This window comes from Myotis nattereri, assembly GCF_964212035.1.
Source record: "Myotis nattereri genome assembly, chromosome: 1".
Taxonomy (NCBI): Eukaryota; Metazoa; Chordata; class Mammalia; order Chiroptera; family Vespertilionidae; genus Myotis; species Myotis nattereri.
Window position 1 is genome coordinate 93,581,540 of NC_138075.1, and position 144,179 is coordinate 93,725,718.

Consider the following 144,179-nt stretch of genomic DNA (forward strand, 5'->3'; position numbering starts at 1 on the left):
GCCAGGTCCCTTGAAACAGCAAGGATGGACCGGATCCCGGCAAGATTACACATTCTTCTCAAGTGCACATGGGACATTTTCAAAGATAGACCACATATTGGGATATAGGCAAAGTCTCTTCAAATTCAAGAAGATAGAAATCATACTAAGCATTTTCTCAGATCACAATGGCATAAAAGTAGAAATAAAATTTTCAGCTACAATGAAAAAAAAATCAAGCACTTGGAGGCGAAATAGCATGCTATTAAACAATGATTGGGTTACCAAAGAGATCAAAGAAGAAATAAAAAGCATCCTGGAACTTCCCCTGAGAGGGAAGTTCATAGCTCTACCAACCTATCTCAAAAAAAAAAACAAAACAATAAAACAAAAAAAAAAAACAATAAAAAAATGGTAATAAATTATATAACCCTGCAACTTAAAGAATTAGAAAGAGAGCAACAAAAAAAGCCCAGAGTAAGTAGAAGGAAGAAAATAATAAAGATTAGAGCAGAAATAAATGTCATAGAGACCAAAAGAACAAAAATACAAAAGATCAATAAAATCAAGAGCTGGTTTTTTGAAAGGATAAACATGATTCATGAACCTCTAGTCAGGCTCACCAAGAAACAAAAAGAAAGGACCTAAATTAACAATATAAGATGAAAGAGCTGAAGTAACAACTGACCCCACAGACACACAAAGGATTGTAAAAAAAAAAAAAATGCTACAAACAACTCTACTCCAACAAACTGGACTACCTACATGAAATGGACATATTCCTAGAAAAATACAATCTTCCAAAACTCAAACAGAAAGAATAAAAAAAACCTGAATAGGTCTATAGCTATTGATGAATTTGAAAAAACTTCCAACAAACAAAAGCCTGGTCCAGATGGCTTCAAAGGGTAGTTTTACCAAATATTAAAAGAAGAACTAAGCCGAAACCGGTTTGGCTCAATGGATAGAGCATTGGCCTGCAGACTGAAAGGTCCCAGGTTCGATTCTGGTCAAGGGCGTGTACCTTGGTTGCGGGCACATCTCCGGTGGGAGATGTGCAGGAGGCAGCCGATCAATGTTTCTTTCTTAACGATGTTTCTGACTCTCTATCCCTCTCCCTTCCTCTCTGTGAAAAATCAATAAAATATATTTAAAAAAAAAAAGAAGAACTAAAACCTTTCCTCCTCAGACTATTCAAAAAAATTCAAGAGGAAGGAACACTTCCAAGCTCTTACTATGATGCCGGCATTACCCTAACCTCAAACCCAGATAAAGGGAATTACAGGCCAATATCCCTGATGAACATAGATGCTAAAATCCTCAACAAAATTCTAGCAAATCGGATCCAGCAGTACATTAGAAAGATCATACATCATGACCAATTGGTATTTAATCCAGGGATGCAAGGCTGGTACAATATCCGCAAGTCAATAAAAATGATACATCACATAAACAAATTGCGAGATAAAAATCACATAGTCATATCAGTTGATGCAGAAAAAGCATTTGACAAAATCCAACACCCTTTGTTGATTAAAAAACAAACAAACAACTCTTAGCAAAGTGGGAATAGAGGGATCATACCTCAACATAATAAAAGCCTCATATGACAAACCTACAACCAACATCATACTGAATGGGTAAAAACTAAAATCATTTCCCTTAAGAACAGGAACAAAACCGGGATGCCCACTTTCACCATTCCTGTGTGACATAGTACTGGAAGTGCTAGCCATAGTGATCAGATAAGAAGAAGAAATAAAAGGCATCCAAATTGGAAAAGAAGTAAAACTGTCCTTATTTGCAGATTACATGATATTATACATAGAAAACCCTAGAGACTCCACCAAAAAACTATTAGACTTAATAAATGAATTTGGCAATATAGCAGGATATAAAATTAACACCCAGAAATCAGTGGCTTTTTTTGTACAACAACAATGAACTCACAGAAAGAGAAACTAAAAACACAATCCCATTTACAATTGCAACAAAAAAATTAAGATACCTAGGAATAAACTTAACTAAGGAGGTAAAAGACCTGTATTTGGGAAATTACAGGACATTGAAAACAGTGATAGAGAAAGACATAAACAAATGGAAGAATATACCATGCTCATGGATTGGTAGAATCAACATCATTAAAATATCTATATTACCCAAAGCAATCTATAGATTCAATTCAATCCCCATTAAGATACCAACAGCATATTCCACAGATCTAGAACAAACTCTCCAATAATTCATATCGAATAAAAAAAGACCCTGAATAGCCGCAGTAATCCTGAAAAGAAGAACAAAGTTGGAAGGCTCACAATACCAGATATCAAGCTAGATTACAAAGCCACTGTTCTCAAAACTGCCTGGTACTGGCACAGGAACAGACGTATAAACCAATGGAACAGAACAAAGAACCCAGAAATTGACCCAAGCCATTATGCTCAATTAATATTTGACAAAGGAGGCAAAAGCATGCAATGGAGTCAAGATAGTCTCTTCAATAAATGGTGTTGGGGAAATTGAATAGATACATGCAAAAAAAAAAATGAAACTAGACCACCAACTTACACCATTCACAAAAATAAACTCAAAATGGATAAAGGATTTAAAAAAAACATAAGACAGAAAACATAAAAATCTTAGAAGAAGCCATAGGCGGCAAAATATCAGACATAAGTCGTAGCAATATTTTTACTGATACAGCTCCTAGGACAATGGAAACTAAGAAGAAAATAAACAAATGGGATTACATCAAAATAAAAAGCTTCTGCACAGCAAAAGAAATCATCAGCAAAACAACAAGAAAGCCCACTGCATGGGAGAACATATTTGCAAATGTTATCTCCAATAAGGGTTTAATCTCCACAATTTACAGGGAACTCATACTACTTAACAAAAAAAGATAAACAATTTAATCAAAAACGGGCAAAGGACCTTAATAGACCCTTTACAAAAGAAGACATACAGAAGGCTAAGAGACATGAAAAAGTGCTCAAAGTCACTAATCATCCGAGAGATGCAAATCAAAACGACAATGAGGAACCATCTCACACCTGTCAGAATGGCTATCATCAACAAATCAACAAATAACAAGTGCTGATGAGGATGCAGAGAAAAAGGAACACTCCTGCACTGCTAGTGAGAATGCAGACTGGTGCAGCCACTGTGGAGAAGAGTATGGCATTTCCTCAAAAAATTAAAAATGGAACTTCCTTTTGACCTAGTGATCCCACTTCTAGGAATATATCCCAAGAAACCAGAAACAGCAATCTGAAAGGATATATGCACCCCTATATTCATTGCAGCACAATATACAATAGCTAAGACTGAAAGCAGGCTAAGTGCCCATTAACAGACAAATGGATTAAAAAGCCGTGGTACATCTACACAATGGAATACTATGCTGCTGCTGCAAAAAAGGAACTCTTACTATTTGCAACAGCATGGATGGAACTGTAGAGCATTATTCTAAGCAAAATACACCAGTCGGAGAAAGATAAATATCACATGATCTCACTCGTATCTATAATAATAAAAGAGTAATATGTTAATTAGATCAGACAGCTGAACAGCCTTCCGGATGAAGCTGGGGCTGTGAGGGCTGAGCCCCTTGCATGAATTTCATGCATTGAGCCTCTAGTGTGGAATATAATGAACAACATAAAGTGATGAACTAAAATAGATCCAGAGACATAGAAGCATGGAACAGACCATCCAACCTCAGAGGAAAGGGGAAGGGACGGGGGGTGGGAGGGGGTGTTGAGAGATCAACCAAAGGTCTTGTTTGCATGCTTATAAGCATAACCCATGGACACAGTCAGTAGTGGGGGGGGGGGAGGCGAGGGGGGTAAGGGCATGTGTTGGGGGAGGAGGAACAAGCGGGGAGAGGTCAATGGGGAAAAAAAGATTCATATGTAATACTTTAAACAATAAAGAATTTTTTAAAAAGTTTAACATTGAGTTACCATATGACCCAGAAATTCCATTCCAAAAAAAAAAAACAAACACAAAAAGCTGTAAAGGAATGTTCACAACAGCATTATTCATAATAGCTAACAGGTGGAAATAATACAAATGTTCATCAACTGATGTATGAATGAACAAAATGAGGTACATACAGACAATGCAGTATTAGCCATAAAAAGGACTGTGTATTGATTCATGCTACAATAAGGATGAACCTTAAAAACTGTATTCTAAAGTAAAAAAAAAAAAAAAAAAAAAAAAAAAAAGCCAGACACGCGGATCACATATTGCCTTATTCCTTTTATAGAACATGTCCAGAACAGGTGAAGCTCTACAGACAGGAAGTAGAGAGTGCTGAGGGAGAAGCAAATGGGGAGTAACTACTAGCAGACATGAAGTTTATTTTGGGGTGATGAAAATGTTCTGGAATTAGATAGTGGTAATGGTTGCACAATTTTGGAATATACTAAAAAAGCACTTTAAAGGGGTGAATTTTATGATGTATGTATTTTATCTTTAAAAAAATCTTAAGGTATAAAGGACCTTTATCAGCTTCTGAGAGCAAATATTAACTGAGAGGAGAGTTGAAAGAGCAAGAAGTCACAGGAGCCCCAAGCTGGCAGTGCACACAGGCCCAGACAGGAGCGTTAGGGCACCTTGCCCCAACTCCTCTCCCTCTCTGTTTATAGGCTATTCAACCTGCCCACCTTTCTTCTCCCACTGTAGAAGGAAAGTAACCACAGCCACAGGAGGGAAAGGCACCAAAGTCAACATTGTTTGCCTTAAAAGTTGTTTCATCACCAAAAAAGGTTCAAGTAACTTTCAAAAAGTGCAATTAACAAAATATGTATATATATTTTTCACTGCTAAGTCAGGGAAAGGATAATGAGGAATCCTGGCTTAACAAAGTGCTTACTTTCCAAAAAATTTATCAAAAGCATGTGGTCCCAACTCAAAGCCGGGATCTATACACAAGTCTCAAGATGATGGAGTGAGCTGTGCAAGTTTACGTAAAACAGGTTCCTCCGAGCCCGGCAGATGTCTGTTGCCTTCCAAGAGGGGCAATCGGATAGTGGCTTAGTGACATGGCACTGCCCATTGAAAAGGTAACTTGGGAAGTTAGTGCTTCAGGAACATCCTCAGAATCCACCGTGGATCAGGTGTCTGAACCTGGTCCAACTAATTACACACCTTCTTTCACAACAAAAGGAGATACCCATTAGGTAACCCTAGAGGAGGATCTGCCTTTTAAATTGTTAACAGACTTTAGACCAAGGGAAATCCTTGGGAGGGAAAAGCAAGCATCCTTTGGGAGACTTTTGAGGTAGGCTGGATATTCTCCTGAAAGAGTCCTGGTCTGATTAAACTTCTGCCAACTTCCTTCCTACACAACCATCTGGAGCAACCACTAGAGAAAGGCTGAGTGAAGGTCTTTGACCTATGATCTAGGTTCATGGTACATTTATGCAGCACTGATAAAGAACCACATGGATTAACATGTGGATCATAAAACGATTTTAGAGGCATGTGAGAGGAAGTATTTCTGAGCAGGTCAGGAGGAACTAAATATTTCAAGTGTGTTGCTTTTTCTGGCTGGGGGAAGAAAGCTGTCCCAAGGAGGAGACAGATGGGGGAGTTGGGACAGGGAGTGAAGAGAATGTCAGCACGCAGCCGCCCTGATCACCCCTCAGGAGCAGGGGGAGGTGGAGAAGCCCTGAGGGGCGATCAGGGCTGGCAGCCACCGCTGGCACCCACTGATGGCACTGAGCGATCAGGGCCAGTGCCAGGCACCAACAGCGGGTGCAAGTGCCGGGGCTGGACCACGGCATGCGGGAGCAAAGAATTTTCAGTAACCACCAGAGGCTTGCCCTGATGACAGCAACCAGTGCCCCGCCTTGGTCTGCCCCCTCCTCACCTCCTCCACCATCTTGCCGTGACCTATGCCTGCCATGTTCTGCGCTCTGCCGCCTGCTGCTGATGCCCGCCATGTTCTGGGTGTGCCCCCTGGTGGTCAGCACGTGTCATAGTGATTGGTTGTTCGGTTGTTCCACTGTTTGGTCTATTTGCATATTAAGATTTTATATATATAGATATGTTTCTTGAATTTTCTAAATATCAGTTACAGTAGCTCCTCGGGTTACATAGGAAATCCATTCCTACAGAACGACGTAAGTCGGAACCCACCTACATAAGCACCTACGTCACTCTCATGGAGCACACACACAGCAGTAATGAAGTGAAACAATAAAAAAAAATTTAAAAGAAAGATAACAATTCCTGACCTTGTGGTAAATAAATAATAAAAAACATAAAGCACATATGTACATACATCAAAATGACAGAACTTTTTTTTTTTTTTACATAAATACTGTAAATGGAAGATGGCGACGTAACCATGAAATGACGTTCATAGAGTCCGACGTAAGCCGAGGACTGCCTGTATATGTTTAAATGATACCATTCAGGGTATACTGGGCTCAATAAATTATTAAAATTAATTTCATCTGTTCCCTTTTTTGCTTTAACGTGGCTGCTAGACAATTTAAAATTGCATCTGTAGCTTGCATTCTATTTCTATGGGCTAGAGCTACACTGAGCTTTTAATACACAAAAACACCTTATGGCTAAGAAGAGACTATCGTAGGCCTGCTTTCCAAACACATACAACCACACAACCATTTTACACATAACATCTTGTTCTAGTTATATACTCTGTCTCCTTTATGGGGTCCAAACACAGAACCAAGTCCATTAACTCCTTCAAGCTGCCTGGAGTCTGTTTAGTGCCTGGCAGCCATGTCAGTGCTCTGTGGAGGAGCACACCGCCCAAAGAAACTAATTTATGGGAACAAAGCAGCTGAGGCCCTTCGAGGATGTGCCTCATTATTCCGGCAGCTCTCACATGGTCAAGATCAGCAGGAGCAATGTCCATGTAGGTGTTCAACGTGTGAGTAGTTTTAGCAAAAAACAAAATGAAAGTACATTTTATCATTTCACCAAATCTCACAGAATCACAGACTTGACATTTGGAAGGTATCTAATTCAATACCCTAGTCCAGTGATGGCGAACCTTTTGAGCTCGGCGTGTCAGCATTTTGAAAAACCCTAACTTAACTGGTGCCATGTCACATATAGAAATTTTTTTATATTTGCAACCATAGTAAAACAAAGACTTATATTTTTAATATTCATTTTATATATTTAAATGCCATTTAAAAAATAAAAATCAACCAAAAAAAATGAGTTCGTGTGTCACCTCTGACACGCCTGTCATAGGTTCGCCATCACTGCCCTGGTCCATGGTTGGCAAACTGCGGCTTGTGAGCCACATGCGGCTCTTTGGCTCCTTGAGTGTGGCTCTTCCACAAAATACCACGTGCAGGCACACGTGCAGTGCGATTGAAACTTTGTGGCTCATGCGCAGAAGTTGGTTTTCGGCCTGGGCAAGTCTATTTTGAAGAAGTACTGTTGATATTTGGCTCTGTTGACTAATGAGTTTGCCGACCACTGCCCTAGATCATAATCCAGATTAGAGGCCAAACATCCAGCTGCTGATAATACACCAAATATTTATTCAGGGTCCACTGGGCGCTAGGCACTCACTTCATCCTCACCAACAAGCTTACCAAGTACTATTATGACCAGTCCAATTTCATAGGTGCTGGGAAGATCAGAGAGGTTGCACCACTTCTCTGAAGTCACACACCAGGTAGTCACACACACCAGGTAGGAGCTGGTATACTTCACTTGCTCTGCTGCCTCTGGCAAGTGGAGAGATGAAGTATTCTTGCTACAGCCTATAGTAATAGACAGTGTTTGCATTAGACACATGACTGTAATAATGTATTCAGAACACTTATTAGTTATTTTAAACAATTTTAGAGCATTAGGGTGATAGTATGGAAATGGAAACTGCCAGGAAAACCCTTGATTTTCCTCTTTTTCATACCTACAAGTGAGAGTTTGCTGCGAAATTTATTAGTTACACACACTGACATACTGGAGATCTATCAGGCATCTTTCCCTAACTTACATTTTATGTCTCTTTTGAATTTACATAGTAGAGTTGGCATTTGCAGAAATGGGAGGGAACAAGACTCACCTGGAGAAAGCTTTGAGCTTTTCAGATTTCAGGGCTCAGTCAGAGCACAGCCCAGTCAGAGAGAACGGTGTTCCGTTCAGCCGTGCTTTCTGCAGCGGTGCCTGGCACCCCCACAGAAGTTAATGTTTGAAGAAGTTTGGCTATTAGTTAATTCTTACCTTTTTCAGGATAAAGAGAAGGAAACAGGCACAGAACTGATGAGCCTCCTTCCCTGACCCAGAGCTGACTCTAGCGGGGATCCTGACTCACTCAGAGCATTAGGTTCTGCTGCCTCCTACTGGCCAGAGTGAGACTGCACAAAACCCACAGGCAGGAAAATTAATTCAGTGCTTCTCAACTTAATGAATACATGGACTCTTTTTAAAGGGAGGAAAAAAACCTCCTAAATAGATGTGCAATCCCCATATTGAAAAACACCATTCTAAATCATTCAAATAGCAACCAAGCCTTACATTCTAAGAGATGCTTTATATGCCTGTGGGAGATCCTGCAGGGCCCAGAGGTAACCTTTGTTCTCAGAATTAGGTAGTTCCCACAACAAATCTTGCAGTAATGACGACTTTGTCAGGACACCTCTACACTTAATTTTGGTGTTTCTAACTCCATTTTTACAGAAACATACTTTTCTCTTCGTTTCTGTGAAACTATACTCATTTTTCTTCCTTGCCTTATATGCATTTGTCTCCCCCCCACCACCACCACCCCCTTTCCCTGAAGATAGGGATGTTTTGGCCTGCCATCTCAGCATTCTGTCCTTTGATGCTCCTTGTTATGAGATATCCTTACTCCACAGCTTCCAGTATCACCTTCTTTGAAAACTCCTCCACCTCCACCTTTCCACCTCCTCACAAGCAAAATCCGCCCCTCTCTCCTCCAGGTGACCGTCACCCTGTCCTTAGCTTGATAGCTGCTGTCACCTTTATACCGTAGATGTCTGTCTCAACCACTAGACTTCCAGACATTTCAGAAGAGGTCAGGTCTTAGACATTTTTAAGTAATACACTTGTTTATATCAGTTGAATTTGAAAATATACTCAGCATTATTAAAGGAACCATCTTGATTAAGATGTTTGAATCAGAGGTTTATGAGTTAATAAAACATAGACATACACAACTAGAACACAAGACGCAATGCGAGAGATAAATGGCAGGTTACGGAGCTGATAAAGCCACAAAACACAAGGAAACAGAAAGAAGCAGTTGCCTCTACCAAGAAGAGAAAATAGAGTTTGAGACTGATCTGAAATGATAAGTTATATACGTGGGACTGGGGGCGAGGAGGCTGCCATATATGGAAACTATTCCAGAGAGAAGAAATCCAAATAAGATAATATACATGCCTGTGAGACAGGAAGAGTGTGAGTATTTTCTCTGAGCTAAGAGAAGTGTTATTTTCCAAGAGTCCAAGGTGCTTTTAGGGGAGAGAGAAAGACAGATCAGGTCACTGAGGGCCTTAAAGGCCAAATAAGAAGGGTTGTCTGATGTCTTGATGAGGCAGAGACTGGGTGGAACATCTGTGGGCCAATGGAGCACAGGCACCCTGGTATCCAGCTGAATCCCACTCTTCCAAGAGAACTGTAGTACTTCTGGGGGAAAGACGTTCTGTCCCTCTCTTACCCTTTGAGACAGCGTGGAGGGACCTGGAGAGTATTATGCTAAGCAAAATAAGCCAGACAGAGAAACACAAGAATCACATGACCTCACTCACATGTGGAATCTTATGAACAAAATAAATCCAGAGGCATGGATACATGGAACAGACTGACAGAAGTCAGAGGGGAGGGAGAATGGGGGACTGGATGCAAGAAGGTGAAGAGATTGGCCAAAGAACATATATACACAGCTCATGGACACAGACAACAGAGTAGTGAAGGCCAGGGGAGGTGTAGAAGGGGCTGGGTGGGGGTGGGCAAAGAGGGTGGAAATGAGGGACATCTGTAACAGTGTCGACAATACAAATAGAAAGAAAAGAAGACTGTTCCTGAGTTGGGGACATACACAGACATGGTCTGGGTGGGCATCTTTGAGGGAGTGTCCATGGGGCTGAGTCTACTTGGTAAACCGGGCAGAGCCCCAAGACTGTGCATAAGGGAGAGGGGCTCCAAGCGCCCCAGGGCAACATGCACCACAGTGGGACATGTTGAGGTGGCATGTGCAGCCGTGATGAAAGGGCTGCGCACAGGATTCTAAAGAGCATTCTCTTCCCTCTGGACACTTCAAGATAGAGAAAACTTTTGGGGGGGCACCCCTCCCCACCCCACCTCGGATTGGGTGTAGGGAGGAACAGCATTCTCTTTTGTACAAGAGCGGTGGTTCCCAAATGTGAGTGTGTACCCGAATCACCTGGAGGGCTTGTCACAACAGATTGTCCCAACCCAATAGTGTTTAAGTTAACAGGCCTGGGGTGGGGCCCCAGCTTTTGCATTTCCACTAAGTTACTGGGTGAGGCTGATATCTGATGCTGCTGGTTCAGGGACCACCTTTGAAAACCATTATACAAGAACAACCCTGGAAAGAAAATGCTAAGAGTAGAATCCATGCCTGTTCTGTTCCTCACAGAGTCCCAGCACCTCGCAAAGTACCTGAGACTAAGAGAGCCTCCAGAAACTATGAATATTTATAAACAACTGCACACCAGCAAGCATATGACAGATAAAGTCTCATATTACATGCATTCACAGGAGATTGTTCCAGACTTGTGTAACAAACACCCATTTTGTTTTAACATTTTATTATTTTTAATATTTTTTATTGATTTCAGAGGAAGGGAGGCAATAGAAACATCAAGGAGAGAGAATCATTGATTGGCTGCCTCCTGCATGCCCCACACTGGGGATCTAGCCTGCAAGCTAGGCATGTGCCCTGATCGGGAACCAAACTATGACCTCCTGGTTCATAGGTTAGATGTTCAACCACTGAGCAACACTGGCTGGGCTGGTTTAACATTTTAATGAATTTTCTTAGATTTATTTTTTAAACAAGAAACTGTCACAGAGTTAAACCAGAGCTCTACCTCAGACAGTCCTCCTCTCCCTCCCAGAAGTCAGCATGTCTTGCATTTGGTGTGATTCCTTCTCATTCTTCCTTCTCATTCTTGTCTTTTTACATTAACATATATATGTGTACTACAGGCCCAGTGCACAAAAAATCCATGCACTGGGGGGGGGGGGGGGGGGGCGGTCCCTCAGCCCAGCCTGCCCCCTCTCACAGACTGGGAGCCCTCAGGTGGGGAGCGGGCCTAAGCCACAGTCTGGCCTCCCTCTGCTGGAGGCAACCGGGCTGATGAGGGGAAGGCACTGCCCCCATCACCCCACTGCTGCTGCCACTGCCGGCTGCCACACCACCAAGGTGTTTTCATCAACACGGAGACCAGTCCCTTCACCATGAAAAAATGACAACTTTCTTTAGGCATTTTCAAGATGTCTCTTTCATAGGATATGACCTTTCTTTCTTTCTTCCTTCCTTTCTTTCTTTCTTTCTTTCTTTCTTTCTTTCTTTCTTTCTTTCTTTCTTTTATCCTCACCTTAGAATATTTTTCCATTGATTTTTAGAGAGTGTAGAAGAGAGAGGGAAAGACAGAGAGAAACATCAATATGAGAGGGACACTTCGATTGGTTGCCTCCTGCATAAGCCCTGACCTGGGCCCTGGCTAGGGAGGAGCCTGCAACCTAGTTACATGCCTTTGACCAGAATCAAACCTGGACTCTGCGTTCTGCAGGCCGAGGCTCTATCCACTGAGCCAAACTGGCTAGGGCAGGATATGACATTTCTTAGCCCTCCAGCAGTGGACCTTCATTTTTTCCTCCAGGAGTGAAGTGGAAAAACCCTACATCACCTTCCCAGATTCTTATTACCCAAGTTACCAAGAACACTGCGAGTGGCGTACAGGGAGCTTAGCCAATGAGCGGTCTGAAAAGGTGTTTCCTCTGCAGATCACGCACCGCAGCTGGCAGGCCCTGTTCCCTCCGGACCTCCCCACAGCTTCAGCGGCTGGCAGGCCCTCTTCTCCCCAGGCCCTCCCCGGGCCTGTACCATCCGTGGCTTGCCTCACTGCGCACGTAATCCCCTCCCGCCCACCTGCACACGCAGCCTCCTCCTGAGCAGTTGTGACATTATGGCATCCCAGACAATTTGCATATTACCTCTTTATTTATACACACACACACACACACACACACACACACGCACACATACATATATATACTAGTAGCCTGGTGCACGAGATTTGTGCACATTGAAAGGGAATTAATTAGAGAAACGTAATTTGGACTCACTATCTAATATCAATAATATGTGAGTGTGAGGCAGTCCGTGTTTCTGAAATTCAATGACATGAATTTTAGCTATTACTTTGCCAAATAAATGGACTTTACAGATATCATATCATTTAAAAGAGCATTCAGCTTAATATTAAAAGCTCTGGCTACCAAGTCAGGTCTGTTTTCAACTTTTTGCCAGCATTGTAAATTGTTTGCAATATCTGCCCATTTGGGGTTGCATGTCATGGTTACGAATAAATCGGGCTTGCCATACTTCGTTACAATTACCATAGCATCCTGATATTGCTGCTGCATATTTCTGGGACTACCCTCAGAAGATGACAGAAGTATTATCATTTTACCAATTGGCACATTGTCATTTTCAGATCTAGATTTGAGATAATCCTTCAAACCACTATATTTTTCAACTCGCAACTTAGATTGGTTTGCTTTGATGAAATTTATCCGATTGGCCTCCATTTTTTAATACGAATCCATGATAAACTGTTGAGTTAATTTTCTTGCATTTAAAATAGGTTTAAATGTGTCCCACACAGAGAGATGAAATCCACAATACTGCAGTTGTGTGACTCATGTCCTTACATTTTGTCTAGTGTTATTGTCAATTACACTGTTGTCTCTGAGTCTTAATGTAATATCTGTTCCCCAGCCTTGTTCACCATGTGGAAAAGAATAGGATGTCATTGCATCTAATGTAGGAGACAGGATATTGATTTGTTTCATTTTAGTGGCACTTGGATTATTGGGATCTGGTTTACAATGAATGAGCAAGTCCCTTTCCAAAGGAGGTTCTCCATCTTCGTTTCTGAATATGACAGCAACCTCGGTTACACGGGGAGAATTATATCTACCCGGGTCACTGTTATGCTCATATTTAATAGCCATTGTTACCTCTGAGGGAGCAATACCTTTTGCTGCTGCTTCAGATTGGGCTTCCTTTTCTACCTCATGTAGCATCTTGTACGATTTTGTTAATTCATTTATGTCATGCATGAGGTTGTTGATGTTGATTATGAGTCTTTCTGAGCAGCCCTGGTTTTCTGGCATTGCTCATCTTTTACTTGGAGCTTCAGCTGTATCCAAAATATAGAGTTGAGCAAACTTCCGAGAAACACCATCTGAAGGGTGTAAAGTTCCAGTACGGTGATAAACTTGTCCATGTATTCTAAAACAGTATGGCCCATATTCTAATGGTGAAGCAATATTTGCACCCATGGAAGCAAAAGCAAAATAACTATTTATGGAATGAATATTTTCCATGAAATGTTTACTGTCAGAATCTTTGTCTGTCATTCATCTTTTTAAATATGCCGGGTAATCTGGAAAATGTATATCATTTGAACAGACTTTCCCTTTGCTACAACATCGAGTAAATTTCCCATTGGATGGTTTTTCATCCGAGAAATTTAGTGATAGGCAAAATTCACATCGAACAGTCATTCCACCACAACTTTGTTCGAGGATTGTATCCTCATGTACTCCATTTTCACTGAGAAGGCAGTTCCTACCAGTATTGGTAGTACTTGCTGATGATTGTTCTCTAGACATATTCTGTCGTCGCCACCACCTTCTTTCAACTTCAAAGGCACGTTGGTCTGTAGACATTTTCTGTCGATAATGCTGGTGTTTTTCGGCATCAGAGCGACGTTTTTCCAGTAGCTGGTGGTCAGATACATTCTGTCGCAGGCGCCGCCTTCTTTCAAGATCAGACACAAGCTGCTCTGCAGACATTTTCTATTGATAACACTGGCATCTTTCAACTGCAGAGCTACGTTGTATCAACAGTTGTTCTTCAGACATAGTCCCACCTCTCTACTGTCACGGCCTGAGATACAGGTGAATGAGAGTCCTGGCTGTCAGGCCACTGAGAGCTGTCTGACCAAAGGCTGATTCTGGCTGATTCTGTGGGGGTGGGACTTCCTCCTCCCTGCTGTCATTTTCCACAGCTGTGATGAGGAAGCTGGGGTGACAGAGGGAGCCGCGCCCTCCAAGCCGCCTCTCTCTCTCTCTCTCTCTCTCTCTCGCTCTGCTCTGTGTCCAGCGGTATCCTGCCCTGCCAAGTCCTCCAAACCTCCCGCTCCTCTCCGGCTCTGCTCTGCTCTGCAAGGTCCCAGGAGCCCGTGGGCATGGCTTGGCAGGCCTCCCTTCCTGGGGCGGGAGAAAGTCCTGGGAGCTGTGGCCGCAGCCCAGCAGCTGTCACCTCCTGGGGCACTTGACAGCTGCATATGCAAATTAACCGCCATCTTTGTCGAGTTAATTTGCATAGTCACTCTGCCTGGTGGGCATGGCTTGTGGGCGTGGTTTGAGCATAGCAGAGGATGGTAATTTGCATGTTTCTCTTTTATTATAAAGGATATAGATATTATATACATATATATGTATACATATATTCAATAATAAGTATTGTGTGTGGGAATATTATTTAATGTTTGTAACTGCTATGTGCACTTATTCTGTTCAGTATGGGTTTATTGTGGTAAAATATACATAAAATTTAACATTTTAACCATATATATATATATATATATATATACACACACATATATGTATATATATTCAATAAGTATTGTATGAGGAATATTATTTAATGTTTGTAACTGTTATGTGCACTTATTCTGTTCAGTATGCATTTATTGTGGTAAAATATACATAAAATTTAACATTTTAACCATTTTTAAGTGTATGGTTTCATGGCATTAAGTACATTCCTGGTTGTACAACCACCACCACCATCCATTTCCAGAATTTTTTCATCATCCTGAATTAAAACTCCATAACCCTTAAACAATAATCCTTTAACATAATGTTTTAGGATTTCTTCACATTGATACATTCAGTTATCATTTCAACTGCTAGATAGTATTCCATGATCTAAATAAGCAACATTTATTTTTCCACTCCCTTCTGATGGACATCTAAATTATTTCCAATTTTTATCTATTACAAACATTTCTGTATATGTCTCAGTGTGCACACATTCATCTAGAAGAGAAATAAGTGAGAGGACAAATGCATCTTCAACTTTACTAAAGAGCATCCAAAATACTTTCTGCCTCTGGCCAAGCATCAACCCCATATGCCAAGGTTGCAGGTTCAGTCCCAGGTCAGGACACATACAGGTATCAACCAGTGAATGCATGGATGGGTGGAGCAACAAGTCAATGTTTCTCTTTCTAAAAATCATCAACAAATAGAAAATTTATACAAAATACTTTCTATTCCTGAAACACAAAAGCCTCCATTTCCCCATATTCCTGACATTTGGTCTCACTGGACTTTTATTTTGGCCAATCTGGTGGATAGGTTGAGTGTCAACATATGAACCAGGAGGTCATGGTTCAATTCTCAGTCAGGGTACAAGCCTGGGTTGCAGGCTCGATCCCTGATGGGGAGTGTGCAGGAGGCAGCCATTCTGTTTCTATCTTGCCCTTGAGCTCTCCCTTCCTCTCTGAAATCAATAATTTTTTTTAAATGACCTCGTTTTAATTTGCATTCTCCTGATTACTGGTACGTTGCATATCCTTTCCTTTATTTATAAGAAACTCAAGTATCTTCTTTCGTGAATTCCCTGTTCAGTTCTTTCCCATATTTTCTATTGGAATGGTTTTATTGTAGTTTTTTACATATTCTAGAGAACTTTCCTTTGTTGATTATGAGTTACAAATATCTACTCCCAGTCTGTGGTTTGTCTTTTTTTTATTTTTGTGGTGTTGTTAATCCTCACCCGAGGATATTTTTTCCATTGATTAGAGAGAGTGCAATGGAAGGTGGGAGGAGGTGAGAGAGAAACATCAATTGGTTGCCTATCACATGTGCCCCAACTGGGGCTGGGGATTGAACCTGCAAGCTAGGTATGTGCCCTTGACTGAAATCAAACCTGCCACCCTTTGGTACTTGGCTGATGCTCTAAACACTGAGCCACCAGCCAGGGCTGTGGCTTGTCTTTTAACTTGGTTTACATGGCTTTTTATTACACAGTTTTAATTGAGCACAATTGATTGATAATTTCCTTTCTGATTAGTGCTTTTTGCATCATTTTAAGAAATCCTTGTTCTGAGGATATAAACAAACTCTTATAGTTTCTTTTATGAATATAAAGATTTACTTTTCCTCTATAAAACCTGTAGTTATCTCATAACTAGCACAATTATATCACGTTGATATTTAAATGTGAAAATTAATTTACTAATATATACACTTTAATGATCCCATTTCTATTTATAATTTTTGGCATTTCTAATTTTTTAACTTAATGCTCAAAGAATGGAAGATGCACTGGCCGACCTTGACCTCAATGGGTTGTTGACACTCACTTTTCACACCCAAGAGTGAGGACAAGTATCTGGCACTGGCTGTGTAATGGGCACAGTGTGATAACTAGGCTTGATTTGGGAGACATGTAAGACCTTGGACATATGCGGGAGCTTCAGAGAGAGAGACACTGCAAAGGGCAGGATTTTCTTTTATCAGCCAGGTGGAGTCTTGGAATCTCGATACTGGCTATTCATAATAATGGGCTAATGAGTGCTTTACCACTGGTCAAGCATGGCCACTTGGGTTAAAAGATGTACACCTTGACTCCATAGACAGTGGGGGCCCCTCTAGGTTTGCAGGCAGGCTGGGGTGGGTTCGGGATGGAAGTTGGGGGATATGTGTAGATGTGTGAGAGGGTTGGGACAAAACTGGAAGTAGAGAAATTAGAGACTGTCTTAGTCAGCTCAGGCTGCTATAACAAAATACCATAGAGCCCTAGCTGATTTGGTTCAGTGGATAGACAGCATCAAACTGCGGACCAAAGGGTCCCAGGTTCGATTCTGGTCAAGGGCACATACCTTGGTTGCAGGCTCCTCTCTGGCCTGGGCCCTGGTGCGTGCAGGAGGCAACTAGTCAGTGTGTTTCTCTCACAGCAATATCTGTCTTTCCCTCTCTCTTCCACTCTCTAAAAATCAATGGAAAAATATCCTTGGGTGAGGATTAAAAATAATAATAATAAAACACCATAGACCGGTGGCTTAAACAAATATTTACTTCTCTAGGTTCTGGAGGCTAGAGGTCCAAGATCAAGGTGTTGGCAGATTTAGTGTCCAGTAAAAGCCTTCTTCTTACTTACAGATGGCCACCTCTTGCTGCATCCTCACATGGCAGAGAAGGCATGAGCTCTGGTCTCTTCCTTTTTCATAGGGGCACTCATCCTATCATGGGGCTCCACCTTCAAGACCTCAGCTAAACCTAATCACCTCCCTAAAGTTCCATCTCCTAATACTTTCATTGGAAACTTATGTTTCCACATATGAATTTCAGGGAGTCACAAACATTTAGTCCAGAGCAGAGATCATTGCGAGCAAAGATCACTGCAAGCCATTCAGGCGAATGAAATGTGAACCTAGGAAGAACCAGTGGAGGACCGAAGTGGATGAATGTGAGCAATATTCAGAAAAGTAAAATCAACTGGAAGACCAGACTGAGCAGAGGAAATCGTCACCAACAAATTGTCATGGTGCCCCTCCCCCTCAAATGAATTCCAGAATTTCCAGGCGGAAAAGGATCCAGTCCAAGCACCCATGTGTTGCTTGCAGCCGCCTGCCAAGCATGGAAGTGGAAATAGTCCTGCTCACTCTCTTAGAAGAAAACAGAGTCCCAAGAAGGACAGAGGATTGGCTGTAGGCAGAGAAATTCGAGCCAAGGAGCACCTAACCTGAACAAGACCAGAGATGTCCTGTGTTCCAGATGTGTGTGCTCTGAGTTAAAACAAACCCCATTTTTCGCCTCTGCATTTTTTCTTATTCCTCATCGTGTATCCTGTCTCTGGTTTTGAGTCTGGATGCGGAGGCCGGCCATTCCTAAACTATTCTCAGCATATGCCAAGCACAAAATCAGTGCCAGACGAGGACAGCACCGTTGGGTAGGATGAACTCAATTTATCATCCTTCTCTAAGTGGCCTCTGACCAGAGGAGATAATTAAGAAATATGGTGTATTTTGAGGGTAAAGGGATTGAGAATTGAGAACAAAGACTGAATAAATAGCTGCTACTTTACTTGGAGAACAGTAAACTCTACTTAACTAGGGCTTAGCTCTGGAACCACTTTTATTTAACAAACTAGAGGCCCAGTACATGAAATTTGTGCACAGGAGTGTGGGGGGGGTCCCCTCGGCCCGGCCTGCACCCTCTCACAATCCGAGACCCCTCAGGGAATGTTCAACTGCTAGTTTAGGCCAGATCCCACATCCCTCTCACAATCCAGGACTGCTGGCTCCTAACCGCTCACCTGCCTGCCTGATTACCCCTAGCAACTCTGCCTGCCTGCCTGATTGTCCCTAACTGCTCCCCTGCTTGTCTGATCACTCCTAACCACCTCTGCCTGCCTGCCTGATCACCCCTAACTGCTCGTCTGCCTGCCTGATTGCCCCTAACTGCTTGCCTGCCTGACCACCCCAACCACTTGCCTGCCTGCTCACCCCTAACTGCTCACCTGCCTGTCTGATTGCCCCTAACCACACCTGCCTCAGCCTTCACACCCAAGACCCAGGCTTCCCTCCTCTGGCTGGCCACAGGCAACTGGGACCCAGGCTTCCCTTCCTCTGGCCAGCCGCAGGCACCCAGCACCTCAGCTTCCCTTCCTCTGGCTGGTCGCAGGCACCCAGGACCCCAGGTGGCTTTGCCTGGGCCCCAGCTTTGTCAGAAAGGACGTCCAGAATGACATCCAGAAGAGGTCCGGTCTATCCAGTCTAATTAGCATATTACCCTTTTATTAGTATAGATTCTTTTCTGGAACCACTTTTATTTAACAAATTCTTAGAGCTAGAAATAGTCACTAAGCCTGAAACATACAGCCACACATACATGTCTCCTCACCTTATCTTTTCTGTATCTCTCCCTTCCTCGCTTCTGCCTCTTTTCTCCTCCCCTCACCAAACACTAGGGAGAATTTGGCTTCTAACAATCAAGATTCATCATTACAATGTGACCGTGTGCAGAGGGTCTTAAAAACTGGGGGACAGAGAGCCAATTATATGTAATTCAGAAAAAAGGTGAAGAATGTACCAGAACCTAGGTACTCAAGGCTCTTCATTTATTATATTGCAGAATCCCTGAAGGACAGGAAGCTGGAAACAGTTGGGATAGGATCTCCTGCTACAAGGCAAGAACAGTTTTCCTTAAGAGGGGAGGACATGGAATGTAATTGTGAAGAACTGCATAAATAATCAGGAGTGGATGGATATCAAGGTCTCAGAATTTGGGAGGGGGTAGTGTTCATTTTTTTAAAATTATGTGTAAAACTTCACTCATTTTAATCAGTAGAGATAAGAACAGCAAGAGATGTGAAAATGCAGTAAGAAAATAAATCGGGTTTTCCCCCCTAGTACTACCTTTCATGTATTAAAAAGGTAAAGGGAGCCCTGGCCAGTGTGGCTCAGTTGGTTGGAGCATCATCCCTTGCATTGAAAGGTCGCCGGTTCAATTCCCTGTCAGGGCACATATCCAGGTTGCAGATTCAATCCCTGGTCAGGGTGCATGCAGGAGGCAACCAATCATGTTTCTCTTTCTCTCTCTCTCTCTCTCTCTCTCTCTCTCTCTCTCTTTCTCTCTCTCTCTCCTTCCCTCCCTCCCTCCTCCCTCCCTTTCTCTCACTCTCCTTCTCCCTTCCTCTCTCTCTCAAAAAATCAATAAAAAACATAAAAGACAAAGGGAAATGCTAATTTTGTAGCCTTTGATACTCTCTGGCTATAAACAATGAAATCTTCATTTTACAGCACCAAATTAATAACTTTGTGGCAAAAGGCAGGGGATTTACTGGGGAAAGCACTACAGTATGGTGGGATCTTGTGGAATGTAGCTACATTTTGAGAGGTGCAGAGCCAGAACTGTGGTCAGCGGCTCATTGTTAATTGTATTTCAATGAAGAATACCCCCTCAACTGACCACAAGGGAGAGCTTCTGTCCATCTTCATCAGCACAGATGAGCCCTAGTGTTAGTGCTTTGACTGAGTTAGAACCCTTCATCCTGCCACCAACCTCAGAGCCACACTTGGGGGATGCTGCAAGAAGCAGGTCTCAGAGGGAGCCTAGGTTTGGTGGGGAGGAAGGGCACCCTTGGAGAGACCTGCCTGGGACTTCTTAACTATTGTCGAATCCAGTAAGTGTCCTTCATTCAGAAAAATCAATTTGATACCATTGTAATTAGGAGATGAGCAAAAGGGAGGCCAGATATTACAGGTATGTCATTTGGGCAGCTTCACCAGGAAGCTGCAACTCTGCACTCCCTGGGGAGCCACCAATCCATTACCTGCAGAGCACTGGGGGAAGGATCCAACAAAAGGAAAGAAGGGCACATGAGCAATGAATCACAGGGATACAGGGAAAGTGCCTCAGTCAAGCCTGGGAACCATGAATTGGCTAGAGTAGGCAGGGCCACTGCAAGCCTGTAAAAATTTGGAAATACATAACCCCCTAGACCAGCGGTTCTCAACCTGTGGGTCGCGACCCCTTTGGGGGTCGAATGACCCTTTCACAGGGGTCGCCTAAGACCATCGGAAAACACATATATAAATACATATTGTTTTTGTGATTAATCACTATGCTTTAATTATGTTCAATTTGTAACAATGAAATCGGGGGTCACCACAACATGAGGAACTGTATTAAAGGGTCGCCGCATTAGGAAGGTTGAGAACCACTGCCTTAGACAAAGGAACTTTTTCTCTTTGTCTCTCTGGTTCCTTTGGTTTTGCTCTTGCTTCCTTGCATTCCCACATGTTCCCTCCATGGTCATGTGACCACGTGGACCCCACACACAATGGACTAATGGATTGCAGCTGGGAACACAAACTAAGCTAGCCTGATGCTGAATTAGACTGTGCCCCAACATGGAACAGAAACTCTGGACACCGGCTTTGATTTCAGTTCTGCTGTAAGCAAAATAGGACTTCTATGGCAGGACTGAGGGAAATGGGACCTTGGAAACACAGAGGTTTGATTCCACACAAATAAAGCTTTCTACAATGTCTCATCCTCCCGGGCGAGTCTCAGAAAGTTCCTTTTCTCAGGATATTGCAAGAAGCCCACTCCCATGAGCAACCGGTGGAGACGAAGACCTCTCCCAACTATTAACAAATTCACCCCTTCCAAAATCAAACACAAAAGTGCCAAAGCCATGACTTGAGTTTCTTGTAACCTTTTTTCCTTGCTAAAAACTATGGTTTTTATCAAAGATTATATAACACCACTAATGAAAATGACTGATTATTGAAATTACTGAAGCATTAATAAATTAATGGAATAATAATGTACTCCCTGTATTTCAAGTTTCTCCTCCAAATTCAAATTCTGTTCTCACAGCATTTGCCACTGTATCTATCACTCACTTTGGGGTCATAGAACCCCTCTGAGGAGCTAGTGAAACGTAGGAACTTTCTTCCCAGAAACGTACAAGTAGACACAATTTTAAAGACATGACTTTAGAAGGTTCATAGACTCTCCTCCTCTTCTCAAAAAAAAAAAAAATCCCTAAGACCTTGGCCTTGCACTTGGTATTATAGCAATTTCCTTTCATTGGCTGGGCTTTTTACCTGTTTACATGGCCCCTTTACTGATCACAGTACCTACAAACTAGAGCTGCTCAAAGGTAAGGTTTGTTGTTGACCCAACTTTTCAGGCAACATTGGTGGCATGAAGGAAATGATACTTAGAAGTAGGGAGAAAGCATGTTTATGTTGTTCAAGAAAAAAAAATTATTGGCCTTTCTAGCCGTTTCCTTTTTTTTTTTTTTTTTTCATGCTTACCTCAGGATATGTTTTTATTGATTTTTAGAGAGAGGAAAGAAAAGAGAGAGATACATTGATGTGAGAGAGAAACATCGATCAGCTGCCCCAGTGGGGGATTAGACCTGCAACCTAGGTATCTAGTGCTCTGACTAGGAATCAAACCTGCAACCTTTTTAGTGTATGGGATGATGCTCCAACCAAATGAGCCACCCAGGCAGGGCCAGCTGTTTCCATTTTTATTGGGATATGGATCACTTAGAAACTTCTCAGCATGAAAATAGAAAAGTTTCTCTTGTAGGACCAAGAACCCTAATGCAATCTTAGGCTGCATCTAAATCACTTGGGGCACTCTCTATTTCTCCTCTAAGGTTATTCCTTTAGCCACACATCTTTCCCAAGAACTAAGGTTCCAGTAGACAGCTATCCTTTCATATATATCTTATCACACCTGCAAAGTCCCTTTTGCCAGGTAAGATAACTCTTTCACAGTATGTGTGTGTCTTTGGGGGCCGTTATTCTGGCTATCACAAATGGGGTGTTGTTTGCCCCCAGAGTAGTTAACGAATTTTTCAGAGGGAATACTTTTTAAAAGTTGATTTGCTTTTTCTTTTTTAAATTAATTTTTGGAGAGAAAGGAGGAAGAAACATTGATGTGAAAGGGAAATGACAGGCTGCGTCCTGCACGAGCCTTCCAGGGATTGAACCTGCAGCCTGAGCTTGTGCCCTGACCAGGAATGGAACCTGCAAAGTTTGGGTGCATAGGACAACACCCAATCAACTGAGCCACACAGCCAGGGATGGCTGAAGAGAAGACTCTTTATAAAAATATATACATAGGTGGGGTTCCTCGGCCTGGCCTGCAGGGATCGGGCTGAAACCAGCTCTCTGACATCCCCTGAGGGGTCCAAGATTGCGAGAGGGTGGTTCTCGAGTGACGCACCCCAGAATCGGGATCACTTCTCTCTGGTTCTGGGTGTGTCACCCAAGAACTGCAGCTGCCAAGTCACCAAAGCTAGGCAGCTTCTGTGTTGATCATCTGCCCTCTGGTGGTCAGTGCATGTCATAACTGCAAGTCAGAGTGTCTGCCCCCTGATGGTCACTGAATGTCATAGCTACCAGACCATCAGCTGGTCGCTTAGGCTTATATATATACTAGAGGCCCAGTGCACAAAAATTTGTGCACTCGGGGAAGAGAGGGGGTCCCTCAGCCCGGCCTGTGCCCTCTTGCAGTCTGGGACCCCTCGGGAGATAACGCCCTGCTGGCTTAGGCCTGCTCCCGGGTGGCAGAGGGCAGATCCAATCCCTAGGTGCAGCCCCTGGTCGGGCTCAGAGCAGGGCTGATTGGGGAGTTGGGGCGCCACCCCGTCATGCACAGAGCAGGACGGATCGGGAGGTTGCAATGCCACCCTCAGGGTAGGGCCAATTGGGGGATTGGGGCACCGCCCCCGTCACACTCAAGGTAGGGTCGATGGGGAGGTTGCAGCACCACCCCGTCACACACAGAGCAGGGCCAATCAGGGGGTTGGGGCGCTGCCCCCTGTCACTCACAGAGCAGGGCCCATCAGGGGGGTTGGGGCTCCATACCCTGTCACGCACAGAGCAGGGTTGATCCCCAGAGGGTTGGGGAGCTTCCCCCTGTCACGCACAGAGGAGGGCCCATCAGGGGGTTGGAGAGCTCCCCCGTCATGCACAGAGCAGGGCTGATCAGGGGGTTGAGGAGCTCCCCCCTGTCACTCACAGAGGAGGGCCAATAGGAGAGTTGGGGCACCACCCCGTCACACACAGAGCAGGGTGGATCAGGGGATTGGGGCGCCGCACCCTGTCACACTCAAGGCAGGGCCGATGGGGAGATTATGGCTCTACCCCATCACACACAGAGCAGGGTACGTGGGGGGCGGTTGGGGACCCGCCCTCTATCACCCACAGAGCAGGGCCGATCAGGGGATTGGGGCGCCGCCACTCTCACACTCAGGGCAGGGCCGATGGGGAGGTTATGGCTCTAACCCGTCACACACAGAGCAGGGCCTGTGGGGGGGGGGGGGTTTGGGGCGCCGCACCCTGTCACACACAGAGCAGGGCCGATCAGGGGGTTGGAGCGCCACAACCTGTCACACACAGAGCCCCAGGGAGATCAGGGGGTTGGGGAGCTCCCCCCTATCAGGCACAGAGCAGGGCTGATCAGGGGGTTGGGGCGCCTTCCCGTCACGAACAGAGCAGGGCAGATAGGGAGGTTGTGTCCCTGCCCCATCACACACGGAACCACAGGGAGATCAGGGGGCTTGGGTACTGCCCCCTGTCATGCTGATCCCGGTGCGGGAGGCCTCACGGCTCCACTGATCCTGGTGCTGGGAGGCATATTACCCTTTTACTATATAGAATAGAGGCCTGGTGCATGGGTGAGTGCTGGCTGGTTTGCCCTGAAGGGTGTCCTGGATCAGGGTGGGGGTCCCCACTGGGGTGCCTGGCCAGCCTGGGTGAGGAGCTGATGGCTGTTTGCAGCTGGTCACACCCCTGTCAGTGTGGGGGTCCCCACTGGGGTGCCTGGCCAGTCTGGGTGAGGGGCTGAGGGCTGTTTTCAGGCTGGCGGGTAACTGAAGCTCCCAACTGCTCCTTTTTTTCTTTTTCTTTTTTATTTATTCTGGGCCAGCTTTAGCTCTGAGGCTCGGCTGCTGAAAGCAGGTATCTGGTTTGTTTGGGTTTTATAATCGAAACACTGTTTCAACTCCAGCTCTGAGATCCCGGCTGGCTGAAAGCAGGTTTCTGGGGTTTTGTTTAGCTTCTATATTTGTAACAATGTTTCAAAGTGCAAGCTCAGAGGCCGGCAGTGGCAGGCGGGGAACGTTGGAGTCCTCCGTCACTGGAGCAAGCAAGCCTCATGTTCGCTTCAAGCTGCCTGGCTTCCGGCCGCCATCTTGGTTGGCAGTTAATTTGCATACCGCCCTGATTAGCCAATGGGAAGGGTAGCAGAGGTATGGCTAATTACCATGTTACTCTTTTATTAGATAGGATAGACTAGAGGCCTGGTGCATGAAATTTGTGCAGGAGATGGGGGGTCCTCAGCCCGGCCTGCACCCTCTCCAATCTGGGATCCCTCTCGCAATCTGGGACCGCTGGCTCCTAACTGCTTGCCTGCCTGCCTGATTGCCCCTAACTGCCTCTGCCTGCCAGCCCAATAGTTCCTACCTTGCCCCCCTGCCAGCCTGATCACCCCTACCTCTCCCCCTGCCAGCCTGATCGACTCTAACTTGCTCCCCTGCTGGCCTGATCACTCCTAAATGCCTCTGCCTCAGCCCCCAGTCTGGTCTCCCTCTGCAGGAGGCGACCTGGCAGATCAGGGGAAGGCACTGCCCCCATGACCCCGCTGCTGCTGCCACTGCTGACCTGAGCCTCAGCCCTTCACAGCTGCCCACAGCTGCCTGAGCCTCGGCCCTTGCAGCCACTGCAGCTTTGTCTGGAAGGACGTCCGGAAGATGACCAGTCTAATTAGCATATTTCTCTTTTATTAGTATAGATTTGGGGACCATTACAACCACACAAAACTTAAAGAAAACACATAACCCTGGCTAGTTTGGTTTAATGGAGAGAGCATTTGCCTGTGGACTGAAGGGTCCCAGGTTCGATTCTGGTCAGGGGCACATGCCTGGGTTGTGGCTCAATTCCCAGTAGGGGGCCTACAGGAGGCAGCTGATCAGTGATTATTATCATTGATGTTTCTATCTCCCTCTCCCTCTCCCTTCCTCTCTGAAATCAATAAAAAAATATATATTTTTTTAAAAAAACATGATCTTCACTTTGGGCTTTGTCATTTTACAATATCCTTTGTGCAGTATTTTAACTTCCCTCAACTTTCCTTTCCCACCCTTAAAATGCAATTTATTTGGGGGAAGATGATTAGGAAAGTGATTCTGGTGGGTAGAAGTTTTTTTTTTTGGAGAGGATGGGGTCATGAAAATATTTAAAAATTGAGCATGGTGATGGTTGTGCCACTCTGAATTTACTTTAAAAAAACCAGTTCATTGTACACTTTAGGTGACATGTACAGTATATGATTATATCTCAACAAAGCTGTTCTTTTATTTCTTTTTAAATAAAGACCAGTCTTATAATCAATTGCAGATGCTTTCAGAGCCCCCCCATGATTTGCTTACCACGTCCCAAACCACGGCTGCGACTCCCAGTTGCCTCCAGTCCTGGCAGATCTGGATGGTGTGGTTTGCAAAGGAGAAGGTGGCAAGAGGCTTGTGGAATTTCTGCGACCCCATTCCTGTGGTCTCCTGATAGGGCACCAGGGCCATTTCCACTGTGCCAGCTCTCTGCTTCCTTTAACCTGTTGGGCAAAAGAATCCTGCATGCTCTGGCCAGAAAGTGCTTTCTCTCTTAGGTGGCCTGATTGCTTTTTTTAAGGTCATGTTATGGATTCAAAAGAATAAACGGATGTGGAAAGCTTTAGTCAAATTCCTTTTACATGGTTCTTCCAGTCTCAGGGAAGTGAGATGTGGCTCTGAATTCATCCCAAAGGGTGTCTTTGGTCAACAGCACCCAGAACGGCACAACTCCTGCAGGATGCCCTACACACTTCACTGTCAGGACTCAGGGGGGCTTGAGGGTGAGCGAGGCAGTGGTGCCAGCACAGGACCCAGAAGACAGAGCTTTCTACACTGCCCAGGCCTGTGTGGACTGCAGCTGCACCTGCTGAGGTGGGCAGGGTGTTTCTGCTGTTTTATATTGGTCTGGCCTCCACCCCCTCAGCCACAGACCTGTACCTGCACTGAGAGTATGAACAGCTCGATGGTCCTGCTTTTCGGTGAACGGTGGATGCACTCCCACCTCCCAGAGACTGGCAGTTAGACACTGGTGGCTTCTGAGTCATTCACGGGAAGAGCGTGGCCCTAGGTCCAGAACAGACTTGGGCGTCCGCGGCTAGGAGGCCTTCCTGGGGTAGGGGTCACCGGCGGTTTGAAGGCTGGCCACGCCCCCGATCATGGCAGGGGGGTTCCCTCTGGGGCGCTGGGCCAGCCTGGGCTAGGGGCCACCAGTGCTTTGAAGGTCGGCCACACCCCCGATCCAGGCCGGGGGCCCCCTCATGGTGACTGGTCATTTGGTCATTTCAGTTGTGACACCTCTTGGCCTTTTATTATTAGGATATATACTAGAGGCCCGGTGCACAAAATTTGTGCACTTCAGCAGGGGTGGGGGGCGGGCCTCAGCCCAGCCTGCACTCTCTCGCAGTCCGGGAGCCCTCCGGGGATGTCCAACTGGCAGGCCTAAGCTGTCAGTTGGACATCCTTAGCACTGCTGCAGAGGTGGGAGAAGTTCCCGCCACTGCTGCTGCACTCACCAGCCATGAAACCGGCTCCGGGCTTCTGGCTGAGTGATGCTCCCCTTATGGGAGTGCACTCACCACCGGGGGCAGCTCCTGCATTGAGCGTCTGCCTTCTGGTGGTCAGTGCGCATCATAGCGACCAGTCCTTCCACCGTTTGGTCGATTTGCATATTAGCCTTTTATTATATAGGATATATATTGATTTTGGAGAGGAAGGGAGAGGGAGAGATAGAAACATCAATGATGAGAATCATTGATCAGATGCTTCCTACACACCCAATACTCAGGATCAAGCCTGCATATGCCCTGTTTGGGAATCAAACCATAACTTCCTGGTTCATAAGTCGATGCTCAACCACTGAACCACACCAGCCAGGCTGACGAGAAGACTCTTAATTGGAATCTTGAATAGGTTTACTTATAATTTGCCAGAAAGAGGGATAAAGTGGTACAAGCAAAGGAACTGTACTTGCAGAACTGATAAGCAGAAAAACAGAAGGTGAGCCTGGAAATCTGTAAGTGGCTCAGTATGGCTGCATGGCTAATGATTAGGAAGAGGGCACTTTCTAGAGATTAAATCAGAGAGGAAAAGTAGAAACTGGATCATGAAAGTTTATTTTTTTCAAACCATATTAAGGAGTCTAAAATTTATTTACTTGACCTATACTATAACTTTAGCCCGTGCTACTATTTCTTTAAAATTTTGACTCACTTTTTGTCCTACAGAATATTGTTGATTAAATCACAGGTCTTAGATGTTAGTTATATCTTTATAATTTGTGTTGAAATGAACACATAAGTATCAAAATAAAATGTTCTTCCATGTACTCACTAAAGTCACCTGTGCACAACCATGAGTACCATAGTTTGAGAAACAGAATCGGAAGCAATGGAAGCCACGTAAAGATTTTAAGCAGCCAAAGAACACCATCAGGTTTGCCTTGGATATATATTTTGGCAGTTAATCACTTTGCACTGAATGGAAACACGTAAACGTCACACAAATAAGACCACAAACTAAGATACTTGCACAATAGTCAAGGTGAGCAATGAGATAATGAACAAAGACAGCAACAGTGGGAGTGAGGGGAGGGTCTGGATATAAAAACATTCAGGAGATAGAACTGACTAATAGTAATGACTGGGAAAAGGAAGGAGTTGGGGACAAACTCCAGGGTTCTAGAATGGGCAGCACAGCAGATAACTGTCTATGCTCCAGGGCAGTAAATGGAGAGAAAGTCGATTGGGAGAGCAGGGCAGGGTTTAAAGGAAAATGATTATTTTGGTCTGCAACATGCTGTATTTGAAGTGTTTGTGGAACACTCATGTAAGTGCTTGAATGCTTGAGTGTGGGGCTCAGGGCGTCTCCAGAGCAGTGCTGCCCAGTAGAAATATTCAGTGAGCCACCATGTTAATGTTCAAGTGGTCATGTTAAAAAAAAGGTAAAAAGATGTAGATGACAAAAAAAAGACATAGATGAACTCAATAATGTAGCCTATCTAATAGACAAAGATGGTAATTGACCGTACCTTTGCTACACCTCCCATTGGCTAATCAGTGCGATATGCAAATTAGTCCCCAACAAATATGGCAGCTAATTTGCATACTGCAGGCAGGGCGGGACAGAGCAAGCCGCCATCCGGGCCCTGTGTGCAGCCCTGGGTGGAGGGGCTTAGGTGGCGCTTTTGCGCCACCTAAGCTCCGCCCCCAGCCAGGACCCCCGTGTGCCACCTAAGCCCCACGCCGCCTAAGCCCCGCCCCCAGCCGGGACCCCGGTGTGCTAAGCCCCGCCCCCAGCCGGACCCTGTGTGCCACCTAATCCCCGCCCCCATCCGGGACCCCGTGTGCTGCCTAAGCCCCACGCCGCCTAAGCTCCGCCCCCAGCCAGGACCCCATGGTGATTAGAAAGCAGGAAAGTGCCGCCCACAGGCAGCACCCAGCTGGGCCTCACCCCAAGTGCCCTGGCGATCCAGCAATTGTTGAGCAGGAAAGTGCGGCCTGTACACAGCACCCAGCAAGGCCTGCCGCTGGGTCACCGCGGCAATCCCAGAGCAGGAAAGTGCGGCCTGTAGGCAGCACCCCACCCTGGCCAGAGCTCAAGGGAGAGTACAACACGCAGTGGAGGCCAGGAACCTGAGAGATCAACAGAAAGGGGCGCCTGCTCCAAGCCTCCACAGTGTGGCTGGGGGCAGGCCCCCAGCAGAAATACACACACACACACACGGGATGCCTGCTCCGAGCCTCTGCTGCCAGACGGTGGCCGTCAGTAGGACATCCACTGAGGGCTCCTGGACTGAGGGGCAGGCTGGGATGAGGGAACCCCAGCCCCCAGTGCACGAATTTTGTGCACCAGGCCTCTAGTTTTATATAATCCAACATATCTAAAATACTACATTTCAAGATGAATCAATATAAATGCTATTGAGATAATTTTTCTTTTCTTTTTTTTCAAGTCTTCATAATCCAGTGCATTTTTTCCACTGAGAGAACATCTCAGTTGACATTCTAAGCATTTGATAGCCACTTGTGGGGTTGGCTTACCGTATTTTTTGGACAGCATGGCTCCAGAAGGAAGAGTATGAGAAAGTCAAAAACAACCTGATGAACATCAGTGCTGGGGTATGTGGATAGGAGTCAGACACGGAAAGAGGACATATCAAAACTGAATAAGATGTAGCCAAAAAGGTTTGAGGGAGAATGAGAGAAGAGCTAACATCAAACCCAGAGAATTTCACAAAGAGGGACACTGAATGGCCTCGAGTGTTGCAGGGAAGTCCTCTGGGTTAGGCACGTGGGCTCCAAGCAGACGCAGCCCAGTTTAAATCCTGGCTTGGCTGCTTACAGCTGGGTGCTGTGGCAGAGGCTGTTGACACTATGGATGCCTGGTCCACCTCTGAGTTCACCTGAAGCTTGGGAACCGTTTCCAGCCCACTGACAGCATCCCACTTCAATCCACCGCCTTCTGGTATTCAGGGCTGCTCCACTGGCCAGGAAGTCTGTCTCCCCTAGTCCCATGAAAGACAGGAACAATCCTTAGCCACAGAAGGATGGGTCAATGGATAAGCACCTCCACCTCCTTATCTGCCAGTGGCACGATTTTAAGGGAGTGCATATGTTTTCTATTGCTGCTGTGAAAAATTACCACAAACTCTGTGGTTTGAAACAACACACATTTATTATCTGACAGTTTTGTGAACCCAAAGACTGACATGGATCTCACTCAGCTAAGATCAAGGTGCCAGCAGCACCTTGATCAAGGTGCATTCCTTTCTGGAAGCTCTAGAGCAGCGGTTCTCAACCTGCGGGTCGTGACCCCTCTGGGGGTCAAATGACCCTTTCACAGGGGTCGCCTAAGACCATCGGAAAACACATATATAATTACATATTGTTTTTGTGATTAATCACTATGCTTCAATTATGTTCAATTTGTAACAATGAAATTGGGGTCACCACAACATGAGGAACTGTATTAAAGGGTCGCGGCATTAGGAAGGTTGAGAACCACTGCTCTAGAGGAAAATCTTGTTTCCTTACCTTTTCCAGCTTCCAGAAGACTCCTGTTTTCCCTGATTGTGGCCCCTTATTCCATCTTCATGGCCAGCAACATTGGGCTGAATCCTTCTCACACCATGATCTCTCTGGTTCTCTTTCGACTCCATCTTTCACTAAGAAGGACCCTTGTGATTACATTGGGTCCTCCCAGATATTCTAGGATAATCTCTTTTAATTAAATAATTAGCAAACTTAATTGCACGTGCAACCTGAATTCCTCTTTACTTTGTAACATAACATGTTCACAGGGTCCAGAAATTGGGACATAGACATCTTTGGGGCGGGGCGGGGGGTGGAGGGGATGGAGTGTGGTGGCGTTATTCTGCCCATCAAAGGAGGTTCCATACAGTTTTTCAGAGGTGCCAACTGAACCCTGCTGCCCACAGAAGAAATCCACTCATTTACCTTCTTTCTGGCTTTCTCCCTCCCTATCTCCTTTTGTCCACTTCTTGACTTGTGCTTCCTGAGATCACCTCCCAAATACACTCCCTTCCCCCAAAACCTCATCTCAAGATGTGCCTTGGAGGGACCCAAAGTAAGACGGTAACATTGGGTAAGTTACTCAATCGGTCTAAGCCAGCCGTGGGCAACCTACAGCTCCGTGGGCCGGATCCGGCCCGTTCGGCTGTTCTGTCCGGCCCGCGGAGCCGAAAGAGCGGAGAGTTCTCTTGCTCTCCCCTCCGCTCCTTCACCAGCAGCAGTGTTAACATGTATTAGTTCACACAAACACTCCATCCATGCTTTTGTTCCGGCCCTCCGGTCCAGTTTAAGAACCCATTGTGGCCCTCGAGTCAAAAAGTTTGCCCACCCCTGGCTAAGCCTTAGTTCCCTCCACCACGAAAGTAAAATATATAATAGTATCTTATCTTATCCTGAGGCTGTCGGGAGGATTCTGAGTTGACCTTCATAAGACACTGTGGGGTGCATCGCAAGTCCACAAGAAGTTAGCTATTGTTGGAGGGGTGGCTGCTGGAGCACAGCAGGCACCAGACTTGAACAGACAGAGGTGGTCTTCCCCCCATGACACTGGCCCTGATGACCAGAGAGGGCTGGGCTGGGGCCAGGGTGGGAAAACTGGAGGGTTTCCTCTGAGACCATCCATTTTCTTCCCGAGGTGCATCTGCTACTGAGGGCAGTAAAGTGTGGTATAGACTTTGGGAGCATAATGAACACTAGGAATACATACCTAAAGATTTTTGAGCTTCCAGAAAAGTCCAGTTAGCCTGAAGGCTGACTGGGGCAAGGATGGAGAGAAGCTCGCAGGAATGAGCATGTTCTGAGGATGCCAGCCTCTGACTCAGCAGGGACCAGCTTCCTGCTCGTCCAGCTATTCCATTTGTGAAATCTCCGCTGGGTTCCATCCAAGGTCTCTCACAGTCTCCCCTCCCCCAACTCTCCACTGGTTAATCTCACCTTTTTCCAGGCATCAAATACATTTACATGCCGATGGTACCTACATTTGCATCTCAAATACAGAGCACACCCCCCACCCCGACAGTCAAACCTTGTTTTACCAATTGCCAAGGCAAACTGCGGCTCTTGAGCCACATGCAGCTCTTTGGCCCCTTGAGCGTGGCTCTTCCACAAAATACCAACTTCTGCGCATGGGCCACGAAGTTTCAATCGCACTGTACGTGCCCGCCCGCACGTGGTATTTTTGTGGAAGAGCCACATTCAAGGGGCCAAAGAGCCGCATGTGGCTCGCGAGCCGCAGTTTGCCGACCACTGGTAGACTATCTAGCAAACACCTGAAACAACATTTCCAAAGCTGAACTCACTCCAAAACTTGTTTGCCTTCCAAAAATTCCTGTTTCAATTAGTAGCATCAATAACCACCCAGTATTCGAAAAACAGAAATCTAAGGGTCATCTTATGCTCCATCCTCCAACTACACATGAAATCCCTTCAAATCCCCTCCCTTTTCTGCATTCCTGCTGCTTCAGTTCAAACACCCGGGACTCCATGCTTGACTACTAAGTACCGTTACCTCCTGATTAGGGATGTGGCCCCATTTTTCCCTCCGGGAGAGGGCATCCTCCCAGATGTGACACAGGCTTTTTATAAACTAAACTTGTAAAATACAAATCTGACAAAATCTGCTGACTGCGGACTAAAAACCGAACTCCTCAGCATGACACATGCATCTTCACACACAGTCCTAATCACCTCTGTTGCCATCACCTTCCCTAATCCCAGATTCCTGTTTTTCTAGTGTGACTTTTTTTTTTGGTTGTGCATTTTATTTTTTATTTTTGCTAAAAAACAAACAAAACTAAAACCCCACAATACCTCACACAATCAATTTTAAAGGGAGGGGACCAGGAAGGAAAGATACCTGTATTCTCCTGCTCTGATTCTGGAATGGTGCCTGGGGATTGTGTATATCTGAGACTTCACGGGTGATCCAGGTTTGTCAACCACAGGGTTATGCCGTTCATACACAAGTCCTACAAATCACATCAAAGAACCCAGAGAAAGGACACAGAAAAGAGGAGCCTGTTTCCTATGTTGACACCCGCATCCTCACCTAGATGGAAATCCTGGGTGATTGTCAAAGCAATTTTAAGAATGAAAAGGACATCCATCTGTAATACCTTAATCAATAAAGAAAAAATATAAAAATAAAGAAGGAAAAGGGCAGCTGCATAGCCTACAAACCTGACTGGCAACCTAAGCACCTATCAGCATCTTCCTGTTACCCTAACATTCCTGCCCCAAAATACATTCGGAAAATGCTGAACCAACTACTCTGGAAGCCTGGCCGTCCACACCTTTTGGTTTTACGGGAAGCCCTCCACGATATAGTCTGAAACCACTGTGCTGGGTTTTAGTCAGCACTGCGGTAGAAAGTCGAAAACCGGGACAAGTTAACTTCACAAGCGGCAGCTCTCCTATCGCGGTCAGTTCAAACACATGCAGCATTAGCCTGCCATGTTTACTCGGATGTGTGAGGAGTAAACAATATGACTGGGGAACCTGAAGCTCGGATTTCCTCCCACCACCTGAAAAGTTCAAGAAGCTTTGCAGGACGCTGACATGTTCACTGAGGCCCATACTAACACCGGAGCCGGGCTGAACAATAGGAGAGCCGACGAAGTCGCTGGCCATCCACACGCCGAGGGTGATTGCAAGCCCTCCGCCTTGGCAGAGGCGCCGTTTCCTCTGCTCCCACTCTTTTTCAAAGGGTCTCCACGGTCATTGTCTGCCAGCCACGCGCCGTGCGCGCGCGGGGAGCAGATCCGGCGTCCCGCGCCGCGCCGCGCCGCGGAGCCCCGCCAGGATTTGGAAAACATTCCGAGCCCTTTCTGCGGGGCGAGGAAAAGCCGGTGGCCTGGGCGCCAAAGGCTGCTGCCAATGCAAGTCGCAACTTCTGAAACCCATCCTCTTTGCATCATGCAACGGATGCCACCGCGCCTCGCCTCTGCAACCCCCCACCCCTCCCCCGAGACCAATCATTGCCGCGCTCCGGCCTGCACCGCGCCCCCGCCCCCTTCCCGGGCCGCACGCAGCCACGGAGCCGCTCCGGCCGCGGCCCGCCGCCTCTTAAAGGGAGGTAGACGGCCCTTAAAGGCCCCTTGGGGCGGCGCACGGCGGAGCGCGGCTGCCCCGTTCCCCGCAGGGGCCCGCGGAGCCGGGCCGAGCCTTCGCGGCGCCCAGCGCGGCCCGGACTCTCCCGCCCTCCGCGCCGCCGCCGGGAGCGGCATTTTTATTCAGGCGACGCTTAAGGGAGCTCGGCGCGCCCGGTGCATTGTGGGAGCGGCGGCGGCCCGTTTTCGGGAGGAGGCGGAGGGCGCAAAGCGAACCGGTAAGTGCCCGGCTCGGGGAGGGGGGGCGCGACACCAGGCTTAAAGGGGAATATTGGTCCGCAGGCCCCGGGCGGCCGTGCGGATCCCCCTCCGGGCCGCCCGGGCTGTCGGGAGCCGTGCACGGCGGCGCGCGCGAGCGCTGCCTGCAGAGGGGCCGAGCCAGGGCTTGGTGGGGCCGCTTTAAAAATGAAGCACCGCCTGCGCCGCCGCCGCAGCCGCCGCGCGGGGCCGGGGAAGGAGGGAGGGAGAGAGGGCGGGGGAGGAGTGGAGGGGGAGGGCGGCGGCGGCGAGGCAGGGGTTAATTTTTTCGCCCGCCGACATTTTTGTGCGGCGGCGGCGGCGGCGGCGGCGGCGGCCCGCGCGCGCGGCGGGAGAACCTAGGCCGGTCCCCTGGCGCGGCGCCTCCCCGCCCCCCCGCGTGCGCCCTCCGGCCTGCGGCCGCCGACTGAACCGGGGCGCCCCGGCCGGGCGCGGGCCGGCCGGCCAGCTGGCAGCGGTCCCGCCTCGCTCGCCCCGCCGTGGCCAGTGGGCCGCGCGCGCTTCCCGCCGTCGCCGCGGTCGGGAGGACGGGCGTGCGGGCATGGCCCCGCCAGCGACACCGCGCTGCCTCCCCCGGCCGCGGCCAGCCCGCCGCGCCGCACAAAGAGCCCGGGCCCGGCTGGCCTTTCAAAGCAACAGCCTGAGAGTCCAGGTGTCCCGGGGTTCCGTGCTCCGGCGGCTTCCATGTGTGTTTCACGGCGAGCGCCTGGTCGGCGCGCCCACGCCGCCGCGTCCCCTCCATTGTTGGTGTCCTGGGCTTAGGGGCTCGGAGGTAGGTGGGTATCGGCAGCGGCCGCACCCTCTCCCCGCGCTGGCTGTGGTCCCTCAGCCGTGCCGCCCGCCTCGCCATCTGGTTCAAAGAAATGTAAACTTGGCCCGGGAAGGAAAGAGTTAACCTTACTTTAAATATTCATGGTTTTTTTTTTTCATGTTATTGTTTTAAAGGTGTAAACAGGCGGCTCTGCTTGGAGTTGACTAACTCTTACTTTGCACATATGCACATTCCCTCTCCCCCTCGCCTCCACTTATTGCTTATTTTCCCAAGCAGCCCGCCTTCCCCACGCCCTTCCCCGAGGTACGAGAATGTCTCTTTAAGGTTCTGATGTGACTGTGATTGGGTCTCTAGCCATTTGGAACTTTAAAACTCCTGAGTGCCTTAGGGACTTCTGGTGTCTTAGACTTTTTCCACTTTAAAAATCTTGCAAGGTATAAATTATGTTTTAAAGGAACTGTAGTCCCCAAAAGTCCAAATTCCTCTCCCCACCTGTTGTTTTTTTTCTTTGAATAGGGATTAGAGTAGGAAAACAACTGGATGCCTCGTGAGTTGGTTTTTTTTGTTGTTCTTGGTAGGCCTGTCGCTGTGTTAAATGCGAAGCATTTTGAGAGGAAAGGACTTGTTTTTGTTCCAGACTCTTTCAAGTCAACGTGCTGATGGACTTTTCTAACTCTCAAATGGCTTCAAAGTTCCATCTTGGCCACTTGCTTTTTGCTCTCCTGCCGTCCTCCTTTTGGACAGGTTGTTTTCTTGGAAAGTTGCACGGTTGTAGCTTTCAAACCACACTTCTTGCTCACCCCAGATATGTTTTTGTAAAGACGGTTTGGATTACTGCCCAAACTCGGGCTTTGTGAGATTTATTTAAATGTGATGTCCTTCCCAGGGGGTTGAAAACTCTATAAATGGGAATTATGTTCTTGATCATCTATTTTATAAGGGAAACTGACCCTGTAACTTTGGGTGTCTGTAATTCTATGCCCAATAAAATATCAGTCTGGAGGTTTGTAAACTCTGAGAACACATGCGAGCTTTTGGTGTAGCCCCAAAGGTTTCAAACTCAGAAGTGCGTGTTCCAGAAACTTGCAGTGGTACCAGGTACTAGTGATTTAGTACAGCATAAGTGATCATTTTAGTTCTGCAGTGACAGTATGCAGTAGCATATTTTGTCAATGATGTGTGTGTACAAGTGTGTTGAGCAGATGTTTGCTTTCTAGGAACTAGCACTGCATTGAAACTTTATGCCACCCTTTAACCTTGTTGTGTTAAACAGCCATTCCATTTTTCAAGTTGTGTTCTTTAGTGAGACTACCTATTAGTTTTGGATCGTGTTGTATACTTCTGGCTCAGTTTTCTAAAGTTGAATTTAGCATCATGAAGAATTTCATCAACTGCCTTTTCATCAGTGTCCTTTTCCTGCCAAGTATTTAGTAGGTGCTTTATTTTCTATGTGATATAGCAAAGATATCAGAAAAGTTTTCCAGAAAAGTCACTTTAGCAGAACATCTAATTTCTAAATCACAGTGCTTCTGGGTTGACAGATGAAGTGACTAGATGTTTTCCCATAATGCTTCCCACTAGAACAGCCGTGGGCAAACTACGGCCCGCGGGCTGGATCCGGCCTGTTTGAAATGAATAAAACTAAAAAAATAAAAAAAAAGACTGTACCCTTTTATGTAATGATATTTACTTTGAATTTATATTAGTTCACACAAACACTCCATCCATGCTTTTGTTCCGGCCCTCCGATCCAGTTTAAGAACCCATTGTGGCCCTCGAGTCAAAAAGTTTGCCCACCCCTGCTCTAGAAACATTTGTGACTTTTCAAGATGGCACTGTGTCATGTTAACCAGCTGGCCCGTAGTTCCTTCTTCAGAGGGGGTCTTGCTGCCCCTCAGAGCCACAAACATTAGGTCTTATGTAGAAGACTAGAGGCCCAGTGCATGAAATTTGCACAGGTAGGGTCCCTAGCGTCTGCCAGCCTGGGCCTCTGTTCATTCCACACCACCCCCTGGTGGTCAGCGCACATCATAGCAAGCAATCGAACTCCCGAGAGGACACTTTGCATATTAGGCTTTTATATAGAGAGAAATGCTTGTGATGGTATAGTCACTTTAAAAAAATTGGTTTATGCCTCACTGTGACTGAACTGTTATAGCCTCTGATCATCATTTCCCAGCCATCTTACTGATTTCAGTCCTTTTCACATTTACTTTTCACTTTCATGTATTCACTTGATTCTTGGCAGATACTAGTGAGAAACCTATTAATGGTGTCTTTGTGTTTTGATGATACTCAGGTGTATCTGTGAAGAAACCAGTGGACTAAGAGAGGGAGGAGAGGAGCCCAGCTGTGAGGTGTGTACGCCCAAGAGCCATGTCTACACGGGAGTCTTTTAACCCGGAAAGTTATGAATTGGACAAGAGCTTCCGATTAACAAGATTTACTGAACTGAAGGGCACTGGCTGCAAAGTGCCCCAAGATGTCTTGCAGAAATTGCTTGAATCCTTACAAGAAAACCACTTTCAAGAAGATGAGCAGTTTCTGGGAGCAGTTATGCCAAGGCTTGGTATGTGAACCATTGTTTGTCTGATATTTCTCTGAGTAAAGCATCTTGGCTGCAATATAGTCAGAGTAAAAAAACCAGACGGCTCTCCTTCCACGTTGCCTTTAAAAAAATTCTAAGGAAGCTGGTTTGGCTCAGTGGCTAGAGCATCAGCCTGCAGACTGAAGGGTCCTGGGTTTGACTCTGTACATGGGCACATGCCCAGGTTGTGGGCTTGATCCCTAGAAGGACATGCAGGAGGCCGCCAATCAATGATTCTCTCTTATCGATGTTTCTATCTATCTCTCTTCCTCCCTGAAATTAATAAAAATATATTTTAAAACAGAAAAAAAAGATTCAAAGGATGAAGCAATGGTAACTTACATTATTATAATTTATTTGGAGGAGGAAGTACTTGAAAATCATCAAGAAATGTTCCTTAACCATTTATAAACTATTAAGTGCATGATTGAACATATTACAGTAAAAGCATTTTTTATTAAATTGATTTTTCTGGTTAGCTGAGGACTAAGCAGAAACTCCTTTATGCCTTTATCCTAAATTTTCCCACTTTCCCTTAAAATGCTTGCATTTTCTTCATTGCCTTAGGAAAGGAGGTGCTTAAGTATCATTGTAAATTGAGAGTTTTGACTGGGTTGGGGGGGGAGGGGGGAATTGGGATATTTCTCCACAGTATGCATTGCTTGAAAAGCTCCTGCAGGCAGGAGGGAGAAGAAAGCTGTCCCAGACACAGAAGGGGAGAAGACAGGCCTGAATCTGTACTTGACCCCAGATGTCATCTGGAATTGAGAGCTATGTTGTTTTCTTTACTGAATTCCCAATGTCATCAGTGGTTTACCTTTTCCCAAACATAGGTCTCAGAAAGAAATTCTGAGTTATTGGGATATTGTTTGTTAGCTTTTGTTGTGTCGTTTGTCAGTACATGATGCAAGACTGTGATCACTTTGCCGTTTAAATGTTTGGCGTATATTCTAGGAATCTGGATGTTTTGTAGTTCGAGTGTGTGACTCGATCAGCTTTCTTTTATTTATTTTATTTTTTGGTTAATCCTCCCCTGAGGATATCTTTCCATTGGTTTTCAGAGAGTGAAAGAGAAGCATGGATGTGAGAAAGAGGCATATCGATGGGTTGCCTCCAGCACTTGCCCTGGGGCAATCACAATCCAGGTACTTGCCCTTGACTGGAATCAAACCTGAGACCCTTCGGTCCGCAGTCTGCTGCTCTAACCACTGACAAACACTGGCTAGGGCTTGGTCAGCTTTCTTTTTTATTTTATTTTTTAAAGCTGCTGAGAGACCAAGTAAAATGAAGTCTTGAGGAGAGATTTGCACAGTGTTCTTCCTGCATTTTAAATATTTTTATTGATTTTGAGGGGCGGGGAGGAGGAGAGAGAAATATTGATATGAGAGCAGCCCATCAACCAGCTGCCTCTTGCACACCCCCTACTGAGGATCAAGCATGCAACCTGGGCAGGTGCCCTCACCAGGAATCAAACTGTGGCCATCCAGTCAACTGAGCCCCAATGGCCAGGGCTGATCAGCTTTCTTACCTAAGGTCTTGTGTGTGTGTGTGTGTTTTAGATATATTTTTATTGATTTCAGAGAGGAAGGGAGAGGGAGAGAGATAGAAACATCAATGACAAGAGAGAACCATCATTCGGCTGCCCTGTGCACGCCCCCGCCCCCCTCCCCAGGGGTTCGAGCCCATAACCAGGGCTCGTGTCCTTGACTGAAATCAAACCCGGAACCCTCCAGTCTGGGTTCCACTGAGCAGAACCAGCCAGGGCCTTACATAAGGTTTTTATTTCACTTATTTTCACCCATTATCATATTGTGAGTACAACATTGGTTTCAACCGAGGGTACTCCTTTCTTCCTTAATATACAAAGTAGATAAAAGCAGAGTTACTTTGATTAGGAGAGAGGAAAGCTCACAGCCCAAACTCTAGGGGCCTCAGGACTCCCAGGAGCTCAATTTGAAACATCCTCATCTAGCTGATGTCTGAGTGGGTAGAAATACCGCATGAATGAATTGGATTGGATAATAGCTTACTTGACAAGAAGTAAGAATACGAATAGTTCCTGAGTTATGATGGTTCATTTCATGACTTTTTTACTTTATGATAGTACAAAAGCATTCAAGTAGAAACTGTACTTGGAATTTTGAATTCCAATCTTTTCAAAACCAGGCTAGTGATATGCAGTATGATGTTCTCTTGTGATGCTAGGCAGTGAGCCATAGTCACGGTCAGCCAGGATATCACACGGGGACACAACTGATACTCTACAGTGTATTTATTGTGTGTGTTCTAAGCATGTTTAAGGTAGGCTAGGCTAAGCTATGATGTTCGGCATTTTTGACAGGATATTTTCAAGCTACAATGGGTTTATTGGGATGTAGCACCATCATAAGTTGAGAAACATCTGTATACTGAAAAAACTCTTAAATAACTTTGTCAAGAAAAATAAGTTGCTGAATGGGGCAAAAACAATGCAGTTAAAAACCTGTGGATAAAGTAATAGTTTCTTTTTATAACTTCCCCTGTTGACCTTATTGAGCACTTGGACATGCCGTGCACCGTTAAGTGCTTAGATAATGGGTAGGGGTAGGATCATTTGCTCCTTTCAGCAGCCTCATCATGTTTGGCCAGGGTCCAGATCTGGAATCCACATTTTCCCATTCCTCTTCTCTCTGTCATCTGGTTTCTAAGTCCAAACGTGTTCAAAGTGGGCAGAGGAGCTGCACCACCTATAATCCTTAGCAGTGGCAAAAAGGGACAGATATCACCAGCAAGGAAAGAGGCAGGGAAAAGAACACAAAAGCAATGGGCTTTGGTCACATAGGGATTTTGAGAAGTAAATGAAAGCTGCCCCTTTCCCAGAAAAATGCACATCCACAAAATTTGTCCTTATGGCATTTGGTAGGTGTAGCTATGGACCCCAGGTTACAAGCAAATAGATGCTAAAGGAAGCATAGTATTAAAATTGAGTACAGAGTGGTATATCTTGATGGCATAACTTTCCTTTGGAATCAGATCTAGATTTATATCCTGACACAGTCACTTACTAGTCACTAATGTTACTCTGCATGTTTTTAATCCTCCTGATGCCTCAGTTTTCTGATTTATACAACGGGATAATAAATTATTGTACCAGAACTTGTATGTTCATGCACCAAGTATTATATATCCTATCTAATAAAAGAGAAACATGGTAATTGGTGTACATCCGCTACCCTTCCCATTGGCTAATCAGCGAGATATGCAAATTAACTGCCAGCCAAGATGGCGGCTGGCAGCTTGAAGCTAACATGAGTCTTGCTAGCTTCAGTGACGGAGGAAACCAGTGTTCCCCACCTGCCTTGCCGGCCTCTGAGCTTGCAGTTTGAAACATAGTTAAAAATATCGAAGCTAAACAAAACCCCAGAAACCTGCTTTCAGCCCGCCGGGATCTCAGAGCTGGAGTTGATACAGTGTTTCGACTATAGAACCCAAACAAACCAGATACCTGCTTTCAGCAGCAGAGGCCTCAGAGCTGGAGCCAGAGCTAAAGCTGGCCCAGAATACAAAAAAAGAAAAGAAAAACAGGAGCAGTTGGGAGCGTCAGTCACCCGCCAGCCTGAAAACAGCCCTCAGCCCCTCACCCAGACTGGCCAGGCACCCCAGTGGGGACCCCCACCCTGAAGGGTGTGTGACCAGCTGCAAACAGCCATCATCCCCTCACCCAGGCTGGCCAGGCACCCCAGTGGGGACCCCCACCCTGATCCAGGACACCCTTCAGGGCAAACCAGCACGAGGCCTCTGTATAGTAAAAGGGTAATATGCCTCCCAGCACCGGGATCAGCGGAGCCGTGAGGCCTCCCGGCACCGGGATCAGTGTGACAGGGACCAGCGCCCAAACCCCCTGATCACCCTGCGGCTCTGTGTGTGACAGGGGGTGGGGCCACAACCTCCCTATCCGCCCTGCTCTGTTCGTGACAGGGGAAGGCACCCCAACCCCCTGATCGGCCCTGCTCTCTGTGTGACAGGGTGCGGCGCCCCAACACCCCCCCTCCCCCCACGGGCCCTGCTCTGTGTGTGACAGGGTAGAGCCATAACCTCCCCATCGGCCCTGCCTGAGTGTGAGAGTGGCGGCACCCCAACCCCCTGATCAGCCCTGCTCTGTGGGTGATAGAGGGTGACGCCCAAACCCCCTGATCCGCCCTGCTCTGTGCGTGACAGGGTAAGGAGCCCCAACCCCCCTGATGGGCCCTGCTCTGTGCGTGACGGGGTGGCGCCGCAACCTCCCCATCGACCCTGCCTTGAGTGTGACAGGGGGCGGTGCCCAACCCTCCAATCGGCCCTACCCTGAGCATGACTGAGGGTGGCATCGCAACCTCCTGATCCGCCCTGCTCTGTGCATGACGGGGCGGCGCCCCAACTCCCCAATCGACCCTGCTCTGTGCGTGACGGGGTGGCGCCGCAACCTCCCCATCGACCCTGCCTTGAGTGTGACGGGGGGCGGTGCTCCAATCCCCCAATCGGCCCTACCCTTAGCGTGACTGAGGGTGGCATCGCAACCTCCCAATCCGCCCTGCTCTGTGCATGACAGGGGGCGGCGCCCCAACTCCCCATTCGGCCCTGTTCTGAGCTGGACCAGGGGCTGCACCTAGGGATTGGGCCTGCCCTCTGCCACCCGGGAGCAGGCCTAAGCCAGCAGGTCATTGTCTCCCGAGGGGTCCCAGACTGCGAGAGGGCACAGGCCGAGCTGAGGGACCCCTCCCTCCCTCCCGAGTGCACAAATTTTTGTGCACCGGGCCTGTAGTATATATTTATGTATATATGTGTGTGTGTGTGTGTATACACACACACTAGAGGCCCATTGCAGGAAGATTCCTGCAAGAATAGGACTTCCTGCGGCTGGAGCGAAGCAGAGAAGGGAGCGAAACCCTCTGAGGCAGGCTTCCCTCCTAACCTGCTGCCCGGCTGGTTTCCCTCCCGCCTCCGCCGCCTTGGCTCTGTTCCTGTCTCCACCGCCTCTACTTTGCTCCCTTCTGCAGCACTTCGCTTCCATGTCGTCTTCAGTCTTCACTCCCAGCCAGTATATGCAAATTAACCGCCATCTTGGTTGGGTTAATTTGCATATAGCCGCTCTGATTGGCTGGTGGGCATAGTGAAGGTACGGTCAATTAGCATCTTTGTCTTTTATTAGTGTAGAATATATATATATATATATATATATATATATATATATATATATCTTTGTTTATAAATTCATGTATGAATGTTTGTCTATAAATTCATCCACACAAACGTGCTTATCTGTTTTTAAATTTTTTTCTAAAAGCGGTCATATTTCCTGAATTCTAAGATGCTGTTAATTGAAGGACAAACCATAACTGTTGTTAAATGTATGCATATTGGATGTATTCTAACTAAAGAAATGTTAAAATAAGTGTATCTGAGAACCTGGAACATCTATTGTCTGGTACTTAAGAGCTGTCAAGTATTCATTCCTGGTGATGGTATGATGATTTGGGTTTTTTTGATGAATGTTTTTAGTCTTGCTGAAAAACTAGACTTCCCCGTTCCCCACTGATAATTGAACATACTCTGCTCAGATTGGTATTTGAGAATTTCCCTTTGTTACCACTTACCCTCAACCTGAGTTGTCTCTCTCTCTTTCACCTTGATATTCTATCTAGTTCTTTCAGGCCCATGGCCCATCTCAGGCTCACACTTTCTTTCTTCCTTGAAATTTGATAGGTGATTTGTAAACCAGTTACAGTGGGCCAGTACTGTCCAAAAGAAACATGTAAACTATATGTGTAATTTTAAATTTCCTAGTAGTCACATTTAAAAAAAACAGAATTAGGTGAAATTCATTTTGATATATTTCATTTAATCATATAAAATATTATTTCAACAATTAATATAAAACATGAGATTTGGGGTATTTGGTACTAAGTGTGTAAAATCTGATAAGTATTTTACACTTACTATGTATCTCAATAAGCACATTTCACATGCACCATGACCACATGTAGTTAGTAGCTTATGAAAGAAGAAATGGGGATAATGTGAGCTTCTATTCATCCCTCGGAAAATGCTCAAGAGTCATCAGTTAAAATGCTCTGATGCTAGTTATAAGTAGAAATTTAAAACCTTAGAAATCAGATATATGTAATACGAATGTAAGATAACTGAAATTAAAAACAAAGCTAACATTCAGCGACTTTTCTTAAATAATGTAAATTATGTAATGCTTTGAATAGATTATATCTTTTCTGTGGGGTTTTTTTGTGTTTTTTTTTAAATATATTTTTATTGCGTTCAGAGAGGAAGGGAGAGGGAGAGAGAGATTGAACATCAATGATAAGAGAGAATCATTGACCAGCTGCCTCCTGCACATCCTCTACTGGGGATCGAGCCCGCAACCTGAGCACATGCCCTTGAGTGGAATCAAACCTGGGACCCCTCAGTCCAGGCCGACACTCTATCCCCTGAGCCAAACAGGCTAGGGCTCAGCAACTGTTTTTTAGTGTCTCTCTCTGTAATCCTATAATTTATATAAGAACTTAAAAAAACTATACTAATTTCCAAAATAAATAGTAATACACTTGGAAAAACCAGTTAGAATGATCAGTTTAGGGAGAATCAGTATGTTAAATGTGGTTCTTGCTCTATTTCCACTTAAATGCTAAAGAACAGTTGTTAAATGAAATTTCTGAGAGTCTGCACATATACACGGTTTAAATGAGTCATTGCACACATCCTTGTCTAATACACATGAAAACCAATCACTGGTAAAGTGGGTTCTATTGTCTTATATTTGTGAGACTTGCCATTCTAAAACTAAACTCTCTATTTCCTAACAATCTTCCACCACGAGTTTGCTATCTGGTGTAGTAGGGGGGAAAAATCAGCCTGTCTTCACAGTGTTCGTGACTTTTTAATGAACTTACTTGATTTTATTTTTGCATTAGTAATAATGGACTAAGACCTGGGGAATAAAAGGTGCTCCTCTATCCTGGGTTCTGTTAGGTATATTGCTGTGGTGGTGCTAAACTAGTTGTGCTTCAGCATTTTACTTAGGCAAAATATGAATGGTACACAAGTCCTGGTTTCATTTGGTTCAATATGATTTATTCTTGTTTCCTTTGGAATTCTGAGTTGAGAGGGTGTCATCCTCTTGCTTCCTTTTGTACTTCATCGTGCCTTTTTCTCTGCTTTTGGTTGATGGACTGACTGCACAGGTGAAGTCAGAGCAGGTGGTATCCTTTTGAGAGGTGTAGGAAAGTACCCTATTCAGCCTACTTGGTGGGAAGGCCAAATTGAATTTGTAAAATTCCTGCATTACAAAGAAATATAAGTTACAGGAGATGGTTTTTAAACTAATTTCAGGATAAGAGATTTATATCTCAGCCTATCCATTGTCTATATTTTATTCTAAAAGTTTAGCAACAATTTTAATAAATTGAAATACTTCTGACAGGCTTTTTAGCACATTTCCCCCCTTCATCTTATAAATTAGTAGAAGTGACATATGTCAGGATTCCTCTTTAAAAATGCTTTTAGGTACCGCAGTGTTTATGTACTTGCTTGGTTGGAAATGATGAATTTCTATTCTGGCTTTGTCTTCTTTTTTTTCTAATTGTTTTCATGTTTGACTAAAATGTGGAAGTAATAATACCGTTTTATGTGTATAAAATATTTTACAGATTGTCTGTTGGGAAAACAGTAATGCCTAAAGATAAACTCAAATCAGCTATAGATAAAACAACCCAAGTTCCATTTCTGCTATTCTCATCTTTAAAGAAATTCTGTATGGTGCCAGTCACATGATATAGTAATACAAAGGAAAGAATCTGTTCAAGGCACTATTAAGGGCTAAAATTATAGCATATTGAATGTGAGTCTTCATGACTAACAAATTTTACTCTTCTATCTTTAGCTAGTTATGTTTCACATTTATTTCAGTTATCCTTCTTGATAGGAAACACATTGCTGTATTGGCAACATGCAGTGTTCCGTAAGTATCTCATACAAAACTCTCCTATTCAGAACACTGATGGCATAAGATGAAATGGCGTTTCCTGTTGACTTGTGGATTATGATGACTTCCATCTTTGCAGGCATTGGGATGGATACTTGTGTCATTCCTTTGAGGCATGGTGGTCTTTCCTTGGTGCAAACCACAGATTACATTTATCCTATCGTCGATGACCCTTACATGATGGTAAGTTTGACTTAATATGTTTTTACATCTCGAACTGCTGTTCAGTTGGTTTTGGGTTGTGGCTGTGTGTGTGTGTGTGTGTGTGCGCGCAAGCGCACGCGCATGTGCTTATCCTATCTAATAATAGAGAAACATGGTAATTAACCATAACTTCGCTACCCTTCCCATTGGCTAATCAGCGAGATATGCAAATTACTGCCAACCAAGATGGGGGCCGGCAGCCAGGCAGCTGAAGCGAACAGGAGGCTTGCTTGCTCCAGTGATAGAGGAAGCCAAGGTTCCCCACCTGCCGCTGCTGGCCTCTGAGCTTGCACTCTAAGAAACATTGTTGCAATTATAGAAGTTAAACAAGCTCCAGAAACCTGCTTTCAGCCCGCAGAGCTGGAGCAAGCAGGACCGAAACAGTGTTACAATTATAGAACCCAAACAAACCAGATACCTGCTTTCTGCAGCCGAGGTCTCAGGGCTGGAGCCGAGCCTCAGAGCTAAATCTGGCTCTCAGCTCCAGTGACAGCCATAGAAGGTAAATAAATCCCAGAATAAAAAAAGAAAAAAAGGAGAGGTTGGGAGCTTCAGGCACCCGTCAGCCTGAAAACAGCCCTCAGCCCCTCACCCAGACTGGCCAGGCACCCCAGTGGGGACCCCCACCCTGAAAGGGGTGTGATCAGCTGCAAACAGCCATCAGCCTGTCATCCAGGCTGGCCAGGCACCCCAGTGGGGACCCCCACCCTGAAGGGAGTGTGACCAGTTGCAAACAGCCATCATCCCCTCATCCAGGCTGGCTAGGCACCCAAGCGGGACCCCTACCCTGATCCGGGACACCCTTCAGGGCAAACCAGCCAGCCCCCACCTGTGCACCAGGCCTCTATCCTATATAGTAAAAGGGTAATATGCAAAATGACCCTAACAGCAGAAGTACTGGGAATGACTGGTCACTATGACACATACTGACCACCAGGGGGCAGACGCTCAATGCAGGAGCTGCCCTCTGGTGGTCAAGGCGCTCTTCCATGGGAGGAACTCTGCTCAGCCACAAGCCAGGCAGATGGCTGCCAGTACAGCGGTGGTGGTGGGAGCCTCTCCTGCCTCCTCAGCAGTGCTAAGGATGTCCGACTGCAGTTTAGGCCTGCTCCCCGCTGGCAAGTGGACATCCCCCAAGGGCTTCCGGGCTGCCAGAGGGATGTCTGATTGCCATCTTAGGCCCAATCCCCGGGGGAGCGGGCCTAAGCCAGCAGATGGTCATCCCCTGAGGGGTCCCAGATTGCGAGAGGGCACAGGCCGGGCTGAGGGACCCCACCACCACCACTGCACAAATTTTTGTGCGCAGGCCTCTAGTTTTTTTATATTCAAATTGTTCTCATCCCACCACTGATCTGACTCCTGCAACTGCAACCATTTGATCTGTTTCCTGCTCATCTTTGGTATTGCATGTGAGCAATTAGGCAGAAATTCCTCTGCTTCTTTTGTGCAAGAACACCTGCTGTCTACTAACTGTCTGTTGACTGGCATGTTTGTAATTTTTTTTCTTTCTTTGATATTTGTAAACCCCTCATTCCTGTGCTTCAGGCCAGAGATGTTGCCATACCTTGTATAGGTAGGTCTAATCCTAGATCTTTCCGTCCAGAATAGAGCTCATCACAATTTAACTTCTTGACCATTTATTCTGATTCTAGGCATTCTCACCCCCAATTGTGTTATATACTCACTGTGTAGAAGATTTTCTGAACTGCTGGATCCAAGTTCCTGTGTGCCAAGGGCACTAGGATCAAGCTGCTCACAGAGAGACTTGGGCCATGAGGCAGCTAAATGGGGGTGGGGGCGGGGTGCCAGTGACAGGCACACAGGTTAATAGAAACCTGTTTTCCCTCCACACATCCATCTGTTCTCTCCTCTAAAGCAGTATTCCTGAGAGGCTGAGGTATGCCACACCCCAGGTGTCCCACCTGACCAGGTGGCAAAAGTAGCTCGAACCAGAATTCATCCCTTTTCCAGCATCTCCTTAAAGCATCCGAGCGAACCCACTGTAGCCCTAACTAGCACTTGGCACCCAAGTTGTAAACCACTTGTTGCCTCGGTTAAAAGAAGGTACAAAAATTTCTCCATCCAAGTGTATAGAAATCATCTTCTATAATCAGTAAAGTTCACATTTTTTTTTTTTTTTTTCAGAATCTGTTTAGGATAAGTGGCTGTTTCCAAGTTTGCTTTCAGATACATGTTTTCACTCCACAGCTCTTCCTCCCAGATTATCCCTCCAACCTTGCTCACCCTGACATCTTCCCACTCCCCGTTTTCCATCTAAATAAACTGTAGCCTTCTCCCAGTGTTTAGAATGGGAATTGCCTGAGAAAGAAGGGTGGGAACGGGAATAACTTGGAAAAAGTGAATGGCTTAGTGGTTCTGTGATTAAGGATAGGTAACCAGTCTGCAAATCACAGAAACAGGACCCCATCCCAGTAGCTGCTATTCCTGGAAAGTACCTGGGTTCTCTTGGGAGGTATTCTGTAGGCTCCCTTTGTTTCAACAAATGGGAAGTCCCCATCCTCCTCTTGCCCTTTTTCATGTTTCTGCTTTCTTCCAGGGCAGGATAGCATGTGCCAATGTACTCAGTGACCTCTATGCAATGGGGGTCACAGAATGTGACAATATGCTGATGCTCCTTGGAATCAGTAATAAAATGACCGATAGGGTAAGTAGGAGATGGGCCAGCTGCTTACTGTCTGTTGTCTTGGTCACTTCACTTGGCTGGTCAGCCCTTCTTTTCCCATCTGTAAAGTGAGGAGCCCAGGCTGCATGGCTTCCATATTTCATCCTTTTCTCCACTTTTTGGCAGTTATTAGTGAATTAAAGTAGTCTGGCCTATTCATACTTTGATTTCCACCACCTGCTTCCCTTTATTCTGGGTAGACTAAAGCCAAGACATTTAGGTTTGTTTTAAAATCTAGGCCACAGTAATAGCACCTTCATGCCAGGCCTGTGGACTGGACTAGCTTTACAGACCCAGGGCATGCGGCCCCCGCAAGGGCCAGGCCCTTTGGTCGCTGGTTGGGCACTGATGTAAGACAGTGATGTGGCTGGGGTGTCACGTGTATTTCCGTGCTTACCTGGCAGTATCTATAGCCTTGCTACCTGTACCTGTTCTCTGACCCAGAGATGAATTCTCTCTTAGATTATTTTTGAAAGGTACTTGTTTTTGTCCCCCAAAAGAAGTTTGTCCTGCCTCTTAGAAAAGAGAGTTTTCAGTAGGCCCTTTTCTGCCAGCACAAATGTGCATTTGAGCCATTGTTTGCACACAGCCCTTTGGGGGAGGGTGGTGGGTACATATTAAATGAGTCTTAGAGTTCCTAAGGACCATTTAAAGAGTTGGCTTAGATTTCAGGTAGCCCTGAACACCCAATCACATTCCAGTTCTTATTTCTCTGTTGTCCGGGCTTCATTCACATTGTAACCTGGAATATCTTCCAGCTCTTGATAAAATGGCTTAGTGTAAACTATTCCATCTGCCTTTCTTATTGCCTGTACAGTCTGTGAACTTTAAGGACATCCATTAGGGTTTTATGATCCTCTTTATAACTACAAGTGTAGACTCTTTTCTTGGTTTTGAACTGAATTATGTGACTTTTACTTTGTGTCCTTTTAAACCCTAGGAAAGGGATAAAGTGATGCCCCTAATTATACAGGGTTTTAAAGATGCAGCAGAGGAGGCAGGAACGTCTGTAACGGGTGGACAAACAGTGTTAAACCCCTGGATTGTTTTGGGAGGAGTGGCTACAACTGTCTGCCAGCCCAATGAATTCATCATGTAAGTTGGTTTTGTTCCATGTCACCTGGCCTGGTTCTCTTTCTTTTCTTAAGATAGATTCATTGAGATATAATTTGCATACTATAGAATTCACCCATTTAAAGTATATAGTTCAATGGCCTTTGGTAATATTCACAGTTTTGCAACCAATACCAGGGTCGATTTTAGAACATTTTCATCACTCCAACAAGAAACCCCATTGCCCTTAGCTGTCCTGGCTTCTATTACTTTACATAATATTAGCATAATATTTTTAAGGTTCATCCATTTTGTAGCATGTATCAGTATTTGACTTCTTTTTTTTAAAGTTATTAGTATTTTTAGTTGAAGTATAATACATATAGTGAAATTTTATATAATATAAAACCCAGTATTTTAAAGTATAGAATTCATTGTTTTTGTGTGTGTTCACAAGATTGTGTAACCGTTATCACTATCCAATTTCAGAATATACCGATCAATTCTCCCCCCAACCCCACCCCCAAAGAAGTCCTATATCCATAAGCAGTCACTCCCAATTCCCTTCTCCCTCCATTCTCTGGAAACCACTGATTTACTTCCTGTCTCTGGATTTGCCTATTCTAGGCATTTCATTAGATAGAATCATATAATATGTGGTGTTTCGTGTCTGGCTTCTTTAGGCATAATGCTTTCAAGTTTCACCCATGTTGTAGTATGTATCAGTACTTCATTCATTTTTATGGCTGAATAATGTTCCATTGCATGGACATACCACAGTTTATTTATAGGTGATAGATCTTTGGGTTTTTTTCCACCTATTTATGAATGATGCTGCTATGAACATATGTTTTGATTCTCTTTGGTATATATACCTCAGAGTTACTGGGTCATGTGGCAACTGTCAAACTGGTTCCCAGCAGCAATGTAGGAGGATTCCAATGTCTCCACATTCTCTCCACTATTTGTTACTGTTTTTATTTTATTTTTTCTATAATAGTTATCCTAGTGGGTTGAGGTGATACCCACAGTGGTTTGATTTGCATCTCCCTGGTGGTTAATGATATTGAGTACCTTTTAATGTGTTTTTTTTAGCCATTTCCTTTCCTGGAGACAACCATTTGTACCAGTCTTCAGTAATCTGAGTGCCAAATATGAAACTTATTACTGGTCAGTCTGAGTTTGAAACTTGATGCTGAAATCACCAAAACATTAGACCACCACAATTTGAGCCAAATCCCACAGCCTGAGGAACAATCTGTTTCAAAAGTCTTATTGCCTCAGAAGCATGGTGGGTCTGTATTGAAAATTACACACTAGCATGGCTGAATCAGGGCCTGATCAGGCCTTTTGCCTTTGAAGGCTAAGTGATTTACTTTTTTATACATTTTGTTGGAGGGCTGGATCTAATAGGTAATTGGCAGACTCTTCTATTCCCTTTCAATGTTTTTGTTCCAGTAGTAGTAGCTTCAGTAGCAAGTTGCAAAGCTGCAACACTTGGTAGTTGTGGCTTAAATGTAAGTGCTTGCAAATGCACTGTTTTTTACCAGCCTTTTCTTTCTCCTGTTTAACTGATGATAAGTTCACCTTCTTGGTTCATTTGGCCAGACCATGCCCTTGTTCTTTTTTTTCAGGCCGGATAACGCAGTGCCTGGGGATGTGCTGGTTCTGACCAAGCCCCTGGGGACGCAAGTGGCCGTGGCTGTGCACCAGTGGTTGGATATTGTGAGTAGCCATGCCTGCGGCCGGGGAGCGGGGGGACTGAATAGAAGTTTTCAGGATTGTGGTAGTTTCCTTGTGGGATTTGGAGAAAAGGGCTTTCATTGCATTCAGATCACGTATCTCTTTAATCTAAGCCGTATCTGCTCCTGGAGTAAGTGCCACTTCTTATCCATACAGGAAGCCCTTGAACATGTTTTAACATGTTTCAGGTCTAGCTCTTCTAAATGTCACCAGCTTGTCCTCTAAAAAGGAGCTCCTTTAGTGTCACTGCCAGGGAGTTTAGTATCAGTCACGCCCTATAGAAATACTAGGAATTGTCCATGGTTGTTTTGGTTTTTTTTATTAAATCAGGATATCATGTACTGAATACTTAAAGGAGGTAAGCCCCAGCTTGGGGCTTTAGCGAAGATTCATAAAGAGAATCTGTGAGGCAGTGAGTTTCCATTGTGATTACAACTCAAAAATTAATATGATTTGTGGTATATCTCACATATCTTGGTGCTTTTAATTTCTACAACTATCATCTGAAACTACCAGTCCTGATAAACAGTTAAAAAAGAAAAACAATTTTATGTTATTTATAACCAAGTATGTGTTGGATTGATATAAAGAGTAGAGAACATCTCTAAGGCTGCCACAGTCTAGTCATTTTTCCCTTCTCATTCAGTGATGATGGGGAGATTTCTCATCAAGTAAGATCATCTGTAAATCTAATTGGAAGGCCATTACAGGGTAGTGATCCACAGAGTTGCTTTGCAATTCAGTCAGTCAGATCTGAGTAATTCAGCAAGGCAATTGGAAACAGGTGTGGCAGAGGGGCATAAAAAATGAGGGGTTTGGGACCTCTCCTCCCCACCTCACCCCCAAACTGACACCTCCTTTGCTTTTATACCTTGTTTTTTCAATTTTGAGCATAAAAAAAAAAAGTTCCAAAGACTATGTAGCACAATACCCTTTTTATAAAAGTCAGAAGCAACCAAAGAGCATATTGTAGGCTTCTATATGTATGAGAATACTATTTTTTGAAAGAAAAGGGAATGACGAGTATAAAATTTAGAGCAGTTGTTACCTCTGAGGAAGAGTTGGGGAGCCGTGGGATTAGGGAGGAACACATAGACTTGTTGTATTTAGTGGTAGATTGTTGGGTATCATTAAAAGATAAATGAATGCATGTATGACTTATGGCCATTAATGGACCATGATGACAATCTATCACGAACCCGTAATCATGCCCTGGCCGGTTTGGATCAGTGGTTGGAGTATCAGCCCACGGGCTGAAGGATCGAGGGTTCGATTCCTGGTCAAGGGCACGTACCTGGGTTGCAGGTTCTCCAACCCTGGTAGGGACGTGTGCAGGAGGCAACCAATCGATGTGTCTCTCTTACGTTGATGTTTCTCTTTCTCCTTCTCTCCCCCTCCTCCCTCCTTTCCTCTCTAAAAAATCAACGGGAAAAAATATCCTCTGGTGAGGATTAAAAAAAAAAAAAAAGAACCCATAATCATGGTGCTGGCTTCTTTGAAAATCAACTGAGGAAAAGGGAAACACCTTTTTCTCCTTCCTTTTATGATACATCCTTTGTGGTTACTATGACTGTCCTTAGTGCTAATGCAATCAAAGTTGCTTTCCCCATTCATCTACACTAATAAAAGAGAAAAATGGTAATTGGCGTACGGCGATACCATTTTCATTGGCTAATCAGGGCTATATGCAAATTAACTGCCAACTAAGATTGGCAGTTAACTGCCAACAAGATGGCGGCTAATTTGCATATGTAGGCACAATGCAGGGAGGCGAAAGGGAAAGCAGGAAGAAGCCCCCTGCCACTGACAGTGATGGGAAACCCAGGGGGGAGCTAAGAGCTGGGGGGCAGGGCAAAGGCGGCCCTGGGGCCGCCTTTGCCTTGCCCCCCCAGCCATGATCGGAGAATCAGGCGCCTTTGCCGCCCTGGCCAGTGATAGCAGGAAGTAGGGGTGGAGCCAGCGATGGGAGCTGGGCACGGTCGAAGCTGGCAGTCCCAGGAGCTAGGGGTCCCTTGCCTGGGCCTAAAGCGAAGCCCACGATCGCGGCGCCCCCCGCTGCCACTGCAGGTCCCCGCTGCCTGGGCCAGACGCCTAGGCCAGAGGCGTTAGGCCTGGGCAGGGGCGGAGCCTGCAACCGCGGGGAGCTGGGGGTCCCCTGCCCAGGCCTGACACCTCTGCCGGAGGCCTCAGGCCTGGTCAAGGGGCCAATCCAGTGATTGGTGATCGGAGGGTGATGAGGGTCAACTCCTCTGGCCGAGGCATCAGGCCTGGGTGGGGGGCGGAGCCGGGGATTGGGGGGATATGATGGTCCCCTTGCCCAGGCCTGAAGCCTGGGTCAGAGGCGTCAGGCTTGGGCGGGGGGTGGAGCAAGCGATCAGAGGGAGATGGGGGTCCCCTGCCCAGGCATGATTCCTGGGCCAGAGGCCTCAGGCCTGGGCGGGGGCCAGAGCCAGTGATCGGGGGGAGATGGGGGTCCCCTGTCCAAGCCTGACACCTCTGGCGGAGGCGTCAGGCCTGGGCAAGGGGCCGATCAGGCGATCGGAGGGTGATGGGGGTCAACGCCTGAGGGCTCCCAGTATGTGAGAGGGGGCAGGCTGGGCTGAGGGACACTCTCCCCCCCCCCCCCCCACACACACACCCAGTGCACGAATTTCGTGCACCGGGCCCCTAGTTTGTCTATAAGATGCTTTGATCCAGAATTAGGTAAAGTCAATAACAGTATAATTATATGAAAAATAAAGCCATCAGATTTATAGGAGAGATGGAGAGGCAAACCAAAGGACATTCAGAGCTATTCATGTGAGATCTACACCCTACCACAGAGAAGCTGCCCATGCAATACCTTTTATGGCATGCGCACTGCAGGCATATGTCCTGCTGCTTTTACTAGCCAATAAATTGCAGTATAGTATTTGACTGCAGAAATGTCGGTCAAGAACACAAAAGATACCTCAGTGATATGTTTAATGGACACCTAAAATAATAGTTCTGGGGCGGGGGTGGGGGGGAGTTAGAAAATTTAATTTTGCGTACAAAATTAGAAAAGTAAAATTCCCTATAGGTTGACTAGAGAAAAATGGGCTTTTTCTTTCAGTCCTTAGAAGTAAAGGTTAATCACATTCTTCCACCCCCCTCTTTTCTCCCTCACCTTTGTTCCTATATTAGCCTGAAAAGTGGAATAAAATTAAACTAGTGGTCACTCAAGAAGATGTGGAGTTGGCATACCAGGAGGCGATGATGAATATGGCAAGGCTCAACAGAACAGGTATCGGGGCGGAAGGTTGTCTGTTGCAGGGGTCGGCAAGTTTTCAGAACAGGGTCAAGATGGGAAATATTTAGGCTTTACAGGCCACATACAGTCTCAGAAGACCATTCTTAGCTGGAGGAACATATCATGGTCCACATTGGGCCAGTGACTGCAAATCCTCCTGTATTGGTCCCTGGTTTTGGACACCTTTGGGATTGAGAGCAGTATATACATGTATTTGTTTTATGTGTTTCCTTTCAGCCAAAGGGGGAAGACAGGATCCTATTCATAGGATTATTAAAAAGAAAAAATGTCAATGAAGTACCAAAAAGAGTGACTAGCATGTGGTGTACAAAGTTCTCTTCACTCAGTTTCTATTTAATGAGCACCTATAGTGTGTTTTCACTCTTCCAAGTGCTAGGGAGACTGCAATGATTAAATAGACAAAAGTCCCTGCTCTCTTAGAGCTTACATTCTAAAGGCTGGTTTGAGCCTGGCTGGTGTGGCTCAGTTGGTTGAATGTTGTCCCATGCACCAGGAGGTCACTAGTTTGCCCTGGCCGATGTGGCTCAGTGCTTAGAGCATCGACCTCCACACTGAAGAGTCGCAGGTTTGATTACTGGTCAGTGGCATGTATCTGGGTTGTGGGTTCCATCACTGCTACCTGCAGAGGCAACCAATCCATGTGTCTCTTACATCAATGTGTGTGTGTGTCTCTCACTCTTCCCCCTTCCCTCACTCCCATCACTATCTCTACAAAGCAATGGGGAAAAAAACCCTCAGGTGAGGACTAACCAAAGAAAGGTGCCAGTTTGATTCCCAGTCAGGGTACATGCCTGGGTTTCTCTCTCATCAATGTTCCTGTCTTCCTCTCTCCCTAAAAAAAGCAATAAAACATTTTATTTTTTAATTTATTTTAAAAACGTTTTTATTTATTTTAGAGAGAGAGGAAAAGAGAGGGGGAGAGAGCGGATAGAAACATTGATGAGAGAGAAACTGATAGGCTGCCTTCTGCACGCCCACTCCTGGGGGCTGAGCCTGGCATGTGCCCTGATCGGGAATCAAACCAGTGACCTCCTGGTGCATGGGTTGATGCTCAGCCATTGAGCCACACTGTCTGGACTCAATAAAACATTTAAAAAAATTGTTTTAAGGCTGGTTTGTTTCCTAATTATCTGTACAGAGCAACCCACACAGGTGTTTCTCGAATAATAAAATATGTGCAGGGCTTAAGGAACAGCAATGTAACATCCATGTGCCCACCATCTCATATGAGAAACACAGTGTGGCCTTGGAAGCCCGTAGGTGCCCCTCACATTCAGTTTGTAGGTTCCTGCTTAGGGGTAACCATTGTTCTGAATCTAATGTTTATTCTCATGCTTTTAAAGTTTTTATCACATAGACTTGTATTCTTAAGCAGTAAATTAGTTTTGCATTTTTTGTTTCATTGAATCATATCTGTATCTGTTTTTCTTGCTGTTTACTGTTTAATGTTCCTGAGCATTATCCCTGGTGTGTGTACCTGTATTACCTTCATCATCTCCACTGTGTAGTTTTTCACTCTGTGACTTACTTATCTGGCCACCTGCTTTTGGGCATTTGGGTTGCTGCTGAGAACTTTTCTTGGTAAATAGTGTGCTACATTTAAAAAAATTCTGTAATATGTTTTCTCTTCCTGTTTATTGTATATATTTTTTCTGTAAAAAAAAAAAGTTCATTATGGAAAAGTTTTTAGAAAATGAAAAAAAGGAGAGAAAAAAACATTGTCCATAGTCCCTGCCCCCCAAACGGCTTCTGTTAATATTTTTATGTATTCTTCTGGGATTTTTTTTCTGTTTGGTTGGTTAGTGGTTTACTTTTGTTTTATTGTTAATATTTTAAACTTGTGGTTGAACATTTTATATGTGTTTGGAATCTGCTTTTATTTATTTAACTAGAGGCCCAGTGCACGAAATTCGTGCAGGGGGTGGAGGTGTGTCCCTCAGCCCAGCCTGCACCCTCTCCAATCTGGGATCCCTCTCACAATCCAGGACTGCTGGCTCCCAACCGCTCACCTGCCTTCCTGCTTGATTGCCCCTAACCGCTTCTGCTGCCAGCCTGATCTCCCCCCAATCACTCCCCTGCCAGCCTGATCGATGCCTAACTGCTCCCCCGCTGGCCCAATTGCCCCAAACTACCCTCTCCTGCCAGCCTGGGTCCCCCCCAACTTCCCTCCCTTTCAGGCCTGGTCCCTCCCAACTGCCCTCCCCTGCAGGCCTGGTCACCCCTAACTGCTCACCCCTGCTGGCCTGGTCCCCCCCAACTGCCCTCCCCTGCTGGCCTGGTCCCCCCCCAACTGCCCTCCCCTGCAGGCCTGGTCCCCCCCAACTGCCCTCCCCTGTCGGCCATCTTTGACCACATGGGGGTGGCCATCTTGTCTGTTGGAGTGATGGTCAATTTGCATATTACCTCTTTATTAGATAGGATATTACTAACACTTTTTTCTACATTATAATTCTAGTACACATAGCTTTTAATGGCTAAATGTTCTATCAGAGAAATATATCATAGTTAATTTATCTTTTGCCTACTTTTGAGCAATTGATTTGGAGATAAGATTTTTTCCCATACATTTTTTTCCTGTATTCCAGGAATAGTTTTTTGACTGTATTCCAAAGTTGAATAGTAATTATTTAATTCTTTGTCCTCAGATGCCTCAGCACTTACAACCAAGGCTTTTCATTTCTTCCTGTGTCATTTAAACTATTTAAGGAGTGTTTTTCCTTTTTTGTCCTTCAAATTGAGTAATTTAACAGTGGGAAAGTGATTGGTAGTGGATTTATTTTTACCTGTATTTATGTTTCCCCATCCTTATTTTTTATATGTTGTTGGTAGGGATAAACATGGCAGAATGCTTGTGGAGGAATATTTGGTAATACCTAGCAAAAATTAAGCATACATTTATTTGACCTATCAGTCCCACTTCTGTGAATGTCACAAAGTTACAATGGCCAAAATATAAAATGACGTATACAAGGCCATTCATTGAAGCACTATCTAGAATTGCTCAAACAATCCACATGCCCTTGGATGGGTAGCTGAATTATCTAGTCTGTATTTACACATGTAGCTTGAAAAGGGATGAGAGGTCTTTATTACTAGGGAGCTATCTTGGATATGAGTAAATGAAAAAAGCAAGGGCAGAATGATGTAGACAGTATGCTATATTTTGTGTATTCATATGGATATGAAGTAATGAGTGTTTTATACTTTAAAAAAGAAGCAATGGAAACAGATCATTAGTAAAAATTGTTACATATAAGAAATTAGGGAGGAAGCAGAATCTGAACATGCATTGTTTCATAAGTTTGACTTTGGAATTTTTTATGTCATTTTCTATAGGTTAAAATTTTTAATTAAAAATAATAAAGTAACTATCTGGTTAGGCTGAGAATCTTCCAAATAAAAAAAAATTTTTTTTTAAATAAAAGAGCACATCTTACAAATCCAAACCACTTTTTTTTTAAGTTGCCTAATATATACCAACTTAATGACAAAACCACGTGGGGAAGAATTATATGAAAGAATCTAAGTAAAAATTGTAATCTTTAATTTGGAATTATCAATAAAAACTCAGCATTATTTTCCCCTCTAAAATGCTATTGCCCTAGTTGGTTTGGCTCAGTGGATAGAGTGTCAACCTGGGGACTGAAGGGTCCTGGGTTTAATTCCAATCAAGGGCACGTACCTCGATTGCAGGCTCAAACCCCAGGCCTGGTCAGAACTCTTGCTGGAGGCAACCAATCGATGTGTCTCTCTCACATCATTGTTTCTCTGTCTCTCCCCCTCCCTTCCACTCTTTGAAAATCAATGGGAAAATATCCTTGAGTGAGGATTAACAAAAAACAAAAACTTACTTCCAAGTCTTACCGAAAAGGTCTGAAGCAATGATAACCCGTTAGTAATGAATACCTACTGCCATCATTGTGATCTGAAAATTATCATTTTCCACAAAAAATGCTAGGATTCCTTGGGGAAATGGCTGATTCTAACGGACTAGAAATACAAAAGATAAGCCTAGGACATCCTATGCCTGAAAGTAATGGTGTTACCAACAGCTGTTGTTACGTCACTTCACATAACTCAGAGGCGCCCACCAGTCAAATTGGAAGGGCTGGGCAACGTGAGTATTAAGAAGAGTGACACAGTCAGTTAAGTAGATCAAGGATCTAAAAATCAATGACATCATAGAGATGAAAATGTTTTTGGTCACATTTGGAAGTTGCTGGGCACCAACTTGTTTGAAAATAAATAAAAGGAACCAACCACACATTTTACTGTTCCTGTATAGGCTGTGCTTTGGGGAAAAGCAAATACATTTTTAAAAAATTCTTTATAGAAGAGTCACATCTAATAAATGCAGGAAGAATGATTGAATTACATATTTGCTATTTTGTTGCTATTCCTTTGATGTAGTAAACATCAGTGACAGCTAAAACTACAGTCATCAAGACAGTGTGATATTGGTGAAAGAATAGAAAAACATATCTAGCCATAGTTGGTTTGGCTCAGTGGATAGAGCGACAGCCCGTGGACCAAAGAGTCTCGGGTTCAATTCTTGTCAAGGGCACGTACCTCAGTTGCAGGTTTCTCCCCAGCTGGGGCCCTGGTCAGGGTGCATTCAGGAGGCAACCAATCAATACGTTTCTCCCACATCAGTATTTCTCTCTGTCTTTCCTCTCTCTTCCACACTCTGTAAAAATGGGAAAATATCTTCAGGTGAGGATACTAGAGAGTCCAGAAATAGACTCCCATAAGTATAGTTAACTAATCCTTGACAAAAGAGCAAAGGTAATTCAGTGGAGAAAGGATAATCTTTTCAACAAATAGTGCTGAAACAACTGGACATTTACAGGCAAAAAATGATTATAGACACAAGCCTTATACCTTTCATAAAAATTAACTCAAAATGGATTATAGACCTAAATGTAAAATGCAAAACTGGTGAACTCCTAGAAGATAACAAGAAAATTAGGTGACCTGGGGTTTGGTGATGCCTTTTAGATACAACACCAAAAGTACTATCCATAAAAGAAAAAAATTGAAGTTGGATTTCATTCATACAAAGAACTTCTGTGAATGACACTAAGAGAATAAAAAGGCAAGCCACAGACTTGAAGAAAATCTTTGCAAAACACAATTCTGACAAAGGACTGGTATTCTATGTAATTAGGGAATGGCAATTTAAAACAAGATACTACTACATGCCTACTTAAAAGCCTAACACTGACAATACCAAATGTTGACAGCGATATGGAGCAATGGGAACTCTCATTCCTTGCTGATGGGAATGCAAAATGGAGCAACCACTTTGGAAGCCAGTTTGGCGGTTGGTTACAAAACTAAATATACTATTATCCAGCAGTTGTGCTCCTTAGTATTTACCCAAATGAATGGAAAATTTCTGTCCACTCAGAAATCTGCACAAGTTGTTTGTCACAGCTTTATTTATAATTATTAAAACTTGAGAGGAGATCCTTCAGTAAGTGAATTGATAAACTGGTGCATCCAAACAATGGAATATTATTGACAGCTAAAAAGAAATGAGCTGTTACGACATGAAAAGATTTGGAGGAACCCTACACATATTACTAAGTGATAGAAGCCAATCTGAAAAGACCAAGCACCATAATTCCAACTATATGACATTCTGGAAATGGTAAAACTACAGACAGTAACAAGATCAGTGGTTAGCAAGAGTAAGAGAGAGGGATGAATAGGTGGAACACAGGAGTTTTAGGGCAGTGAAACTTATCTGTATGATAATGTAATGATGGATACACGTTACATATGCATTTATCAACACCTACTGGTATAGACATCAAGAGTGAACCCCAATGTGAACTATGAAATTCAGTTAATGTATCAAGATTGGCTCATCACATAGCAAATGTACCACACTAATGGTAAATATTAATAGGAGAAAGGGGGTATATGGAAACTTCTGCACTTCCCACTCAATTTTCTATAAACCTAAAACTCCAAAAACAGAATTTTTTTAAAATTAGAAAATAAGAAATTAGCCTGGCCGGTGTGGCTCAGTGATTGAACATCAACCTATGAACCAGGAGGTCGAAGTTCAATTCCTGGTCAACACTTGCCCAGGTTGCAAGCTCAATTCCCAATAGGGGCTTTGCAGGTGGCAGCTGATTGATCAGTGATGCTCATCTTTGGTATTTCTCTCCCTTCCCCTTCCTTTCAAGTAAGAAATTAACTTTCCACTTACAGCGAGATTGCCTGGAATTTAGGTCAGTCTTTAAAAGTCCTGTTTGCCCTGGATGGTATGGCTCAGTTGGTTGGGCATTGTCCTGGGCACCAAAAGGTTGCCAATTTGATTCCTGATCAGGGCCCATATTCCTGGGGTGCTGGGTCGATCCCCCAATAGGGGGCATGCAGGAGGCAGTTGATTGATGTACTCTTGCACCAATGTTTCTTCCTCTCCCTCTCTTTAAAAATCAATAAGTTGTGCTTTAAAAAAAAGTCCTCCTCTTTGATTTTAGGATGGTTTAGACACGCTTACCTTTTGTTGTGATTGTAATTTTTCCATACAGATTTTTTAGCTTACTAAGAAGTTACTGTTAATTGAAGCAGCTGATAGTTCTAAGTGGTTGAAATTGAAATAAACTTTTACAATTTCTGTATGGATTTTGTTGATTTTTCAAAATTACATTTTCATTTCGATATGCCAATCTCCCTGACAATTAGGAATTTTGAGATCAAAGTGTATTTAAGATTTTGACTTGAGGAAAGATGGGGTGATTTTGTTTGTTTTTCTCAGAAAGTCTCCATTTATTACACCAGATAATAAATTTCTTTTCTGGTCTCTTAGCTGCTGGACTCATGCACACGTTCAATGCCCACGCTGCCACTGACATCACTGGCTTTGGAATTCTGGGCCACGCACAGAACCTGGCTAAGCAGCAGAGGAACGAGGTGTCCTTTGTGATTCACAACCTCCCTGTTCTGGCCAAGATGGCTGCTGTGAGCAAGGCCTGCGGAAACATGTTTGGCCTCATGCATGGGACCTGCCCGGAGACATCAGGTACAAGGATCCTGGGCCCCAATCCGAGGATTAGAAATTAGTGAGGCTAATGGAGAGTTTCATGAGAAAGAAGAAGCCAAACACATGAGCATGACCCCATTTTGTGTGAGGTCCGTGCTGATAACCTTGGTGGTCTTAGCAACAGATGTTCTCAGCCCTTTGTGCTGTAGGTTCCCAGTCTCCCGCCATCCTGTGTGCGATGGAGCAGTCTTGTTAAGTCCATTGTTCCCTGTGTTTGGTGACAGAATGGGAAGAAGGAAGATTATGGGGAAAAATAAGTCACTACTCAGTTTTCATTGGAAACCTGGCATTTAAAATAATAATCATAGTTTACACTGAACAGGCTGTTTTTTCCTTGGGGGTAAAAAAAAGTCTAAAATTGCTTTAACAGTGAAATAGTATAGTATGTTTCCAAAATGCCATTTTTTCTTTTGACCCATTTTTCTCCCCCCTTCACTCTTGTATTTTATCCTTTAAGTCATCCTTTTTTTTTTTCAGTCTCTTATTTTTATTTTCTTTCCTTGATAATAGTAAAGTAGGTTTTCCAAACCCATATATGAAAAATTGACAAAATCAGTTTACCTGTTTTTATAGATTTTTGTAATTAAAATTAAGTATGTATGAAAAGTTTAACAGAAAAGTTTTCTATATGTATTATAGTAATTTTTAATTTATACTGAATGGGTCTAGTGAGTGTGTACATTCACCAGTCACTGTGAGTAAACAGATGCTCACGGCTGGGGCATCTTAGCACACATGGGAACATCGGCCCCAACATGTTAACACTGCTGGGCTGCCTATGCCCAGCGTCAGTCCATGAGTCAGGAGATCACAGTTTGCTTCCAGGTCAGGGCCCATATCTAGGTTGTAGGCTCGATCTCCAGTAGGGGGCGTGCAGGAGGCAGCCAATTGATGATTACCTCTGAACATTGATGTTTCAATCCCTCTTTTTCTCTCTAAAAATCAATAAAACTATTTTTTAAAAACTGCTGTATAAAGTCATGCTACGTGCTATGCAGTGTGATCACATGCTAGTCATTCACCAAGTGTTTATGAGCTATGACTCTTGGATTTCAATATGTAGACTATAGTTGTAGACATATAATATTTATTTATGTCAGTGTTTTTCCCAACGTATGACCTATTTGCAAAAATTTGTTTTAAATAATAGTGAATTGCCCTAGATGGCTTAGCTCAGTGGATAGAGCATCGACCTGAGGACTGAAGGGTCCCGGGTTCCATTCTGGTCAAGGGCGAATGCCCGGGCTGCGAGCTTGATCCCCAGTAGGGTGCATGCAGGAGGCAGCCGATCAGTGATTCTCTCTCATCATTGATGTTTCTATCTCTCTCTCTCTCCCTTCCTCTCTGAAATCAATAAAAAATATTTTTAAAAATGAAATAAAGTAATAGTGAATTAATAACAACAAAAAAACCCGTTAATTTAATTATAAGCAAATCTTAGTTAAAGCACTTTAAAATTAACAGAGTGTTAATTTTCAAATATGACATACGGACCAGAAATTTTGTCCCTTAAATCCGAAGTCTGTTAAGTCAAGGTCCACAAAATGGAGGATTTATTGTACCTCAGTAATTTCCCTATCCTGGCAAAAGAGTTGAATTATCTAGGGATTATGCATGCCTAGCCATGGCTGGTGTGGCTCAGTTGGTTGGAGCATCATCCCATATACCAAAAGGTGGCGAGTTCGATTCCAGATCAGGGCACATACCCAGGTTGTGGGTTCCATCCCCAGTTGAAGCAGGTGCAGGAGGCAGCCAATTAGTATTTCTTACTTGGTTGGCCCTCTCCCTCTCTCTCCCCCTCCCTCTCTCTCCCCCCTTCTTTCTAAAATCAATTAAAAAAATATACACACACACACCTAGACCTGTTCCCTAGGAAACCCAGTTCAGTCAGACAGGTGGGCATGGTCATCAATAATTATAACAGCTTCTCAAGATTCTGGAGTGCAGCCAGAGGCAGTGACCACAAAGCCCTGCGCACATGTCAGTCTTGTATGACCTATTTGCAGAAGGGCTGTGGTTCTCTGGTAAGTCTCTCAGTTTCATAGAAGCTCCTGTCTTTAAGAAAGAAGCAGAGTCTGCTTCCTCTTCCCAAAAGTGGCCTAAGGTGACCTCTAAAAATGGTTCACTATTCACTTCTCCCAGAAAACCCCACAAAACGGTGCAAATCAAGAGGTTCAAATCTTCACGTTCACTTTCCATAAAGAGTGCTGAATTTTTGCCACACATACTTGAAAGTGCAGAGAGTAATGCTGAACTTAAGGGTTTAGATGTGGAATCTCTGGTAATTGTGCACATCCAGGTGAACAAAGCTCCCAAGATGGGGTGCAGAACTTATAGAGCAGATTGTTCCTAAACCAGAAGAGGAGGTTGCACAGGAGAAAAAGATATCCCAGAAGAAACTGAAGAAACAAAAACTTAGGGGCCAGGCCCTGGCTGGGTGGCTAAGTTGGTTGGATCAGAGTTCTGTACACCGAAAGGTGGTGGGTTCAGTTCTGGTGAGGGCACATACCTAGGTTGTGGGTTCCACTCCCAATCAGAGTGCATACAGGAGGTCACATTGATGTTTCTCTCTCTCCCTCCCTCTCTAAAAGACAGTAAAACATATCCTCAGGTGAGGATTTTTTAAAAAGGAAACTTGTTTTTAATACATTTTTATTGATTTCTGAGAAGAAGGGAGGAGGAGAGAGAAATAGAAACATCAATGATGACAGAATCATGGATCAGCTACCTCCTGCACACCCCCTACTGAGGATCAAGCCTGCAACCTGGGCATGTGCCCTGACCTGGAATTGAACCGTGACCACTTGGTTCCACCGGCCAGGTGGAAGCTTATGTTTTTAAGTATTTCTTTCCCTGTGGTAGGAAAAAATAGCTACCACATATGTGATTGAGGCCTCAAACACCTACTCCTACACAGCAGTGGTTCACAAGTAAGTCATCTTCACAGTTTAAAGTTTGTTATTGTGTATATGTTTTTTATTATAGAAGTTTTCCAAGAAACAGTTTAATTACAGTTTAATCTGGAATAGATGAAGGCAGAACAGCACAGGCTTCATTGGAAGGGGCAGCTTGAAGATAGAAGTTCTTGGTTGAGCGTAGATCTACAAGATTTTTTTGGAAAGAGTGACGGAGAAACTGCTCACAGAGCATCACAACTAATGATAATCATTTTTTCTTTGCCAGGAGGCCTTCTAATCTGTTTACCACGTGAGCAAGCAGCTCGGTTCTGTGCAGAGATAAAGTCTCCCAAATATGGTGAAGGTCACCAAGCATGGATTATTGGGATCGTAGAGAAGGGCAACCGTACAGCCAGAATCATAGACAAACCCCGGATCATCGAAGTCGCACCACAGGTGGCCACTCAAAATGTGAATCCCACACCTGGTGCCACCTCTTAATCTAGACCGAAATAGCTATTTGGTTTTGTTTTTAAATAGATCTATTTCCTTTATCAGCATTTCAATTAAAGACTATAAACAACAACAACAAAATCTCATTGTGTCTACACATCTGGTGACCTGAGGTCTATTTGTGAATGGATGCAATTAATAAGATAAAATCCATTGCCTTTTTTTCCTGTTACATTAACTGAAGATGCACCTAATCTTGAGGCAGCTTCTGAGTTGAGAATTATATTGTTATCCAATACTGTTGATTCATTTTGAATCTTTAGACACTTATCTCTTGCCGCATAGGCTCTTTTAAAGGTGCTTTCACATAGCACAGACATTACCAGTTGTAGTGTCAAATTGCAGTTTGTGTCTTTCATTTCATGTATATTTATCATCAGTTTGATCTTTTTTAAGTGTCTTGAAAGGTATTCTGGAAAGATGGAATTGGTGACACAGTGCTATCCCAGTATCTAGAAGGTTGCATGATTCCTTTGAGTTTTGATTTGTAAAGCCTCGTTCGTCGTCTAATTCAAGAGCATCTCTTTGACCCAGGATGTTTCCCAATATGCATTCAGTTAAACAAGGCAGGTGCTTAACTCTGCATGGAAAGCACTTAGAAGATAAAAAGGAAATTGTCTTTCTTTTTTCTTTTTTGTAGCCTTCCTAATATTTACAGTAATGTCATTAACTGCATTCTTTATCAATAGCAAAAACAGGATACTTTTTGCAATGTAATTAGATGTTCTATAGTGCAACAAGAAATTGCCTTCTAAAAGGGGGGGAGGGTTCATGTATAATATTCATTTACAATTCAATATATAATTACACAAATAATTTTTAAATAGAATCAATAATAAAGACTGTTCTGTGGATGGTAGTGCATAATACATTTTATATTTTGTATAGTGATTTCAGGCCTTTTGTTTTCTTAAAATCAGCAGCTATTTAACCTGATTCTGAGCATTACTTTGTCCTTTGCGCCAGAACTATTTTGTGCACGCTTTTTGTGATGTGTTAAAAGTCTGCATTGCCAACATTGCAGCTCGAACTTCAACTTGTTATTCAAGTAAATATTTAATTTTTTTTATTGCTCTTGTATAACAGATTCCCCTTTTAGTATTATTTTAGAAGCATTGGGAGGGTTTTGGCTAAAGTACAATTTATTGGGGAAAACTAGATTTTAGTTTTATAAAACTTTTAAGTCTTTCATGGGACCTATATTTTCTTGAATTAAATTTTGTAGTTCTAGAAAAAATAGGCGATCTGAAAAAGGTGTTTATCTGTGTTACCTAGAAGCATAGGCTTCCGTATATTGTAACCTACTAAGCGGTCTGGAGGGATTCCTGTCATTAAGCACAAGTGCACTGACCCCTCAAGTGTCTGCATAAGAGAACAAGCACCACCTCGCTGCAAGTTTCCAAATGCTTCCCGCATACAGGCCCCAGAGCCATGTGAACCCATCAACTTCTTGCCAAAGGAAACAGCCACTGGGGAGAGCAAGCCCTGGAAGAGGCTTTACCATGGACACTCGCCCTTTCGGAAGCCCAAGAGCAGCCTGTCTGGCATGTGTCACGAGCTCAAGCCATAGGTTGGTGTGCAGTACCTGAGAGGCTGCTACAGAACTGAAGTTAATTGGACATTTTATAGGGATTTATACAGATGTTGGTCCTCAACAACTACAATCCAGTGGTCTGCAAAATAAAATGTGTTGGAAACCTCTGAGATTAACATGCTGTCGAACTTTTTTTTTTTTTTTAATACACTAGTGATGCCTAAATCTGAACAACTTTCGATGTAGATCAAGTCTTGAAGACTGATGATTTCCTTGGTGGCAGGTCTACTGAAATCAAGATGTGCTTGAGGAAATTATCTTTGAGAAGATTTATATATATGATAAAATGTTGGGTAATTAGAGGTTGGTGTCATTCACGTGATCCAGGAGGAAGAGCTGTTCTTAAAGAGTGTTTCTCAGCAACCAGGTCCAGCTCACCTGTGTTAGAATCCCTTGGGGATTCTTGTCAAAGGCAAAATCTTGGGCTCCACCCCAGATCTGCAGTCAATATGGGGAGCATGGGACTAGGGACTCTCTTAAGCACCCTAAGTGGCTATCCACTAAAGTCAGAACCACAGGACGAAAGGAATGGTGCAGAGGGCTGGGAAAGGCAAAGAAAGGAAGAAAAGTGAACTTGTTCTTAAAATATACTCTTCCAGGAGTTTTTCTTTTACATACTGACCATTCTGTTTACTGACATCTGGGCCCAGCAAAGCAAAAAAGCCCAAGTGTCTTGAAAGATCCTTGAAGAATCGGGTGATTGTCATTGAGTATTTGTGACCATAGTATTTGATAAAATCCATGTAGAATATCTTTAAGTGAGCTATTAATAAATAGACCATTATCTGGCTTCCTGGAAGCATTTTAAAACTTCACATTGAGGTGTGTTTATCTTGGTATAGTGATTTATTTTCTGTAAGCCCTATGATAATTGCATCCAAAAATGCAGTTTGTTAGAATGCAGAGAATTAGTGAATACAGCCTGAAGCGGTTGGGCCCTGGTGAGGTCAATTCCTTCAGGCAACAGGAGGTATTTCCCAAGGAACATCAAAGTTAAGCTTATTTGCTGTGTTGAAGTATTTATTGTGATTCAATCCAGGAAAAGAAACTGAAATACTGTGCAAGCAATATGTATTTTTTCTTTTTTTTATCCTCAGGAGAGGATATGTTTATTATTTTGTTTGTTTTTAGGGAGAGAGGAACAGAGAGAAACATCAGTTCGTTGTCTCTAGTATGTACCCTGAACCCACAACCTGGGTATGTGACCTATCAGGAGTTGAACCTGCCACCTCTGAGTATGGTAGTATGCTCCAACCAACAGAGCCACACTAGCCAGGGCAGGATTGTTTCCTTTCCTACATAATTGGCTAAGGCTTTAAAATAGATCAAATCCAGAGCTTTCATATCAATGCTCATGATTACTGTCAAATGGTTGAAAAACAATTAAAAATTTTAAATTACTGTGTCTGTAAATGGAGAGTAGAGATGGTTGCCATGGGCTGGGGGAGGGGGAAATGAGCAAATGTTGGTCAAAGCCTGTAAACTTCCATGTAAAACATGAGTAAATTCTGTACAGTAGGGCAACTAATTAATAGCAGCATACACTTGAAATTTGCTAAGGGAGTGGATCGTAAGAGTTCTCACCACACACAGATAACAGGTGATATGTTAATTTGTCATCATTTTACAATGTATACATATATCAAATTATCCCCTTGTACACTTTATAATTTTTTCAATTACATCTCAGTAAAGCTAGGGAGAAAAAAAATAATCTGTAATCTACAACCCAGGAAATGGTGTTTTTAAAGAATATTGATGGTAAGATTCTTATGCTGTAATACAAGGCAAAAAAAAATACCAATTTTATAAACTATATATATGCGTGTATTCCAAGTATATATGAATGCAGAAAAATGCACAAAAATCTAAATGACTTTCTTCTAAAGACTAGGAGCATGAGTGAGTTTGTTAAAATTCTGTATTTTCAATTTTTTCCCACTGCATATGTATTTGATCACAAAACACTGAACCATTTAAATATTTGTTATATTTTTAAATATGTTAATATAATTAATGGAAAAATGAAATATACATGAAGGGCCATGGAAGCACAAAATTTTCTTGGGAGATGGCTAGGTCCCTTCATTCTTGGGCAGTTTAGCTTTAGAACAAACCTTCTTTCCCCAGCAGAGTCCCTGGTTCCACTCTCTCCCCTCTGTGCACACACTGCCTGTGGAGAAATTCCTTGTGCAGATTGTTAAGCCCTCGCCAGCTACCTACTGCCTTTCTTCCAACTAGCTGAGAACCCTCTGCTACCATGAATGCTTGCCTGCACCCCCTCTATTTCCCCTGTATTTTGTAGACAGCCTTGCACAAATTAGGTCCTTAAGAAGCATCTAAGGCCGTGGTTCTCAACCTTGGCTGCACATTAGAATCACCTGGGAATCTTTTTAAAACCCTGACTTCTGGGCCTCATCCTCTGGAAATTCTGTTTCTTTGTTATGGGGTGGGGCCACAACATTAGTAATAAAGAAACAGAATTTCCGGAGGATGAGGCCCAGAAATCAGGATTACAGGGGAAATAGAGGGGGTGCAGGCAAGCATTCATGGTAGCAGAGGGTTCTCAGCTAGTTGGAAGAAAGGCAGTAGGTAGCTGGCGAGGGCTTAACAATCTGCACAAGGAATTTCTCCACAGGCAGTGTGTGCACATCTTAATCATATCTATCAAGACCCTTTTTCAAAACAAGGTCACACTCACCCTTTCCAATGGTTAGGAAATGGACATACCTGTTTTTTATGGGAGGGCATGATCTTTAGGGGAAAGATCAGGAATTTTGTTTTGAGATGTCTGTTAGAAATCCGGAAATCCTAGTGACGATGTGAAGTAGGCAGCTAGATGCACACAGTCTGGAGTTTATTGGATAGTACAGGGCAGACACAGATTTGGGATACAGTTTACAGAAGGAACTTAGAGTCATGAGGCTGGAGGAGATTGCTGAGGAAAGTAGTGTTTATAGAAAGAGCATCAAAGGACTGAATTAGGAGCCCAGTGAATAAGGAAGAACCAGCAAATGAGGCTGAGAAGAAGCAGGGAGGGAGTTGCTTCTTTGTTTCACTGAGTCCCGTAAGTTTTGAAGTGAGAATCAGCCGTTGGATGCTGAACATGGTGGTCACTGGTGAATTGGATGAGAGCCATTTCAGTGAAATGATGAGTGTAAAATATTGACTGACAAAATTAGAGGAGAAAAAATGGAGACAGTGAATGTATGCAATTTTTTTCAAGTTTTTCTGCAAAAGGATGGAGAAATGTGTGAGTGATAATTAGAAGAAATAGGATCAATAGGAGGCTTTTATAAGACAGAGGAAATAACAGGATGCTTGTATGTTGATTGGGGGTAGGGGATAACCAACAAAGACAGAGAAGAATTGCTGAAACAAGGTTACAACAGTCCAGGCAGGATGGGAGGTAATGCACAAGGGGAGGGCTGGCTTTCCTAGGAGCAATGAGTAGTCCTGTAGTTGCAGAGAACACTGAGAATGGGCAGAGTTGCAGGAAAATGGCAAGTATGTTTGCTTCCTTTTGGTGCATGAATGGATTAAATGAACTTTAAAATCTGCTACCAAATTACCTGACCTACAGTCATACCTACTCCTCTTAGGAGGGAATGAATGGCATTTGGGGCGGGGGGCGGGGGGAGTGAGGGGGCATTTTTCAATCTGGAATTGATTACAATTTCTCATTCATATGATGACATTTTCTTTTTTTTTTCTTTTTCTTTTTTAAATATTTTTGGGGTTAGCGCTTCCCTTTTTTTTTTTTTAAATATATTTTATTGATTTTTTACAGAGAGGAAGGGAGAGAGATAGTCAGAAACATCGATGAGAGAGAAACATCGATCAGCCGCCTCCTGCACATCTCCCACTGGGGATGTGCCCGCAACCCAGGTACATGCCCCCGACCGGAATCGAACCCGGGACCCTTCAGTCCACAGGCCGACGCTCTATCCACTGAGCCAAACCGGTTCCGGCATGATGACATTTTCTTAAGTGTGAACAACACCTGAACAATTTCATCCAAGGTTTTCTTAGGTCATGCTCCTTTTTCTTAGCTGCTCAAATATGACTATTTTAAAAAATCATTTTCTGCCTGGCTGGCATGACCCAGTGGAGTATCGACCTATGAACCAGGAGGTCACAGGTTTGGGCTTGATCCCCCACGTGGGGCAAGCAGGAGGCAGCTGATCAATGATTCCCTTTCATCATTGATGTTCCTATCTCTCCCTCTCCCTTCCTCTCTGAAATCAATAAAAATATATTTTATGGGGGAAAAATCATTTTCTTTAACTTATACATTTGGGGGAAACTTTTGAAAATTCTGTTCCAACATTTGTCTTCAAGGTCACTTTCAATATTTAGATAAACTAAGCACATTACTTGAAGATTAAGGTAAATTTGAAATGATATTCAAAATTCCAACTTAATAAGAAATGAGTAAATACCAAAATCTGAAGGAGAAAGAAATAATCATTCTTGTGATAATGTACGTTCCACTAATGTTATGTTTCAATAGTTCTAAAAATATTTTATATTCACACAATTACTAAATATAACTACTTAAGGCAGTTCCAAGTAGTCCTAATTGCTATTTTAAAAAACTAGCAAAATCCATCAAATTACCTCTTTACCTAAGGAGAAATTACTATTTTAATTCCCCATGGGATCTTAAATAAAAAATCTTAAACCCAACACCCCTCTAATTTTAAAAAGGCAGATAACAATTAGAAGTATTCAAGGATTTCCTTCATCTCTTTTAATAATCATAAACTTAAACATATCCTTTTATAAATGTCTTATGGTAGGGAGGGCAGGGATTTTCACACACTTGTAAAATGAGGGTATTTTAAGGGGACATTAAAATTACAGGTGTAGCCCCGCCAGCGCAGCTCAGTGGTTGAGTGTCGACCTATGAACCAGGAGGTTATCGTTCAATTCCTGGTCGGGACATATGCCCAGGTTGCTGGCTCAATCCCCAGTGTTGGGCGTGCAGATGGCAGCCAATCAATGATTCTCTTTTAGCATTGATGTTTTCATCTCTCCCTTTCCCTTCCTCTATGAAATCAGTAAAAATAATTTTTTTTAAAAAAAAATCTCGCTTGTATTTCTCATTGGAAAGGAAGGCTATAACTTTGTGAGGGTAAAAGTCCAGATCTTTAAATAATTCAGGTAGGCGTGAATTGAATTTACATTTTTAGCTTTATTTTTCTCCTCCCAGCAGTCCCCACTTTCACCAGGCGGGGGCAGTAAGGAGACACCTAATGGTCTGTTCCCAGAACCTTTAGGGTTTTCCTCAGAAGCAGAGTATTTCTGTACCTGCCCAAGGCCAGATACTTCATTTTAAACTATAATAAACCTAAGTGCTTTTCCTTATCCAGTTGACAAGTTCAGGGTCAGGTTCAGCCATGGGATGATCAGTCTGGGGGCATGAAGTTAAAGGCTGATAAGAGAAGGCCCTGGGCATTTCTGTTAACCTAAAGCAGTGGTTCTCAACCTTCCTAATGCGGCAACCCTTTAATACAGTTCCTCATGTTCTGGTGACCCCCAAGTTCATTGTTACAAATTGAACATAATTAAAGCATAGTGATTAATCACAAAAACTATATGTAATTATGTATGTGTTTTCCGATGGCCTTAGGCAACCCCTGTGAAAGGGTCATTGGACCCCCAAAGGGGTCACAACCCACAGGTTGAGAACTGATCTAAAGGAATCTGGGAGTCTGGTAGGGAGGAATCATGGAAAAGGAATCAAGATCCCAGAGGTAAAGGCCAAAGGACAGGCCTTGCTCAGATGCTGACTTTCTCCCTTCTGCCTTAGAAAACAGGCAGCAGCTAATAATTCAGAGTTCTGGACTGCTTCTCTCCTTGACTATGGCAGTTTCATCATATTGGATAAACTCATCACTTAAATGATGACGTTTATATGAGGAGGAACATTCTGGAAGTAACCCTTTAAGCTAAAGAAACAATGAAAAAAATGAGAGAAAAAAGAAACAGTGAGATACTGAGTGCATCGTCTGTAGATACTGGAGGAAAAGGGATCTCATAGAAAGAACTTACAGTTCTTATAGCTACTATGGAAAACAGTATGAAGGTCCCTCAAAAATTTTAAAAATAAAACTACCATATGATCTAGCAATCCCACTTCTGGGTATTTATCCAAAAACAGTGAAATCAGGATCTCAAAGACATATCTGCACTCCCATGTTCATTATAACATTATTATAATAGCCAAGGTATGCAAATAACCTACATGTCTATTGACAGATGAATGGGTAAGAAAATGTGGTACATACACAAAATGGAATATTATTCAGCTTTAGTAAAGAGGGAGGGCCCTGGCATGGCAGGTCAGCTCAGTTGGTTAAAGGGTCATCCTGATACCCCAGGTTTGATCCCTGGTCAGGACACAAAAAGGAATCAACTAATGAATGCATAAGTAAGAAACAGCAAATTAATGTTTTTCTCCCTCCCTTTCTAAAATCAATAATAATAATAATAATAGGGGAGGGGGGTAAGAGAGCAACCAAAGGACTTGTATGAATGCATATAAGCATAACCCATGGACACAGACAGTAGGGGGGTGAGGACATGTCCTAGGGGATGGGAACAGCTGGGAGAGATCAATGGGGGCGGAGAAGGAGACATATGTAATACTTTAAACAATAAAGAATTTTTTTAAAAAATAATAAGAATAAAGAGGGAAATCCTGCAATTGCCACAACATGGATGTGGACTTCATGCTAAGTGAGAAAAGCTAGTCGCAAAAGGACAAATACTACTTATATGTGGAATCTAAAGTCAAACTCATTGAAGCAAAGAGTGAAATGGTGTTTGCCAGGGGCTGTGGGGAGGGGAAGATGGAGAGGTGTTAGTCGGAGGGTACAACGTTTCAGTTATGCCAGATGGAGAGTTCTGGAGATCTACGATGCAGCCTAGTGCTTACAGCTAACCGTGCTGTGTTGTACACTGAAAATTCGCTGAGAGGTAGGTTTTATCTATTACCATAAACACAAAAACAATGATAAAGCATGTGAGAGGGAAATTTCAGAGGTCTCCTCTCACGTGGATGTTCATGGCCTTGATGGTAGTGATGAGTTTCACGGGCATATACATACTTATCCCCAAATCATAGAATTGAAGAAAAAAATTCTAGTTCTTTAGGAAATTTAAAATTATTCTAGATCTAGACTGTGTGGATCAGACATTTCAGTGTGTCATTGATTTCATGCTCTTCCTTTTTAAGGACCAGCTTCTACTATTTGGGACTGGACTCCCTGAAATTAAATGCCTCTTAACAGCATGTTACTTGTAGAGCAGAACATAAACATTTTTATTCTTTCAGCAGCTTAGTGGAAGGAACAGTCATGTGGAACAAAATATCCGAAACTACGCAGTTAAGGCTGTGGGTCACGTTGCGGTTCGGTTTCTTCTTGGGTGACCTTAGCCCAGTCCCTGAGCCCTTCAAGCTGAGGAGGCGGGGCGTCCGCTCGGGGCCGGGGGCGGGGCCGCTCGCAGGAGCCAAGTAGAGGCGCGGCCCGGCCGCCGTCCTTCCAGCTGCTGCCATGGACGGGGCGCGCGCTGCCTCCCGCCTGCGCGTCGTCCTGGGCCACCTCGGCTGCCCGTCGGCCGGAGCCGTCGTATCCTTTGGGCTGCGCGGGGCTCGGGCTGGAAGGGTGGTGGCCTCCAGGGCGATCGTAGGTTCTTCCCCTTCCTCAGCGCCCCGGTCCCGGAGATGGGCACAGCCCTTCCGGGCGCATCCGAGGCCCAGCGCCGGCTGCAGGGGGCGACGCGGCGTGACTCCAGCCTCCGGGCCGCTCGGGCCGCTGTCTCCCTGCTTGTCACCAAGGAGGTCATCTTCTGACCTGCGCCGCGCGTGGCCTCCGCGGCTGCCCGGACACCTAGAAGCAGAGCGGCCTGGAGGAGCCGAGGCGGGCGGGCCTCCGCGGGGCACCCGCCGGGCTGGGAAGGGAGCTCGCCCGTCTGTCGCGCCCTCAGCTCTGCGCGCTGAGCTCGGGCTGCGACCCCTCGGCGGTCGCACTGGGTCCGCCTCCGGATTCGGCATCGGAATTAACCCGGGAGGGAATGGGTGCGCAGCGGTGTTGGGGCCTGAAAGGTGTCACTACAGCATAGGACGCGTAAATCAACTCCCTTTATGGAGTGCACTTGCTGCTCAGATTAGGTGTTCTCTTTCGGGGCGCACTTTTGGAAGCTCCCTATAAACTGCCGCGGATGGCTCCTCAATGCGAGCTGATTCGCCTCTGTCCGGCTGTCTGTAGGATCCTGAAATCTCATGACCATACTAGCTGTTTCTTTTACTTTCACTATTGCTCTCCAGCTGAGTTCCAAGCAGCGATGTATCAGAACCGCTATACGTTTAAAATCGCGTCCATAGACTGATGAGGGGAACCAGGGTATTACATAATCTCATGTTACAGGTGAGAGATTGGAAGCTAGGCGAGGTTCAAACTCTGGACCAAGGTCATTTAACTGAAGCAGTGGCTGTCAGAGTGTGGTCCTGGGACGTCAACACCACATGGAAGCTAGTTGGAAATGTAGATTTTCAGGCTCATCTCAGACCTCGGGAATCAAATCCCTGAGGATGAGTCCACTTGCTGTTTCTGACACATGCTCAAATGAGAGAACCACTGCTATACTGAGACTAGATATATATAATCAATTGAGGTTCCTCTCCAGGCTGTTACTACTTTGAAATTTGATATTCTGATCTTGCTGTTTCTTGCTATAATGGTGTCAAAGTCAGAACTCAGTGTTTTCACATGTATTTCCTCTTTCTTCTTCTTCTTTTTTTTTGGCACTGGAATGTTGCCTTTGAACTGTCCTCGCAATCACATTTTTTCTGAGAATAGTTGACAAAGGTCATCAACTTCTCTGCTACGTGAAACACGGACAGTAGCTAGTGATTCTGACTCCTGGCCTGCCTTTCTTTTGGACTAGAACATTGTTCCAGTTATATAAGATGTCATTTAAAAATAACATGTTTGCCCTAGCCGGTTTGGCTCAGTGGATGGAGCGTTGGCCTTCCGACTGAAAGGTTCCAGGTTTGATTCCGGTCAAGGGCATGTACCTTGGTTGTGGGCACATCCCCAGTGGGCGGTGTGCAGGAGGCAGCTGATCGATGTTTCTAGCTCTCTATCCCTCTCCCTTCCTCTCTGTAAAAAAATCAATAAAATATAAAAAAAATAACATGTTTACGAGAAGGGACATTCTGAAAATAACTCTTTAAACTAAAGATATGATTTAAAAAATGAAGAAAAGAAACTATAGATGCTAAGTCAACAATCTGTGGTTACTGGAGAAAAAAAATTAGAACAAATTACTAGTTCTTTAAGTATTTAAAATTATATTTGACTGTGTGGATCATACTTTTCTTGGAATCGTTGCTTATTTTATAGGTTTTTTAAATGACCAGCCAAATTGTTTCTAATATTTTGGCCTGGACTCCAAATAAATTAAATACCTCTTTTAACTAACACATCTTTCTCTTTACTTCTAGAATTGGCTCTTTCAATTTTTACTCATTCAGTTTAGTGGAAGGAATAGTCGTGTGGAATAAAATACATGGAAGCTATGAAGTAAAGGTTGTGGGTCAAGTCTTGGCTCAGCCATTTTCTGTTGGGTGACCTTGGACCAGCTACTGAGCCCTCCAGGCCGAGGTTCCCTGCTCTGAGTGGCAGGACTAATATCAGAGCTTCCAGCCCTCTCCTCAGGCGGCTGTGGGAATGAAATGAAGTGAGGGAGGCAGCAGTATGGAACTGCCAGAGTTATGTAGATAAGCAGTTTGCTTGATATCTGTTCGGGACCCATCTTCCCATGTGAGAGCCAATCCAGTTTTCTAGAAACTGTTGTTTCTAGAAAAGTTTGACTCCTAAATTTGTATTTGCCTTAATTCACATCCTAGATAGCTCACCCCACTTCAGGGGCTGTTCCTTCTGCCAGTTTCCATCCTCAATTCCAGTAAGTAGATCTAATTTTAATTTTTAACCATACAATGTATATAAAGGCTCTTCTAGTGGTAACTAGGATATAAAACACAGTATATCCTGTTGCCTGGTAACAATTCATTCTGCAAAGCCTCCATTTCCAGGACTTATTCTAATTAGAACAATTGTGAAAATTTTTGAAGATCCTAACTTTAATTTTCTATTTGTATTTTAAAATTCAGAAAGGAAAAAAATATCAGAAAGGGCACAATCTGGTGTTTAAAATTCAGGCATGTTGCCCTGACCGGTTTGGCTCAGTGGATAGAGCGTCGGCCTACGGACTGAAGGGTCCCGGGTTCGATTCCGGTCAAGGGCATGTACTGTGGTTGCGGGCACATCTCCAGTTGGGGGTGTGCAGGAGGCAGCTGATTGATGTTTCTCTCTCATCGATGTTTCAAAATCTCTGTCCCTCTCCCTTCCTCTCTGTAAAAAATCAATAAAATATATTTAAAATTCAGGCATGCTATATCTTATTTAAGTTCACCTGTCATATGGTCATAGGATGTAGCAGCTAACATGTTTAGTTTATCTCTTTACCTTTAAAGAAAAAGACATCTGATCTCCAGGAGTATTCTCACAAAGCCACAATTCCAACTAGAGAGGAATGGACTGGGTGATTTGAGTGTGTGTGTATGCTGTACACATATCTGGATTTTGTTATTTTGATTTCTTTGGAGAATGCATGAACCAGACAATTAAAAATATAAAATCTGCCCTGACCGCAGTTGCTCAGTGGTCAGAGCATAGGCCTGCACACTGGAGGGTCTCAGGTTCAATTCCAGGTCCAGGGCAAGTACCTGAGTTGCAGGTCCCATCCCTCCCCAGGTCCCCAGGTCAGGACTCATGTGGGAGGCAACCAATCCATGTGTCTCTGTCATATCGATGTTTCTCTCTCCTGCCCTCCCTCCTCCCTTTCATTCTTTCTAAAAATCAATGGGAAAAATATCCTCACTTCTTGGGTGAAGATTAAATATATATAACCAGATTGCGCCCTTTCTGATATTTTTTCTCCATTCTGAATATATATATATATATATATATATATATATATATATATATATATATATTCTACTGAATTTGTTGCCAATCTGAAAAACTATACCTATTCATTGCAAAACAAAATGTTAAATCAGAGAAATAGAATCTTTTAAAATCATATATAATTTCATTACATAAAGGTAATCACTGTTAAAAAATTTTTTTGTATTTTTGCACTTTTTAAAAATAGTGTTAGCTTTATAAATTATAATCATATTTTATTATAATAAGCACTAGGGGCCTGGTGCACAAAATTCGTGCACTGGGTGTGTGTGTGGGGGGGGAGTGTCCCTCAGCCCAGCCTGCCTCCTCTTACATACTGGGAGCCCTCAGGCGTTGACCCCCATCACCCTCCAATCGCAGGATCGGCCCCTTGCCCAGGCCTGATGCCTCTGACAGAGGTGTCAGGCCTGGGCAGGGGACCCTCATTTCCCCCCATCACTGGTTCTGCCCCCAGCCCAGGCCTGATGCCTCTGGCCCAGGCGTCAGGCCTGGGCAGGGGACCCCCAGACCCCTCCGATTGCTGGCTCTGCCCCTTGCCCAGGCCTGATGCCTCGGCCAGAGGCGTAGACCCCCATCACCCTCCAATCGCCTGATCGGCCCCTTGCCCAGGCCTGACGCCTCCGCCAGAGGTGTCAGGCTTGGACAGGGGACCCCCATCTCCCCCCATCACTGGCTCTGACCCCCGCCCAGGCCTGAGACCTCTGGCCCAGGAATCATGCCTGGGCAGGGGACCCCCATCTCCCTCTGATCGCTTGCTCCACCACCCGCCCAAGCCTGACGCCTCTGACCCAGGCTTCAGGCCTGGGCAAGGGGACCATCATATCCCTCCAATCCCCGGCTCCGCCCCCCGCCCAGGCCTGATGCCTCAGCCAGAGGAGTTGACCCTCATCACCCTCCAATCACCAATCACCGGATCGGCCCCTTGACCAGGCCTGAGGCCTCTGGCAGAGGTGTCAGGCCTGGGCAGGGGACCCCCAGCTCCCCGCGGTTGCAGGCTCCGCCCCTTCCCGGGCCTAACGCCTCTGGCCGAGGCATTAGGCCTGGACAGGGGACTCCCAGCTCCCCGCGGTTGCAGGCTCCGCCCCTGCCCAGGCCTAACGCCTCTGGCCTAGGCGTCTGGCCTGGGCAGTAGAGACCCGCAGTGGCAGTGGGGGGGCGCTGTGATCGCGCGGGCTCCGCCCCTGCCCCTGCAGGACGCCTCTGGGCTGTGGCATCCGGCTCGGGCAGCGGGGACCCACAGCTGCAGCGGCCCCACGATCGTGGGCTCCGCTTTATGCCCAGGCAAGGGACCCCTAGCTCCCGGGACTGCCAGCTTCGACCATGCCCAGCTCCCATCGCTGGCTCCACCCCTACTTCCTGCTATCACTGGCCAGGGCGGCAAAGGCGCCTGATTCTCCGATCATGGCTGGGGGGCAGGGCAAAGGCGGCCCCAGGGCCGCCTTTGCCCTGCCCCCCAGCTCTTAGCTCCCCCCTGGGTTTCAGATCACTGTCAGTGGCAGGGGGCTTCTTCCTGCTTTCCCTTTTGCCTCCCTGCATTGTGCCTACATATGCAAATTAGCCGCCATCTTTGTTGGCAGTTAATTTGCATATAGTCCTGATTAGCCAATGAAAAGGGTAGCGCCGTACGCCAATTACCATTTTTCTCTTTTATTAGTGTAGATTGTCCCTGCTATTATATACTGCTTATTTTTTTAAAAATATATTTTATTGATTTTTTACAGAGAGGAAGGGAGAGGGATAGAGAGTTAGAAACATGAGAGAGAAACATTGATCAGCTGTGTCCTGCACACCCCCCACTGGGGATGTGCCTGCAACCAAGGTACATGCCCTTGACCGGAATCAAACCTGGGACCTTTCAGTCCGCAAGCTGATGCTCTATCCACTGAGCCAAACCGGTTAGGGCTATACTGCTTATTTTTAATGCCTGAGTCATATCCCATTGAATGGAGATGATATAATTTGTTAAGTCTTTAATTTCTTTGTGACAGTAGTTAATGCTTTGGATTTAAAACTTTACATTTTTTTTCATATTACTTCCTTAAAGTCTTTGAAATAGAAGTGCTGGGTATTGTTATGTTGTGATTTGTTATTATTTGAGATGTATTTTTCTCCTTTAGGTATACTCGGGATAATAATGTTCTAAGCCTAGAACAGAGAAAATTTTATGAAGAAAATGGGTTCCTTGTCATTAAAAATTTGGTATCTGATGCTGATATCGAACGCTTTAGGTATGGTAACTATTTGTTATTTTACAGAAGTATATGTTTTATGCATGTGATGGGAATATAGTAAGATTAGCTTGTGCACTTTTAGTGATTTGGCTCCTTAGGAAACTGGGCTCTGCAGCCAGACTGGCTGGCTTTAATATTAGCCCCACCACTTAACATTGTGTGTCCTGGGGCAGTTTACTTACCCTTCCCATGTCTCTGTCCCACATCTGTAAAATGGGGGTAATAATAGCACTTACGACCTAGAGTCATTGTTAGGACTAAATAAGGTAAACATATTGAGAGAAGACTTGGAACAGGGCCTGAAGTGCTGCTAGTGCTACAGAAGTGTCTGCTATTCTCCAGGTGTCACCAAATCACATGTATTTCTCCAAATGGTCTTCTAAGCTAAGGAATATTTGAGTTCTGGTAGTGAATTCCAGCCTCGCAGTTAGGAAGCAGGGACTTCTGAGTTGGCTGTTTTCTCCTCCTTTCCTAATCAGAATTATTCAACCTGGGCTGGAGGCCAACTTAGTGCAGAGGGAATACCTCCCCGCCCCAATCTGTGAATTTTTCCCAGAACTGGGTCAGGCAGGTGCTTGGAGCCAGCAGTAAGGACATCATTTGCCAACTTAATTTTCTAGGAATGAGTTTGAAAGACTCTGCAGACAAGAGGTAAAACCAGCTGGATTAATGTTAATGAAAGATGTGACCATTGCGAAATCAAAATACGCTCCAAGTGAAAAAGTGATTACCAAGGCCCAAGATTTCCAAGAAGATGAGGAACTCTTCAGATACTGCACTCTCCCTGAGGTTCAAGACCTTGAATATATTTTCCTCTAAGCTAATAGCCCATTTGCATGCTTGCCTCCGAAATCTGTCTTTTTACTTTACCTATCACCTTTCTGCTGTGGTCCTAGAGCAGTGGTTCTCCATGGGAGATGATGGTATTTGCAATGTCTGGAGACATGCTTGGTTGTCACACATGGACAAGGAGGGATGGTGTACTCCTGGCTTCTAAGGTGTAGAAGCCAGAATGATGCTAATGGGGCTCTAGGACCCTATAAGGCACAGAATAACCCCTTCCCCGAGACAAATGATTATTCAGCCCCAACTGTCAGTTATGCCCCGATTGAGAAACCCCACTGTAGAGTTTGCTAATTACCTCTGGTTGAGAAGGGAAGGAATTCTGTGTTAAAGAGGGAGTCTTTCTTACACTTGATTCAGGCGTACCAAAGGGTGAAATTGCTGAAGCTATCAGTGTAAATCCATTTCTTTGTTTGTTTGTTTGTTTTGTTTTGTTTTATGAATCTGGTCAGCAGAACTGTGAGTTTGATTTTAAATTTAAACTAGTTCTTAAAATAATTATTATTCTTTAAGAGCAATTCATACTTACGAAAATATCCAAGTAGTCCAGAGGGGCATAAAATGAAAAGTAAAGTCTCCCACCCATAGCCTTCTTCACTGCTCAGCTTTCTTATGTACTCATCTGAAATTATTTTGTATATATGCAAGCATATTTGTATGCCCCCACCTTGTAACATGGGAACATACTGGTTGTCACCTTGTTTTTTCCATTTCTGGTAGATCTTAGGCATCTTTCCATTAGTATCTCTGGATCTACTTATATTTTTAAAACTACTGTTCATTATTCCACGGCACACATGTACCCCAGTTCATGAACCATCCATTTAGAATGGCTTTAAAGGAGACATTACATATAGTACTTATTAGAAATTATAACCCAAGGGCTGTTAGAGAATTTGACTCATGAAGAAAGACTACAGGTCTGTGATGTCCAGCCCCATGCGTTGGTGGCCGGAGGGGAAGTGGCCCTTCTGGACCATCCATTCATCTGAACCTCCTGTTATGTGATGGACATGGAAGCTGTGTGGGTGGGTCAAGGAGGAAAAGCTCAAGATTGGAGGCCACTTGTGGTAAATGAAACATTATCAGGATTTTCAGGTTTCCTACATTTCAGAAGTATGACCCATGTCTCTGGTGGTTCATGCAATAATTTGTAGAAGGTATGGAATGTTTTTGGGTTTTTTTTTAATTGATGTCAGAGAGGAAGGGAGAGGGAGAGAGAGATGGAAACATCAATGATGAGAGAGAATCACGGATCAGCTGCCTCCTGCATGCCCCCCAAGGGGGATGGAGCCCACAACCCGGGCATGTGCCCTTGACTGGAATCGAACCCAGGACCCTTCAGTCCGCAGGCCGACGCTCTATCCACTGAGCCAAACCAGCTAAGGCAGTATGGAATGTTTTAATAGCTATCTAGTTTAATGTGTATTGAAAAGTAACCAGCACATCTAACCCATGATTTCGAGGATATTAATCAAGACAAGACTAAGTTAAAAGGAGTTAAAGAATTATTAGCTAACTATATTGGGAAATTCTGCAAAGTATGGCAAAAATGGTGAGGATGGCTTTTGAATGAGGTTTAGAAAATACTGACCTAAGTGAAAAACCAACAGAAAAATGACAGGCTTTATAAAAAACAAGTATCAGGCCTGACTCCTCAGGCTTATTCCTCATACTCAAAATTATTCCAGATGAGTACGAAATTCATGCACAGGTGGGGTCCTTAGGCCTGGCTGGAAATCAGGGCCGATCAGGTTCCCCACCTCCCCGCCTTCTCCTTCCCTTGCTACCCACGTCCTCCACCACCCACCCCTGGTTCCCCATCCCAGCCCGGGGCCCAGCCCCTATTAGGTGCGATCAGGACCTGCCAGCCAGGGCGAGGGACTGGGAGGCTGGCCAGCATGGGGAGGGTCCAACCACCACCATGGTGGGCAGGCCTATCAGGGCTTGCCAGCTGGGTTGGGGGTAGGGGGGAGGTACAGGAGAAGGGACCTGGGAGGTTGGCCGCTGGCCCCAAGGAGGGAGCCGGCCCTCAGCCCCCCTGGGAAAGGGGCCGCATACACCACCACCCACCCCCAGTTCCCCATCCCAGCCCCGATTGGGTGATTGGGGCCTGCCATCTGGGGGGAGGGACCAGGTTAGCCAGCAAGCCCCATTGTTGATTGGGGCCTGCCAGCTGGGGGCAGCTCCTGCATTGAGCATCTGCCCCCTGGTGGTCAGCACACGTCATAGTGACTGGTTGTTCTGTCGTAACGGTTGCTTAGGCTTTTATATATATATATAGATTCCTTACACACAAGATACCAAATAGTGAGAAACCAGTAAAATGTGCTTCATTTTTTGGAGTCAGAATTGGAGTTTGAATATCAATTTTTCATGTAGCTGACTCTGCTAACTTGGACAATTTATCAGCCTCAGGCTTATTCATGTGGGATATTTGTTTTAAAGGATTATTATTTAACTGGGGCCTGTTGCACGAAAAGATTCGTGCAATAGGCCTTCCCTTCCCCTGGCTGCCAGCACCCGGGACCCAGGCCTTCAGTCCAGCCAGAGCCGCCTTCTGTCTTCGCTGTTCCGGCCGGAGCCACCTTCAGTCTTTGCTTCGCCACTTCGCGCCTATGTATGCAAATTAACCGCCATCTTTGTTGGCGGTTAATTTGCATATCTTGCTGATTAGCCAATGGGAGGCGTAGTGAAGGCATGGTCAATTACCATGTTTGTCTATTATTAGATAGGATGGGGACATTAATTTTCAGGGATTACTGTGAGACTTAATTGGGCTGATTTCATAAAGCCCCTGGCAAATAGGAGGCATTCAATGTTGAGTCCTTTCTGTACTTCACCCCTCCCCAGGAGGGTTAGGTGCTGGAGGCAACACCGCAGCTGCTGGAGCCTGCAACTAATTCAGCCCTCCCTGTCACGTGCTCTCATTGCGGCTTATTCTTCATAGCATGTGTCTCAACCACAACTGCCCATGTCATCGTTTGTTTTTCTTCCACCAGACTATAATATAAACTCTTTGAGGCAGCTCACTGTTGTGTCCTGTTTCCTGTCACTCTGCCTGGTTCACAGACCTCAGTAAAGAGCTGAGTGAATGGTCACACTGACTGTGAGGGTCCTCTGAGCTGCTGTTCTCCTTTCCTCTGGGCTCCTCATGACAGCTGCATGTGGGTTGGGTCCTGTCATGGTCCCTTCCTGTGAACAGTCTCCATGAAGGAGGAGGGAGCTGGCTTCTCACTGGGCAACTGTCGTCAGCTTTGATTGAAAGGAGGTGGGGAGGCATGAACCACCTGTCCTTCCCAGTTGATCTCTCATAGAAACTTCCATCTCTCTTGTAGAAAAAGCGGTTATGTTTCCAATAGGCTCCAAAAAGCCTGTTAATTGAGAGTGTTAGAAATTTCCAGTGATTTCCAAGTGCTCACTTTTTCAAATTTCCAAAGATTTCCAAGTGCTTTGTTTGCAATGTTGTGAGATTGGCTTTTTTAAACTGTCATCTTGATTCTCATAACGATAGTTGTACTTTGTGCCACTCGCTTGTGCATCTGATTTCTCATGAACTCCCCCCGCTCCCTCTTTTCCTTTAGATTCTGAAATATGTGGAGTGCTTCACTGGACCCAACATTATGGCCATGCATACCATGCTGATAAACAAACCTCCCGACTCTGGTAAAGGGCTCTTATTTGTTCAGGGGAAGGAAAAATGTTTTGTTAAAATACATAAGGTTGATGTTCTAACTATAGCCATGTGTATAAGTGCTAAACTTTGCATAAATGAGTATGTGTCCTGTTAAAAGAGAGACAACAGGCCTAAAATGGAATCCCTTGTGCTAGCCCACATCAGCAAGCTGAGCCTTAATACCTAACCAAATTGCAGTTTCAGTTCCTCCCAGGGAGAAAATCTTAACCAGTCCATGTCAGCACTAGTGAGGTCATCTGCCCAATAGTCCCCTGCCCCTCCCCTAAAGGGACTGCCTGAACTGTCCTCTTCTCTAGTAACTTCTTATCCCTCCATCATCTGCCTACCAAAGCCTTCCATTTGGTAAGCTCCTCTGAGCTCCTATCTGCTACACCGAATGCTGCTCAATTCGTAAGTCATTCAATACAGCCAATTAGATCTTTAAATTTACCCACTTGAATTTTGTTTTTTACAGTACTTTAATTCAAAGTAGCTTATATCATAACAACATTTAGTGTAATAGTGATTTCATATATTAACTGTAGGGTTATTACTGCTGGATTTTCAGATGATAGGATTCTTAAACATTCAGGTTTATAAACAACTCTTTATATCACATAAGGACCTATTATTCAACATCCCTAAGCTTTATTAACCATCCTCACCTGTGATAGTGTGAATTCTGCCTTTATTATTATTATTATTATTATTATTATTATTAACACAATTAAACTATTTTTGTAAATCACATACTACAGTTGTTATTAAAATTTATTGTGCTTTCTAAAATATAGCTTCTAAAACCTTACTTCCTGAGAAACTGATTTGGATGGTAGTACTCAGGAATCTGCATGTTATTTACCATCCCCTGATATTCTTATGCAGATGGCTGTTGGGCCATGCTGAGGAATGTTGCTATACCAGCAGTAGTAAATTGGCCATCAGAGATCTCTTCATCTTTTCTACTTTTTCTTCCTGGAGGGCCAGGAGAGGCTTCTGTGATAGGCCTGTAGCTTAACATCACCAAGTCTCTCCTCCCTGGATGTCTTGCCTGGAGAGATCAGGGAGCCTGAGGAATCAGATTCAAAGAGCAAAACCAGGGAGAAATGTAAATGTGGTCGTGGCATCTCTGATTCTGCACAGTGATTATATACCAAATGCTTCTAGTTTGGTGAGGAAACCTCTTAGGGCTTTTTTATTTAGTTAGCTAATTAAAAAAATTTTGCAGACTATCAGGGGACCTCAAAGATGACCACTCTCTTCAATATAATTAATTAAACTTTGTTTTTTGACACTAGGCCCTGTGCCCAAACCAGTTAGAAAGGAATAAAGCACAATAGAGATGATGATATATGTATGACTTGCTAGAAAACAGTGTATGTGAGTACTCAGCTACCAGAAACCCAGAAAAAAGTAGAGGATCTGGAGTCCCTGTGTTGATTCGATATTCCAGTTTGGTGCTTGTCACCTGAGGCAGATTTTCTAGAATCTAGAACATGGTTTCATTTGTTTGGTTTTTGCAGGGATTGGTCATTATTCTGGTTTTTCAGGCAGAAGAGAAGAATTCTGAGCGTCTTTTAACAGCAGGTTCCATTTCAGGCAAGAAGACATCCCGCCATCCCCTGCACCAGGACCTGCACTACTTCCCCTTCAGGCCCAGCAATAGCATTGTTTGCGCTTGGACGGCCATGGAGCACATTGACCGGAACAACGGCTGTCTGGTGGTGCTCCCGGGCACACACAAAGGCACCCTGAAGCCGCACGATTATCCCAAGTGGGAGGTAGGTCTGCCTAGCAGCTGAGTCTTGATCAGAATCTTTCATTGTTTTGATTTCCCATCAGTCTACATAAAGAGCTTTACCAATGAGATGGCATTTCCTTTCACACCCAAACATTGGTCTAGGATTTGGAATCCCAATCAGGGAAAATTCAAGGATATTAGATACTCATTTTTGCACTTTCAACAAGGGTTTGAAAACCAATCAACATGGGGAACTTTGGTAGGTGATTTGAGATTATAGAGCCTAATTTGCAAAGGTAAGACATACACATTGCAAGACCAGATGCATGTGCCAAGTGCCAAGTAATTCTTACACAGTGATTGGTGGCTCTTGCAGTGAAAAAGAGGGAGGGCTCACCTTCCAGCTCGAGAGACCAGCAGAAGCTCTGGGGAGGATGGAGCAGTATTCCATCGCACAGCTGTCCCATGGTTTACTGATTCAACTGTTGATGCTGAAGGACTGTTAAATGCTTTTGGGCTCAGAAGTGACGAGACCGATTTGGTTCTTCAAGACGACTAATCTTGGGGTGTGGCACGGGGTGTATTGAAGATGTAGGGGTCCAGAGGCAGGGAAACAACAAAGGAGACTTTAGTGCTTTAGGTGTAAGGCAATACCTCTCACAGCCCCAGAATGATGGTCAGAATGCGAAGAGCACCTGTTACTAAGGCAGGAAGAACGAATGTGGTCCTGTAGGAAGTAAAGAGAATATAGCTTTAAAGACTTCTGTCTCAGTGAGACTCGGTGTGCTGATGATTAGTGCTAAGTAAAAAAAAAAAAAAAAGTGTGGATTTTGATATAAAATCTGAAATTGTGAGATTTGTCAAGTAAGGTGAGATTTAGGGAAGGTTTGGTGCAAGCAAAAGGGAGTGTTTTGGAGAGCCGCAGGGCCTTGCTGAGTCCCCGGAAGGCTGGCTAGGCCTGCTGGGCTGGAAAGTGGGCATTGCAGCTCGGTGGGAAGAGTAGGTTGGGGCACCTGGTGTGGGCAATTGAACCCTGACTATGTCCGGTCTCTTCCATCCTCTGCTCAGATTTGAATCTGAGTGGCCGAAATGAGAGGTCAGTTTGGCTTAGCTTGGGTCGCATATCCACCCTGGCCAGGAGAGAAGTGCACCGGATCCAAGTCCTAACAGAGTTCAGTCTTAGGAGAGGGGATGGGATGCTGCCTCTACCCTAGAATAGCAGCCCCACCCCCTCATAAAGGCTTGTAAGCTTTAAATCACGTCTCACTGTAGTTTTTAATGAAGACATAATGTTTCCTTAAAGCAATAACTAACTTTGGAAACAGTTATAAACAAACACAGTGTTATAATTTGCAATTCTTCTTTCTTTACTCTGGACAAGACATGAGCTCAGAAAAATTGAACATTTTTTCTCCCCTAGTTTTGGAGAATAGTTTCTCAGAGATACTCCTGAATAATAGGAGAATGATTTATGTAAAGTTCCAGATGAGGAGACTATCATGCTGAGAAAGAATGATCATGGGTTCGGGCTGTTAAGTTCTCCTGCGTTAACTGAAAAATGCAAAGCTGACCTAGAGCTTCATTTATTACTCAGTAACAAAGGGTAGGAGGAAATTCCAAAGTTTTTATTTGGTAAAAAAAAAAATCTGTGATTTTAATATCAACAGGTGACTTTTAAAAACCAGACATCTGAGAAGCTTTTGTATATTTACGTTTTTTAAAAGAATCTAACTTATCTCCTCTTGGAAGAACTTAGAGTAGTACCTTTGCTTTTCCTGATGATCTATAAAGTTTGTAATTACTGGCTTCCTCAAATACAGACTTGACTCTCATTTGTGTTCTAGGGGGGAGTGAACATAATGTTCCACGGGATCCAGGACTATGATGAAAACAATGCCCGGGTTCACCTTGTAATGGAGAAGGGAGACACCGTTTTCTTTCATCCTTTGCTCATCCATGGATCTGGTCAGAACAGAACTCAAGGATTCCGGAAGGTATGCATTCACATAACAGCATTTTTCAACGGTGAATGGTCAAACACAAAAATGCCAAGATATATTGAAATTTAAAAGATTTGACACTTTTGCCGTGGCTGATATATGCAATGGTTAGAGCATTGGGCTGTGCACCAAAGGGTCACGGGTTCCATTCCCAGTCAAGGGCAGGTACCTGGGTTGCAAGTTTGATCTATGGCCCTGTTTGGGGCATGTGTGGGAGGCAACCAATCCATGTGTCTCTCTCAACAACAATGTATGTGTGTGTGTGAGTGTCTCTCTCTCTCTCTCTCTCTCTCTCTCTCTCTCTCTCTCTCTCTTACCCCTCCTTCCCCTTCACTCTCTCTCTCTCTCAAAAAAAAAAAAATCACTGGAAAAAATATCCTCAAGTTAAAAGATTTGTGACTTTTAACTAAACTAGCCTTTAGTCCAATTTAATTGCCAGGAAATATATTTCATGCTTTTTTTGCTCAGATCAGTAAGAAGCCAGACGACCTCAGGATCCCATTCATAATTTGCTTCAGAGCCAGAGCTTACTTGGGAGCTGATGGCCTGTGCTTTGGAGGCAAAAACCATTGCTGACATACTAAAATAATAAAGTTTTGAATGTATATAGCTCATAGTAACCAAATAACAGAAAAGTTTATATTATCATCACTGTTGAAAAAAATATTATTGATCCAAAAGAAAGGTTCTGAATTGGCTATCCAGAAATCAAATTTAGCAGGCAGCCATTGTTTTCACCCCTCAGTGTTAGAGCATTTTTAAAATATATATATTTTTATTGATTTCAGAGAGGACGGGAGAGGGAGAGAGAGATAGAAACATCAATGAGAGAGAGAATCATTGATTGGCTAGGGATCAAGCCTGCAACCCAGACATGTGCCCTTGACAGGAATCGAACCTGGGACCCTTCAGTCCACAGGCCAACGCTCTATCCAGTGAGCCAAACCAGCCAGGGCTTAGAGATTTTAAACTTAATGATTTCATTGCTTACATTAAAACTTGACAAATTTCTCATAAATTCTCAATTTCTCATTTCTCTAAAATTCAGCAGCACACCTGGCAGTACAGTGGTGTGGACTCACATTTCCCCCTTGATTACATGACTGTCAATACTAAATATTGGGGGCTTCTTTGGGCTGAGTGAGGCTGTTCGTTTGTTACACCAACACCTGTTGTCTCCCTGAGGCGAAGGGTTAGTTGCCAGGTTTCATCTTTCATTCATTCATATTTGCACTGGGCTCAGCAGGGCCAGGATGAGGGTGAGGTGAGAAGGCACTCTCTTTAGGGGCTAATATTTTAAAAAATCAAAATCACTGCAAGAAAATCCATGATGAGCACAATGCCAACATTTTGAATCTGAGTGGCTGCAGTGGGAGGTTCTTCATGAGATCAGGCTCTTCGCTAGCACAGACCTCAGCACTGTCAAGGGCGGGCGGCATAGGCACCTCAGTACAAAAAATGAGGAGTTTAATATACTGACTCTGCAATTTTTCAATATTTTTTCAACTACTTTAATGTTTGGAAAAACACTAACCTTTAAAAAATACATAAAAGCATGTATAAAGGATGCACATTCCCCCTTGCACTGGGGCTCCCATGGGACACGGATCTTGTGGCCACTCTGCCTAGAAATGTGATGATTGGGGCAAAGAAGGAAGTTCTGACAGGTGTGGTCGCCTTAAGATAACTGACCTGTGCTGGGAAGGTGAGTTTGAGGTAGTGCCTGCAGCAGATCTGTTTATAACTTTTTCAAGAATGGGAAGGGCAAGTAACTTCTGTCTTGCCTTCATAAAGGAACAAGACAGGTATCAGCTGTCAGACTTCAAATGTCCTTTTGATTCAAAAGGGGGGTGTATTATTTTTCTTTGCAAGGTGTCCCCCCCACCCCCCACTACACACACACAATCTGTGGCCATTGAAATAACAAGCCATCACAAACTTCACTGAGTAACTTTTGTGACTAAGATGATGAAAAACCCTGGAATACATTCCCTTTAAGCATTTGGGGATATCTACTCCTTAGAAAAATTAAATGTTAAAAAGTTAAAGACCTCTGACTTAACAGAATTATGTTCCCTGCCCTATAAATGCCTTTTGAAAATAAATATCACAGCTAGTTAAAAACCTCTTGTAACTTCTCAAGTAGCCTTTACCTGGGAGGGGAAAAGGCTACTGAGCCACAAAGAGACTGATTGAAGGCGCCATGGAACAGCTTTCAGTCTAGAAATCAAACACTGGGGGAAATACTGACTTTCTAAAAGAAACCTTGCTTGGTTGCTGGTGTTGATGGGATTTTATCCCTTAATATTAACTGGTTCACTTTGCCCAGGCAATTTCCTGCCATTTTGCCAGTGCCAACTGCCACTACATCGATGTGAAGGGCACCAGTCAAGAAAACATTGAGAATGAAATTGTGTCATTAGCAGAAAAATTGTATGGAGTGAAAGAAGGTGTCTCCCTGAAGGTATGTGTATGAAATGGCAAGATAACGATCTTCGTTTTTGTCTTTCCTTCAGATGCTTACTAATCCTCCTAGTTGATTTAATTTGAGGGTGTAAACTGCATGTGGTGAGAGCTCTTTGCAGAAACGTGGCTGAGACCCACGAAGAATGCCCATGGAATTTCAGTTTGCACTTGCTTCCCCAGTGTGGGGAGCTGGTGGCCTGCCGGCTTCTTTGTGTCTTTGGGCCATCCTGGATCGTATGTAGGCTACCTTGTTCCAGGACATTCAGATAGGATAGAAAATAGAAAACATACTTAGAGGACAGGAAATGAAGGACAACAGGCTACCTCCTGAATGCACACAGGAAAGTTAAAGGTTCGGACTAGCAATCGCAGGCCTCCGTTATTTGTACAGAATAGATATTTATACAATTGGAAATCCAATAAGATTCTCAGGAAGCAATTCTTAGGCAAGTGTTTGTTTGCATGTACAGAGATAGATCGCTAATGCTTATCAGTAAGAGGTGTGAGATACTTCATATGCTTCCCTAATTCATACACATCACTTGTCAATTATTTGTTTTTAATTAGTGGACATTCAGTGCTGATGAGGATCAATAGAAAAATTCTCAGTCAAGGCAAATAGACATATTTGCTTTGTAAACTATGTACATTTTAGCCTGGGAACCAAGAAGCTGATCTGCTTTTAAATGAACATTAGGTAGTCATAAGTGCATGCACTTCCTCTGGGGTGGCATGACCCTCCCACAGGCGGAGCCTTCCGTCCTGTGAAGAGTGCTGCACACCAGTCTGTCGGGAATCATTTTCTGAACACCTTCCCAGCTCAAGAATCTTACTTCGCCCTTTACTTCTATCTCCCTTTGGTATCTATGAATATACCCACCTCTGAAAATGCTCTGATCTCACATTTGCAGATTCTAGAAAGTATCGTCCCTCTCCCTTTGTCCAGTATGTAAAAGGACTTACAAAGGCAATGTAGTTTGTCAACATAGTTGTGGTTTCCGTCCAACACCCTGAATTTTAAGGCAGGAAAAAAGTATACATTCAGTTTGAGGTTTGTCATTATTGCACTAAATGAGTTACCTCCTGTATTTATTTTAGTTACCTTCTAAGTTACAGTTTATCAATTTTATGTACAGTAACAATACAGACTTTTGCTCTATCGTTCTTTTAAGGTAACAACAAAAGCATTTTCACACTCTTTTTCTTATTTTCTTCACCAAAATCCAGTGCAGCAGTCATTAGAGCTGCATGCTCCTAATGAGAAAATAGTCCAGAGGTGGGCCTGTTACGTGACACAAGCTAGACTGCAGAGTCAGGCCGAATTCCAAAATCGTTCTTCTCTCTATACCTTGCTGGTTGCTCAAAAATAAACAAGAAATAAGAAATAAATATAAAAGTCTGAATTGTTTTATGAAGAACAAAGGAAAAGCAAATAAACCAGTAACCTATAGTATCATTGGCATGGTTATGACCTAATCAGGAGTTGATGACTCAAAATGAGCCAGGCAAATCACCGGACAGAAGGCAGGAAGATGGGTAGGGAGCTGTCTGTACTGTGACCGAGCATAATAATCAGCCGCCTGCGGACCTGTGATCAACAAGAGGACCCAATACAACAGGGTTGACAGCTTGGGGACTCATTGCCTTAGATTGTTTAACATGATATTAGATGTTGGCAAATAAGTAAATCAGAGTCTCAGAATATGGTTTATCTTCTAACTGATAGGACTATTGTGGAGGCTTCCACGTCCTACCACCTTCCCTCCGCCCCCCATTTAACCATTTGTAGATGCTAGAAATTTACTTTCTTTTATGGTGAAGAAACAAACTGATGTGTTCCATAAACTCCTTTTGTTTGGCATTATTTCCAGGATTTTTGGAGATTTCGAGGACGGCTTGTGAAAGGACAAAGAGTCAACCTTTGAAACAGCTCTTTGCTATAACTCTTTTAAAGAAATCAAAATGAAATAAGGTGTCTAAGGAAAGTATTTTCTTGATGAGATGACACAATCTTTTCTATCGCTTGTTAACAAATCAAAATGCATATATCAGGTACCTAATCGCATGTGGGTAATTTTGCAGTGCAGTGGGGTTGCTTTCATGAATGTAAACACAGCAAAAGCGAAATGGTATTCATTTTAAGGAAAATGAAGTTAGGGTTGCAGCCAAAATAAAGGTAATTCTGTATAACTTAAGTGTGTTAAATCCGTTTGTTTATTTTTTCATTCAATTCGCTCTTTAAAAAAAAATATTTATTAAAATGATTGGGGCCAATTAGCTCTTTACCCAAGCAGAAATAAATGCTTTGAAACTCAGGTTGGGCTGAGTTTTATATCCCTCTCCTGGGAAACACACCACCTACTTACTTCATGTCACGAGATACTTCTTTTCAAATACAGGACACTGTACAGCGAGGCACACGGCCTGGAGGGCACGAGAAGGGCACCGTGGCGGTGGATGCTTGTGCTCTGACACAGGATTCCTTCCCTGCCTTCTCCCCCCAGCCCCCCTCCCTAGGAAAATGGACTGCCCAAGTCTTTCTAAAGGAGGAAGACAAGGGTACCATCTGCTATTTCTTATTGGGTAGGGCAGCCGAAACCCTCCAGGATTTATGAATGAAACCTAACCTCTTTCAAGGAACAGGGAAAGTTTTAGACACTTTTGGTGTGGCAATTGAATGAGCAAGAACTGGAGGAACTTATCCTATCAGAGCATCGTCTTTCTACACCAGCTGAGGGCAGCAAGGAGACACAGTCTCTTTTGTGGGTTGGTTTTTTTTCCCCTTCAATTTAGTAAGAAAGAAATAGAGTCCTTTTCTAGCCATTCTGCAGAACACAGTTTTCCTAAATCTAGTTTCACTGTGTGTGGGTTTTTTTGTCGGTTTCCCTTGTAAGGACATGCAGTTTAAGCTCAGTTCCACCTGCAAACGGGAGACAAGAGTATCACTGACGGGGACTGAGGAAATTGGATTATGGAATAATTAAAAATAAAATGTACATAAGGAATGCCAGTGTGAACAGCAAGCATGGAGCACTGTCCAGCATTCCTTGGGCATTTTGTCTGCGGAACAGAAAGGGCTGATCGTAGAGATTGCTGGGATTCCTTGGGCTTGAGACCCCAGACTGAGTCTCCTGGGGTTCATCTCTCCCCAGAGAAATGAAGGGAAGGCCCTTTGCTACCTGGGCAGCAGCTAGAGCAGAGCACTCAGTCCCCGCCATCCAGCCTCCACCCCTGGGGGCGCTGTGGCAGCACGGGCCTGGGTCCCTCTCCAGGAGCCTGAGATGACCAAGACCCTCTTGCTTCCTCTGCAGTCTCCTGCCTTTTGACCTAAGAGGCTAAACCACAGTCCTTTTCCTGAGCTCCCCAGCTTTGGGAGTGGCACCTGGGGGGCTGGGGTTGTTGGTGCACCAGCCTTAACCTCCATCTCTTGGAAGCTGACCTGTCAGGGACCTGAAGAGCATCCCGGTCAGGGTGGCTCTGAGCCCCTCTCCCGAGGATGACACTTGAGGGTGAGAGGCCGACACCCAAGGCGTCACTGCTCTAGAAGAGGATGACAGCTTCGCAGTTGCAGCTCGTTTAGGAACTAAAGACTTGACCCAGGTGCTGACTTGGACACAAGTCACCGAGGCCAGGTCCAGCACAAACCCCAATCGCATCAGACTATTGTCTCAAGGTCAACCTCCCAAGATGCAGCAGCTGAGGCAGATTGTACGGCTGCCCACAGGATCTCTGGCGTACAGCGGAAGAGGCTAAGCTTCTGGATTCTGCTGTTGCCTTCAGATGGGGAGGCCTGAATGCTCTCCCTCTTGGGATGGCTGGAGGTGCCTTAGCTTTACTCTAGAGCAGGGGTTCTCAACCTGTGGGTCGCGACCCCTTTGGGGGTCGAATGACCCTTTCACAGTGGTCGCCTAAGACCATCGGAAAACACATATATAATTACATATTGTTTTGTGATTAATCACTATGCTTTAATTATGTTCAATTTGTAACAATGAAATTGGGGGTCACCACAGCATAAGGAACTGTATTAAAGGGTCGTGGCATTAGGAAGGTTGAGAACCACTGCTCTAGAGGGTCTAGGGATGTGCTTCTCAGACCTGACCACACATTCCAATCTCCCTGGTCCTTTAAAAAAACCAGTGCCTGGGTCTCAACCCCTACAATTCTCTCTCTCTCTCTCTCTCTCTCTCTCTCTCTCTCTCTCTCTCTGTAATTTGAAAAATTCATGTCTTTTTTATCAGTAAGTGCTGATTAAAAAGTCCCTGAATCATTTAATTTTTCCAGCTTTATTAAGGCATTATAAACAAATAGAAATTGTATATATTTAAGACTTACAATTTAATGTTTTTATGTACATATACATTGTGAAATAGTCATCACAATCAAGCTAGTTAACATACCCATCACCCCACTTCTAAGTTCTTATTCAATTATTCTGAGGCCTGGGCATCAGTATCCTTTTTTACAAACATTTGAGGTGATTGTGATGAACCGCTAAGGCTGAGCATCAGCCCATGAACCAGAAGGTCACCGTTTGATTCCCGGTCAGGGCACATGCCCGGGTTGTGGGTTTGAACCCCAGTAGGCGCATGCAGGAGGCAGCCAACCAATGATTCTCTCTCATCATTGATGTTTCTATCCTCTCTTACTTTCCCTTCCTTTCTCTGAAGCAATAAAAAAATATTTTTTTAAAAGGTCCCTGAATCATTTCACTTTTCTCTGCTTTAGTGAGGTATAATGGACAAATAGAAATTGTATATATTTAAAGTATATAACATTGGCCCTTCCATTTCTGTGCTCAGGGTTGTCATCACCTCCCCCTAGACAGGCTGGGATTGCCCCAAAGCAAGATCAGGTTGCTAACACTTGTATCATGCCTTACTATGTGGCAAGCACTTAACTCTTACTAATTTTTTAATCTCATAACAACTTTACAGGGAAAATCCAATCATTCCCCCAATTTTATATATGAGACAACTCAGGCAGGCACAGAGAGGTTCAGTAACTTGCCCAAGGTCACACAGCAAATGGTGAAGCTAGGATTTGAACCTCAGCAGTAGGGCTCCTTGCCACTTTGTCATTGGAATAATGCATTAAAAGATCACATGTAACATTATATGTATTTTAGGTAATGACTTTTTATATAATGTTTAAAACATTTACATTTTTTTCAAAATGTTAGCTCTACTAAAATTCACCTTATATTTCTTGAAATGTAACAGGGCAAACAGTAAGAGTGATCTCTAATAGAGACATTGGTTGTGTTTATGGAAGCCAGTGTTATACAGGGATTCTATTCTATGTACAGACTGTCCAGAATCTGCCGATAAAGAATTGTCAACAAATGAACAGGATATAGAATCATAAAATACACCGAACATAAGAGCTGGAGAGGGTCCTATGGATCATGTAGTGCAACCCCCTAATTTATTTATTTGTTCATTCATTCATTCATTCATTCATTCAAGTATCAGCACTCTTTGAGGACTTTTCATGTGGCAGGCATATGCTGGGTATGAAGCACATCAAGAGGGCTAGAGCAACTTTTCTGACCACAAGGAGTTCAGCCCCAGGCTCTGAGAGTCCTGAGCTCAAAGAAATCTCTGGACTGAAACATGTATCAGCAATTGCTAATCATGAAAGTAGAATTTTTAAAAAATCAACAATACCTTAAAATGTCTATGATCTTTTCATTTCTATAAAGAATGTATTCAGCCCTAGCCGGTTTTGCTCAGTGGATAGAGTGGTCCCGGGTTTGAATCTGGTCAAGGGCACATCCCTAGGTTGCGGGATTGATCCCCAGTAGGAGGCATGCAAGAGGCAACCAATCAATGATTCTCTCTCATCATTGATGTTTCTATTTCTCCCTCTTCCTTCCTCTCTGAAATCATTAAAAATAAAAATATATTTTTTAAAAAGAAAGTATTTGTATATGTATTACTGTATTTAAAAATTACTTTTGAAAAGTTCATGCAAATTACCCTAGTTAATAAAAACACAATGTAGTTCATTAAGCTAAGCAAAGGGTTTTGAAAGTTGTTTTTTGGTTTTTGTCCTAATGAAAATAGTAGATACTACTGCAGAAACAAGTCGGTAAGTGAAAAGCCTGTTTAAGTTGGGCATGCCTGTTTGAGTTGAGTGCATCTGTGCACTGGCTAGGACTTGGCTAGGACCAGCTTGAGCACAATGGGACCTACACAACGAGGAGACCGGGCCAGTCCATGACATCTAAGAGTTGGACTGCAGGCCGGCTGAACAGGGACACAAGGGCTTTAGGGAACCCAGGACTCCCTTCTCCCGCTCCCAATTCTGCTCCTCTCTGTGCAGCTGCTTTGTTCTCTCTCAGATCAGCTTCTCCTGACTCCCAGATACCGTGGAGACTGGCTTCTGCCAACAGTTCTGAATTTGAATCTCCCCTTTCCCACAGAGCAGTCAGACTGTGGAAACCTCTCAGTTTCAATTCGGTTTCTTAGGGAAGGGGCTCACCAGCTCATTTCAGGTCAGGTGCCCTGCCCCGATCTGATTATTTTTTAACATTGTACGCTTCTCCCTTAAATAATGCTAGCAATAGCAAGTAGTCCCAATCAAGTGTGTGGGAGATGAAGGTGGGAGGGCGGGGGGTGGGGAAGGTGTGTTAGGTGAGACAAGGGCAGGGAAGAGAGCTGACCAGAGAAAGTACAGGACAGTCTGTTCATTAGGCAACACATCTCTATTAAAAATACACTGACACAGCCCTGGCCTGGTGACTCGGTTGGCTGGAGTGTCGTTCTGTGCATTAAAAGGCTGCAGGTTCAATTCCTGGTCAGGGCACATACCTGGGTTGCGGGTTGGGTACCCCCCCCCCATACACACACACACACTCCCTACACCCTCATCAGGGCTCATATGGAAGGCAGCTGATCAATGTTTCTCTTTTACACCTCTCTCTCTCTCTCTCTCTCTCTCTCTCTCTCTCTCTCTCTCTCTCCCTCTCTCATTTCTTATCAATGAACATATCCTTGGGTTAAAGGGAAATGGAAAAATAAATACAATGATCCAATCAGCAATTCTTCTTCTGGATATTTACCTAAAATAATTGAAAATGATCTCAAAGAGATATTTGTACAGTATGTTCATAGCAGCATTATTACAGTAGCGGAAAGGTGAAAGCAACCCCAGAGTTCATCAAAGGATGAGTGGATACAGTAAATGTGGCCTATACATACAGTGGAATATTATTCAGCCTTAAAAAGGAAGGAAATCCCAACTCATGCTACAGTGTGGATGAACTGTGAGGATGTTATGCTAATACTCCAGTCAGAAAAGGACAGATATTGTATGGTTCTATCTGTTTGAGGTTCCCAGAGTAATCAAATTTATAGGATAGAAAGCAGAATGGTGGTTGCCAGAGGCTGGGTGGAGGGGGATGGGAAATGAGTGTTTAATGGGTGCAGAGTTTCAGTTTGGGAAGATGAAAAAGAGTTCTGGAGATGGATGGTTGCACAACAAGGTGAAAGTACTTAATGCCATTGAACCGTAGACTTAAAAAATGGTTAAGATGGTAACTTTTATGTCGTGGGTATTATACCAAATTTAAAAGAAATAAAACAAAAAAAATTTAATCTTTGATAAAGAAAACAAATCTTAATTTCATAAGATGTTTGGAAGAAGCATACACTCAACTTTGGCAACCTGATGGAAAAGGCTGCTCCCCACTTAGAAAGACTTGGAAAGGGGCACAGAAGGAGTCCAGCCCACCTTTGGCTGGGCCCCTGGCTGACTGGGTCAGCTCCAGCAGTTAGGTCAGTCCTTCCTGCACACAGGTCAGCACTGGCTCCTGGGCTTCCTGACTCGGCCCTGCCTGGGGGTCTGGTCAGGGCAGACGGCGGCTCGCCTCTGAGGAAACATCTTTCTCCTCACCAGATCCCTGAGCAATCTCCTCTTGGTCCTAAACGTGCCTATGCTGGTCTGTGGGCATTTCCAAGACCAGTGAGAGCATAGGTAAACACCTGTACTCGCTGCCTCCCACAACCACATCAGAACTACAACTAAAAGACAAAACGGATATCATCCAGAACCACGGGAAGGCTGGCTGAGTGGAAGTCTGACAACTAGAGGGAAAGAGAAAAGCGCATCTAGACTGGTAGGAGGTGCAGAGGTGCGGAAGAGCGGAGATACGGAGGCAGGCGAAATGGGCTGGCAACTGGGTATGCTGTGGTCTTTTTCAATCGGGAGGGAGATACAAACTCCCGACTGCTCTGAACTCCAGTTCCGGGCGAGACTCTGGAAACCCACACTCATACAAGGAGAAACTGGGCTGTCTGGCATCGGGCCGGAATTCGAGGGGGGCTTTCTCTCAGAGGTGCTTGCAGCATTCATTGTTCCTGCATGGTGCTGGGGGACACAGAGACCCAGGGATCTATCTGGGGCTGGGCCAGCTGACCGGCAACCATAGCTGTTTGCACCACCCTGTGATTCCCTGAGACAGCCCTGTGATTCCCTGAGAGGACACCCCATCCAATTTACAACCTCACCCAAGTTGTGAGCAGAGGCTTTTGCATATGAATCGCCTGGCCTTTTGCCTAAACACAGTGGTCGGCAAACTCATTAGTCAACAGAGCCAAATATCAACAGTACAACGATTGAAATTTCTTTTGAGAGCCTAATTTTTTAAACCTAAACTATATAGGTAGGTACATTGCTATTAACTTAATTAGGGTACTCCTAAGGCTTAGGAAGAGCCACACTCAAGGGGACCAAGAGCTGCATGTGGCTCGCGACCTGCAGTTTGCCAACCACGGGCCTAACCTAATCTAACAAACTGCAGCTGGGTCAAAGAATGCCAAAGCTTCCAAAAGAAGGCCTAAGGCTTGTCAGCAGCCTGCATTGCTTCACAGCTGCACTTTATCTGGGCACCTCCAAACCCCAAACTAAGAGGAGGAATCTGCAGATCTCTCTGTTGCTCCTGCTGTGTGGCCTCAGGCAGTGGCTGACTTAGCACCTCCTTGGAGAGCCAAGAGCCAGTGTACCCAGTGGTCAAAGTGAGACCACACCAGATTACAACTCTTCAGATCCATTAGAGACACACTCAAGGGGCAGACCCAGTGAGCACCAAAGCCCCACTGAAGCAAGTCCTGCCCCATAAGGGTGTTTCCAGCACAGCAGTTCTCCCATTGTAGACACAACTGGTCCTCACAGCCAATTGGTCTGGAGGTCAATTCCTCCCAGTGATACCAACAGCAATCAAGGCTTCACTACAACAAGACTGTGCACACAGCCCACAAAGGGGTGCACCAAGGCGTCCACCTCAGGTAACTGGGGAGGCTGAGCCACTGACCTATAGAACACTTAGAACACAAAGCCACTCTATCAACACAGGAAAGCAGCCAAATTGTGGAGACAAAGAAGCAGGTCACAAATGAAAGAAATAGAGAAAAGCAAACTACTGGATATAAAGTTCAAAACCACGGTTATAAGGTTACTCAAAAATCTTCTAGAAACCTCCGAGAAATTTAGTGAGACCCTCAAGGATATGAAAAAGGACCAATTAGAAATTAAGCATACACTGACTGAAATAAAGAATAATATATAGAGATCCAACAGCAGACTAGAGGATCCCAAGAATCAAGTCAAAGATTTGAAATATGAAGAAGCAAAAAAACCCAACTAGAAAAGCAAAAAGAAAAAAGAATACAAAAATATGAAGATAGTGTAAGGAGCCTCTGGGACAACTTCAAGCGTACCAACATCTGAATTATAGGGGTGCAAGAAGAAGAGAGAGAGCAAGATATTGAAAACCTATTTGAAGAAATCATGACAGAAAACTTCCCCCACCTGGTGAAAGAAATAGACTTACAAGTCCAGGAAGCACAGAGAACCCCAAACAAAAGGAATCCAAAGAGGACCACACCAAGACACATCATAATTAAAATGCCAAGAGCAAAAGACAAAGAGAGAATCTTAAAAGCAGCAAGAGAAAAACAGTTAGTTACCTACAAGGGAGTACCCATACGACTGTCAGCTGATTTCTCAACAGAAACTTTGCAGGCCAGAAGGGAGTGGCAAGAAATATTCAAAGTGATGAATAGCAAGAACCTACAACCAAGACTACTCTACCCAGCAAAGCTATCATTTAGAATTGAAGGTCAGATAAAGAGCTTCACAGATAAGAACAAGCTAAAGGAGTTTATCACCACCAAACCAGTATTATATGAAATGCTGAAGGGTATTCTCTTTTTAAAAAATATATTTTATTGATTTTTTACAGAGAGGAAGGGAGAGGAATGAGAGTTAGAAACATCGATGAGGGAGAAACATTGATCAGCTGCCTCCTGTACACCCCCCACTGGGGATGTGCCTGAAACCAAGGTACATGCCTTTGACAGAATCGAACCTGGGACCCTTCAGTCCACAGGCAGATGCTCTATCCACTGAGCCAAACCGGTTAGGGCTGAAGGGTATTCTTTAAGAAGAGGAAGAAGAAGAAAAAGGTAAAGATACAAATTATGAACAACAAAGTGACAACAAATACGTATCTATCAACAAGTGAATCTAAAAATCAAGTGAATAAAAAATCTGTTGAACAGAATAAACTGGTGAATAGAATAGAATCAGGGTCATAGAAAGGGAGTGGACTGACAATTCTCGGGGGAAAGGGGGTGTGGGGGGGCTGGAAGAGACTGGACAAAAATTGAACACCTATGGATGAGGACAGTGGGGGGGGGGGTGAGGGCAGAGGGTGGGGTGGGAACCAGGTGGAGGGGAGCTATGGGGGGAAAAAAGAGGAACAACTGTAATAATCTGAACAATAAAGACTTGTTTAAAAAAAAAAAAAAAAAGAATCCTCCTCAGACAGGCCAGAGGTGAAATCCTAGTCACTTAACATCTTTAGACCTCAGCTTCTTCATTTATAAGACAGGCCTTCATGGGGTGACCTTAAAGATTAGATAAGAGTGTTGGGGCCCTAGCCGGTTTGGCTCAATGGATAGAGCATCATTCTGCAGACTGAAGGGTCCTGGTTTCCATTCCAGTCAGGAGCACAAATGCTCGGGTTGCAGGCTCTATCCCCAGTAGGGGGCGTGCAGGAGGCAGCCAATCAGTGATTCTCTCTCCTCATTGCTCTTTCTATCTCTCTCTCCCTCTCCCTTTCTCTCTGAAATCAATTTAAAAAATTTTTAAAAAGAGTTTGAGTATATTTCTTTTCTGTTCTTATTGTTTGTTAAAGAGCCTATTCAGACTTCACTTGGTAAAGAGGATCTTAAAAAATGAGGCCTATGTTACGAAATAAAAACAAAGAAAACCACTCCCAGACCAGTAACAACTATGCCTAGGATGTTGCTAGAACCTTGCAAGGAAGAGAGGTGCCTCAGACCAGCTTCAGTTAGGATGACCCATGGCCATAATTTCGTGTTGGTCCCTCGTTGCTCTCAAAGAATCAGGCATCTTCCTAAAAAAAAAAAAAAAAGACAAGACAAAAAAACACAAAAAAGACAACACAAAAGACCCACATTTCTTCAATCATACAATGGTCTGGAAGCTTTCAAATTGTTTCCATTCACTTGTCATAATTAAAATTAAATTAATTAACACCCTTTTTTTTTTAAATATATTTTATTGATTTTTCACAGAGAGGAAGGGAGAAGGATAAAGAGTCAGAAACATCCATGAGAGAGAAACATCGATCAGCCTCCTCCTGCACATCTCCTACTGGGGATGTGCCCGCAACCCAGGCACATGCCCTTGACCGGAATCGAACCTGGAACCCTTCAGTCCGCAGGACGACGCTCCATCCACTGAGCCAAACCGATTTCGGCAATACCCGGGTTTTATAGATACTGTATAATAGATGATGATCTGTTCATTATCAAGACACTTATCTCATTAAATTCAGGTCACTTGAAAGAGATGTAGAAAAACTTGGGCAGGGTGAGTGGGAATGAAAATAACTAGAGGGTTGGAAACTAGGACTTAATAGATGGCAAAGACAGCTTTCAGAAAAAATATTAGGCTGACCAAAATTTTGAGTAATCTGAAAATTTTATATATCTTTCTTTCACATTTCAGAATTTCACTCTGGTCTCACAGGCTCTCCCAGTCACACAAACTCCCTTTCATACATCCCTACACAGAAGACTTCACTCACACAAGCCCACATTCACCACTTGTTAACACCTGTCCTGTTCACACAGACACTCTTTCATAAATTCCCTCAACAGAGGAACCCGGACACCAGCCAATGCGCCTGTATGTACACACACACTCACACCATATATCGACATTCCAGGTCTCAGTCCCTCAGATTGACCTGACCGCTGTTCCTGCTTCTCTCAGCTTTCATCCAAGCTCTCCACATAAATCCCTTCCACAGAACTTATTGAGGGACCATGGCCAGGTGCTGTCGCAACCCCTGGGGGCAATAGAACCCAGTAAGGAACTGCTCTTGTGCTCTCAAGGAGCACAGAGTTTGCTTGAGAAGGGGTTGGGGAGGGAGGGAAATCATGTAAAAATCTAAACGCATGGGGTAAGGAAGGCCCTAAAATTGAAGGAGAGCAAAAGGAAAGTGAGGGCAAAGGGGAGAGAAGGGAAAGTGTGGACACAAGGAAGAGGTCTCTCCTACCAGGAGAGGTTAGGAAACAGACGTAATGAAGAGAGGGAAGCGCTTGAGAGTAATCTTGAAGAATTAGAAAGACATTGCCAGGTGAGCAATGAGGACAAGGTTGTTCACCAGAGAGAGAATGTGAAGAAAGGGCGAGCCCACATGGCATGGCAAGGGTGTGATACACCAGAGCTCAGAGGGGAAGACAGAGGAGGTGGGGGTGGAGAGGTAAACGGGGACAGATAATGAAAATCTTTCTATGCCACCCACAGTCATCTGGAATTTGTTCAGTCACTCGGGATGTTTTTTGTTTGTTTTTTTTTGTCAACGCAGGTGGCAAGTCACAGAAAAAGTCAATTCTGGAGATTTAACTAATAAACAAAGTGGATTAACGCATAACTGGAAGCCCACAGGAGAGGCACACTCTGCTCAGTGTCATTTTCACCTGTTTCCTATTCCATCCTCGTCATCTTGTTCACGCTTCTCATGATCACAAAATGGCGGCAGTGGCCTCAGGGACTGCATCCTCACACAGCAACATCCAGAGGCAGAAAATAATTATCTCTTTTTTGTGTGTCTCCTTTTGAGGATTAGAAACCTATCCTTGTGTCACTTTTTAAAAAACTAAGATCCTTTCCCAGGATCTCCCCCACTCCAGCTTCCTCTCTCCCCTAAAGTTCACACGCCCTTTCCTAAGTCAATGTTTAGCAAGGAGATTTACTTGATTGGTTGACTAATTAAGACCCTGCATATGGATCCCAGGGCTCTCTGAAACCCAGAGCTGACAGAGAACTGGACAAATCTTGGCTCTGTTGGTAGAGAATGGGGTGGCAGCTGCCATCACTGCATTGTGCATCCCTGGAGGGTCTTAGGTAGTGGTGTGGTATGATCAAACTTGCACTGTAGAAAGATGAAATCTGACAATAGTTCACAGGATAGAAGAGAATGAGACTAGTGGCAGGAAAACCAGCATCAGAGGGTTTGAAATGATAGCCTATACCAGAGCAAATGCATTCAGGGAAAAGAGGGCAAAGTGAATGGTATTTAAGACATGAAAATGATAGGAGTTCGATACAATGATGAGGGAGAAGGAGGCGTTCAGGTGACCCCTAGTTTCTTGGGGGTACTCCCGTTTTCCTCTGCCAAATTCACCTGAGAGACCCCAGCAAAGCCACACTGGGATTCTTAAAAAGAAGGGCTTAAAAAAAGGGCTTCCAAAACCTAGAGATTCCACCGAGAATGAGTGTCACATGTATGTGGTTCCTTCTGCCACCAACTCATCTTCTTTTTGAATGTTCTAACCCATCAACAACTCAGTCACCTTTACTGGTTTCACTCCCCTGATCTCTAAATCTATGTTTGCCTCAGATCTTCTCTCCTCTCTTTCTGCTCATTCTTTTTTTGTTTGTTTGTTTTTTGTTTTTTTATTAAATCTTTATTGTTCAGATTATTACACTTGTTCCTCTTCCCCCCCCCCCATAACTCCCCTCCACCCAGTTCCCACCCCACCCTCTGCCCTTATCCACCCACTGTCCTCATCCATAGGTGCACAATTTTTGTCTAGTCTCTTCCCGCATCTCCCACACCCCTTTCCCCCACAAGAATAGTGAGTCCATTCCCTTTCTATGTCCCTGATTCTATTATAATCACCAATTCATTCTGTTCATCAGATTATTTATTCACTTGATTCTTAGATTCACTTGTTGATAGATGCATATTTGTTGTTCATAATTAGTATCTTTACCATTTTCTTCTTCTTCCTCTTCTTAAAGGATACCTTTGCATTTCATATAATAGTGGTGGGTGGTGATGAACTCCTTTAGCTTTTCCTTATCTGTGAAGCTCTTTATCTGACCTTCACTTCTGAATGATAGCTTTGCTGGATAAAGTAATCTTGGTTGTAGATTCTTGGCATTCACCACTTTGAATATTTCTTTCTTTTTTTTTTTTCTTTTTTTCTTTCTTTTTTTTTTTTATTATTATTAGTTAAGGTATTACAAATGTGTCCTCATCCCCCCCTTTAACCCCCAACCTCCCCCCCACACACAAACTCATGCTCCCATCCCCCCGTTGTCCATGTCCATTGGTTTGGCTTATATACATGTATACAAGTCCTTCTGTTGATCTCTTCCCCTTACCCCCGCCCTCCCCTACTTTCCTTCTGGGGATTGATAGCCTGATCGCTGTTTCTCAGTCTTTGGGTCTGTCCTTTTTCATCAGTCTATGCTGTTCTCTATAATCCACAAATGAGTGAGATCATGTGGTATTTATCTTTCTCTGACTGGCTTATTTCACTTAGCATAATGTTCTCCAGTTCCATCCATGCTGTTGCAAAAGGCAAGAGTTCCTTTTTTTTTTTTTACCGCAGCATAGTATTCCATTGTGTATATGTACCACAGTTTTCTAATCCACTCATCTGCTGATGGGCACTTAGGCTGTTTCCAAATCTTAGCTATGGTGAATTGTGCTGCTATGGACATAGGGGTGCATATATCCTTTCTAATTGGCGTTTCTGGTTTCTTGGGATATATTCCTAGGAGTGGGATCACAGGGTCAAATGGGAGTTCCATTTTTAGTCTTCTGAGGTAGCTCCATACTGTTCTCCACAGTGGCTGCACCAGTCTGCATTCCCACCAGCAGTGCAGAAGGGTTCCTTTTACTCCACATCCTCTCCAACACTTGTTGTTTGTTGATTTGTTGATGATAGCCATTCTGACAGGTGTGAGATGATAACGCATTGTCGTTTTGATTTGCATCTCTCGTATAATTAGTGACTTTGAGCAGGTTTTCATATGTCTTTCTGCCTTCTGTCTGTCCTCTTTTGAAAAGTGTCTATCTAGGTCCGTTGCCCATTTTTTTATTGGATTGTTTATCTTCCTTTTGTTAAGTTTCATGAGATCCCTGTATATGTTGGAAATTAAACCCTTATCGGTGGTATCATTGGTAAATATGTTCTCCCATGTAGTGGGTCTTCTTGTTGTTTTTTTGATGGTTTCCTTTGCTGTGCAAAAGCTTTTTATTTTGATGTAGTCCCATTTGTTTATTTTCTCTTTAGTTTCCATTGCCCTAGGAGCATTATCAGAGAAGAAATTTCTTCGGCATATGTTTGCGATTTCGCTGCCTGTGGATTCCTCTAGTATTGTTATGGTTTCCCGTCTTACGTTTAAGTCTTTTATCCATTTTGAGTTTATTTTTGTGTATGGTGTGAGTTGGTGATCTAGTTTCATCCTTTTGCATGTATCTGTCCAATTTTCCCAACAGCATTTATTGAAAAGACTGTCTTGACTCCATTGAATGCTCTTGCCTACTTTGTCGAATATTAATTGGGCATAGTGGTTTGGGTCGATTTCTGGGGTCTCTATTCTATTCCATTGATCTATATGTCTGTTCTTGTGCCAGTACCAAGCTGTTTTAAGAACAGTGGCTTTGTAATACAGTTTGATATCTGGTATTGAGATCCCACCTACTTTGTGTTTTCTCAGGATTGCTGCAGCTATTCGGGGTCTTTTTTTTATTCCAGATGAATTTTTGGAACGTTTGTTCTAGATTTGTGAAATATGCCGTTGGTAATTTAATGGGGATTGCATTGAATCTAAAAATTGCTTTGGGTAGTATGGACATTTTGATGATGTTGATTCTACCAATCCATGAACACGGTATATTCTTCCATCTGTTTATGTCTTCCTCTATCTCTTTTTTCAGTGTCCTGTAGTTTTCAGCATATAAGTCTTTTACCTCCTTAGTTAAGTTTATTCCTAGGTATTTTAATTTTTTTGGTGCAATGGTAAATGGGATTGCTTCTGTAGTTTCACTTTCTGTAAGTTCACTATTGGTGTAAAGAAATGCCATGGATTTCTTAGCATTAATTTTGTATCCTGCTACATTGCCGAATTCATTTATTAAGTCTAATAATTTTTTGATGGAGTCTTTAGGGTTCTGTATGTACAGTATCATGTCATCTGCAAATAAGGACAGTTTTACTTCTTCTTTTCCAATCTGGATGCCTTTTATTTCTTCTTCGTGTCTGATCGCAATGGCTAGTACTTCCAGTACTATGTTGAACAGGAGTGGTGAGAGGGGGCATCCCTGTCTTGTTCCTGTTTTTAGGGGGAATGGTTTTAGTTTTTGCCCATTGATTATGATGTTGGCTGTGGGTTTGTCATATATGGCTTTTATTATGTTGAGGTATGATCCCTCAATTCCTATCTTGCTGAGAGTTTTTATCAAGAAAGGGTGTTGGATTTTGTCAAATGCTTTTTCCGCATCAATTGATATGACTATGTGGTTTTTTTCTCTCAATTTGTTTATGTGATGTATCACGTTTATTGATTTGCGGATATTGTACCATCCTTGCATCCCTGGGATAAATCCTACTTGGTCATGGTGTATGATCTTTTTGATGTACTGCTGGATCCGATTTGCTAGGATTTTGTTGAGGATTTTGGCATCTATGTTCATGAGGGATATTGGCCTATAATTCTCTTTCATTGTATTGTCTTTATCTGGTTTTGGGATTAGGGTGATGTTGGCTTCATAGAATGAGCTGGGAAGTGTTCCTTCCTCTTGGATCTTTCGACATAGTCTGAGGAGGATAGGTTTTAGGTCTTCCTTGAATGTTTGGTAAAACTCCCCTGTGAAGCCATCTGGCCCCGGGCTTTAGTTTGCTGGAAGCTTTTTGATTACTGCTTCGATTTCCTCCATAGTTATTGGCCTATTGAGATTTTTAGATTCTTCCTGGTTAAGTTTTGGAAGGTTGTATTTATCTAGGAATATGTCCATTTCCTCCAGGTTGTCTAGTGTGTTGGAGTAGAGTTGTTCATAGTATTTTCTAACAATCCTTTGTATTTCTATGGGGTCTGTTGTTATTTCTCCTCTTTCATTTCTGATTTTGTTTATTTGGGTCCTCTCTCTTTGTTTCTTGGTGAGCCTGGCTAGAGGTGTATCAATCTTGTTTATCCTTTCAAAGAACCAGCTCTTGGTTTTGTTGATCTTTTGTATTGTTTTTTTGGTCTCTATGTCGTTTATCTCCGCTCTGATCTTTGTTATTTCCTTCCTTCTGCTTACAGTGGGCTTTTTTTGTTGCTCTCTTTCTAATTCTTCGAGTTGTAGAGTTAGGTCATTTATTCTCATTGTTTCTTGTTTCCTGCAGTAGGCTTGTAGAGCTATGAACTTCCCTCTCAAGACTGCTTTTGCTGTGTCCCATAGGTTTTGGATTGTTGTGTTTTCATTGTCATTCGTTGCCATGATGTTTTTTATTTCTTCTTTGATCTCACTGGTGACCCAGTCGTTGTTTAATAGCATGCTATTTAGTCTCCATGTGTTTGATTTTTTTGGATTGTTTTTGTTGTAGTTGATTTCCAGTTTTATGCCTTTGTGGTCTGAGAAGATGCTTGATATGATTTCAATTTTCTTGAATTTGAAGAGACTTTGTCTGTGACCCAATATATGGTCTATCTTTGAAGATGACAAATGTGCACCTGAGGAGAATGTATATTCTGTGGCTTTGGGGTGAAATGTTCTGAAGATGTCAATTAATTCCATCTGATCTAGTGAGTCATTTAGGATTGATGTTTCTTTGCTGAGTTTCTGTTTAGAGGATTTGTCCAGTGGCGATAATGGGGTGTTAAGGTCCCCTACTATGATTGTATTGCTGTCAATCTCTCCCTTGATCTTCTCCAGAAGCTTTCTTACGTATTTGGGTGCTCCTATATTGGGTGCATATATATTTACCAGAGTTATTTCTTCTTGTTGGACTGCTCCCTTTAGTATTATGAAGTGGCCTTCTTGATCTCTTTTTATGTCCTTCACTTTGAGATCTAATTTGTCAGATATAAGTATTGCTACCCCGGCTTTTTTTTCACTTCCATTGGCCTGAAAAACCTTTTTCCATCCCTTCACCATCAGTCTGTGTGCGTCTTTTTTTCTGAGGTGGGTTTCCTGTAGACAGCAGATATATGGGTCATGTTTTCTTATCCACTCATTTACCCTATGCCTTTTGACTGGGGAATTTAATCCATTTACATTTAAAGTTATTATTGATAGAAACTTGTTAGTCGCCATTTTTGTTCTTTACCGCTGTGTTCCTTCTTTGTTTCCTGTTTTTTCTATTTACAGCAGACCCTTTAGCATTTCTTGCATTGCTGGTTTGGTTGTAATAAACTCCCGTAGACCATTTTTGTCTGTGAAGCTCCTGATTTGACCCTCAATTTTGATTGATAGCCTCGCTGGGTATAGTATTCTTGGATTCAGACCCTTCCTTTGCATGACTTTGTATATTTCATTCCATTCCCTTCTTGCCTGATGTGTTTCTGTTGAGAAATCGGTCGCTAGTCTGATGGGGGATCCTTTGTAGGTAACTTTCTGTCTCTCTCTGGCTGCTTTTAAGATTCTTGCTTTGTCGTTGGTGTTTGCCAATTTAATTATTATGTGCCTTGGTGTCGGTCTTTTTGGGTTCATTTTGTTTGGGACTCTGTGAGCTTCTTGGATTTGTGTGAGTTTTTTCCTCCCTATATCAGGGAAATTTTCTGTTACTATTTTTTCAAACAGGTTTTCTATTCCTTGCTCAGTTTCCTCTCCTTCTGGCACCCCTATTATTCGGATGTTGTTTCGTTTAGCATTGTCCCAGAGTTCTCTTAGGCTCTCATCCTGCTTTTTAATTTTTTTTTTTTAGAAGCTGTTCTGTTTGGGTATTTTTTTCTACCTTGTCTTCTAGCTCGCTGATACGGTCCTCTGCTTCTTCTAGTCAACTGTTGATGCTTTCTATTGAGTTCTTTATGGCAGTGATGTCGTTTTTCATTTCTTCTTGGTTTCTCTTCATTTCCTCTTGGTTCTTCTTCATTTCCTCTTGGTTCCTACACATGTTGTTGAATTGGTCTTCCATTCTTTTCATCCACCTTATGACCATTACTCTGAATTCTTTCTCTGACAGGTTGCTTGCCTCCATTGCCTCTATTTCGTTTACTTCCTTTTCTGATGATGCCTGTTTTTCTTTCATATTTGGGTTGGTTCTTTGTTTCACCATGATTTCTCTTCTCAAGGTGTTTGGTTATGTAGATCTCTCTCTGTTGCGCTGATTCAAAGGCACAAAATACAACACAACAAGGCACAACGTACAAGGCACCGAACTAAATGCATTCACGATATTAATAACCCCAAATAAAGGTGACCCCCCCGAGCGAAGAGAATTAGGGGATAAAGAAGAAAAAAGAGAAAAAATATTAGAGAGAAAAATAAAAAACAAAAAGGAGTGCCGAAATGAGATTGGGAAAAGGGAGAGAAAAAAAAACACACAAAAAGACCAAAAAAAAAACAACAAAAAAAAACAACAACAACAAAAACAAAAAAAAAAATTAAGAGAATGAAATAGAGGTGGGGAAGAGGCTATCTGTATGGGGAGAGCGAGGGATTGGAAATTAGATATATAAGTAGGGTGAAATTTAGACAGTGGGTAGAAAGAAGGAATAGGTAAAATCCAAAGCAGGAATAGGGTAAGAGAAACAGGACAACAAAAGGGGAAAAGTGAGGAAGAGAGTTTTGGCTTAAGGGTAAATGTGAGATAGAGAGAAATGATGCTAAAGGAACGATGAAAATAGAGTGTAGAACACTAATCCCAAAATAAAATAAAGAAAAATAAAAAAAATAATAAAAAAATAAAATGACCCTTGAAAAAATGGTAAAAGGATAGCAATAATACTGGTTAAAAAATGTAGTAATTAAAAAGGTAAAATCAGGTGATGAAAAAAATAAAAAATAAATAAATAAATAAAATAGGTTCTTAATGAAATGGTGAAAAAAGAATTAAAAAAAAATATATAAAAATATTCGGAAGTGAAGGTGCTTCAGATCTTCCACTCTTCTTTTTGGCACGCCTCAGTCCTGCCAGGCATTCAGGGGAGTGTTGAACTTCCCTGCGATACACTGTCCCTCCGTGCAGTAAACCACAGACCTGATTTTAAGGCAGGTTGTATTTTTTTACCAGACTGCCTTTATTTGTGATCGCAAAAGAGACAGTTCGTGGCTCTGCCTCTGGGTGGCAGTGTGTCTGGATTTACCTCCGAGGCTCTAAGTCCTCTCTATCAGTAGGGTTTTGTCCTCTATGGCATTTGGAACTGATTCGGGAAAGACCACTGCCCAGAGCTGGTTCCTTGCCACTGTCCGCTGTTTCCCAGGCTCCCCAAAAAGAACTTTCCCCTACAGGCTCTGCGAATGACCCCAACTGGGGAATCCCATGCGCTGGGTTTAATAATCAAATGCACGGATCTAAGGGGAACTGTAACAAGAGCCTGATAGTTGTGCGAATTCGCAAGCCTCCACCTTCCAGGTCTGCGCACAGTCTCCGGGCGCAGTCTCCGCACGCCCACTCGCCCCTGGCACCAAGCAGCCAGCAGATTGGCAAAGTCCAGGGCTGCTCCTTTACATCCAGTCCAGCTATGGGCTCATTTTTCGCGTTCCCTTCTGCCAGCAGCCCTGTGGGGCCCCTTCCCCACTCACGGGTCACGCTGGTCCCAACGGCTGCGGACTCTGTGGGGCGTAGACTCCGCCCCTCGCACGCGAGCTCAGTCCTCCCTCCAACCCGAACTGCAAACCGCACCCTTAGGGGATGTCCAACCTTTCCGTGAGAAGAAGCAGTGCTCGTCTGAGTTCAGGCAGTCACGCTGCTTGAGATCCCCTGTTTCCAGGTTAGTAGCTGGTCTCTGGATGCCGGCAACAACCACCCAAGATGGCGCAGTCTCCGCTGCTTAGCTGGCGCACCAGGAGAGGCTTCAGCCGCAGTCTCCAACCGTCCTTTTTTTTCCCTGGGGGGTTCTCAGTCTTTCCTAGCTGCAGACAATCTCTCAGCTGAAAATCCTCTACCTATTCGGGCTGAATGTTACCCGTTTCAGCTGCTCACCCTTATCTGCTCCAGGACAAGGCACAGGACACTTCCGCTTATACCTCCGCCATTTTCCCTATCCACTTTGAATATTTCTTGCCACTCCCTTCTGGCCTGCAAAGTTTCTGTTGAGAAATCAGCTGACAGTCGTATGGGTATTCCCTTGTAGGTAACTGAGTTTCTTTCTCTTGCTGCTTTTAAGATTCTCTCTTTGTCTTTTGCTCTTGGCATTTTAATTATGATGTGCCTTGGTGTGGTCCTCTTTGGGTTCCTTTTGTTTGGGGTTCTCTGTGCTTCCTGGACTTGTAAGTCTATTTCTTTCACCAGGTAGGGGAAGTTTTCTGTCATTATTTCTTCAAATAGATTTTCAATATCTTGCTCTCTCTCATCTTCTGGCACCCCTATAATTCTGATGTTGGTAAGTTTGAAGCTGTCCCAGAGGCTCCTTACACTATCTTCGTATTTTCGGATTCTTTTTTCATTTTGCTTTTCTGGTTGGGTGTTTTTTGCTTCTTCGCATTTCAAATCTTTGCCTTGATTCTTGCGCTCCTCTGGTCTGCTGTTGGGAGTCTGTATAATATTCGTTATTTCAGTCCATGTATGCTTAATTTCTAGTTGTTTCTTTATCATAACATCGAGGGTCTCATTAGATTTCTTGTAGATCTCAGTAACTTTATCGGTGGCTTCTAGACAGTTTTTGAGAGACCTTAAAAGTGTGGTTCTGAACTCAATATCCTCCATTGACAGTTTTGTCCTGTTTCTTTGTCTCCGCATTTTTTATGCTTTCTTGGTGCACCCCCTAGTGGTCTTTGTGCGCAGTCTTGTTGTAGTTAAGCCTTGATTGTTGTAGTTAATACTAGGGGGATTTGAAAATCAGCTGTGTCTGCAGTGGGAAAACTTCTGTCCTCTAGGGAGGTGCTAATCTAGCCTTTGCCTGAGGCTATCTGGCAAATGGCTCTGCACAGGGCTTGGGTGGGGCTGGTCGCATGGGATCAACAGAGTGGGTGGAGGGAGCAGTTATGGCTGCTCTCAGTCCCATCCCCAGAGGATCTGCTTTTCAGAGTCCCAGCAACCACTGCAAACCTCGGAGAGAAAGCTGCCCTCGCGTTCCGACCGATGCCAGACAGTCCCGCTTCTCTCGTTTGAGTCTGGGTCCCTAGAGACTCGCCCAGAACTGGAGCTCAGAATCCGAGACTCCTTCCCGATTGAAAAGGACAACCACACCCTCAGCTACCAGCCTGCTCCGCGTGTACCTCCGCACCTTTGTATTTTCCGCACTGCGCCTCCTCTGAGTCTCGTATGCTGTTCTCTTTCCTTCTAGTTGAAGAATTTCCCCTCAGCCAGTCTTCCTGTGGTTCTGGGCGATGTCCGTTCCGTTTTTTAGTTGTATTTTTGAAGTGGTTGTTTGAGGCAGCTAACTCCGGTGTTTACCTATGCTGCCATCTTGGTTTCTCTCTCTTTCTGCTCATTCTTAAGGTCGAGAACTCCAGATGGGGTTTCTTGAGGTCTTTCTAGGTGTGTGGGCCACAGAGAGTTTTAAGGTGATCAAAATTTAGCTCCACAACTCCCACATGTCCTCTTTCAAATTCTTTCCAAGAATGTGCCTGGATAGAGGTGTGAATTCTCCTCTCCCCTTTCCACTTTAAAAATAAAAATCTTTATTGTTGAGAGGATTACAGATGTCCCCGTTCCCCTCCCCTTGTCTCCCTCAACCCAGTTCTCACCCTGCCCCAGGCCTTCACCACCCTATTGTCTGTGCCCATAGGTAAGATCTTCCGTTAATCTCTTCCCACCTCCCCTCTCCCCTTCCCTCTGAGATTTGTCAGTCTGTTCCATGCTTCCACGCCTCTGATTCTATTTTATTCAGCAGTTTATTTTGTTCATTAGATTTCCTGCTCATTTATTTTTATTTTTAGATCAATTGTTGATAGATATGTATATATTGTGATTTTATTGTTCATATTTTTCTCCTCCTCCTCCTCCTCCTCCTCCTCCTCCTCCTCCTCCTTCTTCCTCTTCTTAAAAAATACCCTTAAAAATTTCATGTAATATTGGTTTAGTGGTGATTTGCTCCTTTAGCTTTTTCTGGTTTGTGAAACTCTATATATGACCCTCAATTCTAAATTAGAGCTTTGCTGGGTAGAGTAATCTTGGTTTTAGGTCCTTGCTATTCATCACTTTGAGTATTTCTTGCCAATCCCTTCTGGACTGCAAACTCTCTGTTGAGAAATCAGCTGACAGTCGTATGGGCACTCCCTTATAGGTAAGTAACTGCTTTTCTCTTGATGCTATTAAGAGTCTCTTTTTGTCTTTAACCTTTGGCATTTTAATTATGATGTGTCTTGGTGTGGGCTTCTTTGGGTTCCTCTTGTTTGAGAATCTGTGCTTCCTGGACTTGTAAATCTATTTCTTTCACCAGGTAGGGGAAGATTTCTGTCATTATTTCTTCAAATAGGTTTTCAATATCTTGCTCTCCCTCTTCTCCTTCTGGTACCCCCATAATGTGAATGTTGGTATACTTGAAGTTGTCCCAGAGGCTCCTTTCACTGTCTTCATATTTTTGGAATCATTTTTCTTTTTACTCTTCTGATTGGGTGTTTTGTGCTTTCTCATATCCAATTGTTAATTTGATTCTTGGAATCCTCTATTCTACTGTTGAATCCCTGTAAAATATTCTTATTTCCATTAGTGTGTGCTTAATTTCTGACTTGTCCCTTTTCATGTCTTTGACATTCCCAATAAGATCCTTGAAATTCTTACTAATTCCCTTGAAGCTCTCATGAAGATCCTTGATTAACCTTATAACCATGGTTTTGAACTCTGTATCCAGTAGTTTGCTTGTTTCCATTTCTTTCATTTGTGACATATTTCTTTGTCTCCACATTTTGGCTGCTTCCCTGTTTTTGTTTCTATGTATTAGGTAGATCTGCTATGTCTTCTGAAATTGATAGAGTGGCCTTGTGTAGTACGTGTCCTGTAGAGCCCAGGGGCTTAGCCTTCCCAGTCACCTGTGCTGGGCACTTGGCCTGATGGTCAATTACTTCCAGTGATGCCAACAGCAATCAAGGCCCTTTCCACTTTTTGACAAAAGACCAGCACCTCTTTCCAAAACCTTCCTGAACCTTATCGAGATTCATTCTTCCAGAAAGCAAAAAACTCCATGGGTATCTGCTTCTGAGGAAAGTCTGGTGAGAATAAAGAAAAAGGAGTATCATTGAGAAAATTGTGGGCAAGGGGTTTGATTTCATCATAGAGACAAACTCGTGGTGAAGCTCTGTGTCTTACCTAATTATCTTAGTATCAAAACACAGAAGGAGATGGTTGTTCCTGAAAATATATTAACAGGGTTATTTCATCTGAAAAATAAAATCAGACTTTTGATGACAGAAAGTCTGGGTGTACTGGTTTGACTGTAAGAGGGGATGATACAAGATGCCTTGTAATCTGGTTAGCTGGCAGGCTTTCCAGTAAAGCAATGAGTAAAATATGCAGCTCTGGTGCTTGATAAAAGCATATGTATGGCATGCTTATGATGAAATTTTTGTTAAAATATTTTATTAGCAACTGTTTCAATAATAAATACTTTTAGAAGTCTTGATAAAAATCCTTCTTATTCTGTTTTCCAGAAGCTGGGAAAGTGAATGACTTTTATGGCAGATAACAAATCCTTTTCTAACTCTAGTGGTTTCCAAATTCTTAGCTTTCATCAGAATTGAAAAAAAGATTTAAACAAACCTGTCAGTTTGTTTTTATTGATTTTTACAGAGAGAGAGAGGAAGGGAGGAAGATAGAGAGACAGAAATACCAATGAGAGAGAAACATCATTGATTGGCTGCCTCCTGCATGCTCCTCTCCAGGGATCGAGCCTGCAACCTGGGCATGTGCCCTGACCAGGAATCAAATAGAGTTCTCTTGGCTCCTTGGTAACACTTAACTACTGAGCCACACTGGCTAGGCAACAAACAATATTTGATGGTAGATTGCTATATGATTTTTGGCATATAATTCAGAAAACTTTCAAAGAATTGAGTGACATTGCTATAATAAAACTTCTTGCTTCATCTATTTATTTATGAGAAAAAGCTTCACCAGCTCTTCTACTCATAAAAATTAAAAAATAGGAAGAATATTATTGCTGAGTCTTGTCTCAGTCTAAAATAATAATAGTTATCCACATATAAAAATTAATTTTCAAAAAACACACTTATTTCATGAAGAGATGTTTGATGGCTATTAAACATCTATAATGATTTGTTGTTTATTGTTTATCAGATAATTATGTTGTTTGCCCAGTTATGCACTAATATTAATTGTAATAACAATTCAATCCGGAAGAAAAAAAATTTAACACTAGGGATTATGGTTTCAGAAACAACATAAACTGGCAGAAAAAGTATGATAGGGTGATAAGTAAAAAAGTCACAAGCTTAAAGATATATTTCATTAGAAAAATAGTTTGTGAAAAAGTGGAATGGAAAAGTCCTAGGGCCTTGGCACTTGCCATTTCATCCCAGTGGACTAGAAATAAGAGTTAAATGAGAAAGAGAAAAAATATGTTAAATTTCCAACTGTTAAAGAAAAGCACTTTCATGTTTGGGTTTTTGTTGTTGTTAATCCTCACCTGAGGAAATTTTTTCCATTGATTTTTAGAGAGTGGAAGGGAGGAAGGAGGGGGGAAGAGAAAGAGAGAGAGAGAGAGAGAGAGAGAGAGAGAGAGAGAGAGAGAGAGAGAGAAACATTGATGTGAAAGAGACATACAGATTGGTTGCCTCCTGCACACACTTGATGGGGGCCAGGGATTAAACCTGCAAACTAGATACGTCCCTTTGATGGGAAATTGAACTCACCACCCTTCAGTGCCCGGGCTGAAACTCTAGCCACACCAGCTGGGGCTGTTCATGTGTTTTTTTGTTTGTTTGTTTGTTTGCTTGTTTGTTTTAATGAATAAAGGTGGCTATAAAATCACTACTATATTTGGATTCCATTGGAGACACCTAAAAGAGCAATGTAGCAACTTTACTAAAAAATGTTAGTGCCTCATATGACAAACCTACAGCAAACATCATACTAAATGGGCAAAAACTAAAACCATTTCCCCTAAGAACAGGAACAAGACAGGGACGTCCACTTTCACCACTCTTATTCAACATAGTACTGGAAGTCCTAGCCACAGAAATCAGACAAGAAGAAGAAATAAGATGCATCCAAATTGGAAAGGAGGAAGTAAAATTCTCATTATTCACAGATCACATGATATTGTACATAGGAAACCCTAAAGACTCCACCAAAAACTACAACATTTAATAAATGAATTTGGTAATATAGCAGGATACAAAATCAACACCAAAAATTGATGGCTTTTTTATACACCAATAATGAATTTTCAGAAAGAGAAACTAAACAATTCCATTTACCATTGCAATAAAAAAAACGAAATACTTAGGAATAAACTTAACCAAGGAGGTAAAAGACCTGTGCTCAGAAAACTACAGGACATTGAAAAAAGAGATAGAGGAAGATATAAACAAGTGGAAGAATATACCGTGTACATGGATTGGTAGCATCAATATCATTAAAATGGCCATACTACCCAAGGCAATCTACAGATTCAATGCAATCCCGATTAAAATACCAATGGCATATTTCACAGAGCTAGAACAAGTACTCCAAAAATTTATATGGAATCAAAAAAGGCCCTGAATAGCTGCAGCAATCTTTAGAAAGAAAAACAAAGTTGGGGGAATCACACCAGATTTCAAGTTATACTACAAAGCCACCATAATCAAAACAGCCTGGTACTGGCATAAGAAAGGCATATTGATCAATGTAACAGAACAGAGGACCCAGAAAACGACCAAGCCATTATGCTCAATTAATATTTTACAAAGGAGGCAAGTACATACGATGCAGTCAAGAGAGTCTCTACAATAAATGGTTTTGGGAAAATTGGGCAAACACATGCAAAAAAATGAAACTAGACCACCAACTTACACCATACACAAGAATAAACTCAAAATGAATAAAAACCTTAAACGTAAGGCATGAAACCATAAAAATCCTAGAAGAAACCATAGGCAGCAAAATCTCAGATATCTCTTGTAGCGATATGTTCACAGACATATCTGCTAAGGCAAAGGACACTAAGGAGAAAATAAACAAATGGGACTACATCAAAATAAAAAGCTTCTGCACAGGAAAAGAAACCATCAACAAAACGAAAAGAGAGCCCACTCTATGGGAGAACATATTTGGCAATGATACACCATCAGGTGTACTTCTGTCTCTAGCTGACACTCGACTCTCCTTGTCAGAGAATCCCTGCTGATTTTCAGAGCCAGATGTTTTATGGGTGCCCCTACAGCTCTGGTGTGGAGTTGAGACCCCACATTCCTCAGGGGAAACTTTTGCAGCTCAGATACCCCTCTGGATTCTCAGCCACCATCCCAGAAACTGGTAGGCCTTTTCACATCTCCATTCTTCCTACCAGTCTTGATGTGGCTTATTCTGTAAATCCTTGGTTATAAGATTTCTGTTCAGCTAGTCTTCTGTGGGTTATTCAGATTGATTGTTCTATATATTAGTTGTAATTCCAGTTTGGTTCTGGGAGGGGGAGAGTATAACTTCTACCTACTCTGCCACCATCTTCATACCCCATTATAAGCCAAGCTTAGAATGTCTGCCTTGCTCTCCTCCCAAAGCACCCTGTGTCCACCCTCCGAAAATTCATGTCTTCCTTTACATAGGGGCTTTCTTAGAAGCTTTTCTGCCTACACTGACCTTTCCAAGATAATTCTTTGTGTGTGTTTTTTAATCTATGCCTTTGGTGCACACAATTTGTGTTGTCATTGAAAAAAACATACACAACTGTTTCCAGTGTGTATACCTTCCAAGTTGGACTGTATACTATTGAGGGCAGGGACCCAATTATGTAATCCTTATTAATTGTTTCTGACAAAAACCATTCTAGATATAGACTCTCATCACTAAATGACCAGTTCAGATGTCCCCAAAATAGTCCATGGAATGTTAATGAGGACTCCATGAATAAAGATGGTGTGGTCAATTACATTTGGGTAATGCTAAACAAAAACAGATTTTCCAGCTGCAAGACTGGTCAGAGTCTTTAAACTACTCCTGTGCATTGAACCTGGTGGGTAGGAGCAAGATAGAGTCTGTAGTATTTCTCAAATTTACTTATACCCTGGAGCCCTTTTATCTTGGAGCATCTTGTAATACTATTGTGTCCAAACTTTGGGGAACCTACTATATTCCCCAGTGCTGGCGTGGAACTGGGATGTCAGTAGATAATGCCCTGGTAAGATGCATCTTGGCATCTAGTAGGAGGAAGAAGGCCAGGGATCACACCTGCCATTTTCCAGTCCTGTGGCTCCCAGACCTGTTGTGCAGGGCTTAGCCTAGCAGAATCCCCACACAGGCTTGCCTTCAAAAGCATCCCAGGAGAATGGAAAGATGGGGGCCTGTGTGCCTTTTTCCTTTTGCATGGCTCATCCTCAGGCTTCCTGAGGTGACTCAGTTCCTCTCTTCTCTGGGCCTGCCTCAAGCAGTGCCTACACACAGCTGTCTGTCTGGCCGAGCACTGGCCCAGCTGCCCAGGACCGTGGCGGACTCAGAATACAAGCCATACATTCACTGGGTTTCTGGACAGCCAGGGACCCCAGCCAGCGAGGCCCCCACTGCTTATCCCACAGACCTCATTTATATGTTCTTCCACGGGCTTGGCCAATGCAGCCTTTCCTTTCCTTCTGCCTAGATAGCCCATCCTGAAAGAAAGCAGCTGTTTCATCTCCAGAGAGTGAAAGAGAGCGCACCCTTTGTTCAAAGGCATAGCCAACTCTCCAGGTGCCAGCTCAGGCCCAGGTTATCAATAATACCTCTGTCCCTGCAAAGGTGTGCAGGATCCTGCCCTCCAGGCACTCTCTGGCTGGGAAAGTGCCTGATACCAACATGGAACAAAGAGCAAGCATCTGCTGGTCTCTGTGAAGTGCTGGATGCACTGCACTGACCACAGGCCAGGAGGAAGTCAGAGCAGAGAGACAGCTGGGTGTTGTGGCTACAGGATGGCTCAGAGAGAGATGAGCGGAATCTAGACAGATTGGTAAAATTTTTGTTTTTTTATATAGTATCTTCAGCTTTTACTCTCTGGATTATAAAATGATTGCATGATCACTGTCCAAAACTTGAAAAATACTAAAATTCTCAAGAGAACTAAAGCAAGGCCCTGATTGGTTTGGCTCAGTGGATAGAGTGTTGGCTTACGGACTGAAGGGTCCCAGGTTCGATTCTGGTCAAGGGCATGTATCTTGTTTGCAGGCGCATCCCCAGTAGGGGTGTGCAGGAGACAGCTGATCAATGTTTCTCTCTCATTGATGTTTCTAACTCTTTATCCCTCTCCATTTCTCTCTGTAAAAAATCAATAAAAGATATTTAAAAACTAAAGGAAGAAATATACTAATATTATAACTTTTTCTCAATGCACATATATGTATTTTTAATACAAAATTGGATGAAAAAGAATTGGATGAGTCTGTGAACGTGTGTGTATATATACAGGGTATCCTAAAAAATGTATACACACTTTGAGTAATTATTAATTCCAAAGGGTTAAATCTAAAAAGAAAGAAGCATTGGAATTAATAATTATTCAACGTGTGTACACATTTTTGGGACTATATATATATATATATATATATATATGCACATGCATATATACTTGTGCATAATCAGAATAAACATACTTCTGGCAGTGGTTCTCAACCTTAACTGTTCATCACAATCACCTCAAATGTTTGTAAAAAAAAAAAAATACTGATGCCCAGACCCCAGGCTAATTGAATAAGAACCTTAGAAGTTGGGGTGATGGATATGTTAACTAGCTTGATTGTGATGATTATTTCACAATGTATATCAAAACATTAAACTGATATACACCTTAACTATATACAATTTATATTTGTTAGTGATGCCTTAATAAAGCTGGAAAAATTAAATGATTCAGGGACTTTTTAATTAGCACTTGCTGACAAAAAAGACATGAATTTTTCAAATTATACACACACACACACACACACACACACACACAGAATTGTGGGGGTTGAGACCCAGTCATTGGTATTTTTAAAGCACGAGGAAGATTGGAATGTGTGGTCAGGTCTGAGAAGCACATCCCTAGACCCTAGAGCAGGGGTGGGCAAACTTTTTGACTCGAGGGCCACAATGGGTTCTTAAACTGGACCGGAGGGCCGGAACAAAAGCATGGATGGAGTGTTTTTGTGAACCAATATAAATTCAAAGTAAACATCATTACATAAAAGGGTACGGTCTTTTTTTTTTAGTTTTATTCATTTCAAACGGGCCGGATCCGGCCCGCGGGCCGTAGTTTGCCCACGGCTGCCCTAGAGCCATGGTCGGCAAACTGCGGCTCGCAAGCCGCATGTGGCTCTTTGGCCCCTTGAGTGTGACTCTTCCACAAAATACCACGTGTGGGCGCGCACGTACAGTGCGATTGAAACTTCATGGACCATGCACAGAACTTGGTATTTTGTGGAAGAGCCACACTCAAGGGGCCAAAGAGCTGCATGTGGCTCGCGAGCCGCCGTTTGCCGACCACTGCTAAAGCTAAGGCACCTCCAGCCATCCCGAGAGGGAGAGCATTCAGGCCTCCCCATCTGAAGGCAACAGCAGAATCCAGAAGCTTAGCCTCTTCCGCTGTACGCCAGGGATCCTGTGGGCAGCCATACAATCTGCCTCAGCTGCTGCATCTTGGGAGGTTGACCTGGAGACAATGGTCTGATGCGATTGGGGTTTGTGCTGGACCTGGCCTCGGTGACCTGTGTCCCAGTCAGCACCGGGGTCAAGTCTTTAGTTCCTAAACGGGCTGCAACTGCGAAGCTGTCATCCTTTTCTAGAGCAGTGACGCCTTGGGTGTCGGCCTCTCACCCTCAAGTGTCATCCTCGGGAGAGGGGCTCAGAGCCACCCTGACCAAGATGCTCTTCAGGTCCCTGACAGGTCAGCTTCCAAGAGATGGAGGTTAAGGCTGGTGCACCAACAACCCCAGCCCCCCAGGTGCCACTCCCAAATTGGGGAGCTCAGGAAAAGGACTGTGGTTCAGTCTCTTAGGTCAAAAGGCAGGAGACGCCCTAACCGGTTTGGCTCAGTGGATAGAGCGTCGGCCTGCAGACTGAAAGGTCCCAGGTTCAATTCCGGTAAAAGGGCATGTGCCTTGGTTGCGGGCACATCCCCAGTTTGGGGTGTGCAGGAGGCAGCTGATCGAGGTTTCTCATCGATGTTTCTAACTCTCTATCCCTCTCCCTTCCTCTCTGTAAATAATCAATAAAATATATATTTTTTAAAAAAAGGCAGGAGACTGCAGAGGAAGCAAGAGGGTCTTGGTCATCTCAGGCTCCTGGAGAGGGACTCAGGCCCGTGTTGGCACAGCGCCCCCAGGGGTGGAGGCTGGATGGTGGAGACTGAGTGCTCTGCTCTAGCTGCTGCCAGGTAGCAAAGGGCCTTCCCTTCATTTCTCTGGGGAGAGATGAGCCCCAGGAGACTCTCAGTCTAGGACAGTGATGGCGAACCTTTTGAGCTCGGCGTGTCAGCATTTTGAAAAACCCTAACTTAACTCTGGTGCCATGTCACATATAGAAATTTTTTTGATATTTGCAACCATAGTAAAACAAAGACTTATATTTTTGATATTTATTTTATATATTTAAATGCCATTTAGCAAAGAAAAATCAACCAAAAAAATGAGTTCGCGTGTCACCTCTGACACACGTGTCATAGGTTTGCCATCGCTGGTCTAGGATCTCAAGCCCAAGGTCTGACGAATCTCAGCAATCTTCAAGATCAGCTCTTTCTGGTTCCATGGACAAAATGCCCAAGAAATGCTGGGTCAGGACCTCCCCAAGGCCCCTACCCCTGATTTGAACCAACTCTTCACCTCATCTCTTCCTTCACTATCCCTCCTTACCCTCCCATTAATCCCGACAAAAGTGATTCATTTTCTGAACAATGAAGATCTATTCATTCAAGGTTATCTTCTTTCAGGAAGATAACCTTTCCATTACCAGTACATCACTTGCTTACTCTTTCCTACTCTAAACTGATTCTTCAGTCTCTTCCTCGGCGCTGCCTACGGAGTTGGCAGCCATCTCCTACCCGGCACCATGGCTTCCCTCAGACCCCTCGTGAAACCCAAGATTGTCAAAAAGAGGACCAAGAAGTTCATCTGGCACCAGTCAGACCGATATGTCAAAATTAAGCGGAACTGGCAGAAACCCAGAGGCATTGATGATAGGGTGCGTAGAAGATTCAAGGGCCAGATCTTGATGCCCAGCATTGGTTATGGGAGCAACAAAAAACAAAGCCTATGCTGCCCAGCAGCTTTCGGAAGTTCCTGGTCCATAACGTCAAGGAGCTTGAAGTGCTGCTGATGTGCAATAAATCTTACTGTGCTGAGATTGCTCACAATGTCTCCTTAAAGAACCGCAAAGCCATTGTGGAAAGAGCAGCCCAGCTGGCCATCAGAATCACCAATCCCAATGCAGGCTGCACAGCGAAGAAAACGAATAGACAGATTGTGTACACATTGTATTTGTGTTAATAAACTCATAAAATTCTAAAAAAAAAAAAATGATTCTTCAGCTAACCAAGAGAACTTGCTCTAGTGGGATATCTTTCACAACCTACACACTCTTGTAGCTTTCTCTTGTCAATACTATTATGATATTATCAAGTTCCCATGTCTTTCAAAACATTTCTGATATACAAACTCCTCTCACACATGCACCATAATGTGTGCCCTGCTGTTTTATTTAGATTGTTTCCAATTTTTCACTTTTGTAATAAATATACTTTAAACTCCCTTGTACATGAACCTTTGTATATGAACTAATAAGTATGGGATTTTTGATGGGGGTTGGGGGTTGAGGGAAACAGTACAGAGGTGGCAAAAAGAGGTGGAATAAATATAAGACAAATTTAGGGGACCAGGGATTTATAAAAAACCCTTGAATTCAGAGTGATGTTTAAATGTTTAATTGGCACAGGATTAACACTGACCAATCTGAATCAGGGCTAGCTGTGAGAGCAGAGCAGGGTTCTAGAGGTTCCATGCTGGGTCAAGCATCACCCTTTAGATAATGGCTTATGGAAAGTGGGGTTCTAGAGGAAAGCCTGGGGCACCTGGGGTGATAGAGGGCATTAGGAAGATGGCTCCGGAAAGCAGCTATGTTATGCCCAGATTTTAAGATCCCCAAGGAAACCACACCAGGGAACCAGCCAGTCCGATGCAAAAGCAGAGGGTCCTTTATTGAGCTAGCTAACTTGACTCCGCCTCCTGGCCGATGCAGCGACCGGAAGCAGAGTGCCCCCACCATGGGAAAAACAGGGTTTTACTAGGGGGTGGAGTGAGGGGAGGGGAGCTGACTGTGGGCCCTGCCAATGGCCAGGCGCCAGTCGGGTCTTCTTACACAGGATGTGGTCATCTCTATGGCACGCACGTCCCTTGATTGTCATTGGTTAGTTTAAAGAAATCCCGGGCGTGGCCAGCAGGGGCCTGGGCTTCCGGGAAGAAGGTACTCTCCTGAGCACATGGCGGCTGCCCCAACATGGAGGGTATGGGGCAAGATGGAGGGCATAGCCCTCGCCCTTTCATTCCCCCCTTGTCTTGGAACTTCCGGCTCAATCATGAGACAGACTGCATTTCTATTTCACCGTTGCTAGAGGCCCGTAGTGGGCACACAGAACTATCAACTGACCTCTTCCTATACGCTTAACAAATGGACCAGTGGAAGGGAAAGAAACCATTTTAGCTTTAACAACTTCTATTGAAATAGGATTTTTCTTCTTAAAATTCCTCCATGGCTATCAAAAAAAAAAAAAAGCCAAAATCAAGATTAATTTATCTACTGTCCTGATGTTTGCATAAACGCAACAAGAATGGTAACTGACTACCTTTGCTGGAATTTCATGGTTGAACCTTAATGTGCCCCATAGGGCCAGGAAGCCAAGCCATCCAGCTGCCATCAGGCCTGCCTGCGGTATCTGCTGAGTTAGGTGAATCCTTCACCTATAGCAACTCCACCTGAGCCCATGCTCCAGGCTTTAAGGCCCATCTCAGTAGCCCTCCTACTCGTTGTGGCCCAGAGTGTGTGGGGGTTGTGCAGGGATGCAGAGACATCTTTACTGCTCCCCTTCTACTCCTACCAACCGCCAGTGATGGTAGGGCATGGGCCTGATGCTTCAGCGCCAGCCATCTTCAGGGCACCCAAGCAGGATACCAGGCTTTCTTCGTGGCATTTTTACTGGCTTCAAGTCTTTAGAGCTCAGACAGGGCTCTTTAAAACATGATACTCCAGTCAAAGTTTTCCGTTAATAAAACCACTATTAGGAACCAGTCTTATTGAATCTATGCAAAGAAACGTACTTATTTAGCATTACCAGATTTCGGAGGAATTACATAAGGAGAAAAACATACTGACGTACTCTAAGATTTTCTGACTTTCCTTGCTAATTCCTTTTCATGGATTTAAAACAAAATAGCAACTGTTGGTATAAAACCTTCTTTCTATGCATAACCATGCCTCAGACTTTCTATTCTAAACAGGCTTTTTCCAGCTTTACTACCCCTGACATGGGCATGGTGACTCAGGCCTGCAAGACAGTATTACAGGCTGCCAACTGTTAGCTGTCTTTCAACAGAGACCAAAACCTGATGGGCACCCTTCCCTGCCCAGTTGGGCACCTGCCCTCTTGGCAGCTAGGCACCCTTTACTTTTGGGGGTCACCCCACACAGCTCCCTTTCAGGACAGCCAACATACATTCAAACCTGCAAAAGAATCAAAGGTTAACATAACATATCAATACAATGAAACATAATATTGGCATCATGGCCGCTTCAGGCAGTCAAATCTTCTACTAAACATGTGATCCTATAAATTGTCCTTGTCTCTTTGGAGCCATGTCCATGAAGATGCAGGCATTATCTAAGTGTATTACACAGTATTGTGGGGGCTCCTGGTGACAGGAGTGATCGCGAGCCATGTTACCAGCATCAGGCAGGTCGAGCACGCCATAGAGCGGGTTGCGTTGATTTCGATCGATGCTCCATTTGGTGATGAAGTCTTTCTGGGTCATGGATGGATCCGCTGACCGGACTTGAGTGTGATGGACCCAGGTCACGACGCCGTCTACCTTGAGAGCGGTGGGGTCGTCAGCACCACAGTATAGGGACCCTTCCAACGTGGCTCTAGGGTCTCCTGGCGGTGCCTTCTGACGTAGACCCAATCTCCTGGTGTGTGCTGATGAGGAGTTGGGGTTGGGCTGGTCTCCTAGATAGCGTGGAGGCACGGCCAAATGTCCTCGTGTGCCCTCTGGAGCCCTCTCAAGGAAAGGGATAAAGAAAAGGGTTTTATAGGGGGTGGCCTGCCAAACATGATAGGAGAGCCATCCAGTCCCCGCCAGTCTCCGAGTCAGATTCCTTCTCTTTTGGAGAACTTCAAAGTCCTGATGGCTTCTAGGTAACCCTGTTTATTAGTTACAGTGCTCTGCTTTCTTGCCTTTCTACCAGTTCCCTTTGTGGCAGAGCAGCAACCAGGCCTTTTTCAAGGGAGTGCGTTAGAAGTGGGTATCAGCCCCTCCTTTGCTAGCAGCAACAGGTACCAAACCCTTTCAGTACATTTGACCAGCTTCATTTCCGCACACCTTTTCAGATTCTAAGGCCCATTGTTTTCCTTTAACCAGCAAGCTAAATGACACTGGCCTGTATTATTTAATTCAGCACAGGCAGGGGGAAGGGCCCATGAAATCTCTGCCCTGAGGAACTGTGAGCCCCACCCTTAAATGTCCCAATCAGACTAGAAAAGCCACAAATACCTTTTGAATCTACCCCAGAATTCCAAAATCCCAAACCCAGCATAGAAAATCAAAGTTTCCAGCAAACAAACAGACAGAGATGTTTACTAGTTAGGCTGGCCAATTCCACCTCTGACAGAGCAAGCGCCCTTGGGGAAAGCCGCTTGGGGTGCTTTGCTTTCGGGCAGAGCACTTAGCCTTAAAGAAATAAAGCGTGTGGAGTTTTTAACAAATAATTATACCCAAGTAGACATACAAACATCAAATAAACATTTACACTTACACCCTTTTAGTGAACAGGTACCTTTACAGTCTTGGGATCTTGAGCAGACAGGAGCAGATGTGGAGGTCTCCCTTTCTCACATCCCAGGACAGGACTTTTGACCTATGTCTCATCCAGATAGAAACGGTACTCATATTGAACAAGGAAATCAAGACTAAATAGACATGATAACTAGATACATTCCCCATTAAGAACTTTGAGGTGCATGCCACATTTATACCACAAAATACCAACAAATCAGTTTCAGTTGTGTTGAGATACAGAACAAGTCCCTGAACAGAGGCGGTAGAAAACTGCCTAGGAATGCTTCTATTCTACCTTTCTAACAGATAGGCCAGATTCGAACCCTTAGCCAGTCCGAGTTTCGACTTCTCTCCGGAAGTCCCAGAGACGGTGAATACCATCTAGAAGCCATTCCTCCAGATACAGGACAAGTCTCTTAGAGATTCTTGATAATCTACATCAGTAATCCATTCATACAATCCCCTAAAAGTTAAAGAGGAAGGAAAGAACCATTCAATGTCCTTCAAGAGGATTTCGGCGAAACAACAAAATTGACAGATTAAACACATTGGACCCTCTGATGTTTCAGGGGTACCAAGGAAGGAGAAGTTAGGCCACGTCCAGCCCTTCTCACAATCCACCATCAGTGACCAGTCCCAGCTTACTGGTCTATCATCCATTTAACATTTTTTTTTCTCCCATCACACCAAGGCCATGCTTTCCAGGTAGCTAGAACTCTTAGCCTTAATTTTTAGGTGATTAGCAATACATTCAAAAATTTTTTAAGAGACATAGAAATTTCACTAAACAATTTTAAACAACAAAGATACATATTTAAGCAATAGGGACAGATCAATTTACAGAAGCAGAGACAGCATACAATTTAAACCACAGCCTTGGGTAAACATATTATCTAGAGTCCTTGGGTAACATAGGTTATACTTAGGCATGTCCTGGGTCTCCAGAACACTGAACTGGAGCCCTCTAAGATCAGTATGAAACCAGTTTCTACCTGAAATAACTGTACTTTACTTTAGAAATTGGATTACTGCTATCCTGGAATAGCTGCTAAATTTCAAAATGGTCACAATTTTCCTGCTGGGGAAGTCAAGAAGCAATCCATAGCTATTCACATGTAAACTTGACTATCAACTTCCTGGTGGTACTTGCCTCAGGGCGGGAAATTTCAAAAGAGCTACTTTAAATTGCCTTGGGAAACCAGCCTGCATTTCTTTCTCCGGTTCATCTCCGCCATTTTTAAGGCCAAAACAGTCTCGGGTTTTCTGTACACAGCAAAAGGTCAAGTTCAGCTCAAAACTATGCACACTCATTTTTAAGCTGGCCTTTTCCCTTTACATGTGCACAGAAATCCTGGATGCATTTATAAATTTGTAAAGCCTTTTCAATTACAAGAAGGAGTTTAATTTTAGAATACTTGGGGAGGGGGCGTCCACACTGGATTGCCACATGCTCCTTCTTCCCTTCCCCACATCCTGCTTTTGGGGGAAGTTTCAGCAAATGACTCAGATGGGGTATTTTCCCCAAAGTCATGCTTAATAGAAAAAGACATTTTAAGTTTTCCCCTATTTCGCTTTCTAAAGCAATGGCTAGCACCCAAGGTTATCTTAGCCAAAGTTTGATGTTCCAAACATGTTCTCCGGTAATTTTTAAACAGAACATTAAGTAATCTCATTGTGGGAGAGCTTATAGCTCTGCCCTCTCCTGCCACCTTTGAATCTCTCCACACCAGAGGTGGATTCGGCAGTGGGATTTCATTTCTTAGTACAGATTTTAGATTCCAAACACAAATTAAGATATTAATTTGAACAAGAAACCACATTGAGGTGACCATGGCACCCTTTTTTATTAAGACCGTGATTGCTAATTTATTAAGCATTAAAGATATCTTCTTTAAAATAGTATTAAATAAATCTGAGAGGCGGGCACACTTTCTGCCCCATCTGCATTTCCTTAGTAAAACTCCACCTTAAAACTCCACCCCTGAAATCCCATCCTGCCTCAGTGAGCAGACATTCCTTTTGTGATTGACTAAGTCAGAGGGAGGGGCCTTTGTTGTTCCAAGATGGCGGCCCCCAGGGGCAGGGCATGCCATACGGCCAACATGGCGGCTGCCAAGTCAGGCAGCTCAACATTGTGGCTGTCTAAACTGTTCTCTGACAGAAAAGATGATTTCCTCATTCTCACAATAAACAAGGGAAGAGCAAACCAAAACCCCTAAAAGATAGATGGCCAACAAAAAAATGAGTACTGGTGGAAAGCTGATTTCAAAGGAGCCACCTTTTGGCTGCTTGACCTTTTCTGAGAAGGTCAGCTAGCAAAAGGTGTAGCCATTGCAATGCAAACTAACATTCCAAAAGATGACTACTGGCGGGAATTGGATTACCTTCCTGCTAGGGGAAGGGTGTGTCTAACCCTCCCTCCACTAAAAAAAGGTGTAGCTTTAACTTTTTAACGGCAAGAAAAAAGACCTTAAACTTTCAGAGCTTTAAATCTTAGGTAGCAAATTAAATACTTAGCATTTTTCAAATTAATACTTTTACATTTAAGGATACATTTCAAATAAAATATAAGGCATTTTCAATTAATAGATTAACTTCTATCATCTAGACTTCATACTAGGCATATTCAGATAGCCACACAAAGGAGGGTAGAAGGCAGGCCCCCTCCTTCCATATTCATACACTTTCACCAGACATTCATTCAGAGTTTAAACAATCCATTCAATTTCTAACAACTTCCCAACTCCTGAGGGAGCTCTAAAGCCTCTCCCAATCTCCTTGAAATGATCAATCACAATACCCAAAGGAGCAGTCTGAGTCCATCAAGCAAGTCCACAAAATAAAATGGAAACACAAACAACTAAAGGGCCCAAAAAAGTACAGCCTTCCAACTCCATGGAAGCAAAAACCGAAAGCTAGATGATGGCTGCGTGCCAACCAGCGGGAGCGACCCACCTTTTCTCAGATTGAGGGTACAGACCTTCCGACTCCGCGGAAGCAAAGCTATACCCCTTCAGATGGAGGATCGAGGCGTCCCCCGACTCCTCCCGCCTGTCTCAGATTGAGGGGGTTTCTACAGACCTTCCGACTCCGTGGAAGCAAAGCTATACCCCTTCAGATGGAAGATTGAGGCGTCCCCCGACTCCTCCCACCCTTGATCTCCCTGTGCATCCACGTTAGATCATGCGGGCGATTACGATTACAGATTTCAGAAGTGAGCTCACACAGGACAGATACAAAACACACGACACAAACACCTACCGCGGTCAGTCAGGGCCTCCGGACTGGGGGTCCTTCGATGGTGTTGGGGATCCTGGACGAGCCCCCAAAATGTTATGCCCAGATTTCAAGATCCCCAAGGAAACCACACCAGGGAACCAGCCAGTCTGATGCAAAAGCAGAGGGTCCTTTATTGAGCTAGCTAACTCGACTCCGTCTCCTGGCCAACGCAGTGACCGGAAGCAGAGTGCCCCCACTGTGGGAAAAACAGGGTTTTACTAGGGGGTGGAGTGAGGGGAGGGGAGCTGACTGTGGGCCCTGCCAATTGGCCAGGCACCAGTCGGGTCTTCTTACACAGGATGTGGTCATCTCTATGGCGCGCACGTCCCTTGATTGTCATTGGTTAGTTTAAAGAAATCCCAGGCGTGGCCAGCAGGGGCCTGGGCTTCCGGGAAGAAGATACTCTCCTGAGCACATGGCGGCTGCCCCAACATGGAGGGTACGGGGCAAGATGGAGGGCATAGCCCTCGCCCTTTCAGCTATTGATCAACTGATGAGGAAGTATTTTGATATTTTATTTTATTTACTTATTAGATATTTATTGTTGAAAGTATTGCATATGTACCCGCGCGCCCCCCCCCCCCCATGACCATTTCTAGCCTGCCCCTGTCCCTGCCCCAGGTTTGCACCACTCTATTGTCTGTGCCCATGGCTATGCATATTTGCATACAAATTCCTTGGTTGATCTCTTCCCATCCACCCTCCCCCACCTTCCCTCTGAGATTCATCAGTCTGTTGCATACTTCTATGTCTCTTGATCTATTTTGTTCAACAGTTTATTTTGATATTTAGCAACTTGCCATAATGGTGCTTGCGTGCAGAATATCAGCTCCTTTATGGTGCTCTCATGGAGGACTCCACCCAGCTGTAGAATGTTCCATGGCTTTTTCAAAGCTTTTCTCAGCTAACACAGGTAATGGTGGAGGGCAAATGTTTCTTGGCTTCCTTGTAGAGATAACAGGAAAAGTGAGACACAGAGAAGGGCTTGTAACTGTCTCTATAGACTCAAGAAAGTCATTGGTCATGCTGGGAATAGAACATGAGGCTAGTGATGCAGATAAGCTCTGAATGGAGGCAGCTCCTGACAGAAAATTTCACTAAGAGATTTCAAGCCAGTTTCCATCAGGACTGATAATATTTCCATGACACGCAGGGAAAAAAGCTATAAAGAAGCTCATGACACTCTGGCTAGGTCTTAGATAGGAAAGTAAGAAACTTTCATAGGAAAGTAAGAAACCAGAAAGGCTATTCCCCCCAACCCCAGCTCTTCTCTCTATTCTATTGAAATAGTCTAGAATAAAGTCCTCCTTCCCTGTTTAACTTTGTCAGTGCAATTTTAACTTTGATAAGGGCAGCAACTCAACTTATCACCTGACCCATCATAATTGTAAGTGGAAATGGTCTTTGGTGAGAGGGTTTCCATGCAAATGAGATCACCAGATGCCATAGCCCAGTGGTCGACAAACTGCAGCTCACAAGCCACATGCGGCTCTTTGGCCCCTTGAGTGTGGCTCTTCCTAAGCCTTAGGTGTACCCTAATTAAGTTAATAACAATGTACCTACCTATATAGTTTAAGTTTTAAAAACAGCCATCATCCCCTCATCCAGGCTGGCCAGGCACCCAAGCAGGACCCCCACCCTGATCCGGGACACCCTTCAGGGCAAACCAGCCGGCCCCCACCTGTGCACCAGGCCTCTGTCCTATATAGTAAAAGGGTAATGTGTAAAATGACCCTAACAGCAGAAGGACTGGGAATGACTAGTCACTATGACACACACTGACCACCAGGAGGCAGACGCTCAATGCAGGAGCTGCCCTCTGGTGGTCAGGGCGCTTTTCCATGGGAGGAGCTCTGCTCAGCCACAAGCCAGGCAGATGGCTGCCAGTACAGCCGTGGTGGTGGGAGCCTCTCCTGCCTCCTCAGCAGCGCTAAGGATGTCCGACTGCAGTTTAGGCCTGCTCCCCGCTGGCAAGTGGACATCCCCCAAGGGCTGCCGGGCTGCCAGAGGGATGTCTGATTGCCATCTTAGGCCCAATCCCCCAGGGAACGGGCCTAAGCCAGCAGGTGGTCATCCCCTGAGGGGTCCCAGACTGTGAGAGGGCACAGGCCAGGCTAAGGGACCCCCTATCCCCAAATGCACAAATTTTTGTGCACCAGGCCTCTAGTTTTTTTATATTCAAATTTTTCTCATCCCGCCATTGATCTGACTCCTGCAACTGCAACCATTTGATCTGTTTCCTGCTCACCTTTGGTATTGTACATGAGCAATTAGGCAGAAATCCCTCTGCTTCTTTTGTGCAAGAACACCTGCTGTCTACTAACTGTCTGTTGACTGGCATGTTTGTAATTTTTTTTCTTTCTTTGGTATTTGTAAACCTCTCATTCCGGTGTTTCAGGCCAGAGATGTTGCCATACCCTGTATAGGTCTAATCCTAGATCTTTCAGTCCAGAATAGAGCTCATCACAATTTGACTTCTTGACCATTTATTCTGATTCTAGGCATTCTCACCCCCAATTGTGTTATATACTCACTGTGTAGAAGATTTTCTGAACTGCTGGATCCAAGTTCCTGTGTGCCAAGGGCACGAGGATCAAGTTGCTCACAGAGAGACTTGGGCCATGAGGCAGCTAAATGGGGGTGGGGGCGGGGTGCCAGTGACAGGCACACAGGTTAATAGAAACCTGTTTTCTCTCCACACATCCATCTGTTCTCTCCTCTAAAGCAGTATTCCTGAGAGGCTGAGGTATGCCACACCCCAGGTGTCCCACCTGACCAGGTGGCAAAAGTAGCTCGAACCAGAATTCATCCCTTTTCCAGCATCTCCTTAAAGCATCCGAGCGAACCCACTGTAGCCCTAACTAGCACTTGGCACCCAAGTTGTAAACCACTTGTTGCCTCGGTTAAAAGAAGGTACAAAAATTTCTCCATCCAAGTGTATAGAAATCATCTTCTATAATCAGTAAAGTTCACATTTTTTTTTTTTTCAGAATCTGTTTAGGATAAGTGGCTGTTTCCAAGTTTGCTTTCAGATACGTGTTTTCACTCCACAGCTCTTCCTCCCAGACTATCCCTCCAACCTTGCTCCCCCTGACATCTTCCCACTCCCCGTTTTCCATCTAAATAAACTGTAGGCTTCTCCCAGTGTTTAGAATGGGAATTGCCTGAGAAAGAAAGGTAGGAACGGGAATAACTTGGAAAAAGTGAATGGCTTAGTGGTTCTGTGATTAAGGATAGGTAACCAGTCTGCAAATCACAGAAACAGGACCCCATCCCAGTAGCTGCTATTCCTGGAAAGTACCTGGGTTCTCTTGGGAGGTATTCTGTAGGCTCCCTTTGTTTCAACACATGGGAAGTCCCCATCCTCCTCTTGCCCTTTTTCATGTTTCTGCTTTCTTCCAGGGCAGGATAGCATGTGCCAATGTACTCAGTGGCCTCTATGCAGTGGAGGTCACAGAATGTGACAATATGCTGATGCTCCTTGGAATCAGTAATAAAATGACCGATAGGGTAAGTAGGAGATGGGCCAGCTGCTTACTGTCTGTTGTCTTGGTCACTTCACTTGGCTGGTCAGCCCTTCTTTTCCCATCTGTAAAGTGAGGAGCCCAGGCTGCATGGCTTCCATATTTCATCCTTTTCTCCACTTTTTGGCAGTTATTAGTGAATTAAAGTAGTCTGGCCTATTCATATTTTCATTTCCACCACCTGCTTCCCTTTCTTCTGGGTAGACTAAAGCCAAGACATTTAGGTTTGTTTTAAAATCTAGGCCACAGTAATAGCACCTTCATGCCAGGCCTGTGGACTGGACTAGCTTTACAGACCCAGGGCATGCGGCCTCCCAGGGGCCAGGCCCTTTGGTTGCTGGTTGGGCACTGATGTAAGACAGTGATGGGGCTGGGGTGTCACGTGTATTTCCGTGCTTACCTGGCAGTATCTATAGCCTTGCTACCTGTACCTGTTCTCTGACCCAGAGATGAATTCTCTCTTAGATTATTTTTGAAAGGTACTTGTTTTTGTCCCCCAAAAGAAGTTTGTCCTGACTCTTAGAAATGAGAGTTTTCAGTAGGCCCTTTTCTGCCAGCACAAATGTGCATTTGAGCCATTGTTTGCACACAGCCCTTTGGGGGAGGGTGGTGGGTGCATATTAAATGAGTCTTAGAGTTCCTAAGGACCATTTAAAGAGTTGGCTTAGATTTCGGGTAGCCCTGAACACCCAATCACATTCCAGTTCTTATTTCTCTGTTGTCCGGGCTTCATTCACATTGTAACCTGGAATATCTTCCAGCTCTTGATAAAATGGCTTAGTGTAAACTATTCCATCTGCCTTTCTTATTGCCTGTACAGTCTGTGAACTTTAAGGACATCCATTAGGGTTTTATGATCCTCTTTATAACTACAAGTGTAGACTCTTTTCTTGGTTTTGAACTGAATTATGTGACTTTTACTTTGTGTCCTTTTAAACCCTAGGAAAGGGATAAAGTGATGCCCCTAATTATACAGGGTTTTAAAGATGCAGCAGAGGAGGCAGGAACGTCTGTAACGGGTGGACAAACAGTGTTAAACCCCTGGATTGTTTTGGGAGGAGTGGCTACAACTGTCTGCCAGCCCAATGAATTCATCATGTAAGTTGGTTTTGTTCCATGTCACCTGGCCTGGTTCTCTTTCTTTTCTTAAGATAGATTCATTGAGATATAATTTGCATACTATAGAATTCACCCATTTAAAGTATATAGTTCAATGGCCTTTGGTAATATTCACAGTTTTGCAACCAATACCAGGGTCGATTTTAGAACATTTTCATCACTCCAACAAGAAACCCCATTGCCCTTAGCTGTCCTGGCTTCTATTACTTTATATAATATTAGCATAATATTTTTAAGGTTCATCCATTTTGTAGCATGTATCAGTATTTGACTTCTGTTTTTTAAAGTTATTAGTATTTTTAGTTGAAGTATAATACATATAGTGAAATTTTATATAATATAAAACCCAGTATTTTAAAGTATAGAATTCATTGTTTTTGTGTGTGTTCACAAGATTGTGTAACCGTTATCACTATCCAATTTCAGAATATACCGATCAATTCTCCTCCCCCCACCCCACCCCCAAAGAAGTCCTATATCCATAAGCAGTCACTCCCAATTCCCTTCTCCCTCCACTCTCTGGAAACCACTGATCTACTTCCTGTCTCTGGATTTGCCTATTCCAGGCATTTCATTAGATAGAATCATATAATATGTGGTGTTTTGTGTCTGGCTTCTTTAGGCATAATGCTTTCAAGTTTCACCCATGTTGTAGTATGTATCAGTACTTCATTCATTTTTATGGCTGAATAATGTTCCATTGCATGGACATACCACAGTTTATTTATAGGTGATAGATCTTTGGGTTTTTTTCCACCTATTTATGAATGATGCTGCTATGAACATATGTTTTGATTCTCTTCGGTATATATACCTCAGAGTTACTGGGTAATGTGGCAACTGTCAAACTGGTTCCCAGCAGCAATGTAGGAGGATTCCAATGTCTCCACATTCTCTCCACTATTTGTTACTGTTTTTATTTTATTTTTTCTATAATAGTTATCCTAGTGGGTTGAGGTGATACCCACAGTGGTTTGATTTGCATCTCCCTGGTGGTTAATGATATTGAGTACCTTTTAATGTGTTCCTGGAGACAACCATTTGTACCAGTCTTCAGTAATCTGAGTGCCAAATATGAAACTTATTACTGGTCAGTCTGAGTTTGAAACTTGATGCTGAAATCACCAAAATATTAGACAGCCACAATTTGAGCCAAATCCCACAGCCTAAGAAACAATCTGTTTCAGAAGTCTTATTGCCTCAGAAGCATGGTGGGTCTGTATTGAAAATTACACACTAGCATGGCTGAATCAGGGCCTGATCAAGCCTTTTGCCTTTGAAGGCTAAGTGATTTACTTTTTTATACATTTTATTGGAGGGCTGGATCTAATAGGTAATTGGCAGACTCTTCTATTCCCTTTCAATGTTTTTGTTCCAGTAGTAGTAGCTTCAGTAGCAAGTTGCAAAGCTGCAACACTTGGTAGTTGTGGCTTAAATGTAAGTGCTTGCAAATGCACTGTTTTTTACCAGCCTTTTCTTTCTCCTGTTTAACTGATGATGAGTTCACCTTCTTGGTTCATTTGGCCAGACCATGCCCTTGTTCTTTTTTTTCAGGCCGGATAACGCAGTGCCTGGGGATGTGCTGGTTCTGACCAAGCCCCTGGGGACGCAAGTGGCCGTGGCTGTGCACCAGTGGTTGGATATTGTGAGTAGCCATGCCTGCGGCCGGGGGGCGGAGGGACTGAATAGAAGTTTTCAGGATTGTGGTAGTTTCCTTGTGGGATTTGGAGAAAAGGGCTTTCGTTGCATTCAGATCACGTATCTCTTTAATCTAAGCTGTATCTGCTCCTGGAGTAAGTGCCACTTCTTATCCATACAGGAAGCCCTTGAACATGTTTTAACATGTTTCAGGTCTAGCTCTTCTAAATGTCACCAGCTTGTCCTCTAAAAAGGAGCTCCTTTAGTGTCACTGCCAGGGAGTTTAGTATCAGTCACGCCCTATAGAAATACTAGGAATTGTCCATGGTTGTTTTTTTTATTAAATCAGGATATCATGTACTGAATACTTAAAGGCGGTAAGCCCCAACTTGGAGCTTTAACGAAGCTTCATAAAGAGAATTTGTGAGGCAGTGAGTTTAGTTGATTTGGTGCTGAAATGGTAACACAGAACATTTTAATAAATAATTACCTTGTAGAGAGAACATCTAGAATACACAGATATTTATCTTGAGTCACTTTTCCACTTCTGGGCCTCATCCTCCAGAAATTCTGTTTCTTTGTTATGGGGTGGGGCCACAACATTAGTAATAAAGAAACAGAATTTCCAGAGGATGAGGCCCAGAAATCAGGACTTTAAAAAGATTCCCAGGTGATTCTAATGTGCAGCCAAGGTTGAGAACCACTGATCTAAGGTTTGTTGGTTGACTTCACGTAGTGCTAGGTAATTTACCTGAGTCCTCTTGATGTTTCTCAATCCGGACAATTCATTTATCCTTTCATCTTCTCTTGGCTTCATACATAATCTCTTTTAGTTCCTAGTACAGGCTGAAAGATTAAAAATCTTTTTGTACCATACGTTTTCTCAGATTTTCACACTTTTTAAAATTATGGCTGACACGAGATATGGGTTTGGAGAAAATAGTCTTACATCTCTTTGTCTGAAAATAATTTATATAAAGTCTATCTTATAGCTACAACATACAGCTTATAATTGTGTCCTTATATCCTGCTTTTCCTAAATTATTTTCAAAAGAGACCGTGATCTTTATGGGACATATTCTGAATTCTAATTCAAATCTAAAGAAATGCTAGTGGAGCACGTGTGCGTGTGTGTGTGTGTGTGTGTGTGTGTGTGTGTGTGACTTTTCTTGTTTCCATTACCACAAAATACCAGAAATGGGGGTGGGGGGTGGGGGGAGGAGACATATGTAATACTTTAAACAATAAAGAATTTCTTAAAAAAATAATAAGAATAAAGAGGGAAATCCTGCAAATGCCACAACATGAATGGACCTTGAGGACTTCATGCTAAGTGAGAAAAGCTAGTCGCAAAAGGACAAATACTACTTATATGTGGAATCTAAAGTCAAACTCATTGAAGCAAAGAGTGAAATGGTGTTTGCCAGGGGCTGTGTGGAGGGGAAGATGGAGAAGTGTTAGTCGGAGGGTACAACGTTTCAGTTATGCCAGATGGAGAGTTCTGGAGATCTACGATGCAGCCTAGTGCTTACAGCTAACCGTGCTGTGTTGTACACTGAAAATTCGCTGAGAGGTAGATTTTATCTATTACCATAAACACAAAAACAATGATAAAGCATGTGAGAGGGAAATTTGAGAGGTCTCCTCTCACATAGATGTTCATGGCCTTGATGGTAGTGATGAGTTTCACAGGCATATACATACTTATCCCCAAATCATAGAATTGAAGAAAAAAATTCTAGTTCTTTAGGAAATTTAAAATTATTCTAGATCTAGACTGTGTGGATCAGACATTTCAGTGTGTCATTGATTTCATGCTCTTCCTTTTTAAGGACCAGCTTCTACTATTTGGGACTGGACTCCCTGAAATTAAATGCCTCTTAACAGCATGTTACTTGTAGAGCAGAACATATACATTTTTATTCTTTCAGCAGCTTAGTGGAAGGAACAGTCATGTGGAACAAAATATCCGAAACTACGCAGTTAAGGCTGTGGGTCACGTTGCGGTTCGGTTTCTTCTTGGGTGACCTTAGCCCAGTCCCTGAGGCCTTCAAGCTGAGGAGGAGGTTGGCCCGCTCGGGGCCCGGGGCGGGGCCGCTCGCAGGAGCCAAGTAGAGGCGCGGCCCGGCCGCCGTCCTTCCAGCTGCTGCCATGGACGGGGCGCGCGCTGCCTCCCGCCTGCGCGTCGTCCTGGGCCACCTCGGCTGCCCGTCGGCCGGGGCCGTCGTATCCTTTGGGCTGCGCGGGGCTCGGGCTGGAAGGGTGGTGGCCTCCAGGGCCTCCGCGGGGCACCCGCCGGGCTGGGAAGGGAGCTCGCCCGTCTGTCGCGCCCTCAGCTCTGCGCGCTGAGCTCGGGCTGCGACCCCTCGGCGCTCGCACTGGGTCCGCCTCCGGATTCGGCATCGGAATTAACCCGGGAGGGAATGGGTGCGCATCGGTGTTGGGTCCAGAAAGGTGTCACTACAGCATAGGACGCGTAAATCAACTCCCTTTATGGAGTGCACTTGCTGCTCAGATTAGGTGTTCTCTTTCGGGGCGCACTTTTGGAAGCTCCCTATAAACTGCCGCGGATGGCTCCTCAATGCGAGCTGATTCGCCTCTGTCCGGCTGTCTGTAGGATCCTGAAATCTCATGACCATACTAGCTGTTTCTTTTACTTTCACTGTTGCTCTCCAGCTGAGTTTCAAGCAGCGATGTATCAGAACCGCTGTTACGTTTAAAATCGCGTCCATGGACTGATGAGGGGAACCAGGGTATTACATCATCTCATGTTACAGGTGAGAGATTGGAAGCTAGGCGAGGTTCAAACTCTGGACCAAGGTCATTTAACTGAAGCAGTGGCTGTCAGAGTGTGGTCCTGGGACGTCAACACCACATGGAAGCTAGTTGGAAATGTAGATTTTCAGGCTCATCTCAGACCTCGGGAATCAAATCCCTGAGGATGGGTCCACTTGCTGTTTCTGACACATGCTCAAATGAGAGAACCACTGCTATATTGAGACTAGGTATTTATAATCAATTGAGGTTCCTCTCCAGGCTGTTACTACTTTGAAATTTGATATTCTGATCTTGCTGTTTCTTGCTATAATGGTGTCAAAGTCAGAACTCAGTGTTTTCACATGTGTTTCCTCTTTTTTTTGGCTCTGGAATGTTGCCTTTGAACTGTCCTCGCAATCACATTTTTTCTGAGAATAGTTGACAAAGGTCATCAACTTCTCTGCTACGTGAAACACAGACAGTAGCTAGTGATTCTGACTCCTGGCCTGCCTTTCTTTTGGACTATAACATTTTTCCAGTTATATAAGATGTCATTTAAAAATAACATGTTTGCCCTAGCCGGTTTGGCTCAGTGGATAGAGGGTCGGCCTTCCGACTGAAAGGTTCCAGGTTTGATTCCGGTGAAGGGCATGTACCTGGGTTGTGGGCACATCCCCAGTGGGCAGTGTGCAGGAGGCAGTTGATCGGTGTTTCTCTCTCATCGATGTTTCTAGCTCTCTATCCCTCTCCCTTCCGCTCTGTAAAAAAATCAATAAAATATAAAAAAATAACATGTTTACGAGAAGGGACATTCTGAAAATAACTCTTTAAACTAAAGATATGATTTAAAAAATGAAGAAAAGAAACTATAGATGCTAAGTCAACAATCTATGGTTACTGGAGAAAAAAATTAGAACAAATTACTAGTTCTTTAAGTATTTAAAATTATATTTGACTGTGTGGATCCTACTTTTCTTGGATTCGTTGCTTATTTTATAGGTTTTTTAAATGACCAGCCAAATTGTTTCTAATATTTTGGCCTGGACTCCAAATAAATTAAATACCTCTTTTAACTAGCACATTTTTCTCCTTACTTCTAGAATTGGCCCTTTCAATTTTTACTCATTCAGTTTAGTGGAAGGAATAGTCGTGTGGAATAAAATACATGGAAGCTATGAAGTAAAGGTTGTGGGTCAAGTCTTGGCTCAGCCATTTTCTGTTGGGTGACCTTGGACCAGCTACTGAGCCCTCCAGGCCGAGGTTCCCTGCTCTGAGTGGCAGGACTAATATCAGAGCTTCCAGCCCTCTCCTCAGGCGGCTGTGGGAATGAAATGAAGTGAGGGAGGCAGCAGTATGGAACTGCCAGAGTTATGTAGATAAGCAGTTTGCTTGATATCTGTTTGGGACCCGTCTTCCCATGTGAGAGCAAATCCAGTTTTCTAGAAACTGTTGTTTCTAGAAAAGTTTGACTCCTAAATTTGTATTTGCCTTAATTCACATCCTAGATAGCTCACCCCACTTCAGGGGCTGTTCCTTCTGCCAGTTTCCATCCTCAATTCCAGTAAGTAGATCTAATTTTAATTTTTAACCATACAATGTATACAAAGGCTCTTCTAGTGGTAACTAGGATATAAAACACAGTATATCCTGTTGCCTGGTAACAATTCATTCTGCAAAGCCTCCATTTCCAGGACTTATTCTAATTAGAACAATTGTGGAAATTTTTTAAAATCCTGACTTTAATTTTCTATTTTTACTTTAAAATTCAGAAAGGAAAAAAATATCAGAAAGGGCACAATCTGGTTTAAAATTCAGGCATGCTATATCTTATTTAAGTTCACCTGTCATATGGTCATAGGATGAGGCAGCTAACATGTTTAGTTTATCTCGTTACCTTTAAAGAAAAAGACATCTGATCTCCAGGAGTATTCTCACAAAGCCACAATTCCAACTAGAGAGGAATGGACTGGGTGATTTGAGTGTGTGTGTATGCTGTACACATATCTGGATTTTGTTATTTTGATTTCTTTGGAGAATGCATGAACCAGACAATTAAAAATATAAAATCTGCCCTGGCTGCAGTTGCTCAGTGGTCAGAGCATAGGCCTGCACACTGGAGGGTCTCAGGTTTGATTCCAGGTCCAGGGCAAGTGCCTGAGTTGCAGGTCCCATCTCGCCCCAGGTCCCCAGGTCAGGACTCATGTGGGAGGCAACCAACCCATGTGTCTCTGTCATATCGATGTTTCTCTCTCCTGCCCTCACTCCTCCCTTTCATTTTTTCTAAAAATCATAAAAATCAATGGGAAAAATATCCTCACTCCTTGGGTGAAGATTAAATATATATAACCAGATTGCACCCTTTCTGATATTTTTTCTCCATTCTGAACATATATATATATATGTTCTGAATATATATATATTCTACTGAATTTGTTGCCAATCTGAAAAACTATACCTATTCATTACAAAACAAAATTTAAAATCAGAGAAATAAAATCTTTTAATATCATATATAATTTCATTACATAAAGGTAATCACTGTTAAAAAATTCTTTTGTATTTTTGCACTTTTTAAAAATAGTGTCTTAGCTTTATAAATTATAATCATATTTTATTATAATAAGCATTGTCCCTGCTATTATATGCTATATATATATATATATATATATATATATATATATATATATTTTATTGATTTCGTACAGAGAGGAAGGGAGAGCAATAGAGAGGTAGAAACATCAATGAGAGAGAAACATTGATCAGCTGCGTCCTGCACACCTCCTACTGGGGATGTGCCCGCAACCATGGTACATGCCCTTGACCGGAATCAAACCTGGGACCTTTCAGTCCGCAGGCTGATGCTCTATCCACTGAGCCAAACCGGTTAGGGCTATATGCTTATTTTTAATGCCTGAGTCATATCCCATTGAATGGAGATGATATAATTTGTTAATTCTTTAATTTCTTTGTGACAGTAGTTAATGCTTTGGATTTAAAACTTTACATTTTTTTTCATATTACTTCTTAAAGTCTTTGAAATAGAAGTGCTGGGTATTGTTATGCTGTGATTTGTTATTATTTGAGATGTATTTTTCTCCTTCAGGTATACTCGGGATAATAATGTTCTAAGCCTAGAACAGAGAAAATTTTATGAAGAAAATGGGTTCCTTGTCATTAAAAATTTGGTATCTGATGCTGATATCGAACGCTTTAGGTATGGTAACTATTTGTTATTTTACAGAAGTATATGCTTTATGCATGTGATGGGAATATAGTAAGATTAGCTTGTGCACTTTTAGTGATTTGGCTCCTTAGGAAACTGGGCTCTGCAGCCAGACTGGCTGGCTTTAATATTAGCCCCACCACTTAACATTGTGTGTCCTGGGGCAGTTTACTTACCCTTCCCATGTCTCTGTCCCACATCTGTAAAATGGGGGGAATAATAGCACTTATGACCTCGAGTCGTTGTTAGGGCTAAATAAGGTAAACATATTGAGAGAAGACTTGGAACAGGGCCTGAAGTGCTGCTGGTGCTACAGCAGTGTCTGCTCTTCTCCGGGTGTCACCAAATCACATGTATTTCTCCAAATGGTCTTCTAAGCTAAGGAATATTTGAGTTCTGGTAGTGAATTCCAGCCTCGCAGTTAGGAAGCAGGGACTTCTGAGTTGGCTGTTTTCTCCTCCTTTCCTAATCAGAATTATTCAACCTGGGCTGGAGGCCAACTTAGTGCAGAGGGAATACCTCCCCGCCCCAATCTGTGAATTTTTCCCAGAACTGGGTCAGGCAGGTGCTTGGAGCCAGCAGTAAGGACATCATTTGCCAACTTAATTTTCTAGGAATGAGTTTGAAAGACTCTGCAGACAAGAGGTAAAACCAGCTGGATTAATGTTAATGAAAGATGTGACCATTGCGAAATCAAAATACGCTCCAAGTGAAAAAGTGATTACCAAGGCCCAAGATTTCCAAGAAGATGAGGAACTCTTCAGATACTGCACTCTCCCTGAGGTTCAAGACCTT

General features: G+C 43.8%; 3 protein-coding genes and 1 pseudogene across 6 annotated transcripts in view; all 4 read left to right on the plus strand.

The window, feature by feature from the left end:
• Positions 1-34,467: 34,467 nt before the first annotated feature.
• Positions 34,468-67,331, plus strand: SEPHS1 (selenophosphate synthetase 1; the record flags this gene model as incomplete). 3 transcript variants are annotated; one of them, XM_081095096.1, is made up of 9 exons in its annotated part: positions 34,468-34,771; positions 37,883-38,152; positions 46,261-46,364; positions 48,943-49,050; positions 50,009-50,163; positions 51,756-51,846; positions 55,030-55,129; positions 61,980-62,192; positions 65,397-67,331. In XM_081095096.1, the coding sequence occupies 8 exons, from the start codon at positions 37,960-37,962 to the stop codon at positions 65,609-65,611; spliced, it is 1,179 nt and encodes a 392-aa protein (XP_080951222.1). In that variant the 3' UTR covers positions 65,612-67,331. The 3 variants fall into 3 exon arrangements, with proteins under 3 accessions (XP_080951222.1, XP_080951221.1, XP_080951223.1); XM_081095095.1 differs by lacking the exon at positions 34,468-34,771 and adding an exon at positions 35,300-35,583; XM_081095097.1 differs by lacking the exons at positions 34,468-34,771; positions 46,261-46,364 and having other exon boundaries at positions 38,066-38,152; positions 65,397-67,330.
• Positions 67,332-74,433: 7,102 nt separating this feature from the next.
• Positions 74,434-93,411, plus strand: LOC308521944 (phytanoyl-CoA dioxygenase, peroxisomal-like). The gene is made up of 9 exons (XM_081095123.1): positions 74,434-74,854; positions 77,137-77,192; positions 80,377-80,487; positions 81,111-81,279; positions 84,918-84,999; positions 86,609-86,790; positions 88,595-88,744; positions 91,080-91,214; positions 93,088-93,411. The coding sequence occupies exons 1-9, from the start codon at positions 74,780-74,782 to the stop codon at positions 93,139-93,141; spliced, it is 1,014 nt and encodes a 337-aa protein (XP_080951249.1). The 5' UTR covers positions 74,434-74,779; the 3' UTR covers positions 93,142-93,411.
• A 30,413-nt stretch (positions 93,412-123,824) lies between these two features.
• Positions 123,825-124,255, plus strand: LOC308521744 (large ribosomal subunit protein eL32-like; annotated as a pseudogene). The gene has a single exon. The product of its transcript is annotated as a large ribosomal subunit protein eL32-like (transcript).
• Positions 124,256-139,504: 15,249 nt separating this feature from the next.
• Positions 139,505-144,179, plus strand: part of LOC308533895 (phytanoyl-CoA dioxygenase, peroxisomal) — a 16,448-nt gene continuing 11,773 nt past the window's right edge. The window contains exons 1-4 of the mRNA XM_081112104.1: positions 139,505-139,630; positions 141,667-141,722; positions 143,265-143,375; positions 143,999-144,167. Coding sequence (XP_080968230.1) covers positions 139,556-139,630; positions 141,667-141,722; positions 143,265-143,375; positions 143,999-144,167 — 411 coding nt within the window. The 5' untranslated portion in view covers positions 139,505-139,555. The remainder of the gene's footprint in view (positions 139,631-141,666; positions 141,723-143,264; positions 143,376-143,998; positions 144,168-144,179) is intronic.

Excerpts from the sequence above, each read along its gene's own strand:
- LOC308521944 (XM_081095123.1), top strand. The coding sequence starts at position 74,780 with ATGGACGGGGCGCGCGCTGCCTCCCGCCTGCGCGTCGTCCTGGGCCAC. Across the intron at positions 81,280-84,917 it reads GATACTGCACTCTCCCTGAG|ATTCTGAAATATGTGGAGTG; the intron begins GTTCAAGACCTT and ends CTTTTCCTTTAG. Across the intron at positions 91,215-93,087 it reads AAGAAGGTGTCTCCCTGAAG|GATTTTTGGAGATTTCGAGG; the intron begins GTATGTGTATGA and ends CATTATTTCCAG.